This window comes from Spinacia oleracea, chromosome 1, assembly GCF_020520425.1.
Source record: "Spinacia oleracea cultivar Varoflay chromosome 1, BTI_SOV_V1, whole genome shotgun sequence".
In the NCBI taxonomy this organism is placed as follows: Eukaryota; Viridiplantae; Streptophyta; class Magnoliopsida; order Caryophyllales; family Amaranthaceae; genus Spinacia; species Spinacia oleracea.
Window position 1 is genome coordinate 111,728,170 of NC_079487.1, and position 144,179 is coordinate 111,872,348.

General features: G+C 36.4%; 8 protein-coding genes and 3 long non-coding RNA genes across 13 annotated transcripts; 7 read left to right on the plus strand and 4 right to left on the minus strand.

Annotated features, from left to right (window-relative positions):
• Window positions 1-13,751: 13,751 nt before the first annotated feature.
• On the minus strand, window positions 13,752-24,744 carry LOC110805666 (leucine-rich repeat receptor protein kinase HPCA1). 3 transcript variants are annotated; one of them, XM_056839910.1, is made up of 19 exons: window positions 24,593-24,744; window positions 23,323-23,443; window positions 23,143-23,214; window positions 22,302-22,376; window positions 22,133-22,204; window positions 21,786-21,947; window positions 21,615-21,689; window positions 20,702-20,773; window positions 20,541-20,612; window positions 20,366-20,434; window positions 20,135-20,209; window positions 18,950-19,021; window positions 18,662-18,793; window positions 18,057-18,520; window positions 17,822-17,962; window positions 17,593-17,717; window positions 15,448-15,667; window positions 14,518-14,750; window positions 13,752-14,423 (listed from the first exon to the last, which is right to left on the minus strand). In XM_056839910.1, exons 6-19 carry the CDS (start codon window positions 21,935-21,937, stop codon window positions 13,977-13,979), a joined length of 2,349 nt encoding a protein of 782 aa, XP_056695888.1. In that variant the 5' UTR covers window positions 21,938-21,947; window positions 22,133-22,204; window positions 22,302-22,376; window positions 23,143-23,214; window positions 23,323-23,443; window positions 24,593-24,744; the 3' UTR covers window positions 13,752-13,976. The 3 variants fall into 3 exon arrangements, with proteins under 3 accessions (XP_056695888.1, XP_021866986.1, XP_021866985.1); XM_022011294.2 differs by lacking the exon at window positions 24,593-24,744 and adding an exon at window positions 24,035-24,474 and having other exon boundaries at window positions 17,822-17,932; XM_022011293.2 differs by lacking the exon at window positions 24,593-24,744 and adding an exon at window positions 24,035-24,471.
• A 4,606-nt stretch (window positions 24,745-29,350) lies between these two features.
• LOC110805675 (proliferating cell nuclear antigen) lies at window positions 29,351-32,039 on the plus strand. Its single transcript, XM_022011303.2, has 4 exons — window positions 29,351-29,820; window positions 30,722-30,874; window positions 30,980-31,077; window positions 31,204-32,039. The coding sequence occupies exons 1-4, from the start codon at window positions 29,502-29,504 to the stop codon at window positions 31,762-31,764; spliced, it is 1,131 nt and encodes a 376-aa protein (XP_021866995.1). The 5' UTR covers window positions 29,351-29,501; the 3' UTR covers window positions 31,765-32,039.
• A 1,135-nt stretch (window positions 32,040-33,174) lies between these two features.
• On the minus strand, window positions 33,175-37,974 carry LOC110805665 (probable sugar phosphate/phosphate translocator At3g11320). The gene is made up of 4 exons (XM_022011292.2): window positions 37,059-37,974; window positions 36,514-36,617; window positions 36,132-36,360; window positions 33,175-33,741 (listed from the first exon to the last, which is right to left on the minus strand). The coding sequence occupies exons 1-4, from the start codon at window positions 37,497-37,499 to the stop codon at window positions 33,595-33,597; spliced, it is 921 nt and encodes a 306-aa protein (XP_021866984.1). The 5' UTR covers window positions 37,500-37,974; the 3' UTR covers window positions 33,175-33,594.
• Window positions 37,975-43,512: 5,538 nt separating this feature from the next.
• LOC130466119 (uncharacterized) lies at window positions 43,513-46,491 on the plus strand. The gene is made up of 6 exons (XM_056834837.1): window positions 43,513-43,710; window positions 43,803-43,910; window positions 43,988-44,069; window positions 44,153-44,254; window positions 44,360-44,504; window positions 46,083-46,491. The coding sequence occupies exons 1-5, from the start codon at window positions 43,574-43,576 to the stop codon at window positions 44,456-44,458; spliced, it is 528 nt and encodes a 175-aa protein (XP_056690815.1). The 5' UTR covers window positions 43,513-43,573; the 3' UTR covers window positions 44,459-44,504; window positions 46,083-46,491.
• A 4,920-nt stretch (window positions 46,492-51,411) lies between these two features.
• On the minus strand, window positions 51,412-54,952 carry LOC130466120 (uncharacterized). Its single transcript, XR_008926140.1, has 4 exons — window positions 54,832-54,952; window positions 52,789-52,886; window positions 52,595-52,642; window positions 51,412-51,977 (listed from the first exon to the last, which is right to left on the minus strand). It is a non-coding gene; the product is annotated as an uncharacterized lncRNA (long non-coding RNA).
• Window positions 54,953-55,937: 985 nt separating this feature from the next.
• On the minus strand, window positions 55,938-57,825 carry LOC130466121 (uncharacterized). Its single transcript, XR_008926141.1, has 6 exons — window positions 57,686-57,825; window positions 57,475-57,584; window positions 57,240-57,288; window positions 56,810-56,976; window positions 56,218-56,370; window positions 55,938-56,046 (listed from the first exon to the last, which is right to left on the minus strand). It is a non-coding gene; the product is annotated as an uncharacterized lncRNA (long non-coding RNA).
• A 4,249-nt stretch (window positions 57,826-62,074) lies between these two features.
• LOC130466122 (uncharacterized) lies at window positions 62,075-63,418 on the plus strand. The gene is made up of 3 exons (XR_008926142.1): window positions 62,075-62,189; window positions 62,546-62,992; window positions 63,087-63,418. It is a non-coding gene; the product is annotated as an uncharacterized lncRNA (long non-coding RNA).
• Window positions 63,419-79,699: 16,281 nt separating this feature from the next.
• LOC110805659 (uncharacterized) lies at window positions 79,700-80,645 on the plus strand. The gene is made up of 3 exons (XM_022011283.2): window positions 79,700-80,389; window positions 80,502-80,552; window positions 80,637-80,645. The coding sequence occupies exons 1-3, from the start codon at window positions 79,700-79,702 to the stop codon at window positions 80,643-80,645; spliced, it is 750 nt and encodes a 249-aa protein (XP_021866975.2).
• Window positions 80,646-83,927: 3,282 nt separating this feature from the next.
• LOC110805658 (uncharacterized) lies at window positions 83,928-84,681 on the plus strand. The gene is made up of 2 exons (XM_022011282.2): window positions 83,928-84,414; window positions 84,519-84,681. Exons 1-2 carry the CDS (start codon window positions 83,956-83,958, stop codon window positions 84,591-84,593), a joined length of 534 nt encoding a protein of 177 aa, XP_021866974.1. The 5' UTR covers window positions 83,928-83,955; the 3' UTR covers window positions 84,594-84,681.
• A 607-nt stretch (window positions 84,682-85,288) lies between these two features.
• LOC110805657 (uncharacterized) lies at window positions 85,289-89,926 on the plus strand. Its single transcript, XM_056834445.1, has 3 exons — window positions 85,289-85,640; window positions 85,733-85,932; window positions 89,831-89,926. Exons 1-3 carry the CDS (start codon window positions 85,289-85,291, stop codon window positions 89,924-89,926), a joined length of 648 nt encoding a protein of 215 aa, XP_056690423.1.
• A 52,396-nt stretch (window positions 89,927-142,322) lies between these two features.
• On the plus strand, window positions 142,323-143,305 carry LOC130466123 (uncharacterized). Its single transcript, XM_056834838.1, has 3 exons — window positions 142,323-142,646; window positions 142,743-142,946; window positions 143,035-143,305. Exons 1-3 carry the CDS (start codon window positions 142,483-142,485, stop codon window positions 143,144-143,146), a joined length of 480 nt encoding a protein of 159 aa, XP_056690816.1. The 5' UTR covers window positions 142,323-142,482; the 3' UTR covers window positions 143,147-143,305.
• The last annotated feature ends 874 nt before the right edge of the window (window positions 143,306-144,179 follow it).

Consider the following 144,179-nt stretch of genomic DNA (forward strand, 5'->3'; position numbering starts at 1 on the left):
GTGGTATACCAATAAATATAATTAACCCATGATTATTAAATTAACCATCCTGTAAAATAATTAATTTTATTTTAAAAACTGTTAGATTTAAACATCAATAAAACATAGTAGCCAAATTAAATAAATCCGTTAATCAAACGACACACAACAAATTTATATTTTATTTAAGAGAGGGAAAGAGAACGCTAGTAGGCCGAGACTAGTCCCAAAGTAACCACCTACTAAGAAAGGGTCGCGCGTCACCCTTACATGATGGCCAAGTAACAAGATGACCGAATGTCCCTAGTGTGCACACCCCTCACTAATACTTCATGATTAGGACGAAGACTTATGACAGAGAGTTGATAAAGAAATACAGAACCTACTAGAAGCCTATTAAGCAGCTACACATGTACTCAATAGAACAACATCTAGTAGGGCAACCTGTTCTTCACCCTTTCGGGTTTCATTTCCCCTCTTAAATTGTTCCACTTTACGTTACTTATAGATTTAATAACTTCCTACATATAAAAAAAAAACATGATTCACATTGCTTGAAACCAACCAAATTTTTAACCAACGCATTGCTCGTTACGCATCCACATTTCTTAAATTCAAAAGTATATACGTGAGGTATCTTAATAAGTGAGACAATTAGGACATTAACATTACGATTTGTTACCTGCATAAAAGTCTCACATTTGAAAGTTGGTAAACCAAATCATACGAATAAAGCTTTGAAGTTTTAGAAACCAAGGTTTTGGAAATAAATATTCCTTTCAAACATAGACATTAGATTATATAAATACTTTCAAAATCAAGGGTATGTATGAGTAAAGAAGAACTAAAGAGCATTGGTATTATATGTTATGGGTCGTTTTATACGACGTGAGGTCAACGTTTGAACGGATCAACGTGAATAAGATCGTATCGGTTAACTCCTACATTTAGGGAGTCGTTGTGGCTGAATCAAGGAATACTTGGAGGGCAAGGTCAAATTAGTTAGAGATTATTAAGCAAACAGTTAAGGATATCAAGGAGCTAACAACATTATTCCCTCAACAAGGCTAGACCCAGAGCTATATAAATACGTCCTACCTACAACAAGAATGGCGACCGAATACCTACGGTGAAACCTAAATACTCCCCATATCTAACCACTACCTTCTTCCATTTATCCCACTAATATCCATTATCCCCACTACTATTGTTTAACCACTACTTAGCTACACTCCATGATGCATCTTTTCACCTGAGCATACCCACGTACATTTTGCTATAAATACTCCATTTCCTTAGCTATAAGGAGAAAAAAAGGGCATTATACTCTAAAACTACTATTGTTTATTCTTAGCCAAGAGACACTAAACCAAATATTTTTCCTAATAGTAAACCTACTGCCGTAACACAAAACTGATCCTCGACAAGCCTTCCCGACCCAAGCACATCGTCCGCTTATGTACTTTCTTCACGCATCTGACATCCCATTATCTTTTACTTATGTCTTATTATTAGCATCATTTACATATACGCAAACATACCAATGTACTTGTACTTAACATGGCTTTTTACGCCAGCAACATAGTGGATTGGTGGACTCATTGCCACCCGCGGTTTTTATCCCTTTCGGGTTTTCCGCGTCACCATCTCTTGTCTTGTCTCTCTTTGTTTTCTGTCATTTATTTCCTGTCATTTGCATACTTTATTTTATCTAGTCGTCTATGTCCCAACCAAAGGTCGTCCATACGAAATTTGGCATAAACAGTTTGGCGCCGTCTGTGGGGAGATGGCTAGATTTATCTCCAAACACATATCCACAAATATCCTTCCCAAACACGAAATCTGACCCCTTGAGTTCACCAGAAAAGTTGTCGCTATGCTATGTGTCGTTGTCATACTGTGTCGCCACCACGAGATGAAGCTATGTCAGGGCACATGTCGTCGACAGGCCAGGTGTCGTCGACGGGTCAGGTGTCGTCGACGAGTCAGGTATCATGGACGGGTCAGGTGTCGTCGACGGATCAGGTGTCGTCGACGGGTCAGGTGTGTCGACGGGTCAGGTGTGTCGACGGGTCAGGTGTCGTCGACGGGTCAGGTGTCGTCGACGGGTCAGGTGTCGTCGATGGATCAGGTGTCGTCGACGGGTCAGGTGTCGTCGACGGGTCAGGTGTCATGGCCAGGTCAGGTGTCGTCGGCAGGTCAGGTGTCGTCGGCAGGTCAGGTGTCGTCGGCAGGCTCGTCGGTCGCTGGAATATGGAATGACGTCAGGGTACATGTCGTCGCTAGATCAGGTGTCAACATCATCAGGTGTCATCGCTAGAAGTGACGCGTCGGAGTGGTCGAATTCAACCTAGATGATGCATATCGTGACAACAACGACACCAACGCTTGACGTTATCGAAAATAGGTACTAATATTTATAATATTCAAGTCTAATCGTTTGGCCTCGTTTTCGAATACGTGACAGGTTTCGGTCTAGACGTCACGGACCATCATGCAGATGTCACCACAAACAAGATACAACATGAGTTGGCTCGTACCTTGACAAGTTCTCGAGACGATTGATCACTTAACGTCGCGAAAAGTATGGTATAAAACTCAACCCCAGTGATTTTAACTTAAACTAATATTGTTTCTAGTCCTTGTTGTCACTAAAACAGATACGAACACATGACGTCATCCACCAATGACATGACGCCAACATAGTTTCGTCCGACGTCACCTCCACATCAGTCGACGACGTCTCCACAAACGAAGGCGACAAATGGAGATTCAACAACAAAATGTCGGCAATACTAGATTTTGTAGCTAACTGCAGTCCAAATATCAAATAGGAGAATTTGTAGTTGTCCTGAAGTCGCCACAGGGGAGCATATAGTATACTCTATCTCATTTGATTTTCATATAGTATACTTTACTTGATTTTCTTTTTATATAGTATACTTTGCTTGTTTTAATTTCCAAAAGCACTTTGAAATATATGCTATACGTTGTTATCCCACTTTTTGTACTAACGTCGTCACCACTTGTCGTTTGATCATGTCGTGTCGCCAAGTATTGTCTTGTCTAAGGGTATTGACGTGTCGCTTGGCTAGGTCATGAGTACATCAGACGACCGACGTTAGAAAGCAGGTGACAAGGTATCGTCTTATCTACAGATACTGACGTGTCGCTTGGCAAGGTCGTGAGTAAAGCAGGCGACCAAACGTTAGAAGGCCACAAGATGTTAGCAAGGAACGTGACATCGGCGGCTCGATATCAAATGACTATTCACACAACCGGACCCAAAAAACGTAACACCTCAAAGTGACTTCCCACATCAACATTGCCAAGCCTACAACACAATCACCTCTCAAAAAATTAACCTTTCGCCATCACACTTTCCATGTCATCATATTTTCACCCCTACCAACGTCAAACCACTTGACATCATAAACTCAACGTTGTGTCCTCTCCCCACGTCCTCATCACCAAGTTCTTCATCAGCACATCATAACGCGTTGTTACGACAACATGTCAAGACAGCAGGACGCGATCAGCCACACAAGAAGATAAGACATCATTTGTCGTAAAGTATGACACATAGAAATAAATATCTAACATTTTTTAATTTCTTTGGTGATAGTGTTACACGAGGTCACGACACGACATGAGGTCACGACGACACAACATGACGCCACGACAGCAAGTCACGACAGCAGGACGCGACCATTCCGGTTACCCCCATGACGACAAGAAGTTTCTTGGCGTTAAACATGGTACGTAGAATTAATTATCTAACATCTTTATTTTAACAATATATTTCTTCGTAAGTTCGCCAACAGATCGTTGATACATGAATTTCAATGGGGGCTAAAGGTACGAACATACTTTCGAAGTAAGTTATCTTTTATTTATAATATATACGTATTGTCGCTGCCATGTACATCGCAGATCGCGAGGGTCATCAACACAATCGAATGGTATGAGTGACGCAATTCATTTATGTCAATAGTGACGTCAAAATTTTATAAACTAACACCTCATACCATATTGAAATTTTCTCACATATCATCCATGATAACTATTTTTCATTCACTGACGACATGCTGCGACTATACGCGTTAGAATGTATATTAATGACAATAGAGTACCTTGATCATGATGATATGCCCCGACGCCACGAGATGGCAATGACCGATGACACGACGCCACCAGACTAGCTACCGAGAAAGCTAAGGTAATCGGAATGTCGAATAATCATCGTCAATGACCATGATGACACATGAGTAACTTCTAAACTATTTTTCACACACTTTCTCATTTCAATTCATTCATTGTTGTTCTCTTGTATTAATATGTCTCGTATTCAACGTTCATCAAGTTAACTAATAAATTATTGCATCACCATGAATTTCTCGATTTCTCTAATGATTAAACCACTTTATCAAATCGTTTTGAGGTAGTTTGACTTGATAGGACGTTTAGAGGTTGCATCATGCTGGCACGCATGTACGGCGTCAAATATAAACAAACGTCATCATATCTGTGGCCGACTTCAGCCATAATATCTTCCTAAAGCCGCCACAGGGGGGCAAGATAGTACATACTCCTGTTTAGTTTAATGTACTTCTTACAACTCTGAAATTTAACTAACGATGTGATACAATTTATTTTCATGGTGATCTTGTCATGAGATTTTGGTAACCGGTACGACGCTAAGACATATGTACAAACATTGGGGGCTCAACCACTATCACATGTCGAAATAGGCGGATAAAGAAAAGTCATTGGGTTTACCAAAGACGACAAGTGATAGGACGTCAACCGAATAACAAGAAAGGTAATTTATAAAGAGTTCACATAATTTACGACATATTGTAATGTAAGTTTGTCAAATGGTTTTACCAAAGACGTTAAGAAAAAGTCCACTTAAGACAGTATAAGGAATTCACATTAACCATATGATCTTTCTTGTGCCACATTGCGAGGATCAACCAATAAGTCAACCAACGTTAGAATGGACAGTGTCAAGACCAGCGATGCGTCAATCTCATTCACCGTGACGGGACGACACCAGGTGTGACGACGATGGTACAAGCGATGACAATGATCTCAGGAACGAAAACAAGATCGGCGACGGGAGGTGTCACGACATCAGGACAATGTTGTTGATTGTGGAATCGTCATCAAGGGACAGTCAGCGACACGACGTAATTTCGTTACACGAGCCCATATTAAGTAATATCTAACACTTACTTCGTGCGTTAATTAAGTTATTACATTTTTCACTACACTGCGATTAAAGTTCAATTTCAGTTTTTGATATCTGTCGCATTGAATATATCTTTCCAAACGCAATTATATTATATTTATGTCTCATCTTATTTATTTGAAAATCACCGCTAACATCGCATAACACGAACGTCCACCTCTACCTTTTCTATTCTCTACAGATCACTTGTTGACGATATCACCAACGACAACAACAACGAACGATATCATCAGAAGACGACATCAACGAACGACGCTATCAACTACAAGCGACGACGTCTCCAAGGTCATGACCCTTAAACTTATTGGATCCCAACAACGACATGTCACTTCTAAGCGCGACCACTTTAGACGACGCGGGTACTATTTATGTGCACATAACTTCGTTCTCTGAATACCTCACAGGTGACATCTATTCCACTGCGAACAACAGAGACATCGTCAACAACATTTTAAGCTAACAACGTGTATGCACCCTCGACGCTTGTCCAAACGCCTAACCAATCGCCAAATACAAAGCAGAAAAACACACGTCTTTCCCCTCAACACTGACGACAAACAAAGCCAACCCAGAATGCTCATGTCTCACTTAAACTGTTGTTCTGAAAATCCATAGGCTAAAGTCTCCTTCCATAGGCTGCGCCATCCAAACATCCTACCCCTTGTCCTCGTGTTATAGGAAACCTCACAACCCTTCGACTCTTCTTGACAATTGTCATATGGTTGCTTCAAACCATTCATTTCATTCACCTATAACTTCAACTTAGTCGCCACAAATTTCAACTATTGTCTTCTCTAAATCTCTCCCCGTCATTGACCATTAACATTTTTGACACCTCGCCCACCTTCTTGTCAGTCGTCTTCTACCTATCCTAACATGACATTGCAAACCGTCTAAAACGATTCAACCATATGCACACTCGACACGAATTCCTTCTATAAATTCTTCGCACGACTACGAACAAACGAAGAGGCTTATATCTCCTACACATGATAGATGTCACACAACAACGACAATAGAAGCACGCATGTAAACATCAGACGACAGACTAAGATGCAACAGTTGGCCATGACGCCTGTAAACATCAAACGACAGACTAAGATGCAAAAGTTGGCCATGACGCCTGTAAACATCAGACGACAGACTAAGATACAACAGGTGGCCACGACGCCTGTAAACGTCGAACGACGGACTAAGGCACAACAGATGGGCGTGACGCCCGCAATTATCAAACGTCAGACGAAGATACAAAAGTTAGCCATGACACCGGATACCTAACTAACGTTATGTCTTAAACATGTTTTCACACGGGTTTTTAAGAATTACATTTTGTTGTCTTACGCTCGTTAAGAGAAAGGATTCTTTCACAAGATGTCATGTTTACATCTAATTAAGCTGAGGACACCAACGCCGACATGAAGACGCCAATATACGCATGACGACATCAAGTGTCAGAAATCATGGATGACACCAAGTTGCGACGTCGTTGATCAAGATTAAGTATGGAAGACGACGGACAGGACGAAGACAATGATAGATTAGCATCGACAACAAATGAACGCGGTGACTGACTTTGAAGATTATTTTTCTAACTTTCGGCTCGCTACAATTAGAAAAATGGGGGCTATTGTTATGGGTCGTTTTATACGACGTGAGGTCAACGTTTGAACGGATCAACGTGAATAAGATCGTATCGGTTAACTCCTACATTTAGGGAGTCGTTGTGGCTGAATCAAGGAATACTTGGAGGGCAAGGTCAAATTAGTTAGAGATTATTAAGCAAACAGTTAAGGATATCAAGGAGCTAACAACATTATTCCCTCAACAAGGCTAGACCCAGAGCTATATAAATACGTCCTACCTACAACAAGAATGGCGACCGAATACCTACGGTGAAACCTAAATACTCCCCATATCTAACCACTACCTTCTTCCATTTATCCCACTAATATCCATTATCCCCACTACTATTGTTTAACCACTACTTAGCTACACTCCATGATGCATCTTTTCACCTGAGCATACCCACGTACATTTTGCTATAAATACTCCATTTCATTAGCTATAAGGAGAAAAAAAGGGCATTATACTCTAAAACTACTATTGTTTATTCTTAGCCAAGAGACACTAAACCAAATATTTTTCCTAATAGTAAACCTACTGCCGTAACACAAAACTGATCCTCGACAAGCCTTCCCGACCCAAGCACATCGTCCGCTTATGTACTTTCTTCACGCATCTGACATCCCATTATCTTTTACTTATGTCTTATTATTAGCATCATTTACATATACGCAAACATACCAATGTACTTGTACTTAACATGGCTTTTTACGCCAGCAACATAGTGGATTGGTGGACTCATTGCCACCCGCGGTTTTTATCCCTTTCGGGTTTTCCGCGTCACCATCTCTTGTCTTGTCTCTCTTTGTTTTCTGTCATTTATTTCCTGTCATTTGCATACTTTATTTTATCTAGTCGTCTATGTCCCAACCAAAGGTCGTCCATACGAAATTTGGCATAAACATTATACTCTAATTAATGCGGCTACAAAGAAGTGGAAAATAAAGAATGTATATTCATATTGGAGCCCTTTTCTGGTTTAAGCTTGTCAAAAATGGTGGTGGATGGGTTGACGTAGGTGGTGACGGCGACAATGACGGTATTTCGTTGTATTGAACTTACCTCATGAGAAGAGTAAAATAGAGAAATTGGTGTTCTTACCTTTAAAAATTGATGATTGACTGAAGTTGTGGATGGAAAAGTGAGGGAAAGAGGTGGGTATATATACTCCTTCAATGGAAATCGGAAAGTCATGAGTAATGTTTGGGTAATTAATAAGTTTGTAACTGAAAATTTAAGGGTTGATAACTCAAGGTATTGATGGGCAATGATGATGACAATGATTAGGAGGAGTGAAGGTGGTAATTATAACAAATTAACCATTTCCACCGTTTCCTCTTTGCATTCCCCAAATGAAGGCTATTATTTAAACTAATTTCAAGCCGTAACTTCTAATGGCAAAAGAAATGTATGGAGTATTAAGTAGATTTCGTAATAATAATTTAAACCCGTAAATTCTATGTAAAATAGTAAAATACGTAAAAGTACGATTTATTCATTAAAATAGTATTTTAAAATACATAAAAATACGGGGTATTGATTACATATACTCCCCCTTAAAAAGGAAGTTCGTCCTCGAACTTTAGTGTTAGTTCTCATTAGACGCCCGTAAACGACGAAATTAGCGTGTTAGTATCACACTTGGGTCGTGTTGTGTCGGGCATACTACGAGCTTGTACAATGTCCCAGTCCAGTTTCATCTTAGGCTCGGGCAACCCATATGTTGGACCAACTCATGCCCAACTCTAGTCCTGTGCGACTATCATTTTTTGATCACTCTACGCAATTGGGAGGTCAAGTGGTCAACCGTTATTTTATACTTGTATTTTTCATTTTCTTTGGGGGGGATATATTAAGGAATAATTGAAAATATCTATTTTTAATTATTCTGATTATTTGTTTTGCTGTAATTCTAGTCAATGAGGACTTAGCTACATCAGTTGTAGTCCTCCTCCTATTTAGCATAATTAGTTTTGGTCTTCCTTTTATCTAGTGTAATCTTTTTCAGTTAGTTACGTAAGTATAGGAGTCTAGTTACATTAGGTTTAGCTTGTACTCTATCTATTTAAAGCTTACCTTGCAATTGAATAAATTATCTGAAATCATTTTATTTACATGGTATCAGTATCCTAAACGATCCTACACCTTCCCTATTTTCTACCTCTCTCATGGCCTTTGCAAACACCATGATCCCAAATATGGCAGAACCAACAAAGCCTTTCACTCACGTCCAAGTGCACAATTGCATTAAGCTTAACCCCACCAATTTCATTGCTTGGAAAACTCATCTCCAAGCTACCCTTTTGGGATATGATCTCTGGAAATTTTTAGATGGCAGTTACCCCTCTCCTCCCACGTCTATAACGAATGAGGAAGGTGACTCGGTTGTCAACCCTGCTGCAATCATGTGGTTCCGCCAAGATCGATTGGTCTTTGGTGCTATTGTTGGAACCTTGTCACAGGATATTGTTCCTCTTGTTTCTCAAACCGATACTGCTGCAGAAGCATGGACAGTGCTAGTCACCACTTATGCGAATCCATCCCGGGGTCATCTTAAGCAAATCAAGAACAACCTCACCCAAATTACGCACTCTACTCAGTCAATTAGCTCTTATATGCAGGCCATCAAACAATGCACTGACCGCCTTGCATCTATGGGCAAGCCAATGGATCATGAGGACATCATTGAGAAGGTATTATCTGGACTTGATTATGATCAATATAAATCTGTTATTGATGCAGTGAATGCTCGAGACACTCCGATCTCCTTTGAGGAGCTCCATGAGAAACTAATCAACAAAGAGGTGACAACCTCCCTCAAACCTCCTGCTGCACCATTCCCTGCCTCAGTCAATGCAGCCCACCACCGTGTGAGAGCATCCTCATCTCACGGCAACTATCAACACAATCAGTGGCAGCCACACTCCTCCACGGGAACTCCTCAAACTCGCCCACAACGTCCATATCTTGGAAAGTGTCAATGGTGTCGAGAACAAGGCCATACTCTAGGCCAATGTCCCGCCTTCAAAAACCAGTTTCCCTCAATTATGGTGCCTGAACCGGTGTCTCTTCGACCAGCAAAAAAACCTGCTGCCCATGCACCACAAGCCAATGTCGCCACTGCCTCAAACCCAGCCTCCAATGCATGGCTCCTCGACAGTGGCGCTTCCCATCATGTCACCAATGATCTTGCCAACTTATCCCTCCATGCTCCATATGACAGCACTGAGGAACTCGTAATTGGTGATGGTTCATCCCTTCCAATCCAGAACACAGGTTATTTCTCCCTTAGTACATCCTCTAACAAATTTCACTTCTCTAATGTCTTGCATGTCCCTACGATTTCTCGCAATATCCTTTCTATATCTCAATTTTGTAAGGAAAATAATACAAGCATTGAGTTCTTACCATCTCTTTTTCGTGTTAAGGAGCTTTCACAGGGGAAAATAGTCCTTGAAGGACCCACTAAGGAAGGAGTTTATGAATGGAAGCCATCACCACCTCATGTTTTTACTTCCATCAAAATGCCAACGAGTTTTTGGCATCATCGCTTAGGCCATCCGTCTTCAAATATTCTTAGGATTTTAAATTCAAGTTATAATTTCAATCCCTGCTTTTGCAATGTCAAATTGTAACTCGTGCAATATTAATAAAAGTCACAAAATGCCCTTCTCTTTATCTACTCTTCATTCACAAAACCCACTTGATCTTATTTTTTCTGATGTATGGACATCCCTTACTTTATCTACGGAAAATTATAAGTATTATGTTATTTTTGTGGATCACTATACGAAATACATTTGGTTCTATCCCCTTAAAAAGAAATCAGATGTTTTTGATATTTTTGTTCGATTTAGGGCATTAGTTGAAAACTTTTTTAATATCAAAATAAAACAATTCTTTTCTGACAATGGCGGTGAATTTGAAAAATTAACTCCGTACCTTACTTCCAGTGGTATCTCCCATCTTACATCCCCACCCCACACACCCGAACATAATGGTTATGCCGAACGTAGGCATCGTCATATCGTTGAAACCGGTCTGTCTCTCCTATCTCACGCTAAAATACCTACTCGGCTATGGCTCAGTGCTCTAGCCACGACTACATATCTTATCAATCGCTTACCCACTCCTTCCCTTGATAACAAATCTCCCTACCTTAAATTATTTGCTAATGCACCTAATTATCACAAACTTCGTAATTTTGGGTGCCTTTGTTATCCATGGTTGAAACCCTACACCTCTCATAAACTAGACCCTAAGTCCATTCCATGTGTCTTCATTGGCTACTCTTCCACACAAAGTGCATATCACTGCTTACATCCTTCGACTAATCGTATTTATACATCAAGACATGTGAAATTTGTAGAAAATGTATTTCCATTTAATGACTTGTGCAGGAATGATGAGCCATCAACGACACCAACAATGCAAGAGTGGAGTTTGCTTAATCTCCCAATTATTGCCGACACACCACCTACAGCTCAACCTACGGCTGCCCCACCATCACCCTCCACACCTTCCGCTGACACATTCTCACCCTTACACAGTGAACCCCAATCAGCTACACCACTGCTTACCACTCCACCTCCCACACAAAAAATGGTCACCCGACTCCAAAACAATATCACCAAACCCAATCCTAAATATGCTTACTCCACAACATCCACCACCATGCCACGTGAACCTACAAACATTACTCAAGCATTAAAAAACCCTCAATGGAGAGAGGCAATGTTAGCTGAATTTGAGGTTCTCACACGCAACAATACATGGGCTCTTGTTCCCCCTCATCCCTCTCAAAACCTAGTGGGAAACAAGTGGGTGTTTCGAATCAAACAAACATCAACAGGGGCTATTGAACGCTACAAGGCCAGGCTTGTCGCTAAGGGGTTTCATCAACGCCCAGGGGTCGACTTCTCAGAGACCTTCAGCCCTGTCATTAAGCCCACTACGGTACGTCTCGTACTGTCTCTCGCAGTTACTCGGGGTTGGCCGCTCCGCCAACTTGACATTAACAACGCATTCCTTCAAGGCTCTCTCAAGGAAGATGTGTATATGTCACAACCTCCTGGTTTTCTGGACAAAGACAAGCCTGAACATGTGTGTAAACTTCGCAAAGCGATCTATGGGCTCAAACAAGCACCTAGAGCTTGGTACAATGAGCTACGGTCATTTCTGCTATCCTTTGGATTCCAAAACTCAGTAGCTGACTCCTCCTTATTTATGTATCATCATCAAGGCATTATTTTTTACTTGCTTGTGTATGTTGATGACATAATTGTTACTGGACCATCTACTAATGCTTTGCAGGATCTTATTGCCGTACTCGCTGCCCGATTTTCACTAAAAGACCTCGGCACTTTGTCCTATTTTTTGGGTGTTGAAGTTGTTACACATTCTAATGGTTTGTTTCTTACTCAAAGGAAATACATCAGTGACCTGTTGGCCCGTGCGAACATGACAGAAGCAAAATCAGTCATTACACCTATGATTGCTCATCCTCCTCTCACCCTTGAAGCTGGCTCACCCATAGACAACCATGCCGAGTATAGGGCTCTTGTTGGAGGGCTTCAATATCTATCACTAACACGTATTGACATTGCATTTGCTGTGAACAGGTTGTCTCAGTTCATGCATCGTCCATCTACTGTGCATTGGCAGCCCTTCGTAGATTATTTCGCTACTTGAATGGCACACTTGATCATGGTCTCACCATTCATCGGCACTCGCCCCTTACTCTTCATGCCTTCACTGATGCGGATTGGGCTGGGGATCGAGACACTTTTCTGTCCACCACGGGCTACATTGTCTATCTCGGTCGCAACCCATTGTCATGGAGCTCAAAGAAGCAACAAGGAGTTGCTAGATCGTCTACTGAGGCTGAGTTTAGAGCTGTTGCGTCCACTACTGCGGAGCTACTTTGGGTACGTGCCCTACTCTCCGAGCTACGAGTTCCCTTGTCCTCTCCACCGATCATCTACTGTGACAATCTAAGTGCAACACATTACTCCAAGAATCCTGTTTTTCACTCCTGTATGAAACATCTAGCCTTGGCTTTTCATTTTGTTCGTGAGCAAGTTCAACTTGGGAAGCTACATGTTCAACACATTGCAGGAGATGATCAAATTGCTGATGCACTAACAAAGCCTCTTGATGTGACAAGACTCTCTACCTTGCTGTCCAAAATTGGTCTAGTCAACCGACCATCCAATTTGAGGGGGATATTAAGGAATAATTGAAAATATCTATTTTTAATTATTCTGATTATTTGTTTTGCTGTAATTCTAGTCAATGAGGACTTAGCTACATCAGTTGTAGTCCTCCTCCTATTTAGCATAATTAGTTTTGGTCTTCCTTTTATCTAGTGTAATCTTTTTCAGTTAGTTACGTAAGTATAGGAGTCTAGTTACATTAGGTTTAGCTTGTACTCTATCTATTTAAAGCTTACCTTGCAATTGAATAAATTATCTGAAATCATTTTATTTACAGGATAACCCATGCTCGGGCTGGCTCATTCGTCATTATCAATTTATCAGCCATACTTCTCCTTTTGGGCCATATCTAAAAGGTCGTTTGGTTGCGCAATTTAGAACTTGGAATGGAGTTAGAAATTTAGAATTCATTTCATTCATTTTATTGTTTATTTAGGAATATTTGGAATGGAGTCCTATACGATGAGGATTTCATTCCACACCCCTAGAATCTTATACCCACCTGAACCCGTTTTACCCACAAATCAAACCCTAGTTTAAAGAAAGAGAGAAGAAAGAGAAGCAACACACAACAACCAGATCCAAGAAGGTTGACGGTGCTCAACACTTCTGATCCGGCTACCATCGTCAGCCATCTCTTTGAGCCTTTCTTCTTCTCCGGCAGGCAGCTTAGTTTCCGATTGTTGCTGAAGCTTTTTATATAGTTGAAATTCAATATTTTTGTTGGCGATATCATAGTGTTTTCTAGTATGTACAAAAATGTCTTCCTATAATCCTATACACACTACATTAACCTATCAAAATATAAAAAGGCCAGAGAAGTCTCAAGGCTCCAATACAAAGATGAATCAGAGTGAAGCAATCACCAAATAGAGAAAATTTATACAAAGGGTTCTCTTCTACACTCATCTAAGAAAAGGGCTGCTCATTCTGCTATCAAAGGAGGCACTGCTGCTATAAGGATTACCACTCTCTCTTTCTACATCGAAACTTGCTGACGTGGTAGTTGATTCAACATCAATGTTCAGATCACTTGCTTCAATCATTTTCTCTATCTCTTTCAACACTTCATTCATTGAAGGTCGTTCATCTCCTGTGTCTTGAAGACACCTCATTGCCAGTTTCACAAATTCCTCCGTACCAATCAGAGTGTCTGAACGAATGGCGGGGTCTACAAGGCTGTATACGCCCCCTGTCTCCTTCAATGTCTCCCTTACTACTCTGACAATATACGTGTTCTTCTCCAATGGCATCCTTCCAGTCACCAACTCCAACATCACCACTCCAAAGCTATAGACATCACTCTTCTCAGTTAATATTTGTGTCATATAGTATTCTGGATCCAAATACCCCTGCATCACATCAAAAGTAATCATCAAAATAATTGGTTAAAAGTACTTCGTATATGTTATAGGAAAGATAATTGCATAGGCATTGAGGACTAACCAATGTCCCTTTGACTTGGGTGGCCACCTGACCTCTATGATCACTGAAAGGTATGGACAGACCAAAATCAGCCACTTTTGCATTCAAGTGATTACCCAGTAGGATATTGTCTGATTTAATGTCCCTGTGTATAATGGGTGGGTCAGCAAGCTCATGCAAGTATGTCAGACCTCTAGCTGCACCAAGGGCTACTTTGAGCCTCTTTATCCAATTTAATCTAACTCCAGATTTCCCTGCAATTGGATAATAAGAAATTAAAACCTTCACGCGACATTGTAAAGACAAGCATCCCTATCTCTCAAGATTATTCGGACGTCAGAAATATCAGAATGACTGTGTTCAAGTGATATCATTGGGGGACTGATTAGGTAGTTGAGTACTAATTGGTTGCATAGTGTGTGTGTGTAGTAAGCAAGAATTGACCAGTTAGTATATGCAGTAAATTCATATCTAAGTGTCCATCTCAAGCAAACTTTACCACGAAGTATAAGACACTCCTCTTAAGAATTGGTGATGCTTGTTTGGTTAATTGGTTTTAGTTCCTTATATGCCAATGAGATTCTAGATAAATGGGGTAGGCAACATCTTTGAACACGGTAAGTAGCATATATTAGAATCAGTGTTAGATTGCAGAAAGGCTTCAAAAGAAGAAAAATGTCTTAATTCTTAAACAAGAAATAGCAAAAAAAAATTAACGGCATCTTGGAATTGAAGTCGAAATGTAGAAAACAAGACCGCTCCTCTTTATTACTGTGTATATAGAGCTTAACAACCATCATGAAGTTGAAAGGAACGCATATGCAACAAGATTGGGCTCTATTCAAGTTATGCCATCTCAATGATTTTGTGCTCAGATCATTTCAAGGATTAGATTTAAACATATGTTTCTAGTTGCAGTTCATTTTTGTCTTAGGGGAACCGAAATTATACCTGAAAGAGCTTCTCTCAAGCTCCCATTTGGAACATATTCATAGATCAGCATCTGTTCACCTTTATCATAACAGAAGCCAACTAGTTTGACAACATTTTTGTGATGAACCCTAGATAAGAGTTCAATCTCAGTTTTGAACTCCAAGGCGCCCTGCATTGATCCCTGTTTAGCTCTTTTTATTGCTACTAGTTCTCCAGTCACAAGTTTTCCTTTGTAAACCTGCCGAGAGTAAAATGTGAGGAGTCACTCAATCAGCCATGGAATACACTAAACTAAAATTTAATAATTCTATCTAGAAGACTTCAAATTGACACAAACCAACAAAATAGAAAATGTGTTAGAGCAATCGGGAATTGTTGGAGTAATTATGAAAGAACAAATTGGAACAACTAAGAAAACTGAATGCAAGATGACACAATATTTGGGAGGTGGGAAAATCCTTCTACCAATCCCCGAAACTAGGAGACTATGTTGTATTGATTTAGAATTAGAGTTCACAAAAGTATTGAGCAAATCCTCTCTCTAAGTATCACACACAAGCACAAGAGTGAACACAATGAATAACTTCTTTATAAACCCTAGCTTTCTCTCTTTTTTGTGGATTGTTTACAACCCCAAAAAGGTATGTATACTAGTTCAATAAACGAACCACAAACCCGGTTTAAAATAGAGCAAAACCCGACAAACCCTCGCGTGCAGGCGCACACTTACACCCGTGTGAGCGCACGAGAGTCGATTTAGCTACTGCCTTATTTGTGCGGGTGTATACTTTACCTGTGCGCCCGCACACCCCTACTTCTGGAGAGCTCTTCGTAATATTGACATAACTCTCTCTTATCCAAAACGAGCTTATAACCCGATGTTGGAAAGCTATTGAAACAAGCTTTCACCTCAAACAAATGGGTAGATCATGAGATATGTTGATTTTAAGTTGAACTTGTGTTTTGAAACTCTGTTCGATTAACCGAGTCACCAATTCCAACAACATGCTTAAGAAAACAAAGAAACCATTGAGATTCAATTTGTGATGAATATAACTTACTAAATGAGGTTGCAAGACGTTCAAGGTTCACTTTACAATGCTTTGAGAAACTCCCATTTTCTAAATACAATAAAGACCATGGAATCTCTCAGATTGTGAAGCAATGATTACCTCATTGACTCAGTCAAACCAATTCATTTGTCAGTATCCAATTTCAATTTTTAGCCTGATATGAAAACTTCATAACTCCTACGACGATTCATGTCAGCCGACCCCAAAACATTTTGGGACTAAGGATTTGTTGTTGTTGTTGTTGTTGTTGTATGAAAACTTCATAACTCCAAACATTTCACAGCTATAATGCAAAAGGAGATAAAATGTGATAGGAGGTATGAGCCTAGCGCATGAGACAAACTTGAAACGAATCAAAGAAATTAATCTTTCTTTAATGCTGGGGAAAGACTGCTTGAACTCTTGAAGCCATACGAAAAGACTCAGTTCTTCCTTTTGAGAGAGAACTGTAAGTTTGGTACTCCGTAATTGTTATCAATGAACTTCCAATTGGCATTCTCAAAGCTGTGGAGAACTGACCTAATAGACCAATAATAATGCAAAGACTAAAGAATTCCATCAATGGAAGAAGTATGATCCTAATCACTCCATGATGAGGTATTCCAATCTATACAGAGACGTTTTCTAACATAAATTAAAGGTTAAATTGTTTTTTACCACCTACAAGAATCGAAAAATTGTTTTTTACCACCTAAAAAAATAAAAATTGTATTGTACCACCTAAAGTTAAATAAAAATTGTCTTTTACCACCTCTTAACTACAAAATGGACGAAAATGTTGTGAATTAATGGAAAGTAAGGGAAAATGGTAGCTAACATACATGAAAATCGTGGGAGAAGAGAATGAAATAAAAAAATATAATCGTCGAAATGGGTCCGCATAACATTTCATCCATCTTTCCGGTTAAGAGGTGGTAAAAAACAATTTCTATTTTATTTTTAGGTGGTAAAAGACAATTTTTATTTTTTTTAGGTGGTAAAAAACAATTTATCAATTTTTTTAGGTGGTAAAAAACAATTTACCCTAAATGAAGATGACATTTTTTTAAGCCAATCAAACAAAGGGGAAAACAGGGGTAACAACATCTACCTTCCCGTAACCTCCAACTCCAATCTCACTTCCACTTGAAAAATTACTGGTGCACTGTTTAACATCTTCAAATGAGAACCACCTAGCTCCATCCAATTGAGGAACGTTACCTCTGTTCCAGGATACTGCGTTCACATAGAAAGCAAGAGAGACTAGTAAGCTTAAACTCATGAAAACAAAATAAACACAATGATTAAATTAACAGCTTATAATTAATGGAAGATCTTACAGAAAGGATTGTTTAATTTAGTAGCTCTCTGAGCTATTTTCTTCTGACGATACGCATAAACTCCAGCATAGATTGTTAACACCGCAAGCACAAAGCCACTTACTGTTATCCCTACAATAAGAGCATTGTTCTTGGGTTGTTCTGTAGAATTTTCAAATGAGTATTGAGAGAAGGAAAACGAGAGAACAAATAATTTCTTAAAGAGTACCCTCAATTTAGGTAAAGTTGTAATCACCTGGAAAGGCAGTATAAGGCATATCAATGTAGTAATACGGCCCATATGGAGAGTCGTAAATATGATTATTGAGGACATTCCCAACCGTAGAAATACCAGTTCGATTAAAGTAATCTCCATCAGGAGGAAAGAACGCTATGTTCAATACAAGGTACCCGTTTGTATCTATCATTGAACTCACTAAACACACTCTATCAATTGTTACTCGAGATGCAAGAAGAGGGTGCAAAGTGTCTGTTAGAAAGGCGTAGTAGAGCATGTTCTCCAGATCCGAAAAGCTGAATGATCTGAATACCAGGTTACCGAGGTAAGGACGTCTGCAATCAGGTCCAAGTACTGGATCTGCAAAACAAGTATGAGGGGCACAATTCTGTAGTGGTATGAAGTTTAAATATGTTGAAGGTTGGACAGCAATGCAGATTCCTGCAGCTTCTGGCCTCAGACAGAAAGGATTTTCATCAAGCCTGCACAAGATCAGATGTAAAATATTCAATTAATTATTGGAGCAAAAAAGGTAGTATGTTTATCATGTAACAAGACCATCAGAATTCTAAGGTCAAAAGGAACCATGTAAAGGATGCAAGGAATAGAGGTTAAATGCTTACATAACGCTCCTGTTGTATACTCTGGAACTAAAACCATCAATGGAATTATTCCGAAAATCCAAAAGGCGGAGATTCCTACTGATGTTGGCAGGAATTTCCACAGTCCCATTAAGCTGGTTATCTTTTAGTACCCTGTGATCAAATATGAAAAGTTCATAATTCATTATCAATTTAAGAGCACAATGAACCTAAGGTACATCTAGCATACACATTTTTGAGGAAAATATCAAGATCAAGCTGAAGGAAAGAGAAAAGCAGAAAGAAGATAGAAAAGGAAAGAGAAATCACAGAGTTTGTAGTTGCGGACCGCTGAACAGTGTCGTCGATATATTCCCTTCTAATCTAGTGTTTTCCATAATCCTGCAAATTCATAACCAATAGATCAGACACACAGGGAAAGCTGGCAATTTAACAGAAATGTAAATACCATGCCAATTGCTCTACTGATCTTGCCAGTTGCCACCGTTGTCACAACATCCTCAAATATATATGATACAGGAAGAAACAAGGGTCTCAGAAATTAACACTCCAGAAGACCAGAATACCAGATCAGCATGAACTTTTCTATTGCAGAGTCTAGAAAAAACCCTCAAATAAAACGTGTCTCTCATGACCTTACAATGAAGAAATTGGTATCCCAAATTTAACTGAAAATAATATATTGCTTGCACAAAACTGATTCTTTTCCACCTATTCCTTACCTTTACAAACGACTATTCTATCATATTTCTCATATACGATGTATAACAGAATGCAACCGGGGGAATCAAAGAGGAAACAGAAGCCCACGAGCAGAGTCCAAGTGAGGTTCCATCCTAAAACCAATTGGCAATAGGAGGAGTAGCCCACTTAAGTTATAAACTAGAAGCTTTTTGCTTCATCTTTCGATATTGGACACAATACTCACACTTACTTTTAACACAACCCAACAACCATGTCGTGCCTTTGTGCCTCCGACGAAGCCCTGCTCAAGGTACGATGTATTGGTCGACTGATTCACAGGGAGTGAGAAGCAAAGCGCAGCTAAATAACATCTTTGATTTAGTCAACAGCTCAACACTTATCCAGAGCTGAATAATTGCCTATCCAGTCATGTAATGGGTGAGATATCTTACAACATCATGATGCGCCTTTTCCTATGGTCATTCCTTATGTAGCCCTCATAACATTAACATAATCCCAATACCACCTACTAAGGCGTTACCTTCTGGCTGTTATTAAAAAAAAGGCTCTACCTTCTGGTCTCAATGGTACGGGAGGAGGGAGCAATATGAAGCTTAAAAGTTAGAAATATGTTTTTTGTATTTTCAACATAAATAAAAAAAACCTCTTTAAGTCCATGGTATCTTCTTACATAAGCATGTCTTGCAATTAAAGTATTTTATCATTGTTGCCACCTTCTAACATTCACTTACCCCTGTGTTTTGACCACCATGGGATAACAAATACAGAAAGAGATGGAAAGAAACTCACAATGTAGTTAAATTTGGCAAAGTCTCGAACCACCGAGGAATAGCCATTGCCTCAAAACTATTATTACTCAAATCTCTGCAAAACATAGGGGGTGATCAACTAAAATAGGCATGACATACTTCAAGTGGATAGCTTCAAAATGAGAAATAGCATGTTATATGCTGCCTCTTGATAATGATGCTGATAACAATGAGTAATCCTATCAACAGTTTGGATATTTCTGCTACTTACACATATGTAAGGTGATTCATTCCTGTTAGGTCAGGGATCGGGCCGCTCAAATTGTTGTTTGACAAGTAGCTGTAATACAGTACCATCAAAAATTAAAATGGACAAAATAAATGTACAATTGAAATTGTAAATCATGCGGCAAAAAGGATTGAAGTTTTTTTGTCGGTCTACTTACAGCTCGGTCACATTGGTAAGCATGCTCAAATTTTGGGGAACAGAGCCACTAAAGGAGTTCCTGTCTAAACGACTGCAAGCCAGAGAAAAGTTATTTATTCCCTGAAATGGTGGAAAAATTTTCCCAGAAAATTACACTTGAAAAATCTAAAACATACTCACATGACTGTTAAATTCCGTACAAGTCCCAGTGTTTCTGGAATACTTCCATTGATCTGGTTTTCATTTAAAATGCTGTTCAAGTCATTAAGACAGACAGACAGTCAATCAATAATTATCGAAGCATGAGAACAAGAAAAAGCTTTTCTTCATAAATATAAAGCTAGCAGTTCAAAATGGATTTAATGCCAGCTTCTCCAAAAAATTTACCAGCTTATAGTGGATAGATTAACTTGGATATCTAGTCCTTGCTAGTGAGTAAAGCAAGTGGAATATTATTCAAACTGCGAGAATATTGAGCTATTTTTATTCTAGCTTTGTCAGTTTGTCTTTTCTACATATAACATATTCAGGTATTTACCTATTCTCTTGTGTGATAGACTGGAACATGAAAAGACTAAAAAGAAAGATGGGAACAAAAAAGGACAATGATATGATCAATGATGATCAGAGAAATTTGATACAATCTTCAAGCATTCAAGAGGCTTCATCCATCACAAAGTACATAACTAAACTCTCAATAACCTTCAAAATAAAAACTCTCAATACTACTTTTAGACAATTCTGACTTCCTTTCCCTCCACCTCTAACCAGTTCTGAGTTTCTTCCTCAAGCTACTCCTAACAGAATAATAAAGCCATTCCGAACAGTACCCTTTGCTTTGGCTGGATCACTACAACAGAGGAGAAAATGGAGAATATCACTTTCTAGCTTGTAGTGTCCCAAATTGATGCTCTCTTGAGTTTTTCAGTAATCTTTTTGTTCTAAATAGTTCTTTGCAATCCTTTGCAGTTGCCTATTTCTTACAACTCAGTGTAGGGAAAAAAGTGAAAAACTACTCGTGGAAGTAATGACCCTGAACGTAAACATTCTCTATTAATAGTAAATTTCAGATATCAGTTTCAAAAGAACTTACACATGTCTCAAAGCCATCCTTGAGCTGAAAAGTCTAGGTGGAATTTCACCTGTGAACCTGTTATTTCCTAGATGACTGCACATAGAACATATAGTCACTGATTTACCCATAGGGAAGCCGGGAGGCTGAGAAAATTCTTAAGAAGTCAATGCTGCAAAAAAGATGGCATACAAGTGATTGGCATTAACCAGCATATCCAGGCCAGGTGTAGTTGTGTTGGAAATTGGTAAAGTTCCATCCAGCTGGTTCTCACTAAGATCAAGCCAGATGAGATTTGTAAGGTTACCAATGGAATGTGGTATGTTTCCACTGAAGTGATTCATGTTCAGAAACCTGTGAAGGATCACACAACCAGGGTTAGAGAGGAAATAAGTTGAGATGCTTTTTACATAATACCTTATAGACTGCTAGTCAACCCTTTTTCCAAGAAAATGATTAGCAGTTTTCAGACTACGTCTTGTGGAAGATTGGAGAAGTTTACTTTCGGTAAAGAGCACAGAGGATATGGAGACACTTACAAATGAGTAAGTGTCTGAAGTGATCCTATAGACTCCGGAATCGAGCCAGAGAAATTACAGCCCACAAGAACACTGCAATAAAAGAAGGCGATGAGATTGATCACATATTCATAAAAAAGGTAAGTCAGACACATAATAACTTACTACGATGGAAGACATAATTCCTTACAGATTTACTAAATTATTTAGGTTCCCGATATTTGATGGAAGAGGGCCAGTCAGACCTCTGTTGTTTGATAGATCCCTACACGTATAAAGGGTTGATCAACATTAGAAGGGGGGGCAGAGAGGGAAGTGGGAAGGTAACGAATAATAAGAACAGAAAGAAAGGGATGCTCAAGTATTAAAACAGATCTGATCACCATAATAGGTATTGCATAAGTAGGCATATAACACGTCAGAACTGTAAAATCATGCATCTTTGAGTCTAATTGTCCAAATACAATTACCTTCTCTAGATAGGAAATAAAACTACCAACCTTAAAGCAGAACAACCAGCATCAGCAGTTGGTTTCCACTCTTCAGTTGTATATACAATCATATTTTTTCACTTCTTTAGATACCCAATGATCTTTTTACTTTCTTTGAAAATAGCTAACAGGGGATATCTGTAACCCAGTTCGACAAACTAGATTACCTATAATTTCACCATTCAGTACATTGTCTCATACTAAAATCACTCAAAAATATCACGACGGTATGATTTCTCCATTTGTTACAAATTTGTCATAAGTAAATCTTTACAATTAAGTCCAATTTACATAGTCTCCTTAAGATGAATACATGTACACTGTGAGTAACATCTGAACCTACACTTAACCAGTTACACATGCTTTCTTTCTAAGATAAGATGATGCTGTTAGATCAGGGATAAACAGCACTGCCAGATGCTATAGACACTGCTAACCTCAGCAAAATGGTTGGATTCTAAAATCATGAGATTCTTCGATATATGAGTGCAAGGACATTAAGGCTTGTGATTTTAGCAACATGAAATTCATACAACTTACAAAGTCTGTAGTTCCGACAATAACAAGATATCTTCAGGTAAAGGACCAGCTAAGTTTGTGCCTGGTAATATACTGCAATGTCAAATAATTCGGGTTAGTTGGTTAATGGGCCATAACTATCACCTTATTGATGTAGAACAACGGACTCATAGTTTACAAGAAATCAATAACAGTACTCACATTTCAATCACGCGTGACTCATGACAGTAAATACCCTCCCATCTCCGACCACATGGATCGCGTCTGACCCAATTGGGTGGTGTGTTTTGCCATTGTCTTCTTAGTGATCTCAATGCAGCCACTATGCAATTAATGCATCAATATATAATATCAATAAAAATAAGAAATGTGATAGCCAATTCCATGTAAGAGGGCATTTCTTTTTATAAAGTACATAGACACCTTCTAATAATAAACTGATAAAGACTTCTGGTATATAATGAAGATCGGATCTATTACACAATTCAGCCTATTAGTAGTGCATTTGAATTTTTTGAGAGAACATTTGAACTGACTTTATGATTGAATCAACAACGGTCATGTATTAACCAAGAAAAAAGTTGAAAGCTTTCATAACCCAAGCGAGACATAATCTGAATCAGGCTATGAAAGTAATACAGCTGCACAAACATGATCAAAACCTGATTCCTGGGAGCAAAGGCGATCACGGAAACTACAGATACATTGACCGCACAAAGTGAAGCATGATTTAAAATACCCCCTCCTCCTTAATGCCCCACTCAGCTGCCTTAGTAATGACTAATGAGCAATTCTAACCACAACTCTTCTAACAAACATGTAATTTATGGAAAGACGCACAAACCAAATTTTAAGTAAAGAGCTAGCAAAAGGTGCAAATTTATGGTGCAAAGTGACTTTGATCAAAACTTACAGTCAGCCGAATCTGTTCTTGCAATAACAACCCAACAATAATATGAGAATATAAACAGCAGAAACACCAATATTCTTGAATTCATAACTACAGATTGCCTAATTGTTTGATTGTTTTCCCTCCCTCCCTCTCAAGTCTCAACAATCAACATACAAGCAAATTGCTACAGGCAAATAGTGTGAAAGAAGACGGTCAAAATAATTACTAATAAACAAAAGGGCAACGAAATGAAGATTTTTTCTTGATTCATTAGTAAGTAAACTCCAATTTTCCAATGCCAACCACCCTGAAGACAATATAGAAAGCAAAAGAAAAGGATTGACTTTGTCAATACCCCATAACCCAGAAATATTCAATAGCAAATGGGTTTTACTTTGTTTATAGAAATTGTCAATTGATGTAATCTTCGATGATTCAACAACAATATTCAAAATTAATTCATTTTACAATTGCGTTGGTCATGACCATGGGAATTCTGACAAAAATCAACTTAAGCTTAACATTAAGATTAAGACAGAAATAGTGGGTAAAGCGTGGGTTGAATGTGTAGAGACGTACCTGAAAGTTTGTAGCCCGGGGAAGAAGAAAGACATTTTAATTATGTCAGATTATCACAATCAGCTGCCTTTATTCTTCCTCTACGGCTCTACTGAACTTTTATTTTATTTTTTATTTTTATTTTGGTTGTAAAGGAGAAAATTTTCAAAACAATCCCCTTTAATTTTTTTTTATTTTTTTTTTAATTTTACGAAGAGAAAGTTAAGTTAGGCCTTCGAAATAGGCTAACCTAAAATATTCTTTCGGATGATGAGGGAGAGCGGAGAATCAAAGGAAGATAACCAATAACGGAGATTTGGAGTAGTATGCCCCTGATTCGCCATAAATTATGTCGCTTGATTGGCTTTCTGAAAGCAGTGACGTACGGATAAGGACTCCAAAGAGTAAGATCCACCTCTTCATCACAAATAATATTGTTAATTTCCCATGGTATTTGCCAAACACGGTTAATCGAGTTGACTACTCACAAGATTATCTCCCTCAATAATCAAATTTTTTATACCAAGAAACAAAGCCCCTTTGAGGTCTTCTCTTAGGCCCATGGCCTCTGCTTGGAGAATGGAGTAGCTATTGTACGTGGATGGCTTTAGCCCCTGCTAAAATAAGATCCCTTTTTCATCTCTAATTATAAAGCCAAAAGATGTTTGATTCTTAGAATATTTTGAACCATCAAAATTCAATTTGTAGTGTCTTGGAGGTGGGAGAGACCAAAAAAAATGTTTTTTTGTCGGAATTACGATTGACGTTCTCAAGATTATTGGTAGTCTAGGAGGGATCATCCATGTCATGATTTAAGGAATTACGCCAGTTCTTAATGGAATTACAAATGAGAATACAAGCTTGAGAGGAACTAAAGCTTTCTTGTCTAAACGTAACAGAATTGCGGATAAACCATATAAAGTTATAAACCACCATTCAATTGTGCTTTTTTAAGATTTTCAGTACTGACATTCTGTTTTAGATTTTGGATGTTACTATAAAGGTCTAGATCGGGATCAAAGGAGGGTATAGGCCAATTTTCGTTCCTCTGGAGTTGGAGGAAAATGTATTTTCCAAAAGGACAAGCAAATAGAAGATGAGAAGTGGCTTTTGTATGATGGTTACAAAATTCACAATGAAGGGGCACTATAACATGACTTCTAAAAGGACGTTCTTTCGTTTGAATACCATCACTACAAAAATTTCATATAAAGTTTTGCAGTTTTGGAGGTACATTTAATTTCCATATCCACATATGAGGTACTCTATTTTCCGTGGAAAGAGAGAGACCTCGAGCTAAACAAGCAGCCGATTTAGTTGAAAAGATCCCATTAGGTGCTAGACCCCAAAATAACTTATCCTGGATGAGGTTAGAGGGGATTAAAACTCGGGATACGTCAGTGACTATTGCAGTTGGAAGGAAACATATCAACTTTTGAATATCTCATTGCCTACCTTGAGTTATGAAGAAACTAACTGTATGATCTAGATTTGGTGAAGAAGGGGTAGTTCTCTCAATAATTGGGTTCTCATACACCCAATTATCATACCAAAAGGAAATCTTATTTCCATCTCCAAGTTGCCATCTTAATCCTTTTCGAAAAATTGGGCGTAGGGCCATTAGAGCATCTCCAATGGTTGTAGCTAGGGACTAGCTTGAAATTTATAAAAGTTTCAAGCTAATAGCTAGACCATTGGAGTGAAAATAAAAAATTAGCTTTGCCAAGCAAATTAGCTTAAACAAGCTAATTTGCTTGACAACTAGCTCTCAAAATTGCCAAATAATTAATTGACAAGTGGACAAGTGGAATAAATTTAAATAACAAGCTAGTTGCTAGCCATTGGGGCACAAATTAGCTAGACAATAAAATAGCTTGAAATCTTATGTGGCATAATAAGCTAATTGTCAAATTAGCTTACCATTGTGGATGCTCTTAGATTCCTCCATTACCATGAAACGTTAGACAATGGAGTATAGCTACACAAATGCTTATCTTTTAGATATTTCTTAGTTACCATGTTAACCCATTGGTTGGAAGAGTCGGTTAATATCCTCAAAAAAAAAGCTTCATTTGCATGGCCTTATTATTTATGCCTGCTCTTCTAAATCCAAGGCCTAGCTCTTAGACATCCGGGTTTACAAATTTTGTCCCTTCCTATAAGGTTAGGGGCCTTGGAAGAGGGGTCCTTGTTCCAGAAAAATTGGCGATAGATTTTATCAAGAGAGGAGTTGACTGGTTGGGGAAGAGAGAAACTTTGCATTTGGTAATTAGCCTTAAATTGGCATATCAATTGACATTCTCGTAAATTCGTAATTATAATGAAAAATATACAACCTAAAAATTTACAATGTACATTATATTTGATATTTTAAAAAAAATAATAATTTTAATATAAAAAGAGATTGTATATTTAAATACATAAATTGTATATTTTGACAATTTATTAACGAAAATACTCCTTAATATGTTTTACTCGCTAATCATGGAGACTGACTAGGCGTAGCTCGTAAAGGAGCACTAAAAGGCTAGGATATTGAGGTTAAGAGTTTTACCAACTAAAATAGTTAGCTCCATAATTATTCTAATAACAGGAGATTACCATCGGTTCGGTGATTTGTTGGGTGACTTGGGTCTTATGTACTCTGTAGCAAATACATTCGTTTTTCACAAATTCTTATTTACAATGGGTGTACAATAAATATTGTACACCGGAATAAAAGTTAAGTCATAATGCTTAAAAGTTAAGCTTATATATGTGAAAGTTATCTATTTTTAAGTGATAAAGTTTTTCATTTTAGTAAAACTTATTTCTTCAAAATCACTAATAATGTATAAAATTAATCATTTAACCCTTTAAATATTTATCTATCAATTTTTTTACTAATATAAAAGTTAATCAAAACTAGGTTAAAGTTATAAAAAAAAAGGGTTAAAATTATCTTGGTGTACAATAAATTTATTGTACACCTTGTGCGCGCAAGACCTTTTGTTATTTTTAGGGTTTAATATTGATAGTTAAAATAAATTAAATCTAACTTACATAAGTTTCAATTACCAAATTTTTTTAAAAAAACAAATTTACGGATATGTAACTGCAAATGCAAAATAGTACTCCCTCCGTATTTTAAAAATAGATACACTTTTCTTAAACGGCCATATTTTAAAAAGAGATACACCTTTTTTTTGACATGTTTTGGTACCCACTTCCAATTATATTAATATTTCTCTCTTTGTTGTGGTCCCACACTCACTCACATCATCTTTTTGCTATAATAAATTATTCACCCACTACCCCACTTTCATCTTACTTTAATAAATTCAACTCACTCTCCTAAAACTAGATGTCGGTCAAGTGTATATTTTTTTAAAATACAAGGGAGTACTCCTTAGTACGGAGTACACAGGTTCAGAAGTCCACAACCGAAACGAGATCTGCGACAGACCTAATACGTTTATGTTTCAAATGATTCATATCATCAAGTGTACCCATTCCAAATTTCATTCCAATCAAATGATCCGCAGCTGCCAATATATCCCGCGGTAACAAAAACGTATTATTTTCGGGTGCCTCGGCTATTCACGACACGTGAGAAGCAGATGATTATTCATCTGCTTTCGGAAGAAATCGAACAACTTCTTGAGAATCCTACAAGATCTATTCGTTCTTCGAACTCTTTCGAGCATCTATCCACCAGTCAATCAATTCAATTACTTTACTTAAAGATCTTGTGTATTCCCCCATCCCTCGCTTTGACAAAGCCAGATCGCCCAATTGCATAGAAAGAAAATCGATCACTCTTCATAAAAAAAATACCGTTTTGCGAAGATACCGAGATAATATAATACGAAGCTTGTGGTTTTGACTTTTAAGTATGTTTATTGAAGTGACACTCTATATTCAACAGTTTCGCAAACATTAGGTTTTCAATACGTATTTGTTATACATTGGTGTAATTTTTACCCGACTTTTGACATTTTTATGTTAAGAAGTATTTTTTATGGATGAACTTTTAAAATAATTACATGATTATCTTTCTACAATATGGGCAATTTTATGAATGATGTCTTGGCCTAGTGGTTAAAACTGAGAGCCTGTGTACAATAGGTCTCAGGTTCGAATCCCCCTACCCCCATTTGTAATTTATATTGCCCTTGTGGCTCATTCGCACCAAAAAAACAATATGGACAATTTTAAAGGGGTTTTTTTATCAAAGAAAACATAAATAGAGTACTAAAAAGTAATTAAATTTTACTTATAACAGGTAATTTTACATTCATCTTACCATATTGATTGCACAAATTCTTATTTACAAAGGTTGTACAATAAATATTGTACATTAGAGTAAAAGTTAACTCAAATTGCTTAAAAGTCAAGCTTATATATGTAAAAGTTATCTATTTTTTAGTGAATTTTTTTTCATTTTTAATAAAACTTATTTCTTCAAAATTTCTAATAATGTATAAAATTAATCATATAACCCTTTAAAATGTTTATCTATCAACTTTTTTTACTAATATAAAAGTTAATCAAAACTAGGTTAAAGTTACAAGAAAATGAGTAAAAGTTATATTGGTGTACAATAAATTTATTGTGCACCTTGTGCGCGCAAGACCTTTTGTATTTATTGTCTGTATGTCCGTGTGTAATTAAGAATTGGTGCTTTATATTTCTTGTTGCATACATGCATTATTTTTAGGATTTTACATTTGAAGAATTAAAAATTACCTTATACGACGCCGTTATTAACTATAGTATGGTCCCAATTTTGGCGGGAACCATTTCCCGCCATTTCACCCCACTCCTTTCTTCCTCATAAATAGAGCTCGCACTACAGAGACAGGGTTCCCAGTCTTCCTACCACTTCCCTACTTCCCCACAATTTGCTCTCCTTCTCTCTCTTCACTCCCTCAAGAACAACTCAGAAACAATGTTTGAATTAAGGCTGGTACAGGGGAGCTTATTGAAAAGGGTGATTGACGCCATTAAAGATCTTGTCAATGACGCCAATTTTGATTGCTCTTCCACCGGATTCTCTCTGCAAGCCATGGATTCCAGTCATGTTGCTCTTGTCGCCCTCCTCCTGCGGTCCGAGGGGTTCGAGCATTTCCGATGTGACCGGACCTTCTCCATGGGTATGAGCATTGCTAACATGGCTAAGATGCTTAAATGCGCCTCTAATGATGATATTATTACCATCAAGGCTGATGACGGCACCGACACTGTCACTTTCATGTTCGAGAGCCCCTGTAAGTATTTCCTTTATATTACATTTTTGGTTTAATTGTTTCTGTTTTGGCTTAAATAGAATAGGGTTTTAGAAATGGGAAATTGATTTAGGGTTTTGGGCAATGGGAAATTGATTTAGGGTTTTGTAAAATGGGAATTTAATTTAGGGTTTTGTGAATGTGAAATTGATTTAGGGTTTTGTGAATGTGAAATTGATTTAGGGTTTTGGTGGGTTGTGTTTTGGCATTTGGAATCAGGATATCTTGCAGTAATGTTTGTCAATTAATTATGCCAGAATAGGGTTTTGCATTCATCATTTGGAGTTGGCCAATGTGGAATGTTTTTTGTCTATCTGATTGATTTAGATTCTATGATGCAAAGAGAGTGATACATTAAATTGGTTGTTTGTTAGATTTCACGTTATAAACATGGAGTGAATATTGGATTCAAGTTTTCTGCTTTGGTAGTTAGTAGTCACATAACCACCTGATGATCTTCTGTTGGAAGTTTATTGCTTTTGGGGGTTAATCATCTCTGATTTTGTTTGCTTAGTCCAAACAGTTGCAATTCCAGTTATTCCTTGTTCAATCAATTCATTGTTCAAAATAGTTACAGAGCACTTAATGTTGGAATGGGTTCCAGTTGTTTGTATCTTAATCTATGTCTGCATTTGGTTGCTTGTTTGTCATTGTGTTACCTTAACAATATGATACTTTATACGAAGTGTACTCCTTATGCATGCGATTCAAGTAGAATGTGTGATGAACATTTGCTGGCAATGTGATGAATGTTCAAGTTTTATATCTATGTACAGTGGTCCTCTTTGAGCTTTTGATGAATAGGACTATTCTATGACTTTCTGCGATATACATTAAAGTAGTATGCTTTCTTACTCATTGCTGCTGCCTGTCTAATGTGCAGCACAAGATAAGATATCAGATATTGAGATGAAACTGATGGACATTGACAGTGATCACCTTGGGATCCCAGATGCCGAATATGAAGCAATTGTTCGAATGCCATCAACAGAGTTTGGTAGCATATGTACAAGTCTTTCCACCATCGGTGATACTGGTAAGATGGGCTAATTGCTTATGTATATAACTAATGGTGTTTCCACTCACTACCATTCTTCTAAAAAGAGGAAGATAAGCTAACTTGATCCACTTATTGGTGCAGTTACTATTGCTGTGTCAAAGCAAGGTGTGACTTTTTCCACCAAAGGTGACATTGGATCTGGGAACATTACCTGCAGACAGAATTCATCAACAGAGAAGGTTTGTTCTTTCTCACTGCATCTACAAAAGTTACTCCAATTTGCAGAAATTACAATGTTTTGGATGATTATAGCAGTCTTGCTTATGAGAACTCATAATTTTGTTTTATTTTTGGTAATGTGGCAGCCAGAGGAGGCCACTATTATTGAGATGAAGGAACCAGTTGTTTTGACATTTGCTCTCAAGTATATCACTACATTCACCAAAGCAACATCTTTGTCCAGCCAAGTGACTATTAGCTTATCCTCGGATATGCCTGTGGTTGTGGAATACAAGATTGCTGAAATGGGCCACATCAGGTACTACCTGGCTCCCAAGATTGAAGAAGAGGATCTAGAGACCAACCTTCAGCCTGAAACCAGGCCTAGAACTGAGGCCCGAGAAGAAAATCATGCTAAACCCGAGGTCCATCAGGAGGCTCAAGAAGTTGTGCCTCTTGCTATAACGGGCACCAAGGAAGAAAATGGCACTGAAGATGAAATTGTTGAGGATTCCCAGGTTAAGATGGAAACTGAAAATGGAGCTGATGTGAAGCTTAAAGTGGAGAAAAAGCCATTGAAATCGGAATTAGCTATGGAGAAAGACTTTAAGATGGAAACTGATTCTGAAGCTGAGACAAAGCCTACGACAGAGGCAACACAACCAAAGTCAGAAGTTGAGGTTATGGAAGTAGAGGACTCTACTTGAGCAAACAATCACTGAAACATAACATGTTCATACTAGTGTTAGAGATTTGGGCAGTGTTTTATCTAGTCGGCTAGGTTTCCATGACCATTTTGGCATTTGATTTGATTATTTTTGGTCTGAAACCATTTTGATGTAAATCGGGTAGTTGGGTAATAGTAATTTAGGGCTTTCTTTCAAGAGTAACCTTCACTTTTGTAGTTGCTCAATGCAATGAACAAACAAGGAATTGGTGCAGAAGGGTGTTCTGGATTCAATGAGTTTTCCCTTTAGTTTTACTCATTTATGTTTTCCTTGTTCTGATTTCGATTTTGATTTAGATAAAACTATAGATTAGATTTTTGCTCTCCTAGCCTAAATCAGGTTAGGTGTCTGCTAGACCGTTACCAAAGACAGAGAGTGCATTCTTGCTGAAACAGTCAAAGCATTGTCTTTTTAACCAGTCTTAAGACATGAATTAAGCAAACGATATACGAGCACCTGTAAGATTAGAAGAGATATTAACCTAAACCTTATAATGAGCGCGTATCTTCTCCATTTTTTCCCCAAAGAATTCAAGGGTTTTGCTGTTTTGAGTTCGGTTGGTAATTGATTAACTCGAAATTGTGCACCTTTTCTTAATGTGAAGTACTCAGTGAGAACTTCCCTTGCCTTTTAAGTGAAGGATCAAGTCCTCCACAAACATAATTGTAGGGATAATCTGCAAAGGGAAGTGGAATCAGTTAATCAAGGGCTTAAGTTGAGCTTGACTCAAGCTTTGACCAATTTTGACAGTTAATTAAAAGCAGCTCAAAGTTGTCCAGTCTCATTAGAATCAAGTTGGCATGGCTTAATCATATGCAAATACTGGTTTTATTCACTATATGTTATTGTGATTTTGAAAGTATTATGTTAAACAGACTGGAGGTTCAAACCAATGGAAGCTACGGTAGAAGTCCGAGAAATGGTGTGATGGAATGACCAAATCGTGTAAAATAAGTACTCCGAAGAAATGTATAGTTACCCTGGCATATCCCATGAAAGAAAATGCAAGATGGCGAACTTTGGGTAAATCTTTCATTGCTTAAATCAAAATTATTTGATGAATGACTTCATTTTGATTGGGTATCTTTAAAAAAAACTTTACATTGATGGAAGGATCCAAACTCCAATATCAAGCAGATAAGGGTTAATGAAACTCCAATCTCATCTGAACCTGAGAACCAAAAAACTAACAAGCTAAGGAGCGGGGAAGCTAGGGATCCGAGGGAACAACCGTGAACCAAGTTACCAGATACCCTGAACCTGAAGATCTGGACAATGGATGCAACTCAACAACCTTTTTACAAGAAAACAAAATAGTCCAGGTTTATACTCCTGAATTGCAGAAATACCAGCACATTATAGGAGATAATATAAGATTGCAAACACAAGGAAAAATCTTAACCGATGAATGTCTTTCATTAATTACTCAATTTCGAACTGTTAAAAGGACAAACTGTATAGAAAATGCAATTCTACAACCTTTTTGCTAAAAGAATACAAAATATTCCCCCCTCGGACCCCAATATACCAATTTAACAAGAATAAAGAAACAGCAATTGCTTATGGCTTTTCCCTTTTCTTTTTAACCCCTATATATTTAGTTTACTTACTCATTTGTGGTGTTGATGGTGCAACCAAAAACCCATCCCCAAAGACTTACAGGGGAAAATCTGATATATAAATTGAAGAACCTGTGGCTCTGATATCTTGTGTACTGTCAATCCTTTTCTTCATGACATGTTGATGCTGTGCCTCAGAGGTAGGAATAAAAAGAGCAAAACTATTTCCTATCATTTATCTCAACTCAGATCATTTACTTCTTTTCTTGGCCTCACTGTAAAGTATGACCCCAAGGACAGTGAGTGAGTAACCGAGCATCCCAGTAATTGAGACAGGGTTTTTAAAGATCAAAATTGAGACGACAACAGCAACTGCACCCTTTGCATTTCCAAGCACCTGGTATAATAAACAAAATACTATTATTGAGCTGTGGTGTTATAGTCAATGACAGGGAAAGAAATTGTAGACATAAACAGTCAGCATCGAATCAAATTGGGTGCCTTGGGGATGGTTGACAGAGCAGAATGTTAAAGTGCAAATACATTATCACCCGCAAGCATAACAGCAGTTGCCAGAAGCCTCTGAGATTCTGAACTTAAGTTAACTAAAGACATTTATACATTTATGCATTTCACAAGAACAAGATATTTTATGGATGACACGGATTTAAGAGGTCAAGGAAGTTCTCTGTTTCCAAGCTCAAAACAGGTGTGCAGACAATGAGTAGCAGAGAAACTTACGAAAACATGACTTTCAAATACAACAAATCACCGATAAATGAGCTGCCACAGTAACATCGGAATCACAATACTGCTAAGAACATACAAGCAAATTAAATGGGCAGTCAGCTACTAAAAATATCTTCTTAGCTCCTCCTCCCACTTCCAAGTCCCAACTACTAAAACTAGTACACTGCAATTGGAGCCTTGTATGCATCAATTCACAAAATCGAAATCTCAAAACAAGCTTAGAGATTGACTTAACTGTCAATGACTCAAGGAGCCTCCCCACAGGCCCACACCTGATAATGTAATGTAATAACCTATTATCCGCTAAAAATATTATATTTTAATAGAAGGGTAGAGTTTTCTAAATGGCCAACGCCGCTAACCAATAAATGAAAGAAAGAAAGGCAAGCATTCATAGACCACAGATCTAGTGGTCCACAATACATCACATGGATATAGATCTGTAAGATGCACTGGTTACTGGTATAATATGAAGTACCATTTTAGTTTTAGCAAAGCAGAAAAATAAGCCACAATGGACCAAATTTCAGTAGTCCTTGTATCAGCAACATAACTTCATTTTAGAAATGTTGCAGTGAACTTATCAACGTTAACTTCCAGGCTTTGATTTGTTAACTTGCAGAATAGAGACTCCCGCTTATAACAAACTATTCTCACTTAACTGCTTGGTGAAAGTAAAAAGGCGAGGATGATAAAAAATACTAGCAGTACAGACACCTCTCTCATATTCATGAGCATTACTGAAAGCTACGGACAAATAAGTAGAGAAATTAGCTAAGCATCTTTATCAGTCACTACCTTTTATTCCAAAGTATCTCATTTTCAAAGTCTCCCTCTCCTACAAACTTTTCATTGTAACAGAGAATAAACAATTAAATAAAAGGGGACGCTTCTGTGTGACTCTATTGTGAGAGTCTGAGAGAAGCTTTAGCTTGACTTGATAAAACAAAATTCAAACAGGTAAATTCCTCATAAGATCGGACCTTCCTGGCTGGATTACTTGATCTATGATAAGGTTCATTTCAACTACATCTATGATAAGGTTCATTTCAACTTCATTTCAAATAGATCCCTTAATTCAGATCATTTTCATCCACATCATCTTAACAGTGACTTCAGGAGTTCAGGATATATCAGCAATAGGAGTATAGGACCCGAAGAAGCAAACTGATGGTCCAACAGTAATACTAAATCCAGCTACAACTGATGACATGTTCTGGATAAAGGAACAAACTATAAAGCTTCAAAATTAGCAATTATGCACAGAAAGAGATTCTTCAACTGCTGAGTGAAATGGGATTTCCAGCAATGCAAATATTTGACCCTTTACAACATACAAACTTGCAACATTTTTTTTTAACCCCTAACTAATGAATATACAAGCTAAGTAGTAAAAACACCAAAAGTTCAAATAGTGTGGTTGCTGTTACTGTTTGTTGCTGTGACATCATCGATAACATCCAAGAAGGAGAACTCTTAATTGCAAACTTTTTGAATCATAATTAGCCACGTACTCACAAGAACTATACGTCTATACAAAAAGGCTTGCACCTCCAATAATGAACATCTTCTCAAATCTAATACGCTATATAAGTTTTGTCATTACCCATTATAAAGGGAAAAAATCCCAAACTATCATGTACAGATCACAATTGCTAATCAGACACACAATTCTTTAATAGCTCAGATACAATAAAACAACTGCTTACACAAAGAACAGAAAACACTGTGTGATACAAGATCCCACATCTAATATCACACAAATAAAACTACTCCAGGCTCAAACTGTGAGGATCAATGTTTGGATACTGTAATTTCGGGTCTCCAGCAAATAGATTTCAGAAATCATTAAGGGGGAATTCACCAGACTGTGTATATGATAGATTCTCAATCACGGAATTCATTACGGAATTTCATAATCAAGTAACAAAGAACAATACAACTCCATAACCCCATAGGACAATACTGTAGCAAATACACACATTCCACATAACAACATCCCTATCAAACAAGGGTAGGAAAAGGTCATTTGCATACCTGAAGAGTCAAAGCACTGGTATGTTTGGTGACCAGGAAGTTGGTCAGATTCACAAAGTACGCCAACGAAGAATTGAAAATCAGATACCAGACAATCTTGACGTCTTCCCTTGCAAGTGCCAGAGTGATGCCAACCACATTTTCTTCCATGAACAGTGTTGCAGGAAGAAGGAAAACAACGGCTATTGGAGCCATATAAAGGAGGAGGTTCATAGAATTGAGCTTCTCCCTGAGCAAGCATATTAAGTTCTAGTCAGTCTCCCATCAACAGAACATACAATTACAAACGTGGAGCAAATGAGCAACTCACCAACTACGATTCAAATGACATGCTATAGAATACTACAGAGTACAAGACAATGAAAAAGGAAATGATCATTACCCTTCAGAGGACAGCAAAATACCCTGAACCACTGATTTAAGAGCCCTAGCAGCCGTTGCAGCTACACACATTAAAAACCCGAAAAGGTGGAAACTCGGTTCACCCTACAATAGTCAACCACATAAATTAGCACTAAAAATACAACTTAAACATATCTAAATCGGCATCTGCAAACAGCAATTAGAACATCTAACCATTGAAGGACAAATTCAATAACCAAAAATTTCCTCCAAACTCCGCCAACTAAAAGTTTCGTAACATCGGCAGTTAATGTCACCAGATACCTTCAAATTCAGCTAGTTCACTACTACAGCTAAATCCAGCGCCTCCTTTGAGTTAAAATTTAGCCCATAAACATCAATTAGCTAGTACTACGGTGACCCATAACTTGACAATTTCATCAACTTTCCTCTATTTTCACATTTAAACTAAAGCACCAATCTTTACAGGAAAATTTCCGAAACCAAAATTTCACAATTCCTACACCAATAAAAATTAAACAATTCACAATTAAAAAATGAAATTGAAGTTGAAGAAGTAATTACCCCACTAGCAATAACAACACCAGTAACAACAGGAATAAGGGTGGCATATGTAAGCCAAGCCTCCCTCTTAAACGTAATAAGATAGGCAAAAACGGCAGTGAAAAACGGCGTGGTCGCACCAATTGCTTGATTAAACGAAACAGGAAGATATTTCAGCGAAATGTTGCCACTAACAACAGAAGCACAGAAAATAAGACTAAGAGCTGCGATCTTGAAGAATTGAACCCGCGATCGGATAGTTTGCATCGGTACCATCTTTAGCCAAGCTATAGCAATGTAGCTTAGCAATGAACAAGCAGTCATATGACACATGGTAAGAAAGATCGGGTACTTGAACCCGTAATTGCTTAACAAATACTTGTTCAGCAATAATACCCCAATGTTTGATGAGTACCATGCTGTCACCAGCCCTATTGTGAAGAATCTGCTCGTCGTCTTCATCTCCGTCAATTTAATTTACCCTAATTTGAAACCTTAATTAGGTTTGAACTGAGGTGAAAAAAAACGACGAACAGATACAAAACCCTAGAAATTGGAAATTGATTCGATCTTCAAATTTTCGCTAGAGATCTGACATTTTTTGAGGAAATCGAAAAATTCCAGAAACCAAATCAGAGAGTATAATTGCGGTGATTGTACGGATCACATTAATGAATCGGAAACCCGTGATACAGAGAAGAGGAGAGAGAATTGAAAATGGAGGATTCGGTAGCTTTTGGAGAAGACGACGAATTTTAGGTTGAGGGAATGAAATGTGAGGAGAGAGAAAGTGCGGAGGTGAAAACGCGTTGGGTGTGTGTAGGGGAGGAGGGAGAGGAGAGGGGATTTGCAGATATTGGCAATGGCGGATGGGATGGATGGAACTATGGAAGGGTCGTCGGTCGTTTTTACGACGTACGAGTATTAATTAAAGAGAAAAATAAATTTAATAGAGTAGTCGTTTTCGGGTTATACTTCTTGTATTTATTTTGTCTTTTACTCAATTAATCTACCTTTTTAATTTTTGGGAATAATGGTGATGAGAATTGAAAAATACCAACCCTTTGAGATAGGGAAGTTTAATTTGTGTGTGATATGAGATTGGGGGTAGCCTAGGGGTGATTTGGTGGTATAACCCTATATGGCCGGCTAAAGGGAGGTCTAGCTAGACCTACAACACCGGGCCACCAAATTTTGGGGCCCCAAAAAAATTATGTTGGTTAAATCCCCAAAAACAAATATTATATATTTAACAGCTGCTTTGTTATGCATTATGTAATCTTTGTCCCAGTTGGTAAGGACTAATAAATGTAATAGTTGAGACCAAGGTTCGATTCTTTGCCCGCCCCTTTCTTTTTTGTTTTTTCATGTCCATCAAACCTTTTTCATCAATTTTCTCAAACCCTCGCACATAAAACGTTAAACCATATTATTAATTTGACTCTATATTTTGTATAAATAAAACAATATTAATATAATAAGTATGTTTTTTTTTATAAGGGCCCAATATCTGTATTTAGCACAGGGCCTCCAAATTGTTGGAGACGGCTCTGGGTAAGTTTATCCTCAGACTCAACTTCAATCTTCAGAATCTACCACATCAATTTTCCACTAACTTTTACTTTTTTCTTAATTATTTAGAATCACACAAGACTTTTCCTATTTTACACATATCCCCAGACTCGTCTCAGACTCAACTAAGCTCCTAAAAAAGATATTTAAATAGGATAAAGTATGATGATGTGATATAATTTTATTGTGTGGAGAAAAAAAAAATAGAGTTTAAAGTGAGTTTTGAGTGAATCTTGGATATTCAAACTCACCTTCAAACTTATTGTAATCTTTTATCACATTACCCCAAGAGTCTGACTCTAGACTCTGTTTAAGACTCCACTCAATAGGGGTGAACTCACCCTAAAGCTCTGTTCTTCTGAGCTTCTTTTGGTTGAACTGAACTGAATGCAATTTTACTAAACCGAACTGGATTGGATGGAACTAAAGTAAATAGTAAATAATAATTAATAAATAATAAATACTCATAATAAACGATAAACAATAAACAATAATTATAAATTATCATACACAATACATATTTTTCTAAAATGTGTAGAGCACAAATTAGAAATAAAATACTTGAACATATTAATAAGATTTTTTTTTTTTTTGGGTGTATCACCCGATTCACCCTTAGGGTTAATACAAATTCGAGGCAAGTTTTGAGTAGATGTGTTCCAGTCTTCTTCCAGTTGTTGTTGTGGGTGATCGAACACGGGGTCCTCCCGACCAGTTCAGCTTCAATCACCACTGAACCAACAAGCAAATAGTATTATTTAAGGAATTGTAATTTGTTTGTTTGATTAATTTCGTTTTTGGGTGCGTAAAACGAGGATGGAGGAACTTATAGTCTTCTACCATGATCAGCCAAATATAATTTGACCGTGTCAATGATCTTAAGTTCTTAATAGCTAGACATGTCAACATAATGTTCAAAGTTGTCTTCAAATCGGAATTATATTATTATTCATTCAATAAACAAACAAGAAAAATAGCCGTCAAACCTCAACAAAACAAATTAAACAAACAAATGTGGAAAATTAACAAATTGTAGTAATATTGAACATATACCATGACTTGTAATAAAAAAAAAAAAATCGTCCTTTTTTTAATTTTCAAGTATTCTCCCACTATCTATTTATGGGTCTACTACCATGTGGGTTTACAACTAAGTTTTTGCTTTAGTGATGTTTTACTTACCTTATTGTTTGCTATAATCATGTGAATGAAGATGAACATCCACTCAATGTCATATGCACTTTACAAGTATAAAAAGGTAATTTAGTTTTGAATTCTTCAAGATTTTCCTCATTGATCAACCAAATTTCTTGATTCAAGTCATGTTTACTTCAACTTATTTTCACGTATTTCGGCAAAAAATAAATTCGGATACGATACGTTCGGGGAAAAATGATGACCTATATACAATTCATGGGTGATGATAAAGGTCGTAAGTTGCGACAATATTTAGTTGTCGCAATCTTACGCGTCAGAGTTTAATTGGTACATATAGGCGCCACATAGGCTATGCATCATCAAAATATTTTTACTATCAATGCAATCTTTTTATTATGAAAATATGTAAATAACGTATTCGATATATATAAACAATGAAACAAATTAGAATATTATGATTTTCCTACCTTTTTTTTGAAACATGTATAATAGGTTATATAAGTTAAATATTTTAGTTTCTAATTTAAATCATGACACATAAACACGTCATGTCATCATTGTGATACGACTTAAAGATCGCATGTTGCGAGATTTTCGACAATTCATATCTACAATAAGTTTTGATACGTTATAATAAGCTCGGATAAATTTAGTTAAGTTCATAAATATAAGTGAAAAGCAGGTGAATAAAACACAACCTTAGATTAAATTGATAAAGTGGTTTAGGTATATGATCTAGAAATAGGGTCACTAGTGGAAAAAACCCCTGTTGTAGCCCCCTTGTTGAGGGGGGCATACATAAGCGCGCCTCAATAGCTACTTAGTCAACGCGGGTCAAATATTTTACTATTCTGTTGAGGCGGGCTTTTTTAGTGTTCGCTTCTACAGAAGCTGTTGAAGGGGGCTTTACTTGCCCGCCTCAATAGATAGAAGCTGTTGAAGGGGGCTTTTAATTGCCCGCCTCAATAGGGTCTATCTGTTGAAGGGGGCTTTTAATTGCCCGCCTCAATAGGCTACATTAAATTTTAAAAAAATAAAACCACCGCCAAACGTACAGATCGATAAGCTTCTCTTCTCTTCACTTCTCTTCTCTTCACATCTCTTCTCTTCACCGCGCGACTCCACCACCACCATAACCACCACCACCACCTTCCTCACCGCGCGGCTCCACCACCACCATCTGAAGGAGAGTTTCCCCACCGTCGTCTTCCCTATCTCGGTTGACTCTGTTTCACACAGTGCCGCAATATATCAAGGTTAGGTTATAATTGATTCTTGTTTTGCTTGGTCTTAAAATTCAGTTTCTCTTCAATTAGTTGAGCATAATGAGTTGATTATGCAGAGAATTTAGGCTAATGTTTCAATATTGGATGAATTTACAAATTAGGGTTTGATATTTGTGGTTTTTCTAGTTCAGTTACAAAATAGATGTTAGGTTAAATTTTTCTAGTTCAGTTACAAAATAGAAGTTAGTGATATGGGTTTTGTGTCTAAATGATGAAGGTCTCTTTTATGGTGATGGTTTATGTAAGCTATGTGAGTAGCTCGATCCAAAGTATGCAGATGAAATGAAGTGTTTGAACTTTTAAGTGGAGCGAATCGATATGAATCTGTTGAAAATATGTCTGCATAAAATATACTCATGTGTTCATTGTAATATTGATAGTTTATTAATGATGTAAACTAATCGTTGATATTGGATTGTAGCTTTATAGGCTCTAAAATTACCATAGCTTGATGTATTCACTATAGTATATTGTGATGTTTTTTGTACACGCTTATCTACAATATTCTGATGTATGACAGTGGAGACTGTTGTTGCTGCTGCTTTGATTTTCAAGTTCTTTTAGTTCCATTTTTATTATGCTACAATATTGCTCTTGCTATTGTTGAGTTCCTATTCTGGGGTTTTGTGAGATCGGAAACTGTCCATAGACAACTGCCTGTGGGGCTTTGACAGGTTCAACAAGGACTAAAATAGGTGCAACAATAAACTTTGTCACCTTCTACTTGGTTGCATTGCCTGTACTAGTTGTTATGGCATTTTCGGTCAAGGTTGGATTTATCGGTCTGTGGTTTGGGCTCGCAGCAGCTCAACCAGCTGGTGTACCTGATGCAACCAGCTGGTGTACCTGATATAGCCTGCTACAGTATCTGATAATAACGCAGATTGTAAACACTTCTTTATTGCAAGTATTATGTTAACGGTGTGAAAAAAACTAGTCTGCCCCCCTAGAGATTTTTTTAGTCTTTTTTTGTTTCTTGGTTAAAAATTTAATCAAGCCAGGTCGTCGAGCACCTGTCAAAATTTGAAAATGTATGCACAGTCCGCAGCAAACCTCCGTGCCTCTTCCTTTGCCGAGGACCAGTCTCATATTAACTAGTTCTACTTACAAGGCTTTTGACTATGGCTGAGTATGAGTAGTGCCAGGTGCTTGTAGCTTAACTCTTGCATAGTTGCATGCATAGGGGCTCATTCAGTTATCCATCCTGTTGCATGGAAACAAACTGTGGTTTGATATTTAACTTAAGAAAGGACTTTAATAACCAAATTAGGAGATTCTATAGCTATGTTATTTTATGTGGAGCTTTTTCCTTTCTGTTACTTTTCAACTAAATCTAATAGCATTTGCTTACTTCTAATTTTCAAGGGAGATGAAGCATCATTGCAAAAAGCGCTGCATTTGGTGTACAACCTCAATCAGGACTGTGTAGATGTTCTGTTTTATGCTTCTTGGTGCCAGTTCTCGAGGAACTTCAGACCAAGCTATTCAACCCTGTCTTCCTTATATCCATCTATTCCTCATTTTGCAATAGAAGAATCAGCCATCAGACCAAGGTTTGGACTTAAAACCAAATCTTAGTTTTTTTTAACTCACCAGTTCTACGCACTGATCTGCACAGCTCAGATCAGAACTGTGCAGATCAATGCACAGAACTGATCAGAACTGACCAGTTCTGTGCACTGATCTGCACAGTTCTGATCTGAGCTGTGCAGATCAATGCACAGAACTGATCAGAACTGACCAGTTTTGTGCACTGATCTGCACAGTTCTGATCTGAGCTGTGCAGATCAGTGCACAGAACTGATCAGAACTGACCAGTTCTGTGCACTGATCTGCACAGTTCTGATCTGAGCTGTGCAGATCAGTGCACATAACTGCACAGTTCTGGGCAAAATGCTACAATTGGCCATTTACAAAGCTATACCTAAAATAATGGCCTTATGGTATTACACCTAACATGCAAAACAATCCCAAATCAAACCTCACCTAAAAAAACAACCCAAAAAAAAAATCATAACTCACCAGTTCTACGCACTGATCTGCACAGCTCAGATCAGAACTGTGCAGATCAATGCATAGAACTGATCAGAACTGACCAGTTCTGTGCACTGATCTGCACAGTTCTGATCTGAACTGTGCAGATCAATGCACAGAACTGATCAGAACTGACCAGTTCTGTGCACTGATCTGCACAGTTCTGAACTGAGCTGTGCAGATCAGTGCACAGAACTGATCAGAACTGACCAGTTCTGTGCACTGATCTGCACAGTTCTGATCTGAGCTGTGCAGATCAGTGCACAGAACTGATCATAACTGACCAGTTCTGTGCACTGATCTGCACAGTTCTGATCTGAGCTGTGCAGATCAGTGCACATAACCTTTGAAATTTTTGTTTTTGGTTTTGTCAACTATAATAGTTTTTGAAATTTTTGCATTATACATTTACTTTGTAGGTGTTTATTCCACGAACACACCTTTGCATTTGACAACTCTCAGATTGGGTTTGTTTGTCCCGAGGCAATGTCAAGCTCTAGAATCAAGGCCAACCCTCAGGCTGCATCAATGTATTTGAAAGTAGTTTTCAATGCTGAAATTGAAAAGGAGAAGAAGGGTGATCCTAACATTACCAAGTGGTTTTTGATCCCATACCATCAAGAGTAAGTGTTAGAGATTGATCGATATTTGGTAAATAGCTATGTTATTGTTATTTTCATGCATAAGGTTGCAATAACATTTATATATAATGCAGAAATCATTGGATTTTGTACGTGTTAGACCTACGTAGAGGTTGTGCGTATATTTTCGACTCTGCGATAGGTTCCAACCGAGAAAATAGTGCATGGGGAATCTTGTGTTTGTAAGTTACTTTCAATTCTTTTTAAGTTATTTCTTTTCGTGCCGAATCAGATTCATGAAGTTTTACTCAACTTCCAGGGCATACCAAGTGTACAAGTTTAATGATGGGATTTGTCCGAATAGAGCGACTATGCAGGGGTTGAAAGGCTTCCATGTAAAGGTATATCATGCTTACTAATTAGCTTTACTTTTTTTTTTGGGTAACTACTTGGATATATAATTTATGATTTATCTCCAAATCAGTGTGCTCAACAAGTCGGCGCCCACGAGTGTGGCTATTACGTTATGAAGTTCATGCATGAAATAGTCACGTTACACCATAACACTGATGAGCGGTTAGACAATGTTCGTTCTTTTACCATATGTTAGTTGAACTACTAATACTAGTACTTTTACGTAGTAGAATTCTTAATTTACAAGTAGCATTACTTATCATGTTACTTATTTCAGGCTTACACTCCAAGAAATGCGCCTTATACCGATGAGGAAATAGATGTGGTTCGTGAGCAATGGGCTAAGTTTTTTACAACCGAGTATTTATTTACTTAGGTTGTTTAGACACAAAGATGGAAGCGTTTATATCTTCATGGATTTGGTAAAGTTCTTTAATTTTTCCATAATTACAAGTCTGCTGGATTTGCTAATTTATTGCTTTGAATACTAATCTGCTGGTCTTGCTGCTGTTGCATGTGAATTCTGATCTGGTGGTCTTTAGAATTTCACTTCCATCTGTGTGTTTCTCCTCTGTTTGCTTCTGTTTAGAGCTAAAATGACATTTCCGCTCCCAACTTTGAACTAAAAAACCTAAGGACTCATTTGATTCTTATTACATGTCTAATATGCATAGTTTTAACTTTCTAAAACTCATTCGAATCTATTTATGCACATTTAAGGCTCATTAGGTCGTTATAGGTCATGTTTAGAGCTAAAATGACATTTCCGCTCCCAACTCTGAACTAAAGAACCTAAGGACTCATTTGATTCTTATTACATGTCTAATATGCATAGTTAAAACTTTCTAAAACTCATTCGAATCTATTTATGCACATTTAAGGCTCATTAGGTCGTTATAGGTCATGTTTAGAGCTAAAATGACATTTCCGCTCCCAACTTTGAACTAAAGAACCTAAGGACTCATTTGATTCTTATTACATGTCTAATATGCATAGTTAAAACTTTCTAAAACTCATTCGAATCTATTTATGCACATTTAAGGCTCATTAGGTCGTTATAGGTCATGTTTAGAGCTAAAATGACATTTCCGCTCCCAACTTTGAACTAAAGAACCTAAGGACTCATTTGATTCTTATTACATGTCTAATATGCATAGTTAAAACTTTCTAAAACTCATTCGAATCTATTTATGCACATTTAAGGCTCATTAGGTCGTTATAGGTCATGTTTAGAGCTAAAATGACATTTCCGCTCCCAACTTTGAACTAAAGAACCTAAGGACTCATTTGATTCTTATTACATGACTAATATACATAGTTTTAACTTTCTAAAACTCATTCGAATCTATTTATGCACATTTAAGGCTCATTAGGTCGTTATAGGTCATGTTTAGAGCTAAAATGACATTTCCGCTCCCAACTTTGAACTAAAGAACCTAAGGACTCATTTGATTCTTATTACATGACTAATATACATAGTTTTAACTTTCTAAAACTCATTCGAATCTATTTATGCACATTTAAGGCTCATTAGGTCGTTATAGGTCATGTTTAGAGCTAAAATGACATTTCCGCTCCCAACTTTGAACTAAAAAACCTAAGGACTCATTTGATTCTTATTACATGACTAATATACATAGTTTTAACTTTCTAAAACTCATTCGAATCTATTTATGCACATTTAAGGCTCATTATGTCGTTATAGGTCATGTTTAGAGCTAAAATGACATTTCCGCTCCCAACTTTGAACTAAAGAACCTAAGGACTCATTTGATTCTTATTACATTACTAATATACATAGCTTTAACTTTCTAAAACTCATTCTAATCTACGTATGCACATTTAAGGCTCATTGGGTCGTTATAGGTCAACAACGTACTTAATTATCTCTATAGTCTGCTACTATATCTTTTAATTTTATGCTTCAATGGAATGTAAAGACAATATCGTGAGTGTAAACTTTGGTACTCATATATATTTTCCTTCCATGCAACTTGCAGGCTAGGGATCGAGTCGATTGGAAGAAAGTCAACACGACCTTACTTAAGGTTTGTAATGCATGATCTAAAGGGACCTAAGTGGCTGGATTAGAGACATTTGTTAGATTAGCTCTCTAGCCTTTTGTCTTTAGTTGTTAATATTAGTTGTAATTTGTTAGACTAGCTAGGTGTTTAAAAATTGTAAACATACGTACTATATATACGCTTTGCTCTGTTGGGTTAATATAAATGAAGTTAATGTAATGATTTATTTATCAAAGATAAGCAGATTCATACCTTTGCTATTTTGGTGTTGATTGGGTACAGGTTTCAATACTCAATGGAGTATATATCTAGTTGTGGTTATTGCCGCCTATTTTATATTTTAAAAGAATTTGGAAAAAAAAAAATTAATGTTGTTGAAGGGGGCTTTTAATGTACGCCTCAACAACATATGAACTTTTGGCGCAAAAATAAGGACCTGTTGAGGGGGGCATTTAAGAAGTGAGCCTCAACAGAGGAGGCTGTTGAGGCGGGCTTCTTAAATGCCCCCCTCAACAGGTCCTTATTTTCGCGCTTTCTGTAGAGGTTTTTGAGGCGGGCTTTTGAAAGCCCCCCACAACAGATCACCTGTTGAGGCGAACAAAGCCCGCCTCAACAGATCACTGAGCTGTTGAAGCTACGTCTGTCGCAGCGGGCCTTGTTCGCCTCAATAAACCCAAAATGCCCCCCTCAACAGGTATTTTTTCCACTAGTGGGTGATGATAAAGGTCGCAAGTTGTGATAATATTTAGTTGTCGCAATCTTACGTGTCGCAGTTTAATTGGTACGTATAGGTGCCACGTAGGCTATGCGTCATCAAAATATTTTTACTATCAATGCAATATTTTTACTATGAAAATAGATAAATAAGTTAGTCGATATAAAGAAGGAAACAAATTAGAATATTAAGATTTTCCTACCTTTTTATGAAATATGTATAATATGTTATAGGAAAATTTGTCAAATACAACCTAATAAAGTTATCTATTTGCCAATTACAACCTCAAATTTCTATTTTTGCCAATTACAACCTTAAACTTATACATCCATTTTAAATTACAACCCGAAATTATTTTCCGGTAAAAATCACCGGAAAATGATGTCATAATGATATTAAAAAAAATAGTTACATATTTTCTATAATAAAATTAGATCGATAAATAAGAATTAAAACAAAAAAATAAAATAATCGAATTTTTTTTTTTTTTTACAGATATTATGTACTTCATAATTTTTTTAAGATAGAGAAACTTAATATAAGGAGCACATGGACATTGTGAATCATATACGTTACGTCCACTTTCGGTTAATATATGTCATATTGTCATCTACGTTTCTTATAGTCCATTGATGATGTTTTTACAAGAATAAAAAATGACGACTGATGTTAATATGTTACCTCACACCTAGTATCTGGATCCGTAACGTAATTCTAACATGCAATTAGTGATTAGTGATGAAACAGGCATGCAAATCACACATATGGAATACACAATATACTCGAAATAAGTACGGAGTACTCTGTATTACGGTATTCTATACGAGCTTTTTTTACTCCTTATTTGAATTAACTTTTCTTTTGAACTTACATACTTCATCTGTTTCTTAAATATTGCATCATTGGTGACTTTGCGTTTCTCAACGCATTTTTTGACTCTCGAATTATGTACAAGTAAAAATTATAAAAAAAATTATATGTGGAAAATATATGCCAATACTAATCTAACAAGATTTCATATGACTACAATTTTTCTTAAGTAGAAATCACAAAAAATGGACAAAATTCTAGCATAAATAGTACAAAAAATAAGATGATACGTAGTACAACATTTATAAAACGAAAAAAGTATTACAATTCCATCTAAGTTCTAAAATGTTACGGAGTCGTGATAAACCTGTTAGGCTGCCAACCCAATCAAGCCGGTCAAATTTCGCGAGTTTGGGTGTTAAATGTTGGCCTATAAACGGGTACAAGCCAATTCATTTGACAATGGCCTGGCCCAGCACAACCTCTGATTGACTGATTGTCTCGATATAATTGAATACATATAGTGGGTACTCATACTACACAATTCACAATTCACAATTCACAATTCACAATTCACAAGAATCTAAACTACTTTCACAATTCACAATTCACAATTCACAATTCACAATTCACAAGAATCCAAACAAAGAGTGAAGAGCAATTGGGGATTGAATCTAAGTAAACTTTTTGATACAGATACTCAAATATTTTGTTATAAGGGAAGTAAAAAAAATTGGAAATAACGTAAAAATAGAATACAGAGATTACGGTTTTGGATCCTCTAGAGTTCTAAAATAACTCTACAAGGTAGATTTTGAGCAATATCAACCATTTGATGAAAAATTAATGGCTCATAGATTATCTTTCCAAAATTCCCCCTATTTTATTCTCATCAATATCTACTTCCTGATTCTCCTTCCCGCTAATATGAGCCATTGATTTTAAAATGTATGGTTTAGATACAACTCTACCTTGTAGAGTTTTATTAAAATTCTAGAGGATCCGAACTCGTACATATTACATAATACAAATAAGTTATGATCTAAAAAAATTTATATAGTACTCTCCAGACCAATGTGGAATAGCCCAAAAAATAGACCCAAAGCAGATAACCTAGTGTAGAATAACATATACCATGCATAAAGTTCGGTTATTTTTTTAACCCAAGATTATTATAGGTTTCGGGCATTTTAGTATTATAATATAACAAGTACCTTACCTTGAACCGCAACCTATTGCAACAGAGTTTCCGATTTTCAATAACATATTGCAACAATTTCTGATTACTATACTACTCCCTCCATTCCTTTTTGATCTTCCTGTTTCTATAAATGTCGTTCCTATTTGATCTTCCTGTTTCTATTTTTGGACATTATTTTTTACCATAAATTTTCCCACCATCCCTTATTTAATTCATTCACATTTCCCCATTCACCCACCCAACCCCACTTTTATGATTTTTTATTACTTTAATAAAAATATCTTCTCTTTCCTTCATTTCTTTATTACTTTTCTTCATTTATTTATTATTTTCTCTTACACCCAATCATTACTCTTACACCCAATCATTACAAGATTCTATTTTCTTATTTTCCACCACAAACACCAAATAGGAAGATCATTTAGGAATGAAGGGAGTATAAGTCCATAAGGAACTTCAAAGGTGGTGGTGAAATTTTTTCTTTTTTTAAGGAAATATAGCGTTAACAATATAATTAGGACTGATAATTTCATCCGAACTCGAAGGGTAATCACCCATCCTATCCAGATAAATGGATGAAAACCTGAATCAAAGCGGATGCTAAATGGAAGATTGATGGATCGAGAGACGGATCAAGTAGAATTCTGACGAAGGTTCATCTAACCCATCACCCGATAATAATAAAATGAAATCATGAGTAGTTATCGGTTCAACGCATCATTTCATTTTTTTTAACGGGATCCTTTCATGTAATATCATAGGACTTCACAATAATTTTTATCGGACCCATAGATCATTTCAGGTTTGGATTTGACGATTAAGATGCGCTTAATACTCGTACAATTCGTTGCGTTACACGTACTTTTATATACGGAGTATTGCTAGGGGTGTCAAATCGGTCAGCGGGTCTGATTTGGGACAGACTTATCGGATCCGAGTTGAAATAGATCGAGTTGGAACGAATTCATTTGGCTAACGGATCAGATCAGATGTAAAACTTAACGAATCGGATCGGGTCAGACTTTTTATGCACAGGTTCATTTCAAATCGGGTTGTAACCGGGTCGAGTAGTAGTCGGGTCGGAATGGAACATGACGGATTGTTAACATGTTTAGCCTGGCTATAACGGGTTCAGATTCATATTCAGTCGGACTAATATCGGGTCGGGTTTATATCGGATCAAATTAATCGAGTAGCGGACTAGAACTGGTTGGACCGGAAAGGATTTAGCTAGTCAGGTTACATAGGATTCAGTTTCATACCGGTTTGAGGTATTATCGGATCGTGTTAATCAATAGCGGGTTGGAATTAGGGTCCGGTCCATTCGATTCCAAATTATATAATTATAATATCGACGACTTAATTAGGGGACGAAAACGATAACTAAAGAACATTAATATAATGTTATTGACTATATTGTATACAACTTAGTTTTATATCACATACGTTCCTGGAAGTTCTTTACGCGTCTTGGAATATGTGTCCATAGTATGAAAATGTTGGCCGTAGATTATCACTATTAAATACGTCAAAACATTATTAGGTAAGACCGTAAGATCTTGTTAGATTGGTCTGGATATATAGTGCGACATAATTAATATTTTATTACGGGTCGTGAACGGTTCATGTTAAACGGGTTCGGATTAAACGGGTCATGGGTTGAAACTGTTCGGATTAAACGGGTTACGGATTGCAAACGGATCGGATTAAACAGATTTTCCTCGGTTTGGAACGGATTCGGGTTCAAACGGATCGAATCGTTTCGATTCAGATTAAACGGATTCAGATTGTCACAAATCAGTCTGTTATCGGATTCAGCTCTTAATCAAATCAATATTAACGAGTTAGGTCGTATTCGGATTGAATATAAGTGTTTTGGATAGGATTTGGATTTTAGCTCGCGGGTTCTAAACGGTTTAGATTCTAAACGGTCGGACAATCCCATCGGGCTTACCGGGTCGGATTGACAATTGACACCCCTTAGTATCGCACTATAAAAATGAACGACCCTTAAGTCTAGCCATCGGATCATCCGATCCACTTTACAACACACACAACTAACCCAAGTATAACTATATTGATAGATTTTTTTTGTATAGGGTTGTCAAATCGGGTCATCAGTAGGTTATGGGTCGAGATTTATCGGTTCGGATATAATCAAATAAAATTTTGCGAGGGATAATTGTGCTTTATAAATAGAACTAGTTTTTGGCCCGTGCTATGCACAGTATATATATATTTTTAAATTAAATAAAATAAAATAATAATGTTAATATAGAAGTTGAAGGGCAATGAAGCATTGATTAATTAAGAGTTTTATTTATAAAAATAAAAGAGATTGTAAGGTGGTGACAAATGGCATGTAAATCCTCTTGTTTTAAAATACTAGTCGTTGGCCCGTGCGCTAGCGCGCACAGTCCCCCGAGATATTAAAGTTTGTTATGTAAATAAGTTTACGTAAAAGATCGGTTCAAAATACATTATGGAAAATGGAAATATATATAGTCAATGGTCAAACTTGGACTTGATGATAAATACGAATACAAATGATACTGAGAAATGGTTATCGTCAATAAGCAAACTCGTCATTGGGGAGCTGAGAGTATAATATAGAAAAAAACAATATGAATGTAATCTTCTTAGAACTAAACAGTCCAGGGATAAATCCTGATTATCCTCTAAACAATCCAGGGACAACTAAACAGTTCAGCTTTTCCTCTTGCTATTCTTATTTTCTACAGTACAATTCTACTCCCTCCTTAACTCTACACTCGCAGCAACTATCCACATCCAAAGAAGCTTATCCAACTTCTTCACCGGCTTAAATGATACTTCAGGAGTGTTGGAGTTCAAATTTTCAAACAATTACTCTTATTATATTTCTACCAGGACTCATAAGTGGATCTTTGAAGCTGCTCAAACTCACATATCACCCAATGCAAAGATGATAACAGGAACTCTACAAGATTCAATCGGAAGACACCTGTTAAATTAAAACGTAAAAGTATGTAGTTGCTTTAACCTTTGTAAGAGCATGTAGTCTCTAATACACGGCGTTTATGAATATTTACTTGGTACGAAGTTACTGAAGTCATAGAAAACGTAGAAAGCTCGTTGTACCTTCCTCACGAGAACAGTTCCACATCTGTAATAAAAATTTGAAAGATACATCAGGCCTTGAAAAAGCTATTAACTTGTATGTTCTGCAACTATTTCAGACATTCATCCATGAAATTAAGAGATAAGAGGGCAACCAAAGTCATCTCGACATGCATTCTAAGTAGTTCAAGGCATACATGTTAAAAACAGATTAATTGAAAACAAGGTCAGAATTGCACGGATATTGGATGTACTAATGTACGTGTGGTGGCAATGGGTTACATACTTCTCAACAACATTCAAGTTTCCCTTTGATCCAAAATTCAAGTCATTTTAGAATATTTCACCCATATTGAGAAGTTGGTTAAATTTTGTGATTTTAAGGTGTATTGCCTTATAACCTGGATTCACCGAAATAAGCTAAAACAACTTATATTTCAGATTGGAAGAAAAAGATCAAATAAGAATAATTCTCAAGGACAATTACACAGAGCTTAAAGGATTATAAAACAAACCGAGACAGGTTAACCCATGTGATAACTGATGTAAACTAATCACTACTATCCAACAGATAGGACCAATAATGATCCATATCAAAAACTGATCATGATTTAGGCTTTTCTTTCAACTAAAACTTTGGATTTTAACTTTGAGGAAGCTTACCCCTATATTTAGACCACCGAAAAGCACAAAAGCATTGTGATTTTGAACCTAATTATCAATAGAAACAAGAATACGTTAAGCAAGAAGATTGACAAAAGGCAGGACATTTACGTACATGACATCAATACTATTTGCAATATTTTAACACATAAGTAGCAAGAAACAAAGAAAACATTTGACACCTCATGACGTACCCTAAAGAACTCGTACACGTGATATTCAGACACTGTATGATTTGAGGAATAACGATAAGAAATGAATCTGTTTGAGCCGAGACCAAAGTTTCCAAGGACTGCAACTCGAAAAAAGGAATTGTCAGGATAATAAGAAGATGAAATAGCTATACTTTGGACCCAAAAACATGCAAAAAGATAATTGCGTCAGAATTACCAACTTTAAATTACAAGATGAGGCAACCATTTTATTTCAGTTGGATTATACATAAAAACAATGAGTCCAATATTAAGATAACCGAGTTTTAGAACAAACAACTGTAAATTACAAGATGAGACAACGATTTTATTTTAGTTGGATAACCTGCAACAAACATGCAACCAGTAATGCAAAAATTTACAGCTAAGAGCCAGGGGAGCATATGTATTTTAGTCTATCTCATCAACTTTGTCGGGGTGAGGGGCATTTGAAAGAATGTTTAGGGCACTAAGCGCAAGATACCATAAGCCTAGTGTTAACTTTCTAAGACATATTCAAATTTATTTATTCACATTTAATGCTTATTGGGTCGTTATAGGTCCTATTTTGCCTAAAATGGCATTTTCTCGCCCAACTTTGAGCTAAGGAACCAAACTTATCATTTTAAACCGTTCACATGTTTTATGCGTCACATTCAAGGTTTCTAAGACTCATGCTGATGTATTTATGCACATTTTAGGCTCATTTGGTCGATATAGGTCATATTTAGGCTAAACTAAGGCGTTTTCGCTCCCATTTTTTAACTAAATGACCTAGGGGATGATGTTAAACTTATTACATGTTTTATAAGCCTAGTGTTAACTTTCTAAGACATATTCAAATGTATTTATTCACATTTAATGCTTATTGGGTCGTTATAGGTCATATTTGCCTAAAATGATATTTTCTGGCCCAACTTTGAGCTAAGGAACCAAACTTATCATTTTAAACCGTTTACATGTTTTATGTGTCACATTCAAGGTTTCTAAGACTCATTCTAATGTATTTATGCACATTTTAGGCTCATTTGGTCGATATAGGTCATATTTAGGCTAAACTAAGGCATTTTCGCTCCCAATTTTTAACTAAATTACCTAGAGGATGATTTTAAACTTATTACATGTTTTATAAGCCTAGTGTTAACTTTCTAAGACATATTCAAATGTATTTATTCACATTTAATGCTTATTGGGTCGTTATAGGTCCTATTTTGCCTAAAATGGCATTTTCTCGCCCAACTTTGAGCTAAGGAACCAACCTTATCATTTTAAACCGTTCACATGTTTTATGCGTCACATTCAAGGTTTCTAAGACTCATGCTAATGTATTTATGCACATTTTAGGCTCATTTGGTCGATATAGGTCATATTTAGGCTAAACTAAGGCGTTTTCGCTCCCATTTTTTAACTAAATGGCCTAGGGGATGATTTTAAACTTATTACATGTTTTATAAGCCTAGTGTTAACTTTCTAAGACATATTCAAATGTATTTATTCACATTTAATGCTTATTGGGTCGTTATAGGTCATATTTTGCCTAAAATGATATTTTCTGGCCCAACTTTGAGCTAAGGAACCAAACTTATCATTTTAAACCGTTTACATGTTTTATGTGTCACATTCAAGGTTTCTAAGACTCATTCTAATGTATTTATGCACATTTTAGGCTCATTTGGTCGATATAGGTCATATTTAGGCTAAACTAAGGCATTTTCGCTCCCAATTTTTAACTAAATGACCTAGGGGATGATTTTAAACTTATTACATGTTTTATAAGCCTAGTGTTAACTTTCTAAGACATATTCAAATGTATTTATTCACATTTAAGGCTTATTTTATCGTTATAGGTCATATTTTGCCTAAAATGGCATTTTCTCGCCCAACTTTGAGTTAAGGAAACTAACTAATCATTTTAAACCCTTTACATGTTTTATGTGGCACATTTAAGGTTTCTAAGACTCATTCTAATATATTTATGCAAATTGCTTCCTGAATTGTTAAGAGTATATAAACCTCAAAGAATGATTTGAGATAATGGTGTCAAACCTTGAAAAAATCATGCTGAGGGCGTGACAGAACTGGTTTGTCCTTGTAAGCATTAAGAAGTCTCTTGTCAGTAGAACTCAACTGAAGATCCTCTGGATTTACCACCCCCGACAAGATTTTAAGTCTTTCTATGCAAGGAACCACTGATTTAAGCTTCTCAGATTCATTGTCTACCAGCATCTGCATTAGGAAATGCTTTTCTTTAGGATAAACTGCAGTAAGTGTGAGTGTTTTAAGGAAAAAGTAGGTCAAAAAACAACAGAAACAAAGTACCTTGATGCTGTCTATGAAGTCTGATGGAATTTCTTGGTCGATTTTGTCAGATAGCTTGAAATACAGCACCAGACTTATGCCTTCACCATCGCTATCACCCAGGAACATTGCAGGAGCATATGTAGGCATCTGCGAAGAAAAACTGATTCTAGTATGATCACTGAATCAAACCATGCTTTTTCCTGGCAGACTCCTGCATAGAGAAAAATATAATCCTTGATAAGACAATCAAGAATTCCTGACTCCAATCAGGAAAGTGAAAAACGTACTATTTTCATCGACATGGTTCCAATGCACCTGAGTTAAATGGAAGGATTTATTAGAAACCTCAGATCTCCTGCAAGTAGTGGTGCCTCCCTTTTGAAAGTCAATTTAAACAAACTCGCTCACCGATATGGTGTAAAAACACCAGGACCTACTCAAAAAAGAAAAGGGAGTCAAGACAAACATTAACATCCGTAAACATAATTGTAACCAGTTTAGGAGACGTCGAGACTGCAAATTGTAGTCAAAAACAAAAATTATTCCCTTTATCCCAAAAGTTTATAATCTTAAGGGATGCTTTCTTTCTTCAACTATTATTAACAATTCAGTTCAATAAGGGGAAATTCAGGAAATTTTAGGCTCTTTTGACTCTCGTTTTAGGTTGGGACAAGGTTTGGGGTAATCATAGTGACGCTGTCATTACCAATATAATCACGACATCGACCGATTGCGACGATCACAGTAATCAACATCAAAATGAGCAACATTTAATTCACAAGTCATCAACTACATTATAAACAATCTAATATCAATCAAAACCTAAAAATAGAAACGAATAATTACCAAATGCATAAGCAAAAGTTGTCGACTATACTTGCTTCAAAAAGTCTTATCGCCATCTGGATACCAGTATACCACCACGATACCTCATCTCCTCTCTGATATTCTATTCTCTCACTGCAACAATTCAACAAAAACAATAGGAAATTAACTGCAATTCAAATTTCTTTTAATTATTCCAAATTAAAAAATTAAAAAAGAGGAGATGATAAAATTACCTTGGAGCGAAATCGGAAAATCAAAATCAAACCCTAACTTTAAATTGAGTTTGGCATTGACGAAACTCACCTCATTGCAAACCCTGAGGAATTAAAATCTGTAGCAGAGGAAGTCACAAGGAGTCACCTCATAAAGTTTCCGTAAGACCAGTCAGACAGCTGAAAATAACTTCAGTTGAGCTGAGCTCCTCATCCTGGTCAAGTGACGCTGCTGCTAAAACTCCTAACCAAAGTCCAAAAGTTTTAGAGCTTAGATCACTAAGGATCCCAAATTCTGAGATATCTAACTAACTTAGTCCTTCACTTTTTAGGTACAAATTTATGGTTTTTCCATGGAAGTTATTTTAGATTTTGTATCACGTCTTTGAATTGGTTCTTTACAATATGGAATGCTTCTTATTTCTTGGTGGATGGCAGTCATTGTGTAAAACTCCCTCTTATCTCTTGGGTGTTCAAGCTGTTCATAAATTCAACTTTCTTTTTACTGGGCTGCATGTACAGGCTGAGTTTTACATAAACAATCTAACCAACACATCTTCAATAGACATAAATTCCTATAACCCTAACAAACTTGGAGCCTCAAATAGAAAATGTAACAATAAAAACAACAGAAATTACAACAATATAACTAAATAAAAACACATCAGTGATAAAAGTTATACCTTGATTAGAAAAGTATTGTCTGAAACGTTTCTGTTGCACCAGGAGCATAACAACAATTGCAATTGCATTGTCAATTTGTCATCATTGATGGCTTCATCAACGACCAACCGATTCAACGACTTCTTGTGCTCGAGAATCGTTGTATCGTAGACTTTGTTTGTACCCTCTGTCAATTATTTAAGAGAAAAGACACAAAATTTCAGTTAAAATTCAGTTCAAAACCAAAACCCTAATAACCCAACTAACATCTCCACATAAAACAATTACTCAGTTAGATCCAATACCAAATTGATTAACCTAACAACATTCTGCAACTTTAAACATACGGCATTAAAGTCAATAAAAAAAAGAGAGGACATATATCCTCAATTAAACACATAGTTAAGAAAAACTCCACATCGGTTAACAAGTCACAAAAAAAATTTATACCGAACTCTTGTGCAAGGGGATCTTGGTTGTAGCCATTATGGTGAACTGTCTGCAGTGAAAAAGCAAGAAAAATACTCATGCCATGAACATAGCTTATGCATGTTATTCAACTCAATATGCATGATCATCACAACAGAGTAGGTATTTTTGGGGAGAACATGTTGAAGAATAGGAGAAAGCTCTTTAGAGGCATAATGCACCAGTAAATCAGAACAAAAGAAACTAAGTAGAGGACCTATCTTCTTCCTGGTCACATGGTCGCCTACATGTAACTTTGAGTAAAGAAGTTATTTGCTTATCATTCAATCTCTTTGTATATCTTTGTCCTCCAACTATTTATCATGCCTGTAACAGAACATAGAAAAACAGAGAATCAGTAAAACATTCACATAAGCTGCTGAAAGCCACGTGTTCTTAAGTCTTAACTAAAACTATCTACGACATACCTCAATGGGAAAATAATTCACTTTCTTTTGACTCCCTACTTGAAGACAAGGGAAGTGGGTGTATTATATGGAAAAATCCATACACCTCCCGGAAGTACTCAACCACAAACTTCATATTCATTTGCTCATCAACAGGGAATATGAAACTGTCGAGAAAACGGAAAATATGAATAAGTTATAAGGAACAAAGCAAGAAAGTGTTAAGGAGAAGATAATGAGAATAAAGAATAATGGCTAATACATTAGCTCCCTAGTAGGTTGTGCTGACAATCCTGATACTCAGTATTTCCTCCGTACATTTCCTGTGTGAGTAACCTCCGCTTTGATGCCTCTAAGTGCTTTCTTAACCTGCACATACAAAAGAATGAAAGTTAGCTTCTGATAATATAAAATACTAATTACTATTTCAATCAATAAATTAATCATCGATATCTAAACCAATTGGGGTCTATATTTCAATTTATCATTTCAAAATGTGAACACTTCCTTCTCTGTTGATCTATTTCAGAGTTGATATGGGTTCAAAAGGAAAGGATTCTCTTATCCTACTTTTCCAAAAAAAAAATTGTCCACAACAATAAATTATGAATCCTAAACAGAGGAAATCGAGGTCAAACCTAGAAATCTATCTTCCAAAATGGTCTCTTCTTGTTTATAGTGAGCACGGGAAACAATTGAAATATATACCTGAAGGTAAGTTACAATGTCAATTGTCCCCACTCTCCATCCTGCCTTTTGCTGTCTTGAAATATAAGATAAAACTTTTCCTAAAGAAGTGAGGACGGTATTAATAACGCTAAGAAAATTACGAGTAACTCTGGGAAAATTGAGGTCCATAAAATTGGAACCAAACCCAGAAAAATTGGAAGCAAAATCAAAATCAAATTCATAAATTATAACCTAGGCAAAAATTCAGAAGCAACCATAAATCAGTATAAATCTGACTCGGAGAAAACCGCGATCAAACGCATCTTCCAACCAATACTATCAACAACACACAAATTAAATCAGGAATTAGAACCCATAAACAAATAAGGAGAGGTAATCAATTAAAGAAGTTTTCAAAATCAAAAGAGATCTAATCTTGAAAGAAGAAAATCGAGAAAATCATAGCCACAATTAAGGATATCAACCGCCAGATTTAGTTATTGTTGGGTGATATAACTGTAGCAGAGAGTGAAATAAGAGAGAGAAAGAAGATGGAAGCAAAGACACGGAATGGCATACCCTTCGCTGGCGTGGAAGGGAGGTTAGAGTCAGATTTGACGGTGGATGGCTGTGAAGACGGAGCCTTTGGAGGTGGTCGTCTAGTCTTCTGAGATGATGCATCAACTGGCTTCGGGATGACAGCTGGAGTTGGCGCATTGGACACTGCTGAAGCACCAAGAGAAACACAATCACTCCACTTCACTAATTAAGTTACCCAATGCTAAAAGCATCTAACAATAAAAACAAGCATTAGGGATTTCGTCACACTTATGCCTCCGCTGTGCACTCCTGGCCGGCCGACAAAGACTGTCTCTTATGCACAATTTCGTCCTTACATCTAGCTGGAAAACATGCGAAGGTCAATCAGTTTCAGAATATGCAGAGTGGTATTACGAGAAATCATTTGGAGCACATGCGAACTTCAACTCATCTTAAAAGTATGCAGCTGATCTTAAAAATTATTCTACACTGATCTTGCATAAAAAACTTCAAGATCAAAACATAGCTCTTTAAATAGTGTATAGCGTTTTTTAGTCGGGTGTTAAGACACGGATAAGCAGAGGATTAGTGTATTAGCATTTCTAGATCCACATTCAACTAATTAGAATCAGACCAAATATTTGCCTATCTGGCGTGCTTAAACAGGACCATAAGGATAACAATATTATGACCCCTCCCACCTACCCAACCCCTCCCCTCAAGAAAAAAGGTGCAAATTTCAGATTCTCAAGTTCAGTGACTGAAAACAAACCTACAATACTACAGAATGATATACATACGTTCAAGTAGGTATCAACTGAAAGTGCACGTGCTTTAGTTAGCCTTTATACCTTCACCATGACATTTTATAGTTGTTGAAAACTACTTGCACCAATCGACACTTCATCCAGGACAGAGCTCATGCAAGAACTTTCCTGTCTATTAGAAGAGTCCAGCTCTGTTGCAATGCCAGCTTCATCATCAAATTCACTCTGACCTTCAGCTTCATTTTCAAAATTACATAACTTCTTTGAACAAATTGGATCAGGATCTTCTCTTTGAACCTTTGTGGCCTGTATTTTTTCTTGTTCCTGGGAACGGAACATTCCGGAGAGTAACTTCATGTGCGATCTCCTCTGAATGCATTTGGCTGGATGCATATGAAGACTCCCTTGGGATGTTGATGGAAGGCCACTGTCTTCGGACTTGATTACAGATGATGTTCTTCAATAGACATAAATTCCTATAACCGTAACAAACTTGGAACCTCAAATAGAAAATGTAAGAATAGAAACAACAGAAATTGTAACAACATAACTAAATAAAAACACAACAATGATAAAAGTTATACCTTGATTAGAAAAGTAGTTTATGAAACGTTTCTGTTGCACCAGGAGCATAGCAACAATTGCAATTGCATTGTCAATTTGTCATCATTGGTGGCTTCATCAACGACCAACCGATTCAACGACTTCTTGTGCTCGAGAATCGTTGTATTGTAGACTCTGTTTGTACCCTATATCAATTTTTTAAGAGAAAAGACATAAAATTTTAGTTAAAATTCAGTTCAAAATCAAAACTCACCCAACTAACATCTCCACATAAAACAATTACTCAGTTAGATCCAATACCAAATTGATTAACCTAACAACATTCTGCAACTTTATACATACGACATTAAAGTCAATAAGAAAAAAGAGAGGAGGACATATATCCCCAATTAAACATATAGTCAGGAAAAACTCCACATCGGTTAACAAGTCGTAAAAAATTCTAGCAAGACACAAGCCTCGTCATTATCACTGATTGGCCCACGAAATTATATATTCAGGCACATAAGCAAATTTTATTTTATTGTGAGAAGACAATGAACGATAAGAGTGATGTAAGGGACAAAGGGCATTCTACCATATATCCATTCTCCTACATAGAAAATTACTCAATTTCTTTGATAAAGAATTGCTATATCAGTCCAAGTCTCCATAATTTTGCAGTTGAATCCTGAAGTTCTCAATCCCTAACTGAACTTTAAATTCTTTTCCATTAAAGTGGTATCATTGGGAGCTAGAACCCCCTACTAATAACCAAATAAGCAACAAACAAATTCAAACTATGACGAATTCAAACACAAATCCGGGAACTGCTAAATGCTTAGTAACTGGACAAAGTTTGATAAAGAAGGTTCATTCAACGCATAAAACTTCATAAACAATGTTCAATTATGTCACCAGTGAAAGCAATTTCAAGTAACTATTAATTCATGTATGTTACACTACTTGCAAAAGAATTAATCAATCAATCGAAACCTGGAGAATTGTTAAAAGTTTAAATAGCTCAAAATGAATTCTGAAAGCTTAAAATGCCAAGAATAATATTCGAGCAATCAAAGAACATAGACCTGAACAACACCAGCAAATGCTCGGCTCCAACCATGCGATTGAGAAAGATGGACAATGGAGACAGGCATAACAACACGATCAGCAATACAGAGAGCAAGAGCTAACGCCAGCATCATCACCACTTTCACTCTCTCGGCCGTCAAGAATTCCCGAAAACTCTGCGCTTCCATTCCCTTCCCTTCTCTGCCTTCGGCGAGGAACTGAAAATCATTGGAAGAAACCCTAGATTTTCCGGAAAAATGAAAGGAAGATCAGACATGGAAGGACCGAAAGGGCGGAAGAGAGAAGGCAACCCCCAAAGAAATGAGGAAGGGAAGCAACCAAGAGCTGAAGACGGAAGAGAGAGAAGAAGAAAAAGAAGGGCGGTGGATGCTGCAACGTGTCACGATCTTGGTGTAATGGCAAAGGAGTAGTAAATAGAGATGGGTGAGGGTAAAATGGGCATCACACTATTGCTGCAATAGTAATGTGAAGTTTGTGCTTTTTAAAGTGTTAGGATTAAGATAGATGTAAGATTTTCTATGATCACTTCGGTTTTGATCGAAGGTAAGTCAGATGGGGTCAGTTTTTGACAACCATACTCGTATTTACATGGTCTCAATTGAGGCGACAATTGGGCTTGCATTTGCATTTGCATTGACCCGTAATCAAGGCCTCAAGGGCCTTCAAGGGGAGCAATTCGCCTAGCCCGAGCGCTCAGCCGCTCACTAGTCACTACTCAGCAAAATTCCTGCCAATTTAGTATTTAACGAAAATTTGTCCTGGGTATAAATTTAATTTTAATTTTAATTTTAAAGGGAAACATTCATCTAGGGTTTTGTACCACATTACGTACAATTCTTGACGGCAGAACTCTTCGGGCTTGGTTGGTCCTCTTTTCGCCGGAATCAGTTTCAATATAATGACGCTATAAATTTGTAAGTCAAATTTTAATATGTATAAAACGCTTGCTAGATCAATAAATCTAACAAGACTAGTATTTGAAATTCTCAATAAATATTTGGAGGGAACCGAGTTTGAGAATTCGGACTTTTTCTACCGTGTTTCTTCTCTGACGATCCTTGATTTGCTATTGTTACTTGTATAGTTGTATGTCTGGACTCTGGAATGTCATCTAACCCAGTAAATTACTTTTACTAATTACTAACGAGTATGACAGGATAGTATAGGATTATGATTGACTGCTTGTACGAAGGAATTACGTATGACATTCATATACCATATACTTCGTATGTATTTTAGTACTGATTTTTAGTGCATATGTGGCGTGTAGCTTGCTATCATGGAAAAAGAGATTAAAGAGACAAAGGTGAGTTTGAAGCTGTTAGTAGACACAGAGGGAAAGAAGGTTTTGTTTGCTGAGGCTAGCAAAGACTTTGTGGATTTCCTTTTCCACATTATGGAATTGCCGCTTGGAACTGTTGTGAAACTCGTCAAAGTCAAGGACAAAAAGCATTGAGTCTCTCAATGGTATTGGTGACTACTTGCAAGCAGATGTTAACAGAGACTCGGTGTTGAAACCAAAATCTGCTGTCAGTGTTCCTTTGTTGTCGTTAAATGATGCCCCAACATTCTACAGGTGTTATCGATGTACTAGCTATGTATCTAAGGACCCTAGTACAAAATGTCTACCATTTCTGCTATTACTCTTCTGAACAAGTTCCATGTCAAAGATATCTCTTCCCTCATGGAGAAAGAGGTTCAACTTGGTTTTAATGAGGTACTCAGATCACTCAACTTAGACAATTACACCTCCATTCAATTTTCAATGTAATTTATGAATGATGATGATTCTAATTTCTTTTTATTTACAGGGGGTGGCAATTCTTAAGGCATCCTTGGAAACTCGATCTGTGCTGTCTACTGTCTTCCTGGGAAACAATTAAGGTTTATGGCTTCGAGTGTATTTAGGTTTGCTCACCCTGCTTGGGGTCTCTTCAGTATCTCTTAAAAGTTGAAACAACGTTCATGCTCTTTGTCTAAGTACCGTGATCATCAACTACTGCTAGTTTTCTGGATTAGTTGTTGTTGGAGTTTGGTTTTCATTTTTCAATGCTGCAATTCTAACTGTAGCTGCGTTATCTTGTTAAATGCCTTATATATGTCTTGTGTACTCTGTTTTTTCCTCACTTGATCGATGTTTTAGTCTTCTGCACAAGAATTAAAGGTTGTTCCTTGAAAACATCCCAGCCACCCCTGGCATTTGAAGCAGATGGGTTACAATAGTTTTTGTTTTTTGTTTGTTTGAAGCAGCTGGATTCTTTGCTGTCTTTGTTAATAGTGATTGGATTCTATCATCCTGTGGCATGCTCCTTAGGATCTTCCTAACCTGTTCATCAGAGGGAATAATTCTTCCAAGAGAAACTAGCTCATTAGTAATGTTAGTGAAACGAGTAAACATTTCCTGGATTGTTTCTCTTGGTTGCATTTCAAAACGTTCATACTTAGACATTAATAAATCAATTTTAGAACGTTTGACCTCATTAGTTCCCTCATGAGTTATTTGAAGGAGATCCCAGATTTGCTTTGCGCTCTTGCACCCCATAACTCTGTTATGTTCGTGAGGTCCAAGGCCGCAATGCAAGATTTTCACAGCCATTGCATTGATTTCAAATTTCTCAAAATCTTCCTTAGTAAATTCAGACATGGGTTTAGGAACTACCTCATTTTGAGCATTGGTCATTGTTACCTTGAAATCACCGACTTCTATGACTCGCCAGACTTGATAGTTCTCTGCCTTGATATAGATCTCCATCCTGAACTTTTTCTCAACAGGGTTTCCTGTATTTTTGTGAGATCCTGCTCTGATACCAACTGATAGTTCAGTAGGAACACTTGACAAGAGGGGGGTGAATTGTTTCTTGGGAACTTGAGTAAGTTTCTTGCGGAATTTAAACAATAAAGAGACTGAGAACAATGAGCAAAGAAAGATATAAAACGGAGGAACCTTCTTGACCCTAATCAAGAAGAACCTCACTACTCTTTTGTATTAATGCAATAACTCTATTACAAATACACTCTTTAACTCGAGTTCCTCTCGAACACGAGTTCCCCACAGCAATCCCCTTCGATTACTGTGCTACTCTTTCTCTCTCTGACTTAACTCTAAGTCGCTCCTTTTCTCTTTGACTTAACTCTAAGTCACTATTTCTCTCTTTGACTAAACTCTTAGTCGCTCTTTCTCTCTTTGACTTAACTCTAAGTCACTCAAGGATCACTCAATCCTTAAACCCAAAATACAATATGATAGATAGATTCTAGTACGTAATAAAGCTTATAGTAATAAGGAACTCAAGGAACACTCTATTTTGCCAACTGATTCTTTTAAAACGTTTAAGCTCTTTAAGATAGATTTTGTAGAAATCAGTTGTGTTTTGAAAAGCCAAAACTCTTCTCCTTTTATAGGAGAGTTTTACTTAGGGTTGGGTACCCATGTTCTCCTCAACTACCCACTAACAGTTACTGCTCAGTAACATGGGCATAGTTGGAGAGAAACAAGGGAGACCAAATCAAAACACTAAATGTACGTTAAACAGAAATACGTGGGGAGAGTTTCAAGGAACATGGAAAATCTTTTACTTGAGAAACAAGGATAATAAATCAGAATCCTATGTTTCATTTATTAATTAAATTCATTTTATTTATTAAAAAGATTTTCCAAGTTAAAACTCTTTTATAATTACAGTTAACATATTTCATTTAAAACGTACCAAAATACTTAGGTTCCTTTCGTTCCAAATTACGTATAAACAATATTAAATACTTACATAAATCCTAAACATAAACTCATATGTTGTAGTCTTCATGTTGCACCTTTAGAAGCTTCACTCGAAGACTTCCCAATTTGTTCCTTCTCTGGAACATCGAGGATCCACATAATATATGAGGATCTCGCCTTAGGAACTCGCCTAAGGATCTCGCCTTGCTTAATGATTATTTCTTCAATGTAGTGTCTGACATGGATCAATTACTTGCTTATATTCCACGTTGCTTAGTTTATCCAACTCAGGATCTCCTTAACTTAGCATTATCCCTCTAAGGATCTCGGAACCTATTATGCAACATAACTTAACCAATTGTCAGGAGTTTGCTTTGTCATCATCAAAACTTTAGGGTCAACATATTGTTTGGCTAATTTGTTCTCCAATGGCTAGCAACTAGCTTGTTATTTAAATTTGTCCCACTAGCTTGTTCACTTGTCAATTAATTATTTGACAATTTTGGAAGCTAGTTGTCAAGCAAATTAGCTTATTGGTCAAGCTAATTTATTAGTTTCACTCCAATGGTCTAGCTATTAGCTTGAAAGTTTTATAAATTTCAAGCTAGTCCCTAGCTAGAACCATTAGAGATGCTCTAATACGCATAACTTCATACATTCTAACTGATTGAAATGCATGATTCAAACAATCTATTACTACTCCGTATTACTATAGGGGCGTATAAAATAACTAGGAATTTTGTCAAAAAGGACCTTTTATAATCCAAAAATTGTTACAAAGGACCTTTTAAAAAAAAAGTTGTGAGATAGGACCCAAATCATTTTTTTTTTGTGAATAGGGACCAAGGTCGCTTTTTCCGGCGGTCAAACCCAGTTTTTCGGCGTAGACTGTCACGTGAACGGCACGTGACCCTAGTTAACAATTTTTTTTTTTAAATCTCTTCCCTCCAAGAAATTCCCTCCTTATTCCCCTTAACTAACTCAGTAATCTTTTAAAAAAAAAAAAGCTTCGCCATTTTCTTCCTCCATTTGAGAGAAGCTCGAGCATTTTTGGTCCAAGTTTTGGATTCTGAAGAAAGGTTCTCCAAAACACAAGCAGAAGCTATTTGCACATTCTCAATCCCATTGGCAATAAAGAAGCTGCTCAAAAATTAATTAACTTATGAACCCTAATTTAAAGTTTTTACAAATTGGAGAAATTGGAGCAAAAAAATTGGGGCTTTCACTATTATCTTGTACGAAATGCCACGACAATCAAAAGGGGATTTTGCAAATTTTATTTTTTTAAACTACAAAGAACGAATTCAAGAAATATTTGGAGGAGGAAAATGGCGAAGAAGAAAGGGCATCGAGGAGAGAGATTTTTTTTTCTTAAGTCACTGAGTTTAAGGGGAAAGGGGATTCTTGAAGGGAAAACCTGAAAAAAAAATCACGTGCCCTGCACGTAACAGTCAACGCCGAAAAACTGGGTTTGACCTTCGGAAAATGGGTTTGGTCCCTATTCACAACAAAAAAACATGATTTGGGTCCTATCTCACAACTTTTTTTTTAAAAGGTCCTTTGTCACAATTTTTGAATTATAAAAGGTCATTTCTGACAAATATTCCAAATAACTACACTTTGTTCACGGAGTAGTTACAAAATGCTACATTTTGATAAGGTAAATAGACTATTGAAATTCCATGGGAAATCATAAAGTGGATTAGGTAAGTGCATTGGAGAACTCAAATCTGCAAAACCGCATGCTATAGTGCAACTGCTATGCAACATGCAGTAATGCTTTCAGTTGTGAAATTAATTACTCTAATTAACTAGCCACCTATTTCTGTAAAAGCATTGATTAGCGTCTTACAGTCTAAATCTCTCCTTATATAAATCACACCATAACCTTAATAACCATGCATTGCTAGAAATGAAAAGAAAATTAAAGAGAAAGAGAAGTGTTGAGAGTAGCAAGAGTGAAATGGAAGGTGAAATCAGTGAGAGCAAAGTAAGTTTAAAAATATTAGTGGATACAAAGGCAAAAAGAGTTCTGTTTGCAGAAGCAGGCAAAGACTTTGTGGATTTTCTGTTCCACATTATGTCTTTGCCAGTTGGTACAATCATCAAGCTGTTGAATGTGAATGGCATGGTGGGTTGAATCGGATGATTTGCAGGTGACACCAATGTCTACCATTTCAGGGATCACTCTCATCTCTAAGTTCCGTGTCAAGGATGTGTCTGCATTAGAGGAGAAAGAGGTCCGAGTTGGTTTCAAAGAGGTAATAAATGAAAAAGATCCAACTGCATGTAAATATTTGTTTGGTTTTATGTGTAAAATTCAAGACTTAGACTTGATAATTAAATTTGTTATGTTTTTTCCAGGGTTTGGCGATGCTGAAAGCTTCCTTGGAGACCAACACGGTGCTGACCACTGTCTTCCTTGATGCTAAGAAGAATTAAGAATCTCAATCAGCCACTCCTGTTTTGACTCGAAGCAGAATTGTTTTGCGAATAATTAATTATGCCAAAGAAGTTGTCTGTTTGGTCATATCTCCTAATGTTTATGTTAGGTTGTTAAGTTTTTGCTGAGGTACTAGTATTGTTATCTAATTAGTGTAGTGTGTTTCTCTTATTCTGTGTGACAGTGACCCATTAGTATGAGCAAGTGATCCTCTTTTGGTGTTTGTCCTGTTATGCAAATTGTAATTAGATTAGAATCTGGTATCACAATCGTCCTCTCTAATTACTTTGAATCTTGCTTAAGCAGTCAATCGTCCTCTCTAATTACTTTGAATTTTCCTTAAGCACTCTAGTGAACAGACAGATTAGTGTGTTTTCGATTCGCTCCTGCTGACTTAAATCTAATCTAATATCATATGAGTAGCTCGTAAATGCACAATTCTCATTAATCTTGATTTGTTAAGATCAAGTCCAAGAACTTCCCCACATACTCCGTATCGACCAAATTAAACAACCCATTAATTGTACACTCACGTTACGTTTCATTTAAATAAAAACGGAGGTGTGGCATGAATGAGGCTATTGATATTCTCAAAGTGGGGCATAGGGACTCAGCCAACTGCATCGTAATTTGTAACAAAACTAAATAATAATGTCAAGTATTAATTAATTACAGGGTTCAATTTACCACAAATCAGCAACGATTAATCTCCTTTAATTATATACGAAGTATGTATATATATTATATATGACAATGTATTCAAATAGCTTGGTAGGAGATAGTAATCAAAATATGGCAGCAAGAACAGCAAGCGAGGCGAAGATGATCAGCTTAAAGATCTTGATAGACACTAAGTCTAATAAGGTGGTATTTGCAGAAGCAGGAAAGGACTTTGTGGATTTCATATTCCACATGATGTCATTGCCACTTTCAACTGTTGTCAAACTTCTGAATGAAAAAGGTATGGTGGGATGCCTTGGAGATCTACATATACAAGAGTATCGATTCTCTCAATTCACAGTACTTCGAGCCCAATCGCAACAAAGACTCAGTACTGACGCCAAGGTCTCCTCTTTCGGTTCCGATCCTTTGTTATCGATCGACAACTCAAAGAGTAATACTCAGCATAACTATGGTACAAGTTGTAGCAATGTGCAAGTTACTCTTCAAGGATATGTCAAGGAGGCGGTGGCTTATATGGTGATGGATAATTTGGAGGTCAAACCCATGTCAATTTCTCTTGTCAAGTCTCATGCAAAGGATTTTGATTCCTTAGAAGAAAGACAGGTTCAAGTTGGTCTTCAAGAGGTGATTCATCTCCATCATTCTGGAATTAATTGTCACGTTGATAGTGTAATTTATTGGTTAAACTCTTTCTATATATTCGAGTAATTTTTATTTTGTTTTTTCTGACACAGGGATTAGCAATGTTGAAAGCTTCCTTGGAGACCAAAAATGTTCTAACTGCTGTGTTTCTAAGAAAGAGATATAGTGTCCTAAACATTACTGGTATTCGATGGGTCGCTCTTCTCACTATTCTCATCGGCGCTCTTCACCTGATTGTTGAGATTCCAGCTTCAAAGAAATGGTTGTTGAGATTTGGTTTATTAGGGTTCCCAAAATTAGACAATATTAGTAACTCAGTGAGCTAGTGGACTGATTCTATTTCATGTTTACTTGGTAATCAATTTTAATTAGCATGTTTCCATTTGTCTTAAGCAAGATAGGGATAGAGGACGGACCTTGATCTCCATTTATACATTGTAATCCCTATTTAAAAGTATCTAGATGTTCCTTCCTATTGAATAAAAAACAGAGCAATATCGATCTTATAAATTTTCTGTGTGCATGGACACAAGTGGTCTTTGTTAAAGTACGTGAGTCTGTCCGCGTATAAACGCAATATAATTTAATCTACGCCTTAAAATTGGCAAATATTAGACCTCTAATCCAATTTTAAAATATGGTATACAGAATTTTGATACACAAATTCTTATTTATAAAGTAAAAGTTGACACAAAATGCTTAAAAGTTATGTTTATATAGGTAAAAGTTATTAATTTTTTAGTGATAAGTTTTTTCATTTTAGTAAAACTTATTTCTTCAAAATCACTAATAATGTATAAAATTAATCATTTAAACCTTTAATATGTTTTCTATCAACTATTGTTTTACTAATATAAAAGTTAATCAAAACTAGGTTAAAGTTCCAAAAAAATGGGTAAAAGTTATCTTGGTGTACAATAAATTTATTGTACACCTTATGCGCGCAAGACCTTTTGATTTTGATATTTTGCATGTTAACAGTTGACAATGTCGGTTCATAATTCTGCAATCACTATTTTTTGTCAAATAAGCCCTGTAACGACGAACTAGATTACTAGACTATCACTTCATGGACACCTAGCTTAAAAATTGCAAATAAATTAATAAGACCTCTAATCCAATTTTAAATAAGGGCTAAGTAAAAGATTAGTGCAAACACATTTGTTTTTTAATATAAAACAATTTAGGATTTTGTGATCGTTTAACGCATCATTTCGTGGTGTCAAATGTTTGATATTTTTACTTTTAGCTGACAGCTTATAGTCATAAGAACTACGTTTCGCAATCTATTATATAAATTAAAAAAAGTGAAAAGAATAAAAAAGCTAAGTGGCAGTTGAACAAAGCACATCTTAATTACATATACGTAGTAGTCTTTTCGTTTTGAAATAATGGTTACATACTTACTCCTCCTTCTCTTTTTGTTTTTTACGTTTGGTATTTTACACACGTTTTAACGTATTTACACTAATATAAACCTGGTCCATGCTAACTTAGCGTGGACCAGGGCAACAGAGTAATTTTCATGGGTAACATATGTAACTGTCATGTGACAGTTATTGTGTAATTTTAAATAGTAACTATATGCGTATTACAGTAACTATGTGTTTTAAAGAGTTACTATGTGTTTTGAAGAGTTTTAATGCGATTTGTGTCTAGCCCACTTTATATACGTTTTAAACTTTTTTATTTTTCAAAATTTCAGATCTACATTCTGTTCATTCTCTTTCATTTTCTCTCTCTTCATTTTCTCTCTATGCTTTTCAAAATTTAGCCTAAATTTCTAGGTTTTGTTCGATTTTTTTCGTAATTATCTTATAATTCTTATGATTGGATCTATTTGATGAGGAAAAATTGGAGGAAGTAGTAGATCAAGAAGGAGGTTCGTCGTTGCCGAAATCGAATCGAAGAATTTGCGCTCGCCTACAAATCTTCGCAAGAATTTTTAGAGATCACATCTCGGTTTGTTGTTTTTTAAAGAATTTCAAGTCTATTTTTATTTAAAATTGAAAATATTTGTTGTTTTGAAGAAATTAATGTTTGTGTTTTACCAAAGTATCGTTTTCACTTCGCGAATTCGATCAGTGACTTCACAATTTTAAATAGTAACTATATGAGTAATACAGTAACTATATGGTTTAAAGAGGTACTGTGTAATTTTAATGGTTACTATATGTGTACAATAGTTACTATATTATTTTAATGGTTACTATATGTGTACAACAGTTACTATATGTGTACAACAGTTACTATATGTGTACAATAGTTATTATTTTGTTGAGTGATTCGAAATGTTTGTTGTTTTGTTGAAATTAGGGTTAGTGTTTCACATAGTTAGTATATAAATGATATAGTCACCTTTAATTTATGTTGCGAATTAGTGTTTTTAATAGTCACTGGAATGTTCGTTGTGTTTATGTTAGTAGTAGTTTTTAGAGTAACTATACTTTTTTTAAAAGTTACTATAACTTTAAAACAGTAACTATGTGTTTAAAATAGTCATTATATTTTTTAGAAAGTTATTATAACACTACAAGAATTTGTATCTTTAACGACAACCTAATTACGACGGGTCAAAAATCCCGTCGCAAAAGCCTTTTGCGACGGGGCTAACAACCAAACAATGACGGGAATAACCGTCGCAAATATCTTTTACGACGGGTTTACAACGAATTTATGACGAGATTTCTATTAACGACGGCCCCCTTTTATGACGGGTTCGCGACAGGAAATCCCGTCGTTAATCAACGATTATTGGCCTTTCGCGACGGGATTTCCCGTCGTTAATAGTACAATTTCTTGTAGTGTAAGTTTAAAACAGTAACTATGTGTTTAAGATAGTTATTATGTTATGAACAGTTTATAGTGACTTTTTGATAAATAATAGTTACTATACGATTACATTATGTACTATGTTATTTAGAATATGTATTTGTCCGCTTCTTAGATAGTGACTATATGATTATAATGGTTACTATATGTGTTCAATAGTTACTATATTTTAATAATAGTCACTATATGTTTTATATAGTTACTATATGGTTTATATAGTTACTATGTATTTGATATTTGTATAAGAAAATAATACGAAGTATCAATCACATGTTATTCCAGGTCCTAAAGTTGCACTATCTAGTGACGAATCTCCAAAAATACTTTACAATATCATTTGTATAAGAAGAAACAATGCCTTAAATTTAGAAAAAAAAGACAAAGGATGTGAACTTTAAGAATTGATGCAGCAAAGCACAAGAGGTAGAAATAGTGTTTGTTGTTTGGGTGAAATTAGGGTTAGTGTTTCATATAGTTAGTATATAAATGATATAGTTACCTTTAATTTATGTTGCGAAATAATGTTTTTAATAGTCATTGGAATATTCATTGTGTTTATGTTAGTAGTAGTTTTTAGAGTAACTATATTTTTTAAAAAGTTACTATAACTTTAAAACAGTAACTATGTGTTTAAAATAGTTACTATATTTTTTAGAAAGTTATTATAAATTTAAAACAATAACTATGTGTTTAAGATTGTTACTATGTTAAGAACAATTTATAGTGATTTTTTGATAAATAATAGTTACTATACGATTACATTATGTAATATATTATTTCGAGTATATTTTTGTCTGCTTCTTAGATAGTGACTATATGATTATAATGGTTACTATATTTGTACAATAGTTACTATATTATAATAATAGTCACTATATGTTAAGCTAGTTGTTGTATGATTATAATGGTTACTATATGTGTTAATGTGTACAATAGTTACTATATTATTATATTAGTTACTATATGTTTGAAATAGGTACTATGTTTATTTTATCATGATGTGTTACCATATGTTTATTTTCTTCAATAGTTACTATATTATTTTTATAGTTACTATATTATTTATATAGTTACTATATGTTTGAAATAGATATTATGTTTATTTTATCATGACTTGTTACCATATGTTTATTTTCTTTAATAGTTATTGTACGTTTTATATAGTTACTATATTTTTGAAATAGGTAGCATGTTAGTTTATTATGTTATGTGCATGTTTTTATGTTATTCTATATTTTTAATATAGTTACTGTATTATGGATAGAGTTACTATATTATTATCACATCAACTATGTCTGCAACTCTGTGACTAAATGACCATCAATAATATTTATAGGTATTATATCTTGTATTATAGTAACTATATGTTTGGTATAGTTTTTTATGTATATTATAATGTTCTTTTCATGTTCTCTGTTGTCTTCTATGTTATTAGTAATACGAGTTACTATGTTATGATCACAACAACTATATGATCATAACAATAACTATATCTACAACCTTGCTCGTATATGACTATCATTAATATTAAGAGTTACTATATCATGTATAATAGTAACTATATATTTTTAATAGTTATTATCTTATCATTATGTTCTTTTTATGATCTTTCTTTGTACTCCATGTTATTATTAATAAAAGTGACTATATTATTTTGACAGTAACTATATGACTATAACAATAACAATAACTATATATGCAATTCTGCAAGTATTTTACCATCGTTAATTGTAAGAGATACTATATGATGCATAATAGAAACTACACGTTTTACATAGTTACTATGTTATTTTTTCATATTTAAATGTTAAATTATTAACTTAGTTTAAATATTATTGATTCAGAAATACAAAGATGATGCATCCAGAATTGGAATCGTGCAAAGAATAAATTCTACAAGGAAAACAAAAGCAGGAGGAGAAGAAGAAAATCCTGACAACAATGGAAACCAAGAACGTGGTAGAGGAAGGACATGATGTGTTGGTGGAAAAAAGAGACGTGGTCCACGTGGACGTGTCGATTAATATTTTTTAGTTCAAAAAACATTTGAGTTTAACATGGTTTATTTAATAGATGCAAAGAATTAGAATGTCGTAGCTAAAACAACTAACCAAGTAGTTAATGTTTTCTTTATTATTGTTCAAGAATTATAATTACTGTTACTTTTGATATAGTTACTCTTTTGCATTTCAGTAATTATGTGATATATATAATAGAAAAAATTACTATATAACCTCTAAACATCTATATCATATTTTTTATTTTTTATAATATAGTAATTGTTTTACAGCTAAAGTTATTTTTCTATATAATATAGTTAATCTTTGGATAGAATAATTGTTCTCATCGAAATTACTATATTGTTATTATTTATTTCATAGTTACTATTCTGAAAATATAGTTACTTTACAGAACCTATAGTTTCTATAATTTACTCTTTTTGTCTGCAAGAATGAATATATAGTAGTAATTGTTTTACAGTTAAAATTACTTTTCTATATGATATAGTTACTCTTTGGATAGAATAGTTATTCTTATCATTATTATGTTCATAGTTATTATTCTGGAGATATAGTTACTTTACAGAACCTAAAGTTTCTATAATTTACTCACTGTTAAAATTACCTAATTACCCTGGTCCATGGTAATCTTATGGTGGACCGGGTCCATGCAATTGGAATTGGTTTTAACGAGTAATTAATGTGCATTGAAATTCTTCTAAGTTTTTATGTAAACGAGAAAAATTACCGTTATTTATAATATTTTCACTCTTATCAAAATTCTGATATTGGGAAAATGGGAAAAATTTAATGTCCTTATGGAAAAGTGTGAGAGATTAAATGACCCAATGGATTTAATTGGTTAAAATAATAATTAGACACAAATTTTGATAAAATATTAATCATTTATGTGATAATATAAAAAGAAATGTAAAGAACATTTTGGGACACCCAAAAAGGAAAACGTAAAGAACAAAAAGAGACGGAGGGAGTACTACTTTTTACCTCTGCTCACAAAGATACAAATTTTAATTTGATTATAATTTGTGATTTATACGTTAGGAAAAGTATAGTCGTGTGAAATCTTGTTTAATTCGTTTCAATGTCTGTCGAAATATCAATTTTTTATTATTTTACGAATAATAAAAATGGGCTAGAAGGCCCGGCATATGTGTAATGTTGGTATACTTGTACTATGTACTAATGTATACTATCTCTGTTTCAGAAACATCTTTACGTAAAGTTACTATTTGCACAAATATTAAAACAAAAGTAGAAAATTTGGTTGAATATAAAATATGGATAAAGTAAGAGAAATGTGTAAAAATGTGGGTGGGTGTAAGAAAAAGTTATTCACTCCGAATCTAAATGTTTTTTCCCATTTTCTATTTTATGCGGTAATTAGGGAGAAAGAAAACAAAGTAACATTGAGAGTTGATATGCATTTATTGTTGTATTTTATTGGAGTTGTTGTCTTAGCTGATTTTTTTCACAAGAAAACTAAACAATTTTTAATGTTTTTACTTGTGAGAGCCAATAGAATATAAGGAATCAAAATGCCAACTCATCAATCTATCAATACTTAAAACTAAGCAATGAGATTGCATGGTTTTATATTAATAAACCAATAAGATTACAAGGTTAAAAAGGAAAGAAAACAAATGAGAATATCATTTTGGGACACTTAAAAAGGAAATGGGGAAAACCTCGGATGGAGTATTAAAGTAAGAGAAAGTGAGTGGAAAATTGTAAATATTATAAGGTAAGAAGGGTAATATAGTAAATTTCTATGTCCAAAAATAGAATAAAACAAAATATAAAAAACATTATAAAACGGACTAAAACGAAAAATGTTATATTTTTTTTTTGAAACGGACCCTTTGTTTGCTCGACCTTTGGGTTTATGGAATCTAACACTCCGTCAGATTTGAATCATTATGTAAAACGAATCCGTTCACGGTGTGACACACCGAACTTGGAATAGTGATAGTATATATTTGTAGGAGGAAGATAGACCGTTTTGAACGACGATTCAACTCGATCAAATACTTTCATACAATGAACTTGTATTTATTAATGAAACAATTCCATCCACACACAATTTGTAGGTACTACAAGTTTAGAATAAAGTTATTTCAAATATGGCTGGGACTGTTTCTGCGGCTAAGGAAGTTAAAATAAGTTTGAAGATCCTAGTAGATGTGAAGGCCAACAAGGTGGTCAAACCAATGTCTCTTTCTCTCATCAGAACACTTGTCAAGGATTTTGATTTTTGATACCTTGGAGGAGAAAGAGGTTGAATTAGGTCTCGACAAGGTAATTACTTAACAACTTGATTACTTCGTCAATTAATGGTCACATTGTTCCTATTCATTGTTCACTAAAACAGTTGCAACTTTTAAACAAGTCATTTATAGTTGTCTCGTCATTTCTATTCTCGCTCTTCAATTCATCGCCTCTTTATATTTGTTTTGACAGGGAATATCATTGCTGAAAGCGTCCTTGGAGAAACAAGATGTGCTGACTACTGTCTTCCTCGGAAAGAAGAAGATATAGCTAGCGCGCCTTATTCCTACAAGCTAGCTAGGCTACAGTGATCGTATATCTTGTGTCGAGAAGTTGAATCGTTGTTTACTAGACAATGTTCTTTTGTTACCTTCTTTTCTGTTTTTATGGTCTCAAACTGGAATTATACATCAATATTGGTGTAATTTCAATTTACCATTATCGCGCGGTTTCTTTCTCATTTGATCTCTTGCATCAATCTAAATTTAATCAACTATCTTTTTCTGAATAACAGTTCTACATGAATGTCGATCAAACCACACTAGACCACCTTTAAATTTGTAGTTGAGGCGTTTAATTTGCATTGTGAAACTTGATCAATGGTCCATGTATTAATATTATTCTTTTTTGACGCAAGCAGGGAATTAATACATTAAACACAAATTAACCATCAAGTTTAGGGAGGTCGGTCCTCCAATAATACATCAGACATGAAATCAGGTGGTACTTCACACAAATTAACATAGTTCAAAACATAATTTGTCCTACAGTACTTAGCAAGCATGTCAGTAGCTTTGTTTCCAACTCGATCTTTGTTCAGTAGCTTTGTTTACATGTCTTCTTATTTATATAAGAGTTCTACAAAAAATATTTTCTTGGAGTCCTTGTATTTTATCCGTAAGGATAATTTCAGATAATCCGTCTAAATTTTATTTTTCCTTATAAATTTTTTTTTTATAAAAAAAGTACAAGAATTTTTCGACAAATATAATGCAGGCACTTGAGGAACGTTGATGCGAATTTCGTAATATGTGAATTTGTTCATGCCCAAACTTGAACCTCTTTATTTTCATGAGTCCTAAAATACATCATTCACTACAGTCGTGTACAAATATTTAACCATTATGTAATCATACTAATACATCATAAATCATAAGAAAATAGAGTATAGATAAGTGCAACTCTAATAAAGTCCTTCGTATGATATTTTAACTGATAATCAATTAATGAAGGATCTATAAATAAATTTTTTGTGCGTACTTCTATTATCCATACCCGATGTATACATGATGTGATTTGGTACATTAATACTCTCCGTAGTAAATTAGTAATACTAATACGAAGTAATTGTCACTTTTAACTAAAATAAATATACTTAATTTAAAGGTTGAATGAGTGAGCCAATTTAATGGAGAATTAATTGGTTTTGAATGTTGAAAGGGGAAAAATTAGAAGATGAAGGAGTTGGTGTTAGTTTTTTTTTTTTTTTTAAAGGAGAGTAATAGATGAGACACATGTCTGTCTAGGTATAGATTTTGACATTTTGTTGAGACACATGTCCTCTTATAAAGTATGGTTTTCGTTTTTATAGACTAGGTATAAATTTTAATTAAAAGTCTTATTAGAGTCCATAATCAATTGGAAATTAATTGACTTAATCTAGGTTTCTTAATAAGATAATCAATATTTAAAGTAAAGTAATTAGTTAGCTAGAGTCTTATTAATTTGGGAGTCCTATTAAATAAAATAAAAGTAACTAATTAAGTAGATCAAATAAGTTAGTCAGTTTCCTATTAACTTAGAAATCCTAAGTGGTCTGTTGTCAATATTATGTTGCATATTAACAGGCATTTAGGGGAATAGGGGGTTAATTTTAGGAACATGCATGGAGATCATGTCTAAAATCAAGGACATATTACGTGTAATGATTAAGATCACGGAGTAGTGATCAAGACATTTACGAAGGCCATATAAGCAAAGACTTTCATTCATTTGAAAGTGTCTTAGTAGAAAATAATTCATAAGTTAAATATTTTGTCTTCCACGTTCTTTGGTCAGTTTCATATACTTGTTCCTTAATAGTTCCAAGTTAATGGTTCTTAGAGTTTGTACGGGTATGTTATCAGTAGGCCTGTAGCACCCTCATCCAAAGAGGGTCTACAGGCAAATTCTCCTACCAGCGGTCATAATTCTTACCAGCTTCTCAGGAAGGCCGGTAGGAATATGGCACGTGACGAATCAAAGAGTCAACGGGTCGCTATCAATCGGGTATGATCCATATTGATTCGAACACCCGACCCGCGCCTATATATATGGGCCTCATTTATTACGAAAGGTACGTAATCCCAATCATTTGCACTTGAACCTAAACACTTATCCCATATCATATCTGACTTAAGCATCGGAGGGGGATCCTCGAATCACCTCCGAGGCTAGTTCACCTTTGTTATCTGCGCAGGAATTCATCCGGATAACAGTATCACACAACCCGCAGGACCTCTCCAACCGTTCCCAATCTATACCGGAACAGAGTTTATATTTTCAAGCATCTGTTTAATCTTGGCGAGTAGTTGTGCCCTACTCGACGATATATAGACGTATCTAAGATATTTTATGTGATTCGTCGCAATTTGGATTATACATCCGGGTGCATAGTGTTTATTGTGCACCCTGTTAAACATTTATTGAAAATCTAATGAACATGTAGAATAATCTCAATGTACATGTAGTAGTGAAATATTTAAACTATATGTTATATGGATTTGAACTATATGTTCACTGGCTATATGTTCTTTGGGTATGAACAATATGTTATTTGTCTTTGAACTATATGTTCATTTAAAAACAGGGTGCACAGTGAGCATTGTGCACCCGGGTGCATAAACAATATTTTGTGGTGCGTTGCATATGAGTCTTTCACTTCGAGTAATCTTCACATACATAAAAAAATGTCAAACATGATTTGCACAAGATTTGTACCCCGATCATTAAGATTTGACATGTTTCATGTTATTATTGCAAATAAATACTCCATCCGTTCCTAAATAAGTGTCACATTTGGGCTCGGGCACGGGTAATTAATAAAATTGTAAAGTGTGTAAGAGTTAATGATTGAGAATGTTTTTTTTGGAAAAAGGATAAAGTAGATAATTGTTTAATTGAATAAAGTACAAATAAAAGTGTATGTGGGGATTGAAAAGTGGAAAAGTGTAGAATGTGTAAGTAAAAATAATTATGATTTATAGAAAAGTGGGAAAAGTGTATGGAAAAGTGGAAAAAGTACATGTTCAAAATAGAAAAGTGACACTTATAAGGGAACGCCAAAAATGGAAATGTGACACTTATTTAGGAACGAATGGAGTATAAATAAATACTAGTGTTTTTTTTTTTTTTTTTTGAAGGTAAGTAAATACTAATGTAGTAACTAGGGCATCTCAAACCCAAAAATTAGTTTTTTCCCGATAAAAAAGTCGAATAAAATAAAGAAAAATAAAAGACATGGCCACATGGCCGGGTAGTGAATATGTAAAGACTTAATCTAAGAATTTGAAAGATAAAATTGGGTAGTGATCGATACTAATAGAAAAATCCTCCAGCAGTTAATTGCTTGGCTTTTCATGTATAACTGTATAAGTAATAATGAGATGATTAAACAACTTCAGTTACGAATACATAAAGGTTGCCTATAAGTTATTTCTAACCTTTTCAGATCTTAAGGCTAATGAATAGTTTTTAGTATCGATCATGTCTCTCTCTATATATATCAAACCCTTTTCGATCAAAATGTTCATCTGATCATCTAGGTCTAGTAGTGAAACTAGAATGGCGACAAAAAGCAAAGTAAGTTTGAAGCTCCTGATAGACACAAAGGCAAACAGGGTTTTATTCGCTGAGGCCAATAAGGAATTTGTGGATTTCCTGTTCCACATTATGTCACTGCCTGTAGGAACCATTGTCAAACTCCTTGGTGTGAAGGGTATGGTTGGTGGCCTTGGTTTACTTTACGAAAGCATCGGGTCATTAGGTAATGACTACTTGCAGGATAATCTAGATAGAGATTCAGTTCTCAACCCTAAAACTGCTGCAAGTGTCCCTTTCTTGTCGCTGAATGATGCCCCACCAAGTGATTCCAAGAAGTACTACTACAGGTGCTGCTCAACTAATGGAGTCGGTCGTCATTGTCGCAATGATTATTACGCTGGTTACAATCACAATCTTAATAAGAAAGAGTGCCATGACTATGTGACTGACAACCCGGAAGCAACTTGTCCTGGATGCAATAGCAAAATGTCTACCCAGGTGACCTATGTTGCCCCGGAAAGCTCATCGGAGACAGTGGTTTGGAGTAGCAAAACTGATGGATATGTTAAAGGGGTAGTTACTTACATGGTGATGGATAATTTGGAAGTCAAACCTATGTCTACCATATCTAGTATCACTTTCCTTAACAAGTTCAATATCATTGATATTGCTTCCGTGGCTGAGAAAGAGATTCAACTTAATCTTCATGAGGTAATGCCCCGCTTTTGTTTTATTTAATTTCACTCCATGTTTTCCATCATCTGAAATTCGATCTGTATCATAAAACCATTTTTATGACTTATTGCTATTACATTTTATGTAGGGAGTTGCAATCTTGAAAGCGGCCCTAGAAACCCAAGCTGTGCTCACTACTGTCTTCCTTGGAAACTAGTCTAAGAACTAGTTTTCTATACATTGTCTTTATTGCTGTATCCATATCATTTGCTATTTCATGCAGATCGAGTAGATGATAATTTTGTCTTTCCTTACGAAATTGTAATTTGGGTTTTTGCCTGCCTGGTGATGTTTCCTACCGATTAAATAAAATGAGCGCTCTATGGTGCGTACGTGTTTGCTACGGAGTATATCAAGTAGTCTTGATTCAGATCTTAGCTGCATTCTTTTTATTGAGAATTATGGCTACTCTAGGATGATGCATTGTTTACCGTGCAAATCAAAATCAAGGATCATACACGTAAATACTCCTGTATACGCAACAAAAAAAATGCTACACACAAACAAGATCATAGATGTGTAAACCTTACCTCTTGGATAAATGTTGTTTGTGTTCCATAAAACAAAATCGTTATGGTACTTTTGTTATAACTACTATGTTTTACTAAATTACTACCGATAATTTTAAAAAATAGAACAAAAACTTCAATTTATCTCTTTTCAAAACAGAGGCAGTATGTTTTACTAGTGATAAATTTTAAAAAATAGAATTCAAAACTTCGCTTGAGAAGATGTGAAGGGGCACTAGTGAAGTACTTAAAATGGGCTTGTATGTAGTACTGTTAAGGTGCCACATATTTGGGAGGCACACTTCATGAGTTTACAAATGTAGCACTTTAAAAGTGCCACATTTGATTAGCAAATGTGCCATCTTTTGAAAAAATGCCACTTTGACACAGTCAATGTGACACTTTTTTAAGAAAAAGTGTCACGTTTAAAATGTTCAAATGTGACACCTTCGACAAAAATCGTCACATTTTATATAAGTTTTTTCTTTTTTAATTTTAATTCAACAACAACGATTATGTACAAAATAATTCCCTACCACCACCACAAGCCACCGTATGAGGATTCCTCCAAATAGAGCAATTAAAAAACTGAAAAAACATCGAAAAGCAAGAAAACGATACGTAACAAGCAAAACATTGTGTTTTAAAATATTAGTATAGATATACAAAATAATTCCCTACCACCACCTCCACAAACCCCCGTATCAGGATCCCTCCAAATATAGCACTTAAAAAAAATGAAAAACATGAAAAACAAGAAGATGATATGTGACAAGCAAAATATTGTGTTTTAAAATATTAGCATAGATAGTATAGATATACAAAATAATCCCCTACCACCACTACAAGCCACCATATCAAAATTCCTCCAAATTGAGCAATTTAAAAAATGAAAAAACATAGAAATTATTAAAGGAAAAAAACATAGAAAAGCAAGAAGACGATACTTGACAATCAAAACATTGTGTTTTAAAATATTAGTATGCATATAGATATGAACATGGGTAATATTTGGATCGGAATGACACGTTTACACCCCTACTCACCTCATTTATCAATAAATGTTAGATTATTCAGCTTGGTATCTCCAACGGTAAGCTAATTAAATTAGTTTGTTATGCCACATAAGAGTAACTTCAATGGCAAGCTAAATTGACAATTATCTTACTATGGCACATAAGATTTCAAGTTATTTGATTTTTTAGCTAATGCTACTACAATGGCTAACCACTAGCTTGTTATTTAAACTAGCTTTTGAGCCCGTTCTCGGTTGTATATTGGTTGTTCAGATGTCTTTTAAAGTTTTAATTAGTGAGTACTTGTGATTTTTGGTAACATATGAATTAAATAGAGGTGTAATTTAAAGGTTGGAAAAATATAAAAATTATAATGATGAATAAATATTGGATGTTAAAGTGGTGGAATGGAAGAGATTAATAAGTATAGTAGACTATTAATAACTTGATGTTGAATAAGGAAAATGGAGTGGAAGAGGCATTAGAAGTTGTAAAACATAGAAACAATAAAGAAAAATAGAAAAAAAAAAAAAACAAAAACAAAATGATGGATGAATTAAAGAAGAAATGCCACATGGCTTCTAATAACCTATGGTAAAAAATTTAATGATGAATAAATATTGGATGTTAAAGTGGTGGAGTGGAAAAGATTAATGAGTATATTAGACTATTAATAACTTGATGTTGAATAAGGAAAATGAAGTGGAAGGGGCATTAAAGTTGTAAAACATAGAAACAATAAAGAAAAATTGAAAAAAAAACAAAAACAAAATGACGGATGAAAGGAGAGATGCCACATGGCTTCTAATAATGAGATGCCACATGACTTCTTATCACCTATGGTTTTCCTTTTTAAATACTAGGTATAGATTGGTCGTACTTGTCAATTAATTATGACAACTTTTGTTAGCTACTTGTCAAGCAAATTAGTTTAAACAAGCTTATTTGCTTGACTAAGTCAATTTATCATTTTCACTCCAATGGTCTAGCTAACTAGTCCCTACCTACAACCGTATCATTGGAGTTGCTCTAATAATATACTATTAGAATTTAAGTCATTAATGACAACCCCATAATGACGGGCCAAAAATCCCGTTGCAAATGCCTTTTACAACGGGTTAACAACGTAACTAAAAACGACGGGAACAACCGTCGCGAATGGCTTTTACGACGGGGTAATTAACGACATAATTTTCCATCATTAACGACCCCCTTTATGACGAGTTCGCAACATGAAATACCTTCACTATTGGAATTTAGCGAAGGAATTTTCCGTCGTTAATGGAATAATTTCTTGTCGTGATTTTTCCAAGCTATTCTCTTTTCTAGATAGTTGGTACACGAATTGTTAGCTATAGCTTGATATTTAATGCATATTTATCAATCAATAATATTTCATTGGCCAAAATTTTCTCAAGCTATTTTGGCAAGCTAATTTATCATTTCAACTCCAATGGCAAAACTAGTGACTTGTGACTAAAAATTACAAGCAAGTCCTTAATTAGACCCTAGCTACAACCATTAGAGTTGCCAATTAGCCCGGTTTATACCACCTACGATTTACAATTGTCATAGAGGATTTACCACCTAGGATTCGTACGTTGAGAAGACTTGGTTTGTACCACCAGGATTTACATATGGTGGCCTCTTCAAACGCTTTTTAGGTTCTTGCTCTGGTTTCAGGGAAAGAATGCATAAAGCTAACTCATCTAATGGATATATGATTGATTATGATTGATTTCCAATGGAGTAACCGTAACTATATGTATATCATCAGTCGGGCATTTGATTCTCATGTTTTTCCTATTCTAAACATTTATTTTATCCTCTTAAAGTTAACTAGCTCTTGGTATTCTCCGAATTTAAGAGTGATGTTCAAAGGTTTTACGTTACAAACATTCATTCTATATTCCCATACCACACGCTATAAAAACCAATCATATCAATCATGTGCATACATAGCAGCAAGCTACGTATATAATCCGAATCGAAACCTTAACATCACAAAATTCACAATATGGCAGAAACTAAGGTGAGTTTGAAGCTCCTGATCGATACCAAGGCTAACAAGGTTCTCTTCTCTGAGGCCAGCAAGGATTTTGTGGACTTTCTGTTGCACATATTATCATTGCCAGTTGGTTCCGTTGTGAAGCTTCTCGAAGAGAAAAGTATGGTGGGTTGTCTTAGCGACCTATGCAGGAGTGTCGGTGTTCTTGACGCTGACTACTTGATGAGTAAAGCCAGGGTAAACTCCTTGCTCAATCCTAGTGCTAACTCTAATGTTCCTTTGTTAACTCTTAATACTGCCGTTAATACTGGCGGGGGATATGTTAAAAGTGTTGTGACTTACATGGTGATGGATAATTTGGAGGTGAAACCGATGTCTACTATTTCTGGGATTACTCTCATGAATAAGTTTCATGTCAAGGATGTGGCTTTATTGATGGAGAAAGAAGTTGAAGTTGGTCTTACTGAGGTAATATTGTAATTATATTATACAATTTCTGGTTTGACTTTAATTTTGTGATTCAGAAAAACAGGACAAACTCTAATTTGATAGATGCTGTTATGTTTCTACAGGGATTAGCTATGCTGAAAGCCTCTTTCGAGACCAAAGACGTGCTGTCCACTGTCTTTCTGGGAAAGAAAAAATAGATCGACGTTCTTCTGCATGCACTTCCTTGAAAGAAGTTAGCTACCGTTGTCATCTAAATCTTGTTAGTTTGTGGATCAATTAAATAAAGTGGTGTTGTCATTTTGATCTAACTCTCTGTGTTCCAAATAGTTGTCATTTTAACTAATTAAGAATTTAAGTTTTCGTGTTACGATTGGATTCCAATCGTCCAATGTGTGACCACTTTTATTTCTTCGTCATAGCTTGACTTGGCCATGATTGCCGTTTCCTAGGAAGCAAATACAATTTGGAAATCCAATCATCCACGAATACATTCACTCTACTAGTTATGCATTGAGCTATTTCGGAGTACTATTATTGAATTTACTATGCTTTGCATCCTCCATCCTCCCTTTAATTGGGAATACAGGGACATTCAAAATCAAAATTAGGCATAAAAGCACAATTAATATCAAGGGTATATTTACTTGGGACGTGAATTGAAATTTGAAATACAAATGTATATATTTTCTTGGCCATTGAAATTTTCCAAGAAACATCGAAACCAATTAAATTACATCGGGAACTCACTAACTAATGGTGACGAGATTAATGCTACAGCAACTACGTACTCCGTACAAATATACAACCTCCCCTTATAATTTATAAATATAGACATAATACATGCTAATCAATGACTAAAGAAAAGAGGAAAAACAAAAAAAAGCAAAATATAATGGCTGAACAAAGTGAGAGTAAGGTAATAAGTCTGAAGCTGCTGATAGATACCAAGGCAAACAAAGTTCTGTTTGCAGAAGCAGGAAAAGAATTTGTGGATTTTCTGTTCCACATTATGTCTTTGCCAATTGGTACAGTTATCAACCTTCTGAATGTCAATAGCATGGTGGGTTCTCTTGGAGCTCTTTACAAGAGCATCGACTCTCTGAGTAGTGACTATTTCCAGCCCAACCTCAGCAAGGAGACGGTCCTCAAGCCTAGAGCACCTGTTAATGTTCCTCTGTTGTCGCTGAATGATGCTGCCCCAACTGACAAGAAAGTATTATATCGGTGCAACTCCTCACACAGTGGTGTTTGTGTTATTATACTGATTGCCCAGGGACAGTTTGTCGTAATTGTCACTACCAAATGCATACTGTGTTGAACTATGTCGCGCCAATAGGCTCACAGAATAATGCAGCATCTGCAAGTACTGAGGTCGGAAGTGGTGGATATGTGAAGGCGTTGGTAACTTATATGGTTATGGACAACTTGGAAGTTAAGCCAATGAGTACCATTACTGGGATTACTCTCATGAACAAGTTCCGTGTGAAGGATGTCTCTGCTTTGGAGGAGAAGGAGGTTCAAGTTGGGCTCAACGAGGTACTACTAATTAACTACGAAGTAATTAACTTTCTTTTTTATTTATTTGTTTTGTGTGAACAGTGAACATACTGTGATTAATAGTTGACTTAAGGCTCCGTTTGTTATGGCGTAAAATGTTTTCATTGTAAAATGATTTTCCATGGAAAACATTTTTCAAGGGAAAACACAATTTCAAACTAGTTTTTCTTTGTTTGGTAACTTAAAGGAAAATGGGAGAAAATGGTGAAGATTGAGGGGAAGAAAGGAGAGGGAGATAAGGAGTAAAGAAGGAAAAGTGGTTTCCCTCCCTATGGTTCGACGATGCATGAAGAGTAAAGAAGGAAAAATATATTCTTCTTTCCTATGGTTCGACGATGCATGAAGAGTAATAATTATGAATATGTTTTGAGAGGGAAGTCAAAGATGAAGTAGAAGCAGCGGGTTATTATTTATCAATAAAAGCTTTGAAGGAAAATCACCGTATGATGTACGTATCACATAGAAATTTACTAGGTATCATATGGAACTTCACTTCTACAAGGTTTCGCATGAAAGAAGATGGTAAGGAACTCAGGGGGAATAAGGTAGGGAACATTGAACATGATTTTGATATTCGATGATGGAACTTATATTTAATGGTAAGTCCTTTCTATATTATTATATGATCTTATACTCTAGGAAAGCTCAAAATTTTGTAATGACGCATTTGTTTAAAAAAAAAAAAATCAAAAAAAAAAATCAAAAAAAAAAAAATTAAAAAAAAAAAAAAATCAAAAAAAAAAAAAAAAAAAAAAATATCAATCAAAAAATTGAAGCAAAGGTGATCAATTCTTGTACTTTATTATTTTCTCCTATAATTCAATTATTATGAAGAATATCAATGAGTTACAGAAATTTAAACTCATACACTCGTTGAGCAGTAAAGGAACAGACGGTTCTAGGACCAGGAACAGGAAAAGGAAGCAACACTAATGTTAGTTCCTGTTCCACTAAACTTGGTAAGTTGAACAGCCACTGCAGGCACTGATTTCAGCAGTCAGTCCACGTTTCACTATGATGTCAGTTCCTTATGGAAGATTGGTGATATATGGGAACTTGGTACGATAAGGTGCTACATACAAAGAGATGGAGGTGTGTTGGGTTTGGTTTCATATTCATTAAAAAGCTCTAATGATTGTTGAGGACCTCATTTAAAAGAAGAAACCACAAACACATTATCTACCCTTGGTTCCCTCTACTCGATTATTCACCAAGCCTTTTCTTCACACCATTTCTACTTCATTCTCGCCCTTGGCAATTAACAATGAAACCATTTTCTTCTAACCTTTTTTTTTTTGATATTATTTGTCAAGTTACTTCATTGCTTCTAACATTGGGTCTTTGGATTGTGAATTGGAATTATGTAGCAACAACATCCTTAGTTCAAAATTGGAAACTCGAGGACTTTTGGGACAAACAAGTGTCTAAGCTATAAGGTGGTGTGTGTGACATATAAACTCAGGGTGTGTATGGTTAACCTAAAAAGATTGTGTGCTCAATAACCCTTTTCGATAATGCCAAAAGGGGGAAGAGTATGTATGATGCTTATTGTTTGATATAATACAGTCTAAATCCTTATCTAATTTGGTGTTTATCAGTATTGCTCTTACTCTATCATTTTACTTGTTCATTAGTTGTTGGTTTACAAAATTAAGGGGGAATAGATCTAAATCTTTTATTGCTTAACGTGTGATAAGCATCATTAGTTTGTCATCATCAAAAAGGGGGAAATTGTTGAGTAATGAGGTTTTGATGATTGTAAACTAATGATGATTATCTATTTAACATGTGTGTCAAGATGCGCGCAGGATGAACAAGTTATGATTGAAACAAGAAACAAGTAACACGAGCAATGAGAAGTTATTGTTCACTAAAGTGAAGATGGCTACGTCATACATGTTGTTTATATGTAAATTAGCATTTACATTGGTAAACTTCATGTGGTAAGTACAGTGACAAAGGAAGAACGAAATGATACTTTATATGGTCCAGCAGGAACAACCAGAAAGAGATCAGAAACTGTTTATCAGAGTTCCTAGTTGTCTGACTGTTCCTGTTCCTAGTCACATGTACGACATGTACTTGTATGCGTTAATAGAGTTTAGGAGTGCATATAATACTTTCATATTTGCATCCTAATATGTTTGTTATACTGTAGGTAAGAGTCCATATTGGGATAAGTTGTTTATTAGACGTAGGATTTTGCATTAGTCTAGGTCTCTCATATTATCCTATCATAAGTACATATAGTTGTATGTGCTTAGGACTCTTCATATAGTTAGATATGCATTAGGAGTCTTCTAGGAATGCATATCATAGCTGGTGTCATTTATCATATATTATGATGTATTGTAGACGGTTTAGGAGTCTAAGAGTTTTAGTTTGCATAAGCATTTTAGGAAAGATTAAATGCTTAGAGTTTAAGCTTTCATAATTAGTATTATGCGTAGTATAGGACTGTTTAGATTCACTGTATTTTAGGTATTTGAGTCACATAATATTTGCCATACATATTAAAGTTCTTATTAGGGTAGGAATATTATTTATTAATATATTATATTCCATATTATCCTATGTGTATTTTAGTCAAGCAAATATTATAATATATGATTTATGCATATCTATCATACTTGACTCAATATCTAACGTGGTTTATTATGCATGCAAAGAAATGATAAATGACGTGTGTAGGTAAGACTTTGAAGAAGACCCAAAGACTTACAGGAAGAACGAGGATTCAAGAGTTAGAGAATCCAAGAGAAGAGGAACTTGGACTCGAGGAGAATTAAGAGTACAAGTACAGAGAAAGAGAAGAGAAGAAAATCTAGTAGCATTAGTGTGCTTAATAGATTTGTTTTAGAAACTGAAAGTTCAGAGCTGGTGGAACAACGTACGTGGAACAGTGTCAATGACGAGGGTATTGGTCATAGTCTGCACGTAGTATATTAGGATTGCATGAGTATAGTATTTAGATCACGTTACCTTAGAGTTTGTGTCCTAATAGAAGTTTAAACATAATAATACTAAGTCATGTACTAAGGGGTTTTAGTATAGTTAGGATTATGTGTTTGATAGTAATTAGGATTGCATTAGTTAATGGTTAAATAATGTTTATCTTATTTAAGAGTCATGGTGGGAAAGGAGTGTCGTTTAGATAGAGTTTTCATTAATATATCTACTGCATAAAGAGTTATTATCCGATCATATGTTTGTTAGAGTCTTAGGATAAAAGTCTATCATGATAGAGTTCTATTAGGTCTAGGATTTCTAAATAAAAGATAAACATAAAATATATCTTCTAGGGTTAATAGGTAACATGCATCACTATATATACTGCATTCATAAGTCTAGGAAAATTGTCTGACTTAGTGGTGTTACGTGCTTAAGTTAAAAATCTACATTATAACCCACGTCAGTACCGTCAGTTCCTGTTCCACATACGTAGTTCCTGCTCCAACAGAATTTCAGATTCTATTTGTTATTCTATCTTTTATATTTGAGAGTTGGGAAGGGGTTTGAGTGAACCTTGTAATTGAGAGAATCAGCTTGAGTCGAGCTGAAGAGTTGAGAGAGAAGATCTCTAGAGAGATCATTGAGAAGGAACGGTTGAGGGACTGTTCATAAGGGAGTTGAGTTTAGGGAACTGTGATTTTCCTAATTAGTAAAAGGGTTTAAGTCCCTACGGGGCCGTGGTTTTTCCTCTCTATTAGGGTAGAGAGGTTTCCACGCTAAAATCTCTCTTGCAATCTCTTAATGTTTTTAATTCCGCGAAAAAGTAGATCCAACATCTACCAACACTAATTCACCCCCCCCCCCCTCTTGTGTTGTTCATCTAAACTAACAATTGGTATCAGAGCCGGTGCTCTATATTTTACAGGTAATCCTGATGAGTGATCCGGGAAAAGATGAACAAAGTTATGAAAGAAACAGTTCCCACAATTCTGCTGTTCCTGATGGACGAAAAGGAGGATAGCACGTATTTGATGATGATGATTAACACAAAGATTGAAGAAAAATAATTGGAGGTAAATTTTCAATCTTTATGATATTATTTATGTTCGCTCTTAATTGTTAAATATTATGAACATCATACGTTATATATTATTGGCCATATGTGTGTTCATTCCGTAACGCAGAAATAGAAATCAACGATTGATTGTGAGCAACCTTGAATTAACCATGTTCATTTACAAGTTTTCAATAGGGCTTTGCTTTAAATTTAAAATAGTTCTTGCGGTTTTGAAGAGGAACAAAGTGGTCTTGTTTGTTGCACAATTCCAGCAAAATTAAAATTTTCTACTAGTCTTGTCGATATTAAAAATATTTCTATTTTTCCAAAAGGTTTGAAATATAATTTTATTATCTTGAATCTGAAAAGTTTGATTTTTAAATAGATTTTAAAAATTGCAAAGAATTTGTTTCATAAATATTTTACCAAGAACATGTGTGCAACAAGACTTGTTAAAAGCAATATTGATTTGAGATATCAAAAATTGTTTTTGCAAATTGTCGAAAAGGTCATGTAACTTGAATTGAACCACGTGACCATGAACACCAAAATTATTGAGATGGAACTGAGATTCGTTGTTCCTTGTGTTGTTTTCGGTAAAACAATTTTTGGTTCCAAAAGAGTTTTGAAATCTGTGTTTAAAAATTATTGAACTTCTTCATAATGCAAATAAAAAGGAAAAATCAGATTTTCAAAATAAAATTTTCAAAATATGAATTTACTAGGACCAACCTATATATCGTTTATGGAACAAGTCATATCAATTTCAAAACAGGTTTTACGAATCAAAATAAGTTTCTTATTGGTGAAGTGTTGAACACATGTAGGTAACTTATATGGAAATTTCCGACTTTAAGTTTTCAATTGACTTTGATGGAACTCAGACATGTTCCTACAACTGGTTCTAGTAAAGATGACCTTATCTATTTTTAGAATTTGAAATCCGACTTTAACTGTTTTAAATACGATTTTTTATGTGTCTTCAATGGAAGAGAAGGTTTTCAAATCATTTCAAAAAATTATCAATCTTCATCTCACTAGAAACAGTACAAGGAACAAATCTGGAGGAACTGATTGTTCCTACTTATGGGAACTGAATTATTTAGGCACTGTTATTTTAATATTCTCAAATAGTATGCCTAAAGTCAAGAAGGTTATGCATTATGAACTATTCACTTATTCAGTACCATATGAATGCATAATTAATCTTGTTAGTATTAGTAGTATAGTAGAACATGTTTGAAAAAAAAAAAAAAAAAAAAAGGGGCACATATGACTACTCCTACTAACAAGAAGGGACTCAAGCAAATTTGGGTACCCAAGACCAAGAACTGATCTATTTTGCAGGCCATATGTGAGAAAAGTGGTTTCCCTCCCTTTCAAATGGAATGGAAAATTGTTTTACATCCCTTACCCAACCAAACAACGTAAAATGATTGAAAAGGGGAAAATCGTTTTCCATGAAAACGTTTTACGCCCTACCAAACGGAGCCTAAAAGTAATTTTAATTGGACATGGTGACGTTTGCAGGGAATAGCAATGCTGAAAGCTTCCTTGGAGACCAACACGGTGCTGACCACTATCTTCCTTACGAAGAAGATCTTTTTCAATCAATGAAACATTTCAAATTCCAGCTTTACTTTCTTTGTCTACATTAATTTGATCTCCTAATTCCTTTGAATTAATCCAATACGGCCACACATGACACATTGTACGACGTTGGTCTTTATTAGTACAAGGAAAACATCTACTCTGTATATTACAAAACCCTATGTCTCAACTCTAAAGCACAGGATAATGATAGAGCATATTCGGTTGTTACAAAACATGTCTCAACTCTAAACTCTAAAGCCTGTGGCCTTTGCTAATGATAGAGCATATTAGGGATGCATTTACCAATTACCATAATCAATGTTTTGCCTTTTGGTTCCCGAATTTATCCCTTCGGTGAACCTCTCCTTAATTACTCCGTAGTACCTAATTGGATGTTCAACTCATCATCTTCCATACGAGTCTACTTCTACAGTTGTACTCTATACTCCGTATTATTGTATTAATGACATATATGATGATGCACTAAAGAAGTTTAAATACAGTGGCTTTTGAAATTCGTGAATAAATTTTGAAACAGCTAGCTAGAAATTAAAGAATCATCCGAGGAAATTGATTAATTAGCACGTACCATGGTGACTCCATAACTTCCACAATTGACAGAATAATATACGATCGATTGACTTCTCTACATTTCATGCATATCTACTCCGACCGTATTAAGAAAAGCATTATCTCACTATGGCCGAGAATGAAATCAAGATGTATTTGAAAAGTCCAACAAGGTCAAGGTGGTGTGTGCAGAAGCTAAGCAGGCAAACCCTTAGTGGATTTCATCTTGCAAATAATGTTATTGCCGCTTTCAACAGTCACACAACTGCTGATTGCTGAATCAGAAACTAGGCATGGTGGGTTGCCTTGGAGCACTCTACACTACAAGAGTGTTCAATCTCTCGACAATCAGTACTATGAGCCGGATATCTGTAAATATTCAATGCTAAAGCCAATAACTGGTGTTTGTATTCCTTTGTTGTCACTTAATGATGTCCCAAATAGAATCAATTTTTACAAGTGTTCTAAGCATTCTGACCATGTCAGTGATCGTCGAGGGACAGCCTGCTCCTATTGCGGCGCTGGAATGACGTCTGACCTTAGTCTAAACTTTAAACTATGATCGCCCAAAATCATATGGGATACATTTAAGTCCAGGCTATGTGAAACGGGCGGCGACTTATATGGTGATGGATAACTTGGAGATCCAACCAATGTCAATCTCTCTCGTCAGGTCTGTTACCAAGGATTTTTATTCCATTGGTTCAACTTGCCTACCAGGAGGTAAATATTTACATTTTTCTTTTGCAGCATGTTTGTAAATAAATTGAAGGAAAGTAGTTAGTTACGAGTATTTGATTGTGTATGTTTTTATTTTACAGGCAATGGCACTGCTGAAAAAAAGCATCTTTGGAGAAGCAAGATGTGTTGACTACTATCTTCCTAACAAAGAAGATATGACATGCATCCTACAACTATTATTATGTACTACTAGTAGGCTATATGGTCTATCATCTCGCAATATCGCTGAGAATTCAATAAGTTGCATTTTTGGTTTTATAGTACGTAATGAACTAAGGTGAGTAGAGTGGATTGTCTAGTCCACCAAAGTAACAGTGAGACAAAAACATCTTATTTTATTTAATAACACAAATAAAAAATAATGAACAAATGAGTATATTAATCGTGATTTACAATGAACAAATTGTTGTATATTACCACAATACAATAATAATGTTGCTATAAGAATGTAGATAGAGTGGACTTATCTTGATGATGCGAACAATCGGAATATATAACGAACAACTAGTTAGTGGCTCAGCCGATGTCCCTGAGTGTTGGATAATGTAGTTTGAGTTTCTTTTACTCATTTCAAATTCACTTAAAAATTTCTTTGTGTATGCAGTTTCAGAATACTATGAATTTCATTATATATGTAGTTTAAGAATAAAATTGGTTAAGTTGTAACTTTTAAAAGAAAGTTACAATTATATATTGAGTTTCAAGTCAAAACACATTTTGGAAGGAAAAATAACAACACATTTGATTAGTTAAAATAATGTGCAACATTATGTTTTTATATTACTTTTTCTGTTAATTTAATAGTTTTATGTTTGTTTTGATGAATAAAAATAAAGGAACATTTTTTTTTAAATCATAAATAGTTACTCAAATATATAAATTTTGGCATTAAATTGTATACATACATAAGAACTTATTTTCTCTTTGTTAATTAATTGTTTAAGAGTCATAAGCTGGATTGATGGATAAAACTTTGCATTAAAATGTGAGAGGTCATAGGTTCGAGGATACATGACAATTTTTTTTGGTGAGAATACATTCATGACGTGTTACTTGTCAAGTCATCACGACACATGGCGAGATGGCATGGATTGCTTTGACTTTTAATAATATATATAGATATAGATTGTTGTGCCGTGACTGTCATAAAAGACGATTTCGCACTACGTCCCGGTGAAGTAAAATAGAAGTGGTCGTCCTCCAGGATTAACACATCCGAATTTGTGTGCACTCATATTCAAACCCGAGCAATATGAGAGAGAAAGAATGTGTTTGGTTTTCCTGGAAAACTAGATTTTGGGCTCGGGCGATGCCCCGAAGGCCGAGTCATCACTTGAATAATTGTAACTATGCCTATTTTTCTGTAAAAAAAATAAAAACAAATCATAATTAACTCATATTTATGTTAAAATCATTTTTCTTTCTTTGCTATCACTTTATTATATATCGTTTGCAAAATATAACACATAAATTTGCATAGCCAAGTGGATAAGTCATTAGTGGTTCCAATCACCAAGTCATGGGTTCGAATCTTGTATATGTAATGTAATTTTTGAATAATATTGGATGACACGTAATGACATGTGTCAAATTGAAAGAGGAGGGCGCCACGTGGCATTGCATACTTTTTTACAAACGCCTTTTAATAGATTAGTATAGATTGATGTTGTGTGTATATTTTTTTTTTGGAAGCTACGAAGTTTAAAGTTAGGAAGAGCAAGAGAAAAAAAAACAGGCAGAATAATAAAGACTATAACAGACGTCACTAAGGTTAATTAATCCAACGGTTATGTAATCAAATACAGATTTTCGTAACAAGGAATTAACCAAAATAGTACGGTACCTAAAAGAAGGTAAGGCCCACAAAACCCACGCCCACGCATCACATTCCCTAAGTCTCGAGGTTCGAGCCCAACCCGGCCCAACCAGGTAGCGTGAGCGTGTGTGTGTTAGAGTTACTTTAAGAGTGTCTGGCATGATAAGTAATGTATTGTGCATTAGCACGAGCACATACTAGTTTATTAATTATTTGATTATATATTCATTAAAAGGGGGCACAAAGTGCAAAAGAGGGAGAAAACATAGAAAGAGTAGTTGAGTAATTTAATAGGGCGGTAATATAGAGAGGTGAGTAATATTAGAGCAGATTTGGTAATCCCCAAAATTATGAAATTTATACAATTTTACGCAAATTTAGGGGGTCGTAACAGAAAATATATTACGTAATTTTCCGCCCGGGGGTCGGGGTCACCTACACATAAGGAACATCCGCCCCTAAGACGGAGATAGTAGATACTTATGAATGTTGAACTTGTACCATGCATGATATGAACTTCCATCATTTAAGCTCATACCACGGAACAAATTTAAAATGGATAAGTCTAATGTAAGGTGAGGTGATATGAAAATGAGGATCAAATAAAGGTAGGAATTTAAAACAATACGACGGTTTTAAGTAGAGTTGGCAATGGGTTAGGTTAGATCGGAATCAGGTCGACCCGTTTATATAAACGGGTTGAGATCTTTCCAACCCAACCTGATCTCTTTATTTAAACGGGTTGAGACTCTCAACCCAACTCGACTCGGATATAAACGAGTGGATCTGAACTTGACCTGTTTAAGTTACAAAAGGTCTTGCATGCACAAGGTGTACAATAAATTTATTGTACACCAACATACCTTTTACCCAATTTTCTCTAACTTTTATCCAATTTTCTCAAACTTTTATATTATTAAAAAAAACAGGTGATAGATAAACATTTTAAATGGTTAAATAATTAATTTTATACATTATTACTGATTGTGAAGAAATATTTTTTTATTAAAATGAAAAATTTTATCACTAAAAAATAAACTTGAACCTATATAAGGGTAACTTTAAAGCATTTTACGTTAAATTTATATTCGTTGTACAATATTTATCGTACACCCATGTAAATAAGAATTTGTGTTTAACTTATTTTTCTTTTAAGTGTAAATTGAGTTGAATAACAATTGCAAGGTGAATTTTTTGAAGCAAATCTACTGAAAAAACTAATACTTCAATAAGCATTTGACATAAATCAAAACGTTAAATAATTATTCAATGTAAGTTGAAGGAAATATAAGATCTTTCAAATAATATTCTACAGAGGTGTATTACATACGGAATACTTGTATGAACTTAAACGGGTTATGTAGGTTATTTTCGGGTTGAAAGTTCCAAACTAATCCAACCCAACCTATTTAATCAAACGGGTTGTAATAGATTCATCCATTCAATTAAACGGGTTAAAAATCTCGACCCAAACCCTTTATTATTGTGTTGGATTCGGATTAGGTTGATGGGTCGGGTAAGTTTTTGCCATCTCTAACTTTTAATAGAGGGCAAGCATTTTTGTCTCTTTATTTACCGCTTTAATATCCTCTAATGGTGTAAGTGAGTAACTTTCACATTTTGAATGCGGAGTTGTTTAAATTGGAGTTAATTCAAAATACTTAGAATGGCTTTTCAATTAAAATACACGCGTGCCCATCGAAATTCCCAAAAAAAAAAATCGAAACAAAATTGAGTGCATTGATTCATCTATATAAATGTGAGCGATTATAGTTCCCCTCTCGCTATATATGTAAACACAACCACACAAAACCTCATTCACCGACTGTAATTTACGGAGTACTCCGTAGTTTTCATTTTGCAATGAAACTCAACATGGTGTCTCGTCAGAAAAACAAAAACAATAATCTCAAAACGATATTCCGTCAAACAAACAAAACAATTAAATTCAAGGTTTCCAGTAAAAAAATCAAGAAAAAGAATCTGTACATGTCCTGGTCGAGGAAAAACATGAGCTTCAATTTAAAGATATTTATAGATAAAAAAGCAAACAAGGTGGCGTTTGCAGAGGCAGACAAAGGTTTTGTGGATTTTATCTTCGACATTCCGTTACTGCCGCTTGGAACAGTTTGGCTTCTAACAAAGAGTAAGAGGAAGTTAGGTTGTATTGGAGATGTCTGCAAAAGTATGAAATCTCTCGATCATGCTAGATTCTTAGACCGTCATTTTAAGGTGTTTACCCCTACAAGGAATTCAGCAGGATATACGAAGGATGGTGTTTCGTACATTGTTATGGATAATTTGGAAGTCAAACCCATGTCTTTCTCTTTTATCAAGTCGATGTTCAAGGATATCGATTCCTTAGAGGAGAGAAAAGTTAAAGTTAGACCACAGGAGGTAAGCTAGCTTACTAAACCATAGCATAATCTTTTTGGGAGCTTTTTGGGCAAATAAAACTAGACAGAGAATATACATAAGTAATAGTGTATTAAACTTAGACAACTGTTGTTAAACGGATACAATTTTTAATTTTCGGTGGTTGTGTGTGTTTATGTTTACAGGGATTAGCTATACTGAAAAAATCGATTTCGAGCCAAGCGGTGCTGAGTGCCGTGTGTGTTCCTTGGGAAGAAAAACTAGTCTCCTCATTCATACAAAAACTAGATAAGACAGTTAAGTTTTGTGTTGTGGTTGGACATTTTGCTAAGAGCTTTTGTTTTTCCGTTTTTGGATCCATCATTAACTTTCTCTGGACTGAATAGTCATTTTCATGGTGAAAATTCAATCTGCATTCTCCAGTATTGTTTTTCTTTTTTTTGGAGTAGCAAAAATAGTAATACCATTTCATTTTGTTCATAGCTCTTTGATCTTGTGACGATATGCCATAACTTATGTTATATATACGACCTACTCCGTATATGATACAGATTGATCAAACTTGATTATACATCTTCTGATTCCTCTGCATTTTGCGTTATCGATGAAGTTAATTTGTCTAACCCAAATAATGTCAATGATTTTGTTTAAAGTCAAAACAATAGTTTTCATTGCTTCTATTACTTGCATTTTTTTTCATTGATTTTTGACAATTAACCCATTAATATTACCGTTTCTCCCTCGAAAATTTTGATCTTTTACCGAATTAGATACTTTTTAAAATCTATTTTTCAGACTAGCTAAAATTTATTTACCAAAATGACTGTTTTTACTTTGTAGCAAAAACAATTAAATAGGTTTGATTTGGTTCAATTTTGAATCTTGTTTTTTTTTGGGTTATTTATTTATCTCTACTTTTTGTCTACTTTTGATTTTCTTTTGAAATTGTGCCGACAAATAATTTAAAATCTTGCTCATGGTGTTGTAATTTCGATACATACACCATAGTAATAATTTAAGTACATTTATTTACCCATTATTAATATTTTATTTACGTTTACTTTTTGCCAACCTAAACCATAGTAATAATTTAAGTACGTTTATTTACCCATTATTAATATTTTATTTACGTTTACTTTTTGCCAACCTAAACTCGAACAGTAGGCGAATTTGTATTATACGGAGTAGCTTGTTATGACACATCATCTTCTCAAGCTACACCATTGGTACCTATTTCTTGCTCCAATGATAATCTAATTATTAATTAATGGTTTAAACTAATTTTTATTCAATTTATAGTTTCATACTCCCTCCATTCCTTTTTGATTTTCCCGTTTCTATAAATGTCGTTCCTAAATAATCTTCTTGTTTCTATTTTTGGACATGACTTTTTACCATAAATTTCCCCATCATTCCTTATTTAATTCATTCACATTTCCTCATTCACCCACCCAACCCAACTTTTATGATTTTTTTTATTACTTTAAACAAAATATCTTCTCTCTCCTTCATTTCTTTATTACTTTCCTTCATTTATTTATTATTTTCTCTTACACCCAATCATTATTCTTACACCCAATCATTACAAAATTCCATTTTCTTATTTTCCACCCCAAACTCTAAATAGGAAGATCATTTAGGAATGGAGGGAGTACTACTTAATAATGAATAATTACAATAATTTTAAAAATAAAATAATATACAATTGGTAATAGTGGTCAGACTTGTAATAAAAGAAGCAAAAATTTGCACTGTCAGCCACCTTTATTGCACGCGGTACTCCTCTCCTGCACGTCACTTTCACGCACACGTTTTAGAGTATTTAAATTCTTGGTTGAGTTTGCCAAGCAAATTTGTTTAACACAACGAATTCGCTTATCTGAGCGAATTAACAATATCCACAAGAACAATTAATTCACCTAATTGCTTTATATTTGTAATATTTGTGAGCAAATCCTATAAATAGCTTTTGAAGTTGCTAAGAGGCTAAAACTGTACGCAAATTGCCAATCAGTTCACTATTAAAAAAATTCAAACCGGTTCACTATATAAAAGAATCAAACCGGTTCATTGATTTTTTTAAAAATAACTCAAACCGGTTCATTGATTTTTAATTTAAAGTCAAAACAATAGCTACTCTGAGGAATACAATTTAAACGGATTGTTTAATAAACTATCTAATTTTCAATTTTTATTCACCAAAATGCTATTTTAAAAATCTATTTCCCAAACTAGCTAAATTTTATTTACCGAAATAACAATTTTCACTTTGTGGTAAAAACAATTAAATAGGTTTTGTTTGGTTCATTTTTTAAAATAGTGAACCGGGTCTTTTTGTTAGTGAGTGTATTCCAACTGGAACCTAGTTGTCATAAGTTGGCAACATAAGTTAAGTTATAATTATTTTGTAATTGCTTTTTAGCTATTTTGTCTCATGTATAATAATCCTTGTGGGATTATTACGAGCAACAGTGTGGGATTATTACTAGCAACAGTACTCCGTGTCATTTGTAATACTATTTTCCTCATTTTAGGAAATTAGTTTTTTCTTACTTTTCCTCTGTACCAAACGCTAAGGTCCTGTTCTTTAGAGCTGAACTGAACTGAACTTAATTTAACTTAACAGAATATATTACCGAAATAAATAATAAATAATAAACAATAAACAATAAACAATAAACAATAAACAATAAACAATAAACAATAAACAATAAACAATAAACAATAAACAATAAATAATAAATAGTAAATAATAAATAGTAAATAGTAAATAGTAAATAGTAATTAATAATTAGTAATTAGTAATTAATAATTAATAATTAATAATTAATAATAATAATAAATGTTAACTAATAACTAAAGAATAATTATTAATTAATAACTAAATAACTATATAATTAATAATAATCTGTAAATGATTACTAAATAATTACAATAAATGATAAATATTAATAATAATAATAATTCATAGTCAATAACTAATAACTAAATAATTAATAACTAATAATCCGTAACTAATTAATAACAATAATAATAAATTATATTAATTATTAATAAATAATTAGTTATAAATAATAATAAGTAATATAATAATATAAATATTAATATAAATAATAAGTAATATAATAATATAATATTATAAATATAAATAATAAGTAATACAATAATATAAATAATAATATAAGTAATATTATTAATAATAAATAATAATATGATGGCCTTTGCCTTGATGACCATATGATGATCCATCATTTGCACTTGCATTGTTGGAGAGTAGAATAATATAGCAGGTTGGTAGATCGAAGTACGATCGAAATCATGTGGCTTGGGTTGATTGAGAGAGTTGCATGTTTTCAGTACTTTAAAACGATTCTATTCATACTTTAATTATGTTTTGATTCGTTGAACTTTTAATACTTTGGTTTTTGGGCCGTTATGGTTCCAATTTGTAGGAGGCCTCGATAATTTAATTCTTTATGTTTTTGAAAAGTTAGTTGACATTAAATTCCGCTGCGTAATTCTGGTAATAGCCTTAACCGTTATCACGATGGCGGTAATACTTTAGTAATTCCTTTATTTTAAGTTGGAAAATGATTTTATAAAAGCAAGGAATTATTAGGGTGTTACAACGGAAGACAAAGAAAGGATCGAAAGTGTAAGAATGTCACAACTGGGTTGAAAAGACCTTATGAACCGCTCACAAGCATCTTGAGTCACTGAACGTGACTTTGGTAGCAAGCTATGAACCCCCAAAAATTGGGGAGCTGCTTTCAGATTAAGGGTTTTGAAAGCGTTGAATTCTTGCAACGCCAACCTAATATTAGAATTAACAAAAGTTAATCCCAAAGACCAAGTAACAACTACAACCCAAGAACACCAAACCTTCCATTGACTAACATTTCCTTCCTCTGCCATATCACCTAAGAGAATTACCCTAAGATTACTTCCAAAGCAACTTAACAACTTCCAGCACCAATACAGAAAATTCAACCCCTTCACTTCCTAAATTAAACACCACATCAACAAAAACCACGTTTGATTACCAACATCAACATCAACAAACTCATAAGGATACCAAACTACTAAACCACAAAGAAGCAATAACAACATTAACCTATTAAAACACATAAGGAAATAACCAACCCACCCAAAGAGCACCTAAGCCTACAAACAACTAGGGGACCGAGCCTTAGGGACACAAATCAGCAAAATTAAGAACCAATTTAGAAACCCTAATCTTTACCTTTACCGTCAAGGTCGGCGTTTTTCCGACACCGGCCACGAGACGACGGAGACAAGGCTAAATTCGAAATTAAAGATGCCAAAACCCTAATCTTTACCTTTACCGTCAAGACCGGCGTTTTTCGACACCACGAGACGGCGGCGACAAGGATATACTTTCGGAATTAAAGATTCGAAAACCCTAAAGACAACAGATCACAACCTAAACTAGTGTTTCCTATCCCAAAATAGAAACCCTATCCCTTAACTTTACCTTTACCGGCGATTTATCGATGGCGGCGCTACGGGAAGATCTGGAAATAGGCACCAAGGTTGATGAAAATCGATCCAACTAATCATCTGACCCGAACTCGGCTGAGCTTAATTAGGTCATTTCCTTCCGATGATACATACAAGCAAAAAGAGAATCCGACTAGAAGAGGAGAACACTAGGAGGAGTAGGAAGCAATCGGAATGAAGGCCTCGTTCCTTCTTCGACTTCTTCACCGGCGAAAAACACCACTGGGCACTTAGATTGACCACCTAACTACTATTACGTCGGAAGCACGCAAACTTACCGGTGGCCGTGAAGGTTGTGGCCACTGGTGAGCAAGCGACGCGGCTAGGGTTTAGGGTTTTTTAGGTTTCCTTTGGATGAGGAAAGGTAGAGAGAGAAAGAGCCGTGTTTTTTTATTACTACATCAATATATTACTCTGTATTATGTAAAGCGAACGAAACTTGTATTTAAACTACTAATAAGCCGAGTTACACTTTGGTTCGGATTAGTTCGGGTTGAGTTTTTGCAGTTATTTTCGGTTCGGGTTCATTTGATTTTGAGAAAGTCAGTTTGGGTTACTTTGGCTCAGATCGTTCGGGTAACGGGTCATTTCAGGTCAAATCACTTCCGAATTTGTTTCGATTTCAGGTCGGGTACATTTGGTTTTCGGGTCAAATTAGTGGATTTTTATAAAGTGGTAATTTTGAAATTTTCCTTAAAAAAAATACTCCACTATCAACTATCAGTTAATAAATTAATAAGTCCCCTTCAAAAAAAAAAAAAAGTCAATTAAATTGCCTAAAACTTTGTACCGGTCAAGTCGGGGCGAATATTAAGGGACAAAGAGAGTAATAAGCTTGGCGTGGACCGTGCCTATGCAAGCCCAAGACACGTAACCGACACGAGCACAACGTCATGGGTCATGTTTGGGCCATCTATTTTATGGTAAAAGCTCAACAAATCACGTTAAATTGATTGATATTGAATTCAGGCGCGTAAGCACAACATAATACAACAGGGACACATGTGAACTTGGACCATATTTGAAATTTTGAACACCCTTCTGAAAATTTTCAGCATGACATGACCCATAGTGACATAGCTAATGGACTTGAGATGGACCAGGCGTCCAGGCATGTGCAAGCCAAATAGAAGGCAAGACCGACATAGCCCACATACATCTTTAATGGTGCAATTGAATACGGAGTATGCCACAAACGGACGGAGTATTTATTTTTAATATTTAGTTTCCATTCCAAAAACAAGTTACCCAAGTCATTTCGAGTTTCTTATTGCATCCAAGAGTACTCAGTGAACATTGACTTCATTACTCCTTTTCTGATCGAGAATCTCGAAATGACCAAATCTTATGGGAACTGAAGGATATTCATCATTACCAATTATAATTGGGTGTAATGTGATTTTAAATGAATTATACGTCATTTTATTGTTGAATTTGATAAAATATAAACTTGTGTAGGAAAATTTGTTAATTTGTGTTCATATTTTGTATATTTATACCTAAATTAATGAAAATAAAATACGCGTTTTAAAATATTTCAACCCCGTTAGGTCGACCCGAACCCGAAAGTTCAGGCGCTTGAACAACCATTTGTAAACTCGAACCTTAACGTAACCGACCCGAATTAATCGAAATCCAAAAATATTTTTTTACAACCCCACACGGCCGACCCGTTTTGACAGGTCTAATTTTAAGGGATAAAACTGACCTCTTTGAAACATAAAAGACTAAATTGAACCTTTTGACAAACTCTAAGAACCTTTAATATGCTTAACTCCAACTTCCATCCTTAAATCACCAATTTACTTTTTCTATTAGCAAATCCAAAATTTGAAAGCAAATTTAAAATAACGAAGTGATTTTGAAAATACTACGGAGTACTCGTTGGCAAGTCAAGTTCTTTGACTTTCCTTTGACATGGTGTTAGTTTCTTTTTCTTTTCTTTTTCGAGGGAAAGTGGTGTTCTGGTACAACTATAACATTAATGTTATAGGGAAAGTGGTGTTTTGGTGCAACTTTTAACATTTTTTTCCCTTACTTTTCCAAGGGAGAATTTGCATAAAATCATCTTTTAGAATGGAAGTACACAGCCAGGTTCGGTCCTGAGTTTTTGGTGGTCCTAAGGCGAAAAAAGGTTTAGGCCCTTTCCGAAATGATATGTCTAATAGATAAATGAAATATATCGTTTCACTGTTGATGAAAAAAAGATGCATTAAAATTTTCGTCCCATCCGCTTCTAGAATTTTACCGGCCTGCTTGAGCACTTGCAAATTATTACTCCCTCCGTCCCAGATTAGTTGTTACATTTTCTTTTTTCGTCCGTCCCACATTAGTTGTTACACTTCTAGATTATGAATGACCCCACAATTATTATATTGTCTCTCTCTTCCCACTATATTCTTTTTTGTCCCCACACCCCCTCTCATTCAATTAAAAAATACCCCACTAACTCCTATCACATCTAGTTTTTCAATAAAATAACAATTGATTACCAAACAACCACTTATCACCTAAAACTTTGTGCAAAGGTAAGTGTAACAAGTAATTTGAGACGGAGGGAGTAGTAAAATAGATAATCACTTAATTACGGTATTAGGTAGTCAATATGAATAAATAGGTTTATTATTTGATACAAGAAAATAGATTTATTTTAGTACGAAGAAGTTATTTATTCTTGTTTTCATTGAATAAAGTTCGAAATTTCAATTTTCAATACCATCTAACATAGACTCATAGTCCATCATACAGGTAAATTCGCCTACAACTATTACCTGAATTACACATGAATATTAAAAGTTAAACTAGATGTCAAGCACTACACATGTAAGCTCGGTGGGACTTATTTGTCTTGAACATAATGCTAACATGAAAGAGGGAGTTTTAATGAGTTAAGAAATTAACATATACGGAGTAAAAAATATGATTTGAACCACATGCAAAACGATAAAAATCCTGGTTTCTCATTTTCATCGACAAATCCAAGTAAAAACCATTTAAAATTCAAAAAAACCAGAAATAATCACAAAAATCCCAAAAATAAAATATTAACGTACCCAAAATAATCTGTAGACATCAGATGGACATATTAAACAGAGTAAATGGACCAAAAACCCTAATTTTAAAATTTTTTCATTAATTTAAGAATTAATTCAAACATATTAGGTCAAGAGATTAACCACATGCAAAAGACCTAAAAACCCTAATCCATAAATGAATTACCTCAACATCGTCTTCTTCGCCAAAAAATTGCAGATCTGAGGTTGTGGGCAACCGATCTTCGTACTTTGACTCAACCTCTTCACCAGGCTCCACTTCCCTATTCTCAAACCACGCTTTCAGATAATTACGAGTACTCGTGTTTTCTTTATGGGTCAACCTCAAGTTATTCAAATACTCGCCAGAATATGAGTGCTCGTTATTTTGGCGCAATTACACTTCGAACCCCAATCACAGATAGGATCAGGAATTCTTTTCCCAGAAGTACCCCATAAAAGAATCAGCAAGAGATTTAGAAGAACGAGAACCCATTGAAAATCAAGAAAACCCTAAAAACTTTCGACTCAAAATCAAGATCTTGTCGAAAACGATTTGGGACCAAAAAAGGGGACAAATTTTGAGGGGATCTTGTCGAAACTATATTCCGATGATGATGTATCACAAATTTGGGTAGAAAAAACTTCAGATCTGAGTGATTTGAAGAAAGAGAGATAAAACAGAGGTGAAAAACCCAAGGGTTTTCGGAAGAACACATAGAGTTTGAAGAGAGAGAGAGAGCGAGAGGAGAGAAATGAGTTAGAGAGAGAGAAAGAAATCAGAGAGGAAGTGGGTGAGAAATGAGGGAGAGAGGAATTGAAAGGGACGTGGGTTATTATATTGAAAATGGAATGATTTGGGGATGGTAAATTAATTAAATATTGATGGTTAGGAAAATTAGGTGGGAATTTGAATGGAATCTTTGGTATTTTTTGGTAATTATGAAATGATATAAAGGTGTTTTGGGGAAAAAAATGTGTCAAAAAATAGAAATGTAACCAACGAAAAGAAACGTCTAAAAAGGAAACGTAACCAACATTAAGGAACGGAGGGAGTAGTTGATAGTGATTTTTTTTGTTTAAATATAGTTAGTGGGAAATGAGTAAAATAAAGGGATGAGGTGGGGAGGTGAGTTGAATTTTTAATTTTTTTATTTTTTAAAATAATAGGAATATATGTTGTCCATGTTAAGTGAGAGAAATAATATAATATTAGTAAAAATATTTATTTATAGAAACGGGACGAGTATTAAGGATGACTTTATAAGGAAAGCAGGGCAAGTATTAAGTGACGGAGGGAGTAATTATTGTTAGAGCAACATCAACGCTAAGTCTTAAGATTTGAATTTTGCTGACATGTCATATGACTCAGCTAGTCTTAAGATTACATATATCAATTTGTTGCATTGAAGTGAGATAGTCTTAACAAAGTCTTAAATGGAGTCTTGAAAAACTAAGACTCAACTTAAGACTCAGTCTTTGAGTTAAATAAATTAAAAAATTAAATATGTTATATTATTTGAGATGTTTTAAATGAGTTTGAAGGGTGAAGAGTTAAATTTGGATGAGTCTGAAGAAGTCTTAATAAAATTTAATTAATTAAATATTAGTGGAAAGCTGACATGGCATATGAAAAAAGTCTTAAGATAAGACCCCCATGATGTTGCTATTAGATATAATTGATGTTTCTCTTAGATATAATTTATGGGATGAAGAATTAAGGCCGTGATAATCACTGTCTAATACTAATTAACCAAAAAACAGAATTAAATATTAACTAATTAACTAATACTTTTAATACCACAAGCACTACCAAGCCCAAAGCACACACTAGGCCCATTTCTATTCAAACATAAGAGGTGGTCTACTAATATAAACAACTCCTTACATCTCCATTCTATCAATATGGAACAATTCCCAACAACAAAAACTCACCATTGTTAAAGACTACTCTAACAATTATTTCCCTCAATCACCAAAAATGCTTCCAACCTTCTAGTCTTCTACTTTGGGCGAGTATTACTGGGCTGAAGTCATTTTCCTCCGTCAGCAAATTAGCCACGCCTCGCCGCCGCCGTTTGTGACCATAATCTGGTGAGTGCCACACTTTCCTAGATACTACTCTACTAGTACCATTTTCGTTGAATCATTTCAATTTTGTTTGGTAATGTTAGTGTTCCGGTGTTGAAGTAGATGAAACAATGGGCTTCGAATGAAGGCCCTTTTGTGTGTGTTGAAGATCTTGCTAGCTCGGGGGTGTTTTCGAGGAAATAATTAGTAACCAACGTATGGTTGGTAGGTAATTTGTTACCAATTGTTGTGACTGAATGATAATCCGAAGTTAAATAGGGATCGAAAATACTTCCGTACCAAATTGGCGACTGGCACTTGTCCGGTAGTAATTTAGTAACCAATATTTGTACGGTTACAAAAATCCGTCGCTAAATGGTCATTTTCTTGTAGTGAATGCTCGGATTCTAGAGAGATAAGTTCTCTAGAAGAGTAGTCTTAAGGCGTGAAATGGACGTACCTTGGTATGTGAGCCATGACGGCTTATTTATAGTGTTTGTACAATAAATCCCCTTAGGTCATTTATTGCAAGTGGGCCTTGGGCCTTGATTGGCGGCTGAATAGCCTTTTGGACTGTAGTGGGTTTGATGTTGTTGCTGTGAGCCTTTGGGCTTTGGACTTAATGGCCCAATTGGTATTGAATTGGGAGCCCAAACAACATGCCCCCCAGACCCGACCCATTTTGAATTAAATGGGTGGGTTTCCAACTGTGGGAAGTCCAAAGGTCCTCTCTTTTTTCGAAGGGAAGATGATGCGGGTTCGTGGATGAGTGACAAGTGTGGAGAGCGGAAGTTGGGCGGTTTTTAGGACGTGGCCTATAAATACCGCATCTTTTTCTTCATTTCAAACTTTATTCACTCAAACGTTTTCATATCTTCAGAATTCTGGCAATTTCTTTGGGTGTTTTCTTCAGATCTTTGCATATTCATTGCGAATTTGCTTCGGGACTTGGCTTCGTTCTCTTCATCGGCGTTTTCCGCTTCCGGAAAGGTAATTTGTTTTCGTTTTTGCCTCCCTCTTTTTCTACTCCTTTCTGTGTATCTTCGGCATTCTCTATTTCACCATGGCTGGGGGAAGATGGAAAAAGAAATCCGATGTGGTGTCCTCCTCTAGTGATGAGGAGGACAGGGTTGCTCCCGGGGTTGGTGTTGGAGAGAGCTCGAGGAACGAGGCCCGTGCCGAGTCGAGCCAGGGGGCTGGTGTGACGGGTCGTTTTCCTATCCGCTCGCTCTTTCCGAGGCGGTGGGAGGAGGCTGATCCCTTGGGGAGGCTTGCTAGCCTCTACGAGGACAAGTCCGAGATTGCTGGCCCGGATGGAGTGGCAGTTGATGGGAAGTGGCTGGTGGATGCCAAGAAAGGGAGGTATCATCGGCTTGCCGAGGATTTATATGGCATTCAACATGCCTTGGGCTATTGGTGCGAGCTCCCGAAGTAGAAAAATGCGAGGGTGACTCGTACTCCTCCGGAATACGTTCCTGTGTATCTCCACCACTTCGACTTCGGGCTTCGGTTACCCTTGGATCCGTTCATCGCCCGTGTGCTGGAGGAGTACAGCGTCTCATTGGGTCAGTTGACCCCGAAGTCCATGCGCCATCTTGTGGGGTATCGCTGGATGTGCGATTACCTCGGCTACGAGCCGTCAGTCGAGGTTTTCAAAGAGATGCATGAGCTCGTGAGGAACGCGAATGCCGAGGCTGGTTGGTGGGCCATCAACAACAAGAATAAACGGAAAGGCGAGGATCTTTATATGACCGCTTTTCTGTATGTATCCTCGGTCCACGGGTGGAAAGAGCGATGGCTGTTGGTCCGTGTTCCCGTTGATCCGAGGCATCCTCATTACTTCTCGCCGCCGAAGTGGTTCGTGAAGCCGGACCCTTCGATGTCGCGGGTTGTCCCTGTTGATCGAGAGAATCCTGATCACGCCATGCAGTTGGAGTGGTTTAAAGCCAAGACGGCTCGGGAGCCGATGTATTGGCTTCCGAACCTGCACTAAATCACGCGGGAGGTCATCCTCGCTGCTGCTGGTCTCAGTAGGATATATGACAGGGGTGAGGTTTTCTTTGCTGAGATCGTGCTTCAGTTGGGGTGTTGACCTCCCCTTTCTTTACCCTTTTGAATCTCATCTTTTCTATCTCTTCTTTTTTGTGTAGATCAAGGCGAGAAAGCTGTTGACCCTGCGGTGCTTGGTTACCAGCTCAACGGCGAAGGGGTTCTCGTTCGTTGCCCTCCCTACGATTTCAAAGCGCAGAATCCTCGGCAGCCGAAGCTCGAGGATCACGAGTTCTCGGTTCACGCTCTTGCGCATCTGGAAGACGTTCGAGCCGACCCTTGGGATTCTCAGAACCCTGGAGAAGCTGTCTCGAGGCGGACAATGCTTCCTGAATTGGTAACTACCTCTGATCCGGTAACGCTGATTTAGTTCGTTTATTTTGTTTAGACTTCGGCTCTGTGGGTTCTTGTGGTCTTGATTTTGACCCTGTCTTCGGTGTCTGTTTTTCTTAGGGACCAGAGGTAACAGCCGATGCGCCTGTCATTTCCTCTGCTTCGTCTCCTCCATCTTTCGCCGCTCCCTAGGTAAGCGATCTTACATTCGCACTCTGCTTGCCTTCTTCGGCATTTTGGTCGTTGCTCATCCGCCCCCTTTTTTTGTAGGAGTCGAAGAAGCTAAAGAAGAGGAAAGCTTCGGAGAAAGAGACTTCTCCTAAGAAGCACATAAAGGAGAGTTCTCCTTCGAAGTTGAAGAAGAAAGTCGCTTCTTCGTCGAAGGTAACCCCTAGTCCCGAAGTTCTCGAGTTTTTGAGCCGTCGCCCTTATCTGACTGAGGAAAGAGTTCGGCAGGTTGTTGCTGCGGATCCCAGTCTAGCTGAGGCGGGCGAACGCTACCTTGCTCGATAGAAGGAAGAGATGGGTCCGCCGCCGAGCCTCAGGAGTAAGCTTCCGCTCCCTGGCCAGAAGCTGAAAAGCGTGGTGATTCTGGTACAGGACGAGTCTGTGAACCAGCTCATAGGCGAAGAGTTTACTACGCCTTCGCCTCTGAAGGCTGAGTTCACTCCAGTGGGGGGGACTGTCGCTGATGTCACTCCGATGGTGGAGATGTTCGAGATGGATCTCCCTTTTGGCGCTGCTGAGGCTGCCGAGGCTGCTGGGTCTGCTGATGCTGCTGCGGCTGGGCAGGGGAGCGATCTGCAAGATCCCCCGTGAAGGAAATAATGCCCTTGGTCCAAGTATGCATTCAATGTTAAGTCTAGTAAATGCGGTTCAGTATTAATAAACAAGTTAATAATTCAGTGAGATCAAGTGAGCTGAATGCCTAGCTAGAGGCCGCTTCAGTTCAAGTGGAATTAATGATATTAATCCACAGCTTACTCTTGACTGAACCCGTAGGGTCACACAAATAGTACGTAAACGGATCAAGTATTTAATGACATTAAATACTCCATCTATGGATATTCGGAATCGACGGATCTTGGTTTCAGTGGGAGCTGAGATCGTCACAGGCAAGAAATGAATACTCCGGAAACGATGATATTGCCGGAAACGGAAATATGGATCGTATCGGAAATATAAATATTATCCAAGTCGTAGATGTTGCCGGAAACGGAAACATGGTACGTATCGGAAAATATTATCGGAAATGGAAATATTGACGGAATCGGAAATATTGCCGGAAACGGAAATATTGTCAGAATCGGAAATATTATCGGAATCGGAAAATAATTCCGGAAAACGGAAATATTAAATATTTGTTCGAAACGGAAATTGATTCCGGAATCGGAAATGTTAAATATTGTTCGTATCGGAAATGAATTCCGGAACCGGGAATTTAATCGGAAGCGTATCGTACGAATAAGCATCGGACGAGGCATGCCGGACGAGGGCCCATCACGAAGCCAGGCCATCGCCCAGCAAGCCACACGCATCCAACAACACGCCAATGCCTCGACCAGGCCCAACGCAAGGCCAGTCCCAGCCAAGGCTGGCGTGCGCGCACAAATGGGCTGCGGGCAGTGGGCCTGTGCGCCGTGCGCACAGCGTGGGCCGCAAGGCTTGCGCATGGGCGTGCGATGCTCGTGCGGTGCGTGTGTACGTGCTATACGAATCCTAAAGCTATCGGAATTCGTGCATAGATTAAATCCTAATCCTAAAAGATTAAATTAATTATTTAGAGTTCTAATAGGATTCTAATTAATTAATTAGTATTCTAACAGGATTCGAAATCCTTTCCAAGGTTCTATAAATATATGCCTAGGGTCATAAATTTATACACGAGTTTTTCATCGAGTATTCAAGTATTCAAAGTGATTTTTGAGAGCAAAAATTCAGTCATACAATTGCCTATAAAGTCCCGAAAATTCTAAGTACCTTAAGGGCGATCCTAGTTGGTCAAGCTTAAGGCGGATCCGGACGTGATGTGGACTATCTACGGAGGGGCGACACTTGGAGTCCTAAAGACTTGTTCTTGTTCGGTTCGGGCGCAGCTAGAAGGCACGCAACAAAGAGTATGCATCTAAACTATGCTAAATGATTATGTGTAAATAATATGCTTTCCTGGCTTTATGGTTTTTCCGCATGATTTATGAATTGTCATATGTATCATAACCTAACAGTGGTATCACGAGCCTCTTATTATTTTCATAATCTAAATTGCATGAACATGGTTAAATATTACAAATTTGCAAGAATTAAAAGGGGTGATTAATTTTCGTAATTGTTAATTAATTGCAAATTGCGTTTATTTAATTATACATACGCAGTTTTTCGGCAGTTTCTTCGTTACTCATCCAAATCGAGTGATTTTTGTGTCAATTCCGCATGTAAAAGGCATTCTAAAATTTTGACAAAATTAATATTTTTAGGCTGAACCCAGAATTCTCAAATTCGAAGCCTAACTATGACTTTTCGGAGGTTTTAGTTTTTCGAATGCAAAATTTCGTAAATTTAAGATGTTAAATTAAATATTTGCGATTCTTGTTGATAAATCTTGAATTTTTGATTGACCTACTGTATATGTTTAACAAGTTTGAATGCCTAGCCTTGTTAATTATGCAATCTAATTTGTAATTATGATTAATTTGTTGAAAATTGGAATAATTTAGAATTAATTTGATTTTCATAATTAATTATAATTTAATTAGATACCTATGATTAAAAACCACCATAAAAATTGTAAATTTATGTTAAATTTTAAATTTTTATGACCTAGACTTGAATCCATGTTAATCGGAAATCAATTGAATAATAAATTTTCGATTTTTTCGCCCTAAAATTATGAAATTAATATTATTTATTAATTTGTCATTAATTTTGAATATAAATTTTAAATTTTTTATGCGATTCGCTCATATAACTTGCACGCACAAAGCAATGGACGCTACGTGTTACCCTTAAGGGGTGTTGTATAGTGCGGGCATGTGACGACGAGCAAGGGAGCTCGTCGCCCATGCGGCACGAAAGCAATGAGCAAGGCCATGGTGCACGAGCACAAGGCAGCAGCCCTGCCTTGTGTCGTGGGCTGTGTGCAATGGGCGAATGGGCGAGGGCGAGAGCAAGGCACGAGCAGTCGCGTGTGGGCAGCAAGCGAGCTGCGCCACAGCGCGCACTGCCTCGCACAAGCGTGCGGAGCCTCGCGCGCAGCGAGCGCAAGCTCGCGTGCCACGAGTGCTACGCCCAGCATCGATCGCTCGCGCGCAGCGAGCGCTGTTGTGCGTGCAACGAGCGCTGCGCCCAACGATGGCGTGCGAGTGCTTGTTGCGACATGCGACGAGCGCTGCGCCCAGCGATGGCGTGCGAGTGCTTGTTGCGACGTGCGACGAGCGCTGCGCCCAGCGATGGCAAGCAGCTCGCTATTGCGACGTGCGACGAGCGCTGCGCCCAGCGATGGGCTGCGGCAGCATGCTCGTGCGTCGAGCGCTGGCGCGCGCAGCGAGCACCAGCTCGCGTGATGCCTTGCGATGGTGAGCAGCAGCGATGCGACGCAGCGCATGGGCTGCGCGCACATGGCCAGCGATAGCTGTGTGCGTGTGGCCCATGGGCGTGCGTTGCGTGGGGTTGTTGCGTTACGATTAGATCGTTTTAAAATTTTAATTTGAAATTTTCAGTTTTCGTAATTTTAATTAATTTTAAAATTAATAATTTAAATTGTTTTCTTGGATTTTAATTTTGAATATTATAATTATAATAAATTTTATTTATTCTAATTATTTTACTAAAATTAAAATCATGAATTAATTTAAATACGACTGAAAAATAAATTAAATAAGCGGATTCAATTATAAATTTATATGAGCTTTAAATTTTAATTAAATTTGTATGTTTCCGGTTAGACTAGAAATACATTTTTATGTTTAAAATTAGTAAAGCATATGAATTTATTGGTTTAAGTGGGAGCCCTTTTTAGTCATAAACTCTTGATTAGGTCTACAAATCCTTAAAGTTAAAACAACTTGATTAGAATTAATAAGGACTGAATAATTTGTAGATTATTGGTGCCCTTGATTAATTGCTGCAAATGTTTATGTGATGCATAATGTGTTTTACTAACCAGCTATGTGGGCCATTCATGTTAATGAATGGGTGAATGGTATATATTGTATATGTACTGTTTTGCAGGTTATGAAGTGACTAGTATGGCCCAAATAGGATAGAAAATATGGTCTGCGAACCATTAATTTGAATGTAATTGGTCTAAAGTACCAAAGTTGTTTTTCAATTCAAATATGGTCTGCGTACCATCAAATAGTTGTAATTAGTTTTAATTATAGCTTATTCTATTTGAAGAAAATGGTGCCTCCCACGGAGATTTTCAAGACGGACTTTGAAGTTAAAGCTTCAAGATGAAGTCGGGCCATACTAGATCACATTTATCTTATGCATGTTTTAAGTTATTTATTGCTTTTAAATATGTCTTAAAATGCATGAGATCAAAAGCTTGATTATGTTGCATGATTAAGGATTTTAGTTCACTTAAAATCTAACCAACATAGTAAGAGCCTTAAGTTCCAAACTTAAAAATTGAGTTAAAAGGTGCCATGCCAAAATATACACTTGCTTGGATATCCTTTACATCAATCTAGTAATAGTTTTCGCTCAGCGAGGTGTTACTTATTGGTCCTAAAGGGGCAAGGTACACAAATAATTGTGAGTACATGTTAGTTTTGGTGAAACTCAACGATATAAGTAAGGAGTCCTTTTATGTCGTGGAAAAATCGATAGGTTTACCTAATAAGTTCTTAGACGTACCTATCAACCAAGAATAGTTTCTAGACTATTAGCAAAAGGCTTTTGCTTACCTAAGATGTTTTAGGATTAAGTCGACAAACTGTGCTTAATTCTTCAATGATTTTAGGATCTTGGAATCATTTTATTCACACCTGCCGGAACAATAAATTCGAATAAAATGCTAATAACTTGTTGAAATGCATGATTGCTTTCATTTTCAAGTTATTATTCACGATTAATGTTTAGACTTTGCATGCTTCAATGTATGTTTTAATTATTGTTTATAATTAAATATCTTGCACTGCAATAAATCCTTTTAGAAAGGTAACAGTAAATTTCCTCGATTGGTAGTGAATCCAAGAACGGTTCACGGAAATGAGAGAAAGTGAGCAATTTAAAATGTACGTTTCTTATAGCGACTTTTATGGTTGTTTTCGAATATCAAAATCGAATGGCAAACCAATTGATGCTTGTGAATTCAAAATACAATGTAGTTGAGATCATAAAGCATTGAGTTTAAACGCTCAGCCTTACCAATGGTTAACAACCTAATATCTTTGTCCATTTATTTCTCGAATGAGTCTAGTCCCTAGACATTCGAATAGATTGATGCTTAGAGAACTTTAGAAGCTTCTGGTAAGATCATCTAGTTGAAACAGAATATTCAACATAAATAAAATGGTAAGAACCTTGTTGGGGTGACATTGGACATGTCTAACAAAGTATAAAAGTCAACACTAAAGAATTCAATTCTTAAGACTATAAGAAAGGGTACAAGAAATAGGAAAACGAGGAACAAATGAAAGGAATTTACGATTCCGTTTCTACCTATAAGTTTATGTTTAAAGAGAAGTGACCTAGCAATCAAACTTCCTTGGTATCATATACCGCTTGAGGTTCTTACTTCGGTAATAACTCAAACAATGGAAGCTAGGCTACACTAATGACCTACAAGTGGGAAATGAAGCATGGCAATGCTACATTAGTTGTAGGGTCATCTAGTTTGTTTTAAGACCTTTCAAAGGCTGGAACTTAATGGATATTTTGTTCCATAATCAGCATACCTAAATTTCTGTTTCAAACACAGAAAGACTCACATTCAGAAGAACAAAAACAATGTTTGTTTGTTTATTTGAATGAAATGGTCATTTACGGGTTGAGTCAATATGCTTGATTAAAACAAACAACTCTTTAAAAATAAAAAAAAACTTTACTAGGTTCAAATCAAACCCTTGATTTGAGTTCCACTAATCTTTGGCATTGTTGCTTAGACCATATCAACAAGTTAACATTCAAAAGCTCTATTTTAATGGACTTTTGAAATTTCATTGATTTCTAGATCAATTTAAGACAACTAGTCTTACTTGTTGAAAGTAACAAAAGATATGAACTATTGTTAGAACGCCTAGACAATAGAGTTCAAAGCTAAAGAAAGATTTTATGACTTTATTATTTCACATGGATTTGAGTGAATATAGGTTTATTGACTCAAATGTGATATAAGTTGAATCTGTTTGGCTAGTTCCAAGATTCAGAAGTATAAAATCCACTTGGCAAGAAATCATAAAGATCTAGGTTAGATCATGTTGATGATTACTTGAGACCAAATATGATCATCAATGGTTGTGTGTTGTAATTTCACAATCTAGGTCCATAAGATATGGCATATCTTAGTTGGAATAATCGAAGTCAATTAGTACTTGATTCGATTAATGATGAATCATAAAGACTTTTCCTATAATTTCTAAAACAAAATGCTCAACTACCACCAAACTAAACCAAATTCGTCAAAGCTATTGAAAAGTAATTTCAGAATAACTTTTCATAAAATATATCTAGAGAGTTGCAAAACTCAGTGGGAGCTTAGTGTTTGTCATTCGACAAACTAAGGCCCAAGTATAGATATATGTTTCATTGTGATTTATTCAAATGAGACACAAGGGTATTGTTTCTACCACGAATTTTTGAGAACATAATGTTTGTTTGCTCGAAATAATGTCCTTTTGGAGATTCGTTTCCAAAATGACAAGTGGGAGAAAATAGACCTCAAAAGTCTTCGAGGCGAACAACAAACATAAACGGACATTCCGGAGGCTTTTCGAAGTTCTTTAGAAAATCCGAACACGTATTCTTTAAGGACTTTAGAAGTGGCTTTTAAAGAATAGACATCTCTTAGAAGACTTTACAAGTGCTTCAAGGAGAACAGAATATTCAAAGGACTTTCAAGTGGCTATTGATATTCTATTGTTTGATGTTCCATACCCAAGTAGGCATAGAGTTCAAGTCACTGAAACTATGCAATTCTTCTATTAGATAGTGAAGAAACCTACAACTTACAGTCAAACTATTATCATGAAGATTAATGAGTTTGTGACCTGTAAGAAAGCTATGACGAAACCCAGATTCCCTAAAATGGTTAGAGGCCATATATAGACTCAAATGTTTTAAAGGGTTAGAGGCCATAAAACATACTCAATGTTTTGATGACAAAATTGAAATTTTGTTGATTTTCAAGAATAGTTTCACACCTATTGGTTGCAAGTTTGTTTTAAGGATAAAAACCATCAAACATGAAATTGTGTTCACACACAAAGAGAGATTAGTTGCTAAAGGTTACAAGCAAATTCATGGTGTGAATTGTGTTGAAACCTCATGCATAATCGTAATGCTCAAGTCTATGATTCAAGCAATGATTGCATATTGGTACATATAGCAATTGGATGACAAAACGTATTCCTCAATCAAATGTTGGAATAAACTATGTACATGGTATGTCATAGGATTTGTGGATCCAAATAAATGCTTGAAAAAGAAAGCTAGCTTATAAAATCTAAGTACAGATTTAAGCAAGCAATTGGGAATTGGAACTGTATTTTAAGTGAAGCTAATAAGCATTTTAGTTTCATAAAATATACATGATTCTTATAGATATATAAGAAGTTTAGTGGGAGTACATAAAAACTTAATTGGTCCTATGTGTATCACACACATATCTCTCTATTGTGAAATAACATTCAAATGCTAATGACTTAGATTTGAAATTATTCATCAATGATGGACCATGGAGAAACTTAGTACATACTGGGTATTAAGATCTATTTACAAAGATCTTATGATATTGTTTTGGATTAAGTAATGGCATTTACTAAATCAAACACGAAAGACTCCATTGGAGATATTCGACCCATATGAATAAATCTAAGTAAAGGATGTTTGAACTATGTATAAGCATTTACTAAGTTAAACATCAAAGAATCTAAGTAAGATTCTTAAACCTATATTATATGTCAAAGAATTTAGCTGGATTTAGTATCTACTGAAACTAGATGAGCTAAAGTTACATGAATAGAATTCAATTGGGAATTATTCTGCAAAAGAATTTATCATGTATGATATAATATGAGGATCGCCAAAAACGTATCGTATGACTTTAGCCATGACGAACATATACCAATCTCTATTGATCTAAGTAAAGATCAACTAGATTGAGATCAAGAATACTTATGGTACTTGAAAAGGTACATAGGAATAGTTCTTGATTCAAGGAAATAAAGATATGCTAAATATTGATGCTACACGCATAAACACTGGCAAAGGATCAAGCAAGACCCTTTGGAGTTAAACATTGATAAGGACGAGCTATAGAGCATCGTGTTTTGAAATGGCAACATGGATTGGAGACCATGAGTTGTTGCGTGGGATATTAAAATATTAATTTCTATGTTCTAAGATACAGCTGGAAAGTATTCCACATATCTGTGAACTGCTTGGATAAGTAATTCCAAACAAAGCATCACTAGCAACCTATAAAGTTGAAGTAAAAGTACTTATTGCCTAAGAAGCAATAAGACAGGGTTGTTTATGTTAAAGAGTTCTTCACTGAACTTGGGTAGATCACATGTCTGCTGGCTTGATGGTTCTTCATTGAAAAAAATGCGTAGAACCACTCTTGAAGCAAGAAAAGACTAGATCACAAAATAAACATACTCAAAAGATCTTATCATCTATCTCGAAGAACATTCGATGAAAAGGATATTAAGATTGGCAAAGCATGATAACTAAACCTATGCAACAAGTGAGAAACAACACTCACATTGTAGCACTGAAAATCAAGCATAGCTTTGAATTCCATGAACTGTTTTAAAGATGGGTTTGAGGCCCATGGTTGTAAAACAATTGGGTTGAACATTTATCATATATGAAATGTATTTTCATATTCCATTTAATCTTGGTTTAGTATTAAATGATGAGTCCCTTCAATTTGACGATATATTCAAGATAGACTGTCAGGACCAGTCCTGTGACTAAGAAATGTCTATCAAGTGAACTTGAATGTCAAAGGTTGAAAATGGTCCCTAGTCGAAGTTTTCTATAAAATTGGACGCATAGAAAACGTTAGACGATTAGAATGCAAGATGACTAGTAGTTCTGTTTCTTGAACTATGTGGACATGGCAATGTCATAATCATTTGCATAGATACTTACTCTGGGAAGACTAGTATCGGACAAGACCTATGAAACTTTACTGTAAGAGATGAAAATCTGTCATAAGTAAATTTCATTAAAATTATTAGACACTAAATCCTCAATACCTGAGTGATTTGAGATTGCTTGTTTGAGAACTGGTTGCTTTGACGTTGACCAACTGTCGCACCGTAAAAGGAGGCTATAAAGGCAACGCTCAGGTAATCACCTATCAAACGAAGTCTAATCTCAAGATCGCAAGATTGGGATTGTCCTCCCATAAATCGGGATGAGATGCTTAAAAGTTGTACAAGGCCACTCGGAGAGCTAGAAACTGTGAAATGCATGGCTGTGCTCGGATGAATCATAGGCTATGATTATCTGTTTATTTGATCAGTTGAACTCTGAAACCGAGGAACACCTCTAGACATAATAAGGATGACAACTCTTACCTTATGTTCAAGAGCAAGCATCGAGCGACAAAGGAATTAGGAAATGCACACTTGTCCCTAAGGACAACTGGGAGACTGAAGGAAATAATTCCCTTGGTCCAAGTATGCATTCAATGTTAAGTCTAATAAATGCGGTTCAGTATTAATTAACAAGTTAATAATTCAGTGAGATCAAGTGAGCTGAATGCCTAGCTAGATGTAACACCCCGACAATTCTCTCTTTTCTAAAATAACTTTTAAATATAAAACGTAGAGAATTATCAAGGCATTATCGCCCGTGTGAAAACGTACGGCTTATTCAGAATTTTGCAGCGGAAAACATAAAACTAACTTTTAGGTTCATAAATAATCGATTACATATTAAGTCCAAAACCAATTAACGGAAATAAGGAAATACGAATAGTACGACAACTTTCAAACATAAGTTAACAAACCAAATCACTTAATAAAGAAAATATAACTACAAGCTCTCTAATCCCGATCCCAATGATGCATCATCTTCAAACCTGTAGATGGGCAACGCTTATTGATCCTTAGAGACTGCTCACCAAAGATGGGTCATCACAGGATCAATAAGGCATAGCCATGATTAACACACACAAACAAAGCACGTAATCAGCAAAGCTGAGTACTACATACTAACACAATAATAATCCTAATATGATACTAATAACGAACAACCCTAACATGATACTAATGAACATAAACAAGGGCAGACAAAATATGGTAATTTAACGACCATACTTAACTAGGCTAGGCTAGACTGGACTGGACTCTTATAACAATAATATTGTTTTAATTGAAATAGGCAATGGACCGAGTTTTCTAGCTAGAGGTCTTCACTAAGGAAGACGAGGTACGGGCGCGACTCCGTAACCTCAGTGACCTGCGATATCGAGGAACGTTTGACTGAAAATAGGACGCGGTGATCAATCCGGTCCGAATGAAAGGCCATGGGCTACCACCATGAACCCCAACTCCTGTTTGTCCGTCACTTTAGACGTGCACAGTCTAAAGCTATTGCTACTCAGTTTCACTTTACATGATTTACAAATTGACACCCTGTTATGACTCAACAATCACATAAGGCATGCAACTCACATTTATTTACAACTGTTTTTATCTTGGAATTGAGTAAGTGATCACAAAGGCATCAAACAAGACTCATTCCAATTAACTCCAATCTTTTCTTTAATACTGATCAACCCCTGAATATGGGTATAAGGTTTCAACTTACTAAATAAGGTCCTCCGCCCTCATAAAGTAGTGAAAAGCTAAAAGGGAACAACAATTAACTGATCTGAATTATATACTGAATAATCTAGTGTTCCCAATCAAACATGTTTGCATCAATCTTCCAAACTAACATGTTATAATCCTCAAAATGCAATAAAGGTTTAATATGTTCATCCAACAGTATCAAACATGCAATTTCAACCTGACTAAGTTCATCAACAACATTAACATAACCAAGTTCATCAACAATTCAACATGGTTTCAACAATTAGCACACATTCCAAGCACACAGGTATGTACGTACCTTGTGTAAACAAACTGATAGGCCACTTTAACACTTTCAAAAGTCGCCTAAAGAGAATTCTCCGCCTAAAACAACCAACAAGTAATCCCAATCAACCTCTAATCATTGGCAACCATAATAAAGCATTCTAAATGTATCTTAAACATATTTAGAGCCTTCCCCAATATCAAAACTTAAACATTTGATTTCCTAGCATCATAATTATTGAACTAGTGATTGAAATTCGTTGAAAACTTTTGCAAACATCGTACTTTAAATTTTCAGCAATATAAATTCATTTAAAAGCTTCACCATGGTCAATCTACGTTCCTAGTATCTCAACACAACCAATTCAATGATCCATACTCAACCTATCATTATTAATAATCATAAAAACTTTGAATTTCATACTTTAAACAATCAAAAACCAATATTTCAATGTAATTAGATAATCTGAAAATTAATAACTTTATTATAAAATTCATATAATCTCAAATTTATAATTTAAATCACAAAACCAATAACTTTAATTCAAGAAAACATAATTCAAGTTAATAAATTATGATTAAGCCCTAATCTTAATTTTAATTAATCAAAACTGAAAATTAATTCGTTTTTAATCTCAACATCAAATCTGAAAATCATATTTACCATAAAAATTATAAATTTAATTTAAGAACATAATCTAAATTAACAAACTTTAATTTAAAATAATTAGTTACTTAGGGTTTAAGAAAGTAACCAATTCAAGAAGGAGGAGAGAGAGAGCAACGGCTGGCGGACAGAGGTGGCTTGCGGCAGGGCTGAGCACGGCGGCACACGGTGGTGCTTTGCGGTGGCTGCGCGAATCAGAAAATCAGCCACGAGAGGGAAGGGGAACGAGTACAAAAATAACAGAAAAGAAAAAGAAAGAAGAAGAGGAAGGAGGAGAGACTACCGGCGGTCCGGCGGCGGCAGTGGGTCGGCGGCAGTGGGTCGGTGGCAGAGGAAGTGCGACGGCGTGAAGGAAGGAGAGAGAGTTCTTGAAGGTTTGTAATGTACGTGAATAGTGAAAGAGGGTTTTGGTTTCCTTTCTTTTGGTTTTCACGTGAAGAGTATAGAGAAGGGGAGGGTTTTCTTTTTTTTTTCTTTGGTTTCTTTTTGGGGTTCACGTGAATAACAAAGGGGAGGGAGTATTTGTTTTGGGTTTTAGTGGTTTGGGCTTTACCCAATTGGGCTAGGAGTAGGATTGGTTATTGAATCCAAAATGGTTAGGATTGCTCGGTAATTTCAATCAAACGTGATTTCGAAATTCGAATTCGTTTTAACGTAAAATTCAAAAATACATTTTGATTTCGTAAATCATTAAAAGTATTCCAAATGAAATAAAATAATTACATTTCAATTACATATTCGTTTCTAAAATCCGTAATTTATGTTTAAATATATATTAAATATATTAAATATTCGTTAAAATATATGAATAAAATGTATAAAATTACGGGGGATTACAATCTACCCATCTTAAAAGAAGTTTCGTCCCGAAACTTGACACGAAAATTCACATGTTTTTCCAAACTTCTCAACTTATTCTAATTGTACAAGTACTTTGTGCCACTCTTGTTCACTCTTTTGCCAACTAAGAGTTACTTGTAATATTCACGAACACATTTTCTTATGCGGAGAATCTATTTACTTGCATCAACATGTATAAGTTGCTAAAAATGAGCATAAAATTGCTATAAAAATAGGTAAAAGCGCGAATTTCTATCGCATTCTACCCCTCTTAAAGAAAACGAGTTACGCCCTCGTAACTCATCTCAGGGAATAAGCTTGGATATTTCTACTTCAACGAATCATATCCCCAATGCTATATTTCCACTAAAATCGTAGCAAGTGGGATTTCTACACTTCTTTCCACACAATTCCTCAACAGGTGTCATCTTAAAGCTTGCATAGTAATTATTGATGAACGGAAATTCAATTAAATCTAAATGATCTCCCAACTTCTCTTCAAGGTCAATAGTACATGCTCTAAACATATCTCCCATGGTTTTATTAGTGCTCTCAGGCTGACCATCGGTTCCAGGGTGGAAAGCAGTATCATTTTCAATGTTGTCCCCAAGATTCAACTGGACCTTATTGCCAAAATTTCAGACTTTTGTTCTCGGTAAGGATCTTACATGTTGCCCAATAAAGGTAATGTCTCCAAATATTCGTAGATAACACCATAACAGTTAACTCTAGGTCATGGGTTTGGTAATTAGCCTTATAAGGTTTCAATTGACGCGACATCAGCTAAATCTAGAAAGCTTCCGCACATTTCTCACTTCACTTGAAATTCTATTCCTTTTTCATCAAGTTGGTCATTGGTTTTGCTTTCTTCCAAAAGTATTTCACAACCTCCTATAATGGTCATCTAGGCCTAGAAAACTTCAGATATCAGACGCGTTCTTGAAATGGGTCACTTACTCACAGCTTGAATCTTAGTAGGATCTACAAAGACTCCTTCTGGTCAACTTTTCCTTTTTACCAAACCTCATTACACCTTTCATGGATGTATGAATTTTGGGCTTAACTCTTAGCTCTTTCGCTAATTCATATATTTCCTCCCATCTTTTCAAGACAACACACGATTTCTAACGATCCTGGACCACTCGAATCTTCTCTAAATTTTATTCCCTTACGTAACGTAGTTTTCAATCAATTTAGTCCTTCACTATTCCGCCAGTGTCACTTATACCCACATGACTTCAAGATTTGTATACTTCATCTAATAAAACTAGATTCTTCCTAAGCGTCTCAAAGTAATCCTCAAGTGTTTGTCATGCTCTTTCTCATTCCTTGCATAAATAGGGATATCATCAATAACATCATAACAAACTTAATTCGGAATTCGTAGAAAATCTCATTCATCAAATCCATAATTATGGCATGTGCATTGGTTAACCCAAACCACATTACTCTAAACCCAAATGACAATAACGAGTCCTAATGAGGTCTTATAGGCCCTTATCAGCTATCCTCAATTGGTGATACTTCAAACACAATCAGTCTTCAAGAACACACTCGCCCAATTCAATTGACCCAATATGTCATCTATCCTAGGAAAAGGATACTTGTTCTTGATGGTGTTTAGCTCCCTTAAATCGATGCATAATTCCATACTCTTATCTTTTCCTTAACAAACACACAGGAGCTCCCCACGGTGATGCACTAGGCCTAATACACCCCTTAACGAAACAACTCTTGCAACTGTGTCTTAATTTGCTCATTTCGAGAGGTGTCATTCTATATGGTGCTTTAGTTATAGGTGTCGGTCCGGGATTCAACTCTATTGTGAACTCAAGGGCTCTAGCTGGTGACGTACTCGCAATTTCACTCGGAACACATCAAAGAATTCATTCACCATGGGAACATCCTCGATCTTCACTCCAACTTCTTTACTCACATCTAGCACCCTTACAGAAAAAATAGTTCACGCTTCTTATCATCAATTTCCTCACTTGCATTGCAGGAATAACCCCAAGGTTCTTGGTCTTCCCAAAACGTTTATATGAGGTCAACTTTCCAATAGGGTTCCTTATACTTACTTTCTGAATTTCACAGTCCATCTTAGCCTTGTACAAACTTAGCCAATCCATCCCTAGAACTACGTCTAGGTCCCTAAAGTTAAACTTTTGTCAAATCCGAAGGGAGAACGCAATCCTCTGTCTTCAAAGGCAAGTTCTTAAATAATCTTATACACCTTATGGTTACACTAGTAGACATAATAACAGGTAAATCAATCATTCAAAATCTACTAACTTCAGACTCTTAATAACATATGACAAAACGAAAGAATAAGTTGCTCCCGAATCAAATAATGTTTTAACTAGCACGGAGTTAATAGAAAAGTACCATGAACTACGTCTGCAGAATGTTCAGCTTCATTTCTAGCAATCATGAACGGTTTTCCTGGAGCCTTATTCTGGTTGTTGTTATCATTTGCAGGTTTATTATAGTTCTCTTGATTGTTTTGTGCCCCTCCAGGCTTTGAATTTTGACCTCCAGACTGGTTAAATCTCACTTGGTTCCCACCTCCATTACTATTTTGTTCCTTTCTGTGCTTAGTGAAGCACTCAAACTCTCTATGCCCCCTTTTCTGACAATAGTGGCAATTCACCAATTTTCCTTTACAGTCCTTTCCAGGGTGGTTATTGTTGCACCTCTTGCAGTGATACACTCTCTCGGATTTACTCCTATTGTTGTGCCCCTGACTGTTTCCTCCTCGAAAATTTCCATTTCCATTTTCATTCCTATTCTCATTCATATTCCTCTTGAAATTCCCTTGGTTTTCCTGGACATTAAACTCTTTTCTTTTCTCCCCAACAACATTTTTCTCGTCCCTTATGGACTGCAAACCGTAAATATGAGCGGTTCTCTCATACACATTATCTAAAGAGGTAAAGGTTTCTCCACCTAATCCCAACTGGATCTCATCGGTCGACCCTTGCTCAAAGCTCTGAGCCTTTATCTCTTCTGCGGCTACAACCTCAGGTGCAAACTCCGACAGCGCTATAAATTTGCTATAATATTCAGCCATGGTCATACTCCCCATCCCAAGGTTTATGAATTCCTGCGCTTTTCGTTTTGTTATGAAAGGAGGATAAAACTTTTCCCTCAACGCAACAACAAATGAGTCCCAATTAAATCCTTCAACAACACTTAGCCTAGTTCCATTCTCTTTCCACCATAGATCGGCCTCATCTTTTAGGTAAAGGACAGCTTGACCTACTTTCATATTTTCAGGACAGTTTACCACCCAAAATAGTTTTTCAAACTCCCTAATCCAGTTTTCTATGAAGGTCGGGTCTGCTTGCCCCTCGAAATATGGTGGCTTAAATTTCGCAAGCCTTTCAAACATGTCCCCTGCAGAATCGGGGCGCTCAGTTCTTTCCTGGGCTAGTTTTTCCGCCAAGAGGCGAATAGCAGCAGCTAGGTCATTATTGTTGGCCATCCTAGAGCGCGACCTATAAGTAATATATTCTATTTTAGGTTCGAAACTTCACTTAACATTATCCTAGCAATGTAATATCACACTAGCATCCAGAATTCACATACATAAACAATCATTTATGAATGATATTCGCATACATGACATTCAATTGAGAAACAAGGAACAAATTCAATCATCACGAATAATAAGGCAGAATAAAAGAAGAAAACATTCTCTTTGCGTGCCCAAAATAAACTCTTGATCCTTTGGATAATCAATGATCTAACTCTATTCCTCAAAAGAATGTTAATAACAATCCTAAATATCCACAACACACCTGTCCTCAAAATAAAATTAAAAGTTCTATGACATAAACATAAACTATTGTTGGCGAATTATGGAATTCTCACATTGGAAATGAATGCTTTAACTTTTATTGCTAATTCTATAAAGGTTTAATACATCCTTAAAAAGAATAAAGAATAACTCAAACTCTTATTGCTTTAACTTTAAACTGTTGTAGCTTTGCTACTTATTCTCCAAAACATTTAAGAACAAACTAACTATTACAACTTCAAATGTTTAAGGCATCTTGTCTATCTGTTCTTTCCTTGGAAATTTGTGAAGTGAAATCTAGATCCTCAGTATTCGTCGATCTTCTCAAAGGATCCTATGTTGGTGTACTTGGAAAGAAGCGTTTTATTCATGAAACAAACAACTTAAGATCTTACTAACGATTTCCCAACCAAAGCATAATCAGAATTCAATAAAACAATAAGTTTGGTGTAATCAAACAATTTTTATGCACATTTACATGCAACACTTAAACATTTAACATATGCACATAGCAATTAACTTCTTATGCTAGCAATTAACTACTAATGCACATATAATTCTATCCTATATGCCCTTTCCTATATTACCCATCTCTCATAATCAATCATAATAGGTCAAACATTGAAGAATTTAAAGAATAAAACAAGAACGATTAGTAAGAAAAAGTTTATTAAACGAATTAATAATAAACGAATAAATAAAATAAAGAAATTTTATTATTATTTTTTTTTTCAAACGAATAATTAATAAGAAATTTTTATTAAACGAATAAATATTTATTAAACGAATAAATATTAAACGAATAAATATACTTAAGGAATAAGATTTTTTTTTTCGAATATATTTAATTTAATTTCGAAAATAACGAAAAACGTACTTAATTCACATAAACGAAAAGTTTCGAATAAATAAGTTAATTCTGAACTTAAATAAGAAATATTATATACTTTCAAACAAGATAAAAGGAAATCGGCCCCCGAAAAAAAAGTACCAATTTTTGAACACTATAATACGTAGAAGCTCGATTTTTAAGAAGTTTATTTTAAATAACTAGATAGTTAGGCGCCTAAAATTTTATTAAAGTAAAACCTTAGCTTCTAGATACCACTTTGTAACACCCCGAAAATTCTCTCTTTTCTAAAATAAATTTTAAATATAAAACGTAGAGAATTATCAAGGCATTATCGCCCGTGTGAAAACGTACGACTTATTCAGAATTTTACAGCGGAAAATATAAAACTAACTTTTAGGTTCATAAATAATCAATTACATATTAAGTCCAAAACCAATTAACGGAAATAAGGAAATACGAATAATACGACAACTTTCAAACATAAGTTAACAAACCAAATCCCTTAATAAAGAAAATATAACTACAAGCTCTCTAATCCCGATCCCAATGATGCATCATCTTCAAACCTGTAGATGGGCAACGCTTATTGATCCTTAGAGACTGCTCACCAAAGATGGGTCATCACAGGATCAATAAGGCATAGCCATGATCAACACACACAAACAAAGCACGTAATCAGCAAAGCTGAGTACTACATACTAACACAATAATAATCCTAATATGATACTAATAACGAACAACCCTAACATGATACTAATGAACATAAACAAGGGCAGACAAAATATGGTAATTTAACGACCATACTTAACTAGGCTAGGCTAGACTGGACTGGACTCTTATAACAATAATATTGTTTTAATTGAAATAGGCAATGGACCGAGTTTTTTAGCTAGAGGTCTTCACTAAGGAAGACGAGGTACGGGCGCGACTCCGTAACCTCAGTGACCTGCGATATCGAGGAACGTTTGACTGAAAATAGGACGCGGTGATCAATCCGGTCCGAATGAAAGGCCATGGGCTACCACCATGAACCCCAACTCCTGTTTGTCCGTCACTTTAGACGTGCACAGTCTAAAGCTATTGCTACTCAGTTTCACTTTACATGATTTACAAATTGACACCCTGTTATGACTCAACAATCACATAAGGCATGCAACTCACATTTATTTACAACTGTTTTTATCTTGGAATTGAGTAAGTGATCACAAAGGCATCAAACAAGACTCATTCCAATTAACTCCAATCTTTTCTTTAATACTGATCAACCCCTGAATATGGGTATAAGGTTTCAACTTACTAAATAAGGTCCTCCGCCCTCATAAAGTAGTGAAAAGCTAAAAGGGAACAACAATTAACTGATCTGAATTATATACTGAATAATCTAGTGTTCCCAATCAAACATGTTTGCATCAATCTTCCATACTAACATGTTATAATCCTCAAAATGCAATAAAGGTTTAATATGTTCATCCAACAGTATCAAACATGCAATTTCAACCTGACTAAGTTCATCAACAACATTAACATAACCAAGTTCATCAACAATTCAACATGGTTTCAACAATTAGCACACATTCCAAGCACACAGGTATGTACGTACCTTGTGTAAACAAACTGATAGGCCACTTTAACACTTTCAAAAGTCGCCTAAAGAGAATTCTCCGCCTAAAACAACCAACAAGTAATCCCAATTAACCTCTAATCATTGGCAACCATAATAAAGCATTCTAAATGTATCCTAAACATATTTAGAGCCTTCCCCGATATCAAAACTTAAACATTTGATTTCCTAGCATCATAATTATTGAACTAGTGATTGAAATTCGTTGAAAACTTTTGCAAACATCGTACTTTAAATTTTCAGCAATATAAATTCATTTAAAAGCTTCACCATGGTCAATCTACGTTCTTAGTATCTCAACACAACCAATTCAATGATCCATACTCAACCTATCATGATTAATAATCATAAAAACTTTGAATTTCATACTTTAAACAATCAAAAACCAATATTTCAATGTAATTAGATAATCTGAAAATTAATAACTTTATTATAAAATTCATATAATCTCAAATTTATAATTTAAATCACAAAACCCATAACTTTAATTCAAGAAAACATAATTCAAGTTAATAAATTATGATTAAGCCCTAATCTTAATTTTAATTAATCAAAACTGAAAATTAATTCGTTTTTAATCTCAACATCAAATCTGAAAATCATATTTACCATAAAAATTATAAATTTAATTTAAGAACATAATCTAAATTAACAAACTTTAATTTAAAATAATTAGTTACTTAGGGTTTAAGAAAGTAACCAATTCAAGAAGGAGGAGAGAGAGAGCAACGGCTGGCGGACAGAGGTGGCTTGCGGCAGTGCTGAGCACGGCGGCACACGGTGGTGCTTTGCGGTGGCTGCGCGAATCATAAAATCAGCCACGAGAGGGAAGGGGAACGAGTACAAAAATAACAGAAAAGAAAAAGAAAGAAGAAGAGGAAGGAGGAGAGACTACCGGCGGTCCGGCGGCAGCAGTGGGTCGGCGGCAGAGGAAGTGCGACGGCGTGAAGGAAGGAGAGAGAGTTCTTGAAGGTTTGTAATGTACGTGAATAGTGAAAGAGGGTTTTGGTTTCCTTTCTTTTGGTTTTCACGTGAAGAGTAGAGAGAAGGGGAGGGTTTTCTTTTTTTTTTCTTTGGTTTCTTTTTGGGGTTCACGTGAATAACAAAGGGGAGGGAGTATTTGTTTTGGGTTTTAGTGGTTTGGGCTTTACCCAATTGGGCTAGGAGTAGGATTGGTTATTGAATCCAAAATGGTTAGGATTGCTCGGTAATTTCAATCAAACGTGATTTCGAAATTCGAATTCGTTTTAACGTAAAATTCAAAAATACATTTTGATTTCGTAAATCATTAAAAGTATTCCAAATGAAATAAAATAATTACATTTCAATTACATATTCGTTTCTAAAATCCGTAATTTATGTTTAAATATATATTAAATATATTAAATATATTAAATATTCGTTAAAATATATGAATAAAATGTATAAAATTACGGGGGATTACACTAGAGGCCGCTTCAGTTCAAGTGAAATTAATGATATTAATCCACAACTTACTCTTGACTGAACCCGTAGGGTCACACAAATAGTACGTAAACGGATCAAGTATTTAATGGCATTAAATACTCCATCTATGGATATTCGGAATCGACAGATCTTGGTTTCAGTGGGAGCTGAGATCGTCACAGGCAAGAAATGAATACTCCGGAAACGATGATATTGCCGGAAACGGAAATATGGATCGTATCGGAAATATAAATATTATCCAAGTCGTAGATGTTGCCGGAAACGGAAACATGGTACGTATCGGAAAATATTATCGGAAATGGAAATATTGCCGGAATCGGAAATATTGCCGGAAACGGAAATATTGTCAGAATCGGAAATATTATCGGAATCGGAAAATAATTCCGGAAAACGGAAATATTAAATATTTGTTCGAAACGGAAATTGATTCCGGAATCGGAAATGTTAAATATTGTTCGTATCGGAAATGAATTCCGGAACCGGGAATTTAATCGGAAGCGTATCGTACGAATAAGCATCGGACGAGGCCTGCCGGACGAGGGCCCAGCACGAAGCCAGGCCATCGCCCAGCAAGCCACACGCATCCAACAACACGCCAATGCCTCGACCAGGCCCAGCGCAAGGCCAGTCCCAGCCAAGGCTGGCGCGCGCGCACAAATGGGCTGCGGGCAGTGGGCCTGTGCGCCATGCGCACAGCGTGGGCCGCAAGGCTTGCGCATGGGCGTGCGATGCTCGTGCGGTGCGTTTGTACGTGCTATACGAATCCTAAAGCTATCGGAATTCGTGCATAGATTAAATCCTAATCCTAAAAGATTAAATTAATTATTTAGTGTTCTAATAGGATTCTAATTAATTAATTAGTATTCTAACAGGATTCGAAATCCTTTCCAAGGTTCTATAAATATATGCCTAGGGTCATAAATTTATACACGAGTTTTTCATCGAGTATTCAAGTATTCAAAGTGATTTTTGAGAGCAAAAATTCAGTCATACAATTGCCTATAAAGTGCCGAAAATTCTAAGTACCTTAAGGGCGATCCTAGTTGGTCAAGCTTAAGGCGGATCCGGACGTGCTGTGGACTATCTACGGAGGGGCGACACTTGGAGTCCTAAAGACTTGTTCTTGTTCGGTTCGGGCGCAGCTAGGGAAGGCACGCAACAAAGAGTATGCATCTAAACTATGCTAAATGATTATGTGTAAATAATATGCTTTCCTGGCTTTATGGTTTTTCCGCATGATTTATGAATTGTCATATGTATCATAACCTAACACCCCGAAGGTGGTTGTCGACCTTACCTCTTCGGGTGCTGAGGAAGGTGATCCTTCGGCAGCCAAGGGCGCTGATTTTGTGGTTCCCGAATGTGGGGAGCTCGGCCCTCAACGCGGACTGAAAAGGAAGTTCCGCGAGACTTTGGGCTCCACATCTACCTCGGTGTTGGAGAATCTGGCTTACCCTTCGTTCGACGTGCCGGTCAGGAGGGTTCCTCGGAAGGTGAGGGACACCATGGCTCGGTTTTCTCGTGCTTCTGTTCTGGGTGAAGACCCCGAGGCACACCCCGAGTCCATGATTGGCCCCAGCGCCGCTAGGGAGAACATGCTTCGGGGCATCCCTGACTGGCGTGTCCCTGGGTAGGAGGCGAACCACCCTACTCAAATGGCTCAGTTCCATTTGAACGAGGTAAGCATCATTTCTTTCTTGTGATTTTTTTTTGCTTTTATTCTTATTTTGTATTCAATGTTCTGTTTCTCATCCTCATAGGCGCACTTCTGGTCTTCCTTCGCTTCGGAATGTCAGTACTTTGACGAAGTGAGGCTGGCCAGATTTGAGGAGCGCTATGATCATGATGTTCCTCTTCTGGATGAGAAGGCGAACACTCTCCTTGCCGAGCTTGAAGAAGCAAAGGGCTTGGTTGCCGAGTTTACTCGGGAACAGAAGGGCACACTCGAGCTGCTCGGCAAGGGGATTCATGATCTAAAGTCGAAGATGGAGGCTGATGCTCGGGAGCACGAGGCCTTGTAGGCGGAGAAAGCTGAGGAGAAGGCTCGCTTTGATGCTGCGCTGCAGAGTAAGGATGCTGTCATCCTGAACCTTCGCGAGAGCGCTCAGAAGTTTACAGCTGCTCTTGAACGGATCCCTGTTCTTGAGCACGAAGCTGATGAGCTTAAGGCCAAGGTTCGTCAACTCGAAGCAGAGAAAGCCTTGCTGTACACCGCCGACCAGTGTCGAGACCAATACTGGGAGGGGATCCTTGGTGCTCGTCGAATGTTCGCCAAGAATATGTCTGACTTCAAGTGGACTGAGCATGTGCCTCAGTGGCTCGAGGCCGAGGATAACTTGGTGGAATGTCAGGCTGACAGAGACGATGCTGCCAAGGAGCGCGAAGAAGCTGCTAAGGTGCAGCAAGCTCGGAAGGTCGCCTCGGAAGGGGATACCACTGCTAGCACTTCTTCGCAGTCTGCTCTTCAGGGACGTGATGGTGATGTCCCCTAGGGACTCGGGCAGTCGTCTTCCTCAGAGTCGGTTGGTTCCAGTTGAGGGCCTCCGAACTTGCGCTTGATTTCCTCCCTTTTTGCCTCGGCACTGCTTTGTACTTCAATAATTTCTTTTTTTCTTTCTTAGTACTTCGGTAGGCCGATGTTTTGTCTGTTGATGGCTGCCGATTTAGCTTTTTTAAGTCATTTTGTTTTCAATTTTTGAGGATTCCTCGGTTTGATCCGAGCTTTAGTTGGTGTAATCGTACTTGCTCCCCAAATGTTGAATAAAAATGACTTCGCTGTTTCGTTTTATCTCTTTTGCACTTCCGAAGTATTTAACTTTTGTTTTGGGATCCCTGGATTCTGTTCGCATCCGCGGATCTCTCTTAGTCTTTCCGAGCTCCTCAGATCTATGGATCTGTTAAGAGACTCGCTCTTCTATTGACTTTATCAGGGCCTCGCTGAAGAGCTTGATGGCTTTGGGACCTTCAAGGTCTGAACATTTGTTTAGAGTCTGCTTTTGAGCTCTTTATCGTTAGTAGATATGTCTAGAGTCTGCTTTTGAGCTCATCAGATATGTGGATCTGTTGAGTCTTCTTTTGAGCTCTTTGAAGTTTGACGTTAGAGTCTACTTTTGAGCTCTTCAGATCCGTGGATCTGTTGAGAGTCTGCTTTTGAGCTCTTTATTGTTTGTAGACATGTCTAGAGTCTTCTTTTGAGCTCATCAGATCCGTGGATCTATTGGGTTTACTTTTGAGCTCTTTCAATGTCTACTTCCGCTCTTCCGAGTTCTTGTGGTTCGAAAACCTGGGAAAGAAATCGCAAGTCTCTCTTAGTTATGAGCTTCGGGAATCCGTGGATCTGAGCCGTACTCGTTATAACTGTATTCGAGAGACTTTGTTGCGAGCGGAGTATCCCTGGGTACCGCGAATCCGGAGGTTCTGGACGGTACCTTGCGGGTCGTTTTTGAGTTAGCTATTTCTTGGGCCTTTGGAACCCAAGGAATGGCTACTTCGGGTTGATTTTAGCTTCGGATTGATCAGATCCGAAGTTTCATGCATAAAGACATAGAATAAAAAGACATAAGGGTATGTTTAATGAAACACATGGTGCCAGTGGCTTTCCTCTTCTCGTTAAACGACTTACTTGGATTACAAAAGGAAGGAAGTTAGATCATATAAAATATTTCTTGAGAACATCGGCATTCCAATGGTTCTTTAAGATCGTTCCATCTAACTGTTTAAGCATAAAGGTGCCAGTCCTCTTTTCAGAGTGGATGATGTATGGTCATTCCCATGTTGCCGAGAGTTTCCCGTGGATCTTTCCCTTCTGAACTGCAGCAGCGTTTCTGAGCACTAGGTCACCGACCTTTAGAGGTCTGGCATTGACTCTTCGGTTGTAGTGCTTGCTGACTCTTTGCTGATACGCTGCGTTCAGAGTTCTGGCCTCGTCCCGAGCTTCATCTAGTAGATCCAGTGATTCGGACAGAAGTTGGTCGTTGCTTTGACCATGGACTCCATCATACATGTTGTATGCCTGGACCCTTAAGCTATCTGTTCCGATCTCTACAGGGATGACAGCCTCGGAACCGTAAACCAAGTGGAAGGGCGTTTGTCCTGTGGCTTCCTTTTCGGTGGTCCGAAGGGACCAGAGTGTTCCTGGGAGCTCTTCTAGCCATTTGCTTTTTTCGTCCTCAACTCTCTTCTTGAGTGCATTAAGGATGAGCTTGTTTGCGGCTTCGGCTTGGCCGTTGCTCTGAGGATGGCACACTGCTGAGTAGGCGAGGTGGATACCGAACTGTTTGCACCATCTTTGCAGTGGTGTGTTGTCAAATTGCTTGCCATGGTCGAAGACCATTAGCCTCGGTATTCCGAACCTTGTGATGATATTTTGCCAAATGAACTTGCGGACCTGCTGCTCCGTGATGGAGGAGACTGCTTCGGCCTCAATCCACTTACTGAAGTAGTCAACCCCCACAATCAGCCACTTTTTCTGATTCACAGCCGAGGGGAAAGGACCGATGATATCCAGGCCCCATTGTGCAAATGGTAAGGGGTAGAGTGTTGCTTGCAGGGTTTGGGCTGGCTGGTGGATTGCAGGTGCGAACTTTTGGCATTTCTCACACTTCCTTGTCAGCGCCTTTGCTTCGGACACCATGGTGGGCCACCAGAATCCGGCCCTTAGTGCCTTGTGTGCCAGTGCCCTGCCTCCGATGTGATTTCCACATATGCCGAGGTGGATTTCCCTGAGGATATAATCGGCATCGGTTGGGCCTACACACTTCAGCAGTGGGGCTGAGAATGACTTCCTCATGAGCCCTCCGTTGACGTCGATGATGAACCATTGGTTGAATCTTTTCAGCTTCCTTGCTTGCAGCTTGTCTTCGGGAAGTTCTCCCCTCTCTTTGTACGCAATGACTGCGTCCATCCAGCTCGGTTCTGGACGCACGTTGCACACTGTGGGGGGTGGCATGTCAATGCTTCTTTCTTGGTGTACTTCCACATGGACTGACCTGTTTAGGTCGGTGAGCGTTGAGCTTGCAAGTTTGGATAGTGCATCTGCTTGTGCGTTCTGTCCTCGGGGAATGAGTATGACTTCGAAGGATCTTAACTTTGACGTTAAGGATTTGATTTTTGCTAGGTAAGCTGTCATGCTTGGCCATTTGGTCTCATACTCCCCTCGGATCTGGTTGGCTACGAGCTGAGAATCAGTCTTGAGACAAACATGTTCGGCTTCTAGAGATAAGCACAGCTCTATTCCTGCGATTGCGGCCTCATATTCGGCCTCATTGTTGGTTGCTTTGAACCCGGACTTTAGGGTGTACTCTATGCTCTTTCCCACTGGGGGTATCAGTACTACTCCGGCTCCCGAGCCGTTCACAGTGGAAGATCTGTCAGTGTAGACCTCCCATGTCTTTTTGGTGTCATCTAGCATTTCCTGATATGAGCATTCGGCCAAGAAGTCTGCGAGCGCTTGCGCTTTAATGGCCGTCCTTGGTTGATACTTGATCCCGAACTCAGATAGCTCGAAAGCCCATGCAGCCAATCTTCCTGATCTCTCTATTTTGTCTAGCACTTTCTCCAGTGGTTGGTCAGTTAGCACCACCATTTGATGGGAATCGAAATAGGGTCTCAGTTTCCGAGCTGCTACCACCACCGCGTATGCTACTTTCTCAATGAGTGGGTACCGAGTTTCGGCGTCTGTCAGGGTTCGGCTGGTAAAATAGATTGGCTGTTGTTTCTTTTCCTCCTCTCGGAGGAGCACTCCGCTTACAGTTCCGGGGCTGACTGCGACGTACAAGTACAGATTTTCCCCTTCTTTCGGCCTGGCTAGCGTCGGCAGTTGAGCTAAGTGAGCCCTTAGTTGCTGGAATGCGTCTCTTTGCTCTTGTTCCCATGTTAACTCGGGGTCCACTTTCCTCGGGACGCCTTTCTTTTTGATGGGTTCTGCTTCTCCTCCTGGGAGGGTCTTAGGTTTGAGAGCTTTGAAGAAGGGTGCCCCTTTATCCGAAGCTTTCGATATGAATCTCGACAGTGCGGCTAACCTGCCTGTTAGCCTTTGCACGTCTCTCTTTGTCTTCGGTTCGGGCAAATCTAGCGCAGCCTGGACCTTGTCCGGGTTCGCGTCTATTCCCCTTTCGCTCACCATGAATCCGAGAAACTTCCCTGATTTTACCCCGAAGACACATTTCTTCGGGTTCAGTTTCATGTTGTATTTCCTCAGGTTGGCGAAGGTCTCAGCCAAGTCTTTGATGTGATCTTCTTCTTTCACGCTTTTCACTATGGAATCGTCCACATAAACCTCGACGTTCCTTCCCTTTTGGTCGGCGAAGACGTGATCAACTAGTCTTTGGTAGGTGGCTCCGGCGTTTTTCAATCCGAAGGGCATCATTCTGTAGTTGAACACTCCCGCGCTTGTGATGAAGGCGGTCTTCGCTCTATCGTCAGGGTGCATGAACACTTGGTGGTACCCTGAAAAGGCGTCCATGAAGCTCAGCAATGCATGGCCACTGGTTGAGTCAACTAGCTGATCTATCCTAGGGAGGGGATAGCAGTCTTTTGGGCAGTCTCGGTTCAAGTCAGTGAAACCGACGCACATGCGCCATGAGCCATTCGCTTTTTTGACCATGACCACATTGGCCAACCATTTGGGATACATGCATGGCTCGATGAAGCCTGCCTCTTGTAGCTTCTTCACCTCTTCGGCGATAGCTTTGTTTTTCTCCGAGGAGTAGTTTCTTCTCTTCTGTTTGATTGGCCGAGATTCGGGACTGGCATCCATCTTGTGACAGATCATCTTCGGGTCTATCCCTGGCATGTCAGCCGCCGACCATGCGAAGATGTCTTTGTGATCCCTCAGCAACTGGATCAACTCTATTCGAAGTCCCGAGCCTAGGCCTCTGCCTATTCGGACACTTCTGTCAGACTCATCCTCTAGGGGAATGTCTTCCATCTCTTGGTCTGATTCGGGGGAAAGGTGTTAGGTTATGATACATATGACAATACATAAATCATGCGGAAAAACCATAAAGCCAGGAAAGCATATTATTTACACATAATCATTTAGCATAGTATAGATGCATACACTTTGTAGCGTGCCTTCCCTAGCTGCGCCCGAACCGAACAAGAACAAGTCTTTAGGACTCCAAGTGTCGTCCCTCCGTAGATAGTCCACAGTACGTCCGGATCCGCCTCAAGATTGACCAACTAGAATCGCCCTTAAGGTGCTTAGGAATTTTCGGCTATTGTTGTGCAAGTGTATGGCTGAATTTTCTTTCAAAAACTTACCCTTTGAATACTTCAATCGTGTCTATAAATTATGACCCTAGGCCCTTATTTATAGAGGTTTGGAAAAGGGAATTGGAATCCTAGTAGGATACGATTTAATTAAACTTAGAATCCTACAAGGACTCTAATTAATTAAATAATCCTAATAGGAATAGGAATTTAATCATACACCAAATCCTAATAGATTTAGGAATTGTGCATGGACACAAACACACACGCACGGAGCCACGAGGGCGCCGGCACGCGTGCGCTCGGCCCACGCAGCCCACGCTGTTCAGCCTTGCCTTGGCGCGCTGGGCCTGCCTAGCGGTGGGCCTGGCGCTGCCTTGGGCTGGGCGTTGGCGCGCGTCTTTGCTTGCTGGGCGATGGCCTGGCTTTGTGCTGGGCCTTCGTCCGGCAGGCCTCGTCCAATGCTTATTCGTACGATACGCTTCCGATTAAATTCCCGATTCCGGAATTCATTTCCGATACGAACAATATTTAATATTTCCGATTCCGGAATGAATTTCCGCTTCGAACAAATATTTAATATTTCCGTTTCCGGTAATATTTTCCGATTCCGATAATATTTCCGATTCTGACAATATTTCCGTTTCCGGCAATATTTCCGATTCCGGCAATATTTCCATTTTCGATAATATTTTCCGATACGTACCATGTTTCCGTTTCCGGCAACATCTACGACTTGGATAATATTTATATTTCCGATACGATCCATATTTCCTTTTCCGGCAATATCATCGTTTCCGGAGTATTCATTTCTTGCTTGTGACGATCTCAGCTCCCACTGAAACCAAGATCCGTCGATTCCAAATATCCATAGATAGAGTATTTAATGCCATTAAATACTTGATCCGTTTACGTACTATTTGTGTGACCCTACGGGTTCAGTCAAGAGTAAGCTGTGGATTAATATCATTAATTCCACTTGAACTGAAGCGGCCTCTAGTTAGGCATTCAGCTCACTTGATCTCACTGAATTATTAACTTGTTAATTAATACTGAACCGCATTTATTAGACTTAACATTGAATGCATACTTGGACCAAGGGCATTATTTCCTTCAAAAGGGTTTCTAATCGAGCATCAACTTCTGCGGGCTTTACCAGGCTGCTCGGCCCCGCCTTTCTCCTCTTGGCATCTTTTTCTCCACCTGGGGGAGAACTCTTCTCATCTTCGTCTTCAGGGCTATCTCTGTAATACCCTAATATTTTATGATTTTATAAAATATGTTTATATCTAGAATGAGGTTATATTTATTTTTTGAGTGAGCTTTTCTAAACTAAATGATGCATTTCTATTTTTATTAAGTTATAAAACTTTTTTTTTGTCTTTAATAGGACCCTTATATACGAAAAAATATAAATACAGTTTAAACCCTAACTATTTCTAATAAAGTAGTGATTAGCCGTCATTGTTATTTTTCCTTAGGTTTGTGCGTGAGTTTTCACTATTTCCTTTCTTCATCTTCTTCACAAATCATCAAATCTTCCTTTTGCAGCACATGATCTAGCTCACACATGATTACTCAGGTCCTGTATTTAATTTTCTTTATCAAACTCTAATGAATCACCACACAATCATGCGCGTCATATTATCATTGAGAATAAGCCGCACGTCGTACCTGATTATGTTACTCGTTCGCTTGAATTTTACTATTTGGTATTGTTATCCGGAAAGGTAATCACACAGGCCTAGTCTATTGAGTTATTCATATTTATTAATTATTATGTGTAATCACGCTTAATCTCTTCTAATTGTTCGTGTATATTATTAGTTGTAATCACGCGCACTTAGTCCCTTAAAGTTGTTTGTTTGTATTAGTTAGTTGTACTTCATGCAATTCAGTTATGTAGATGTTTGAGTGTTATAATTAATCTTTCATATATGTTCTTCCGTGATAATCATATAGTGTATTATGTATAGCTTGATGATATTTATAGTATGATTAGTAAATTTTGATATTGTTATTGGATGCATGCAGTTTATTGTATTTCTTGGGTTCAAATAGTTTTTTCTTGCAACATCGATTAGTTGTTTACTATTATTGTCAATAAGGATTACTAATTTATTTGATGTTTTGCTGCTAGAGAATATATGAGTTAGTTACTAAGGATTAGTGTATTATTATTGAGGATGATTGAGGATCAAGAAATTAAAGTATCGGAAATGTATAATATTATAATATTTGGGACTTTGTGCCATTGCCGAGGAGTATAGTGTTTAATACAGAACGAGTATCGATCATATTGATCATATTATGAGAAGAAGATTGAGGATAACTGTTATATTATTGGTTTGAGGCTCATCGTTATAGACCTTAGTCCTTGGCATGTTGGTGAGGAGATAGTAACCACTAGTAGAGGAGCAAGATACAATCTTTATTTTTCTTAATCTCCCCAAAAGTGGGATTTGGTCCTAAAGTGGCCTTGACTCAGAGAGTCTTTCTAGTAGCTATTGAGAGTTTCAAGTTTTTATACTTGTTGGTCTATTATTCGAATTACCCATGTCCAAGGCTAGGTATAGAACAAAGAGCAAATACGGCACCTATTGATTTTAGTATGTTTACTAGAGGAAAAGATCATATCAATATATTTGAGGTTCATATGAAGAGAAGATTTATAGTTTTCATAGAGTATGGAGTTAGTTTTATCTTTGGGATCATACTTGAAATGTAGTTTCATACTACATTGTTTACATGAGCCTTTATTATTCTATATTAGTATGTTTCTGTTTGTAACAAGTGATTACTCAGCTTTTTGCTGACGTGTGTGTGTGTTTATTTGCTATGTGTGTTTGCGGCCATGTCTTTTTCTTATGGTGGCTCTGCCACGACCCTTTTGGAATTTGTCCTCTATGGTGAGCAGTCAAGATGATTGGAGCAGATTGATCGTGAAGGACAGTCTTTAGAAGTTAAAGGATCTCAAGTGTTACCGTTTAGTCTTTTATGACAGTTGTACGGTTGTAAATAGATCACCTAGTAACTGAGTTATAATAGTTCGAGTTTTGTAAGCCTTGGCACTTGACGTTGTGGTCAAGTGTGGCGGTGATACCTCCAATTTAGGTGTAAGCTTCCGCAATGTTATTATAAAGTCATGTATATTCTTATTTATTTATAGTTAGTAAATTGGGGGTGTTACAATCTCTTAGCCTCGGCTTTCGGATGGCCGTGTGACAGGTTGACCTTGCCACCTCTTGGTCGCCCTTTATCCGCTCGGCGAAGCCTGCGTCCGAGACGTACATCATCATCTGATGGTATGTGGATGGAACTGCCTGTATTTTGTGGATCATGGTTCGTCCCATGATGACGTTATACACTGAGTCGCAGTCCATCACCAAGAATTCCCCTCGGACGTTTCTCGCCGCCAGGCCTTGGCCGATTGTGACGGGTAGGGTGATCTTTCCTCGAGGAATAGCTGCGGATCCGTTGAATCCGATCAAGGGGTAGCTGACCTTGGTCAGTGACTCTTCCCCCTCTTCGAGGATGAGCTGCTCGAAACTGTTCCTGAAGATGATATTGACGGCGCTTCCTCCATCGACTAGTACTCTGTGGACATTGTGGTTGTTAAGATCCATTTCGATCACCAACGGGTCGTCATGTTTGTACTGGGTCCCGAGGCAGTCATCAGCAGTGAAGGTCATGTTCGGGGGGGTAGGCTGATTCTCCCCAACATTGCCACTAGTAGAAAAAACCCCTGTTGCAGCCCCCTTGTTGCAGCGTACAAGTATAAATACGCTTCAACAACCAGTCGGTCAACGCGGGTCAAACCCTTTAAAGGGTTATCGCAGCGTACATTTTAGTTGTTCGCAACAAATGCGTTTGTTGCAGCGTACAAAATAAAAGCCCGCAGCAACAACCCGAAGTTATTGCAGCGTACATGTTAATGCCCACTGCAACAAGTCCGCGTTTCAAATTAAATTTTTTACTTTCCTAGTTGCAACGTACAAACCGCGCTCAAACGAGAAACGTACGTACGTTGTTCCTTCTCTGCTATAGCTCCAAGCCTTTTCCCTTAAACAAATATCCAAGGTCGCCGTCGAACTCAGCCCTGCGTCGCCGTCGAACCCAAGAGTTTCTCAGCCCTGCGTCGCTGTCTTGGTTCCGTTGGTTGCTCATCTCCCCGTCGCGTCGTGGTTCAGCCCTGCGTCGCTGTCTTGGTTCCGTGGTTCCGTGGTTCAGCCCTGCGTCGCTGTCTTGGTTCCGTGGTTCAGCATCTCCCCGTCGCGTCGTGGTTCCGGTGGTTGCTCGGCGTCGTGGTTCCGGTGGTTTCGGTATGGTGTGTTCAATTTTTATTTTCGTTTTTTATTTTCGTTTTCAGATTAGGGTTCAATTTTAGTTTTTGATTTTCGTTTTGATTATTGTTTTTGATTTTCGTTTTTGATTTTCGTTTTGATTTTCGTTTTGATTTTCGTTTTTGAAACTTAACGACCCAACGAAGTAAATGGGGATTGCTATGTTTCCGAGTATAGATCTATTTCTTTAAAAAGCACACAGCCACTATTTAAGCTTGCTCATAACAAGTAAGGGGAATGGCCTAAGGGCTGTTGCTGACTGCTACTCACCCCTTCAGACTGTTGTTTGGATGTTATTTTGCTGATTTCCAAGAGGCTTTTGGATTACCTTTTTTTTTAATTTTTTTAATTTATTTTACGGAGTATGCTCAAAGTGTTGAATACATCACTTAGATCAGTAGTATCAGGCCCTTCAAAAACATCAGTATTCACCCGTCTTCTTGGTAGAGTTGGGAAGGGGAACTCTTCATTTGCAGGACCTTACAAAATAATCTCTGTTATCCAACCATCTGGGTTAAAATTCTGTTTTAAGATCTCAAACCTTTGTGTACAGACGATATGGGATGGCTGCTTGACTCAAGTTTACCTCAAGTCAGTTGTGAGTCAAAACCATTAAGTGGTCGTTGTAAACCCAAGACCTTCAGGAAATCACTGGCCTTTGTCCACACTGATTTAGACTATTTAGTATTTACACTGAAAAAGAAGAGTTGAACATTTTCAAGGCTCTCACATATGCGCATGAACTAGCTCTTGTACCTCTCAAAACCTTCCTCTAAGAAACTTTAGCATACGAGCCACACAAACATCATATATAAACTTGAAAGAAATAAGTAGTGTGATGCAGAACATCGTGCCCATTACCAACTGAACTCGTCAAATCTCAGCAATTAAAGATTATTTTTAACTGTAAGTCTGCTATAGGTCATATATTGAGCTAAAATGACATTTTCGCTCCCAAATTTGAACTAAAGAACCTAAGGACTCATTTGATTCTTCTTACATGACTAATATGCATAGTTTTAAGTTTCTAAAACTCATTCGAACCTATTTATGCACATTTAAGGCTCGTTGGGTCGTTATAGGTCATATATTGAGCTAAAATGACATTTTCGCTCCCAAATTTGAACTAAAGAACCTAAGGACTCATTTGATTTTTATTACATGACTAATGTTAATTGACTATTGTTATAGGAATTTTCGCATCCAAAGAAGTCGAATTCTAAGCCTAAGTCCAACTTAGAGGTCGTGGGTAGTTGTGATCGTAAAACACAAGAATCAACCACCAAAAGCAAGAAAGCGGGACTTGTACACGATGCAATTCAAGGTCTTGGCCCGTCATGCAAATACTTGCAGTTTATCATGACTTCGGCGCCTGATGATATATATGATACTACTACCATCCCATTGGCGGCCTCAGTTTGGCACTCGGATTTTGATCAAGAAACATACATAACTGCGTCTGATATAGGAGAGTTCCTTCGCGGGGCGTGCTTAAACATTTCAGCGATCCAAGTCTACATATTGTAATTAAATGTTTTATTGTTGTTAATATAACTATTATTTCTTTGAAGTTTTTTCTCTTTATCGATCTTAATAGTGTAATCTTGTTTATTTTGTAGGTGTTTATTGCACGATCATGCCAAATCATTTGAAATGTCTCGGATTTCGTTCATTTGTCCCGAGATTATGTCAAGCACTAGAATCAAGGCCGACCCTGGAGCGCCAACAATGTATTTGAAAAACATTTTCCAAGCTGAAATTGAAAAGGAGAAGATGGGTAATCCTAACCTAACTAATTGGTTTTTAATCCCATATAATCAAGAGTAAGTGTGTTATATTATATAAGTTTCATATAAAATATTAATTATTATTGTTATTAAATATTTAATATATCATTTATAAATTATACAGAAATCATTGGAATTTATACGTGATGGACCTACGTAGAGGTTATGTATATATTTTCGATCCTGCTAGAGATCCACGTCGAACAGATTATGCATGGGGAATCTTGAGTTTGTAAGTTCTTTTGCTTACAAATTACATTAGTCTTTAAGAAACCTAAGCCAAAATCATATTCATGAGTACCCATGTTTCGTTAATTTTCTAGGGCATACCAAGTGTACAAGTGCAATGGTGGGCATTGTCCGAATAAAACGAGTTTTAAGTCGTGTAAACCCATTCATATAGAGGTATAACATGTTTCTTAATTAGCTTTTTGCTTTGTTTTTATTAATTATTGGCCTTGCAAGATAAAGTATTATGTTTCTTAATCAGTGTGCTCAACAAATCGGCGGAACTGAGTGTGGCTATTACGTTATGAAGTTCATGTTAGAGATAGTCACGTTACAACATGACTATGAAGGCCGGCTAGATGAGGTAATTAAGTAACTAATTGATTCGTATTCTAGACTATTAATACATTGTCATTAGTTGCTTGAATGTTAAAATGTGACATTTCATTTGCATTTAATCGATCTAATGCTCCATCAATTTTTTGTTTTTGTAAGGTCTATACTCCGAGGACTGCGCCTTATGCTAGTGAGGAAATTGATGTGGTTCGTGAGCAATGGGCGAAGTTTTTTACCACCAAGTATTTATTATTGACCTGAGGGCGCTTGATCGTGTTGGTTTAGATAATATAGAACAATCTTTTATGTTAAAATGTATGCGTACGTTGAAATTGGAACGTAAATATATTTAAATGTATCGGTATGTGCACTTTTGGTTTTGGGATATATACAAAACTCCAGTTGTTGTTTTTATATTTGTTATACAGGTTGCGTTATTCTATTATTGTTTTGACAGGTTTCTATATTTGGTGCAAGGCACTCTAGGTATCCCTAAACAAAATTAGAATTTTCCCGCCAAAAGTGCTTTTTTGCAGCGTACATATATGTTGTACGCTGCAACAAGGGAAAAAAATTTCGCAAAAATTCAGACTTGTTGCAGCGTACAAATAAATGTACGCTGCAAAAAATTGAGTAATTCAGACTTGTTGCAGCGTACAAATAAATGTACGCTGCAAAAAGTTGAGTCTTTTGCAGCGTACATAT

Coding starts and splice junctions, on each gene's coding strand:
- LOC110805666 (XM_022011293.2), bottom strand. CDS start 24,119: ATGAATTCAAGAATATTGGTGTTTCTGCTGTTTATATTCTCATATTAT. Junction 19,022..20,134: donor TTGCCAAATTTAACTACATT/GTGAGTTTCTTT, acceptor ATGAATTTGCAG/GATTATGGAAAACACTAGAT. Junction 14,751..15,447: donor CTTGAGAGAAGCTCTTTCAG/GTATAATTTCGG, acceptor ATCCAATTGCAG/GGAAATCTGGAGTTAGATTA.
- LOC110805675 (XM_022011303.2), top strand. CDS start 29,502: ATGTTTGAATTAAGGCTGGTACAGGGGAGCTTATTGAAAAGGGTGATT. Junction 29,821..30,721: donor TTTCATGTTCGAGAGCCCCT/GTAAGTATTTCC, acceptor TCTAATGTGCAG/CACAAGATAAGATATCAGAT. Junction 31,078..31,203: donor AGAATTCATCAACAGAGAAG/GTTTGTTCTTTC, acceptor GTAATGTGGCAG/CCAGAGGAGGCCACTATTAT.
- LOC110805665 (XM_022011292.2), bottom strand. CDS start 37,499: ATGAAGACGACGAGCAGATTCTTCACAATAGGGCTGGTGACAGCATGG. Junction 36,618..37,058: donor GTGTTGTTATTGCTAGTGGG/GTAATTACTTCT, acceptor TGACTATTGTAG/GGTGAACCGAGTTTCCACCT. Junction 36,361..36,513: donor ATTTTGCTGTCCTCTGAAGG/GTAATGATCATT, acceptor ATGCTTGCTCAG/GGAGAAGCTCAATTCTATGA.
- LOC130466119 (XM_056834837.1), top strand. CDS start 43,574: ATGTCAAGCTCTAGAATCAAGGCCAACCCTCAGGCTGCATCAATGTAT. Junction 43,711..43,802: donor TTGATCCCATACCATCAAGA/GTAAGTGTTAGA, acceptor TATATAATGCAG/AAATCATTGGATTTTGTACG. Junction 43,911..43,987: donor GCATGGGGAATCTTGTGTTT/GTAAGTTACTTT, acceptor CTCAACTTCCAG/GGCATACCAAGTGTACAAGT.
- LOC110805659 (XM_022011283.2), top strand. CDS start 79,700: ATGGCGACAAAAAGCAAAGTAAGTTTGAAGCTCCTGATAGACACAAAG. Junction 80,390..80,501: donor TTCAACTTAATCTTCATGAG/GTAATGCCCCGC, acceptor CATTTTATGTAG/GGAGTTGCAATCTTGAAAGC.
- LOC110805658 (XM_022011282.2), top strand. CDS start 83,956: ATGGCAGAAACTAAGGTGAGTTTGAAGCTCCTGATCGATACCAAGGCT. Junction 84,415..84,518: donor TTGAAGTTGGTCTTACTGAG/GTAATATTGTAA, acceptor ATGTTTCTACAG/GGATTAGCTATGCTGAAAGC.
- LOC110805657 (XM_056834445.1), top strand. CDS start 85,289: ATGGCTGAACAAAGTGAGAGTAAGGTAATAAGTCTGAAGCTGCTGATA. Junction 85,641..85,732: donor GTGCAACTCCTCACACAGTG/GTGTTTGTGTTA, acceptor TCGCGCCAATAG/GCTCACAGAATAATGCAGCA. Junction 85,933..89,830: donor TTCAAGTTGGGCTCAACGAG/GTACTACTAATT, acceptor TATATTTTACAG/GTAATCCTGATGAGTGATCC.
- LOC130466123 (XM_056834838.1), top strand. CDS start 142,483: ATGACTTCGGCGCCTGATGATATATATGATACTACTACCATCCCATTG. Junction 142,647..142,742: donor GCGATCCAAGTCTACATATT/GTAATTAAATGT, acceptor TTTATTTTGTAG/GTGTTTATTGCACGATCATG. Junction 142,947..143,034: donor TTAATCCCATATAATCAAGA/GTAAGTGTGTTA, acceptor TAAATTATACAG/AAATCATTGGAATTTATACG.